The sequence below is a fragment of the Phyllostomus discolor genome, chromosome 9 (assembly GCF_004126475.2).
Source record: "Phyllostomus discolor isolate MPI-MPIP mPhyDis1 chromosome 9, mPhyDis1.pri.v3, whole genome shotgun sequence".
Taxonomy (NCBI): domain Eukaryota; kingdom Metazoa; phylum Chordata; class Mammalia; order Chiroptera; family Phyllostomidae; genus Phyllostomus; species Phyllostomus discolor.
Genome location: NC_040911.2, coordinates 89,948,629 through 90,092,153, shown reverse-complemented (window position 1 = coordinate 90,092,153; position 143,525 = coordinate 89,948,629). Strand labels below are relative to the sequence as shown.

At 51.4% G+C, this 143,525-nt stretch overlaps 1 protein-coding gene across 2 annotated transcripts; it reads right to left on the bottom strand.

Moving 5' to 3' along the window:
• Window positions 1-73,797: 73,797 nt before the first annotated feature.
• On the bottom strand, window positions 73,798-143,090 carry DHX35 (DEAH-box helicase 35). Of its 2 annotated transcripts, XM_036009832.1 has the most exons (23): window positions 142,955-143,090; window positions 137,273-137,406; window positions 133,348-133,440; window positions 132,178-132,255; window positions 126,199-126,303; window positions 124,160-124,221; window positions 122,959-123,028; window positions 120,945-121,004; window positions 114,864-114,976; window positions 113,814-113,910; window positions 112,803-112,961; window positions 110,713-110,923; window positions 107,495-107,619; window positions 103,861-103,915; window positions 100,907-101,002; window positions 99,572-99,666; window positions 97,807-97,884; window positions 95,673-95,802; window positions 92,987-93,068; window positions 90,942-91,013; window positions 90,178-90,289; window positions 84,618-84,671; window positions 73,798-73,809 (listed from the first exon to the last, which is right to left on the bottom strand). In XM_036009832.1, the coding sequence occupies exons 1-22, from the start codon at window positions 142,992-142,994 to the stop codon at window positions 84,627-84,629; spliced, it is 2,112 nt and encodes a 703-aa protein (XP_035865725.1). In that variant the 5' UTR covers window positions 142,995-143,090; the 3' UTR covers window positions 73,798-73,809; window positions 84,618-84,626. The 2 variants fall into 2 exon arrangements, with proteins under 2 accessions (XP_035865725.1, XP_028380000.1); XM_028524199.2 differs by lacking the exon at window positions 73,798-73,809 and having other exon boundaries at window positions 83,547-84,671.
• Window positions 143,091-143,525: the final 435 nt, after the last annotated feature.

The following is a 143,525-nucleotide window of genomic DNA, read 5'->3' as shown; positions in this document are numbered from 1 at the left end:
AATGTCCATCCCTAGAGAATACTTGATGAAATTATTCTAATTTTCTTTTTGACAAGGTGCCCATGCTCGAGACTGATAATAGCTGTATTTCAGACAAGTATTCACTTGACAAGTATTTATGGAAGGGACACCCTAGGCAGGCCTTGTGCTTGTACTTCAGACCCAGTGTGAATAAAACAGGCAGAACTCCTGTCCCGGTGGGGCCACACGTGGTGTACGGCTCAGCCAGCACGCAGCCAGGTAACATCAATGGCAATGAGCTTGCAGAGGAATACCAAAGCAAGCCAAAGAGATAGGCTGATGAGCAGGCAGGTCAGAGCATTGAGCAGCGTGTTTTGGGAAAGATGTCACAAAGAGGATATTGTGGCTAAGACTGAAGGAGGTGGCCAGGCAGATACATGGGGCTGGAGCATCCCAGGCTGAAGAAACAGCCTGGGCTGAGGCCAGAGGGGCATGTGCAAGGCTGTGTGAGGAGAGCCAGGGGGAAGGTGAGGGAGAGGAAGATGAGGGAGGGCAGGTGTAGAACAAGAGTTTGGCTTTAATTAAGAATATAGAAGACCCGTGGCCTGGGTCTACCTAAGTGCAGCAACTCACAGTCAAGCAAGACAGGAGAACATGCCCCTTAAATGTTTCTTGGAAACATTAATGAAGTAAATAAGTGAATGGGGGAATATGGTAAAAGACAGCTTTAAAAATCAAAGACCTGGGTTTAATACACAGCACCTACAACCCAACAACTTCAGTCCCAGATATATACCCAACAGAAAAACGGGCTGGCTCACCCAAAGGCATGGACTCTAGAATGTCCAAAGCAGCACTGTTCACAATTTCCAAAACTGCCCATTGGCAGGAGAAGGGGTGAGCCACTGTAGTGTACGCACACTGTGGAAAACTCCACAGCAAAGGGGGTGAATGCTACACAGCTTCGTGCGATAGTGTGTATGAATCTCACGAAGATAATGGGAATGCAAGAAGCCAGAAGCAAGAGTTTCATACTATGTGATTCCATTTACGTAAAGTTCAAAAATGGGCAAAACCAATCTACGCTGTATATCCAGGGGAGTGCGGGGCTCAGTTCCTGATCTGGGTGCTGACCACAAGAGAACGAGCAGTTTCTGAAAACTCATCGAGCTACACAAGTGGGATCTACATACTTTCCTCTGTGTGTGCTACACTTCCAAAAGTTACTCATAAAAATAAGTAGTTGCATTTAGACGAAAACCAATAAACTAGCATGACTTAGTTATTTAAAAGAGACCTGGGTTGGTTCAAGTTTTAGTACTTGCTAGCAAAGTAACTGAGCACATTACATAGCCTCTGTTTCCTTGTCTCATACAGGGTGGCCCTAACTAAAACCGGCTGAGTCTATCATAGAGCTAATGTGACGGTCAAATGGAAAATACACACAAAAGTCCTTTAGAAAATAACTCTCATTATACTAATGTTTGCCGTTTCTAAGAAGCACCCCCCAGCCCGAGGGGGTGCTCAGTAATGATCGAAGACTATGGAGGTGGACCATAGGCTCCATTCTTGCCATGTTCTCTCATAACTTTCTCCGTTACTTGAGTGAAGACTTAGGAGATGAACACTTCCCTTCCAAGGGCTGAGAAGTAACTGAGTTGGCAGAATCAAAAGGATCTCAACAGACTGGAAGGTTGGGTCCAATCCAAGAGAAGAAATTCCACAGGGATCGTTCTGGTGTCACACCTTGAGGCTCAAGGTATACGTGGCCTTCGCAGAGGCTCCAGCTCAGGGGAAAGAACATGAAAGCCTGCTGACCCCCCTGTGAAGTGGACGCTTCACAAACATGGGCCGTGAGAGCAGCTTCCTCCTCAGTCCTCCGCGCAGCACAGAGCGCACCTGGAGCCCTGTGCCTGGTTCAGGGATCTGCCCTTCCCCGTCCCAGCCCAAACCAATGCTGACAAATCTGTGTTTGGCAGGGCACTAACAAGGTGGTAGCAACCAAGGTGGACGTGGTTTGGACTGCCCCTCACCCCAGCCTGGACTCCCGAAGACAGAGATGAGAACATCGGGTTTCTCTATTCCCCTTGGTGTGACAGCCCAGTCATCTGTCACCACTGCCTCAGTTTCCCACAGCAGAGATGGGCTGTGGGGCTTGGTTCTATTATCAGACTTGGTTCCAGTCCCCAGAAGAGTCTAGAGGCTCAGAGCCAATAGGGGGCAGGGCAGGAGACATTTGTGGCCAATGCCTGGAACAACCAGTCACAACCCAAATCCCCTTCCTTGGACCACAGGTCCTGCTATTTTCTCTCATGGCCCTGTTTTTAGGGAGAGGCGAAACCTGAGTCTGCCTTTGGGACACACCTGCTGGGGGTTATTCCAGACCTAGGCACTTACAGGAGAGTCACAGCTGGGGTCGGTTCGGGCTTGAGGCTCTCTGAACCTCAGCAGGAAGCAGATGGGAAAAAGAGCAAGCTGGGCCTGCGCAGGCAGGAGGCTGCCCACCTACCTGGCTGTGACCCTGGCCCCCAGGTAGTGAGGTCAGCAGCCCAGTGCCCAGTGCCCAAAGAAGTAGAGCAAACTCAGCCCCACTCAGCCTAGGTCAGCATTCAGAAGGCTCTAACCCAGAGCAGGACACAAGACAGTGTCTAGGGACAGAGAGACAGGGTCCAGTAGGACGGGGAAGTGCCAGGTGAGGGCCCAGAGTCAGGGCCTAGCCAAGCAAAATGGAGTTAGAGCAGGAAGCCAGCACCTGAGACCCCCTAAGACCTGGTCATTGACCAGGAAGTTGTCAGTACTGCCACATGACCAGAGAAATGGCACTGTCAGCGAGTGGCTAAGGAAGGCTAGCACCTGGTAAACATTAGGTCACGCCCAGGACTAAGGCAGCAGGCGAAAGGTCAGGGGACAGAGGCAGTGTCTCCCTTACCAACCCTGTTTGTATGGAGCCAAGGCCTTGGTGGGATCTGCCAGATGTGGCAAGGCTTCTGGAAATGGCACTGACCCATCTCGGGCCAGGGACATGGTCCTCCCTGCCAGGCCTTGTCACTGGCTGTGCCCACCATCCACCACCTGGTATTGAAACATCCCTCCGGAAAGCTGACCATTTAGAGAAAAGTCGAGCCCCATCTCTTTGTTTGCCGGGAGAGGAACTCCTACGACAGGAATCCTGGAAAGTTGGAAAGCCTTTCCTGGCGCCTTACGTTATGCTGGCCTCTCTACCCTCCCACAGAGCACCCCCTCCCCCACCCCCACGCTTCTGACTCCCAGCGCCCACTCCCCTCACCCAACTCCAGCACGCTGGCACCTCAGCAAATGGTCACATTGCAGATGATCCCAGTGAAAACAGAACAACACAACTCTCCAATTGCTGGTTCATTAAAACCCGCTCCTGCTTTTTTTTTTTTTTCATCCCAACTCTAGGGCATTTCCCGAACTCAGACAGACTTTTTCACATCGGTTGCTTTTGACCAGGTTTCCCAGTCGCCCACTCCAAAGGGGAAAACGCAAGACCCACGATTTCCCCTGGACGTGAGGATCAGGGTTCCAGGCTGCTCTCTGGGGAGGCAGACTTTGCTGTTGTGTTACTTTTGTGCACGTTAAAAATTTTTAAATCATAACAAAGGTTGGCTTCTGTAGTTACGCCTGCTGAGGCCTCACAATGCTTGCTGTCGTAGAGGGGCTGATTACCTAACTCCATTTATCAAAGTGTCACTTCTCTGACAGGCCCTAATAAATATCCTGCCAGAGACCCCGCACCTGGCAGCCGTGCCACTCGGCAACACGCCGCTAACCTAATTTGCTAATTGCTGCTTTCCCCATTAATTCTAGTCCTGTCTTGTTTGGTGTTGACATGGAGGAAAAAGAAATAGAGTGGAAAAAACAGACAAGAAAGAAAATATCTCGGGGTCCCCCGCATCCAGCCCGCCCCCCAACTCCTTCACACAACCACTCACACTCACACCTAAATACCAACTTCCTTCCTCTCCTTTTCTCATCATGGCTGGTGCAGATGAAACATTTAAAGGTGCAGGGTCCGATTTCCCAAACCAAAAATCAAGGCACGTGCCAGATGACAGGATATGAGGCTGACAATGCAGCAGTGGTAGAAATACAAAGGACCAGTGGTTACTGTACCGAATGCCATTCTAATCAATACGGTGGCCTTTTGGTAGAGAAGAGATCAAACAGGGCATCAATGGGTTAACAAGGCCAGCCAATGAGTGCTTGAATATGGCCACATCCCAGAGCCCTCCAGCCTTGGTCCCTGGTTCCAGCCCCTCCCTGTGTCCCAGGGGAACTCTCCCTCCCTTTAGGTGTCACTCTAAGGCAGTGACGTCCAAGATACAGCAAAAGGTAATGCCTAAGGTCAGACCCTCCCAGCCAGGACCGACACTCCCAGACCGGGGGCTAGCCACGCCCCTATTCCTCAGCCCTTTGACTCCTGTTAGAAGCCTCCAGTGATGGAGACGTTCCTGTGGGCTGTTTGATTCTAGATCAGTGTAGATGAGCCCATGGGTTCAAAGACCTGTTGGAGAGGCAAAGGTGGGAAAGGAGAGGGTTCCAGCCACAACCAGCGAGGATGGAGACACATTCTCTTCTCTGAGGTGATGAAAGCTCCCATCAAAAAAAAAGGGACCTGGCCCCCTCACTCCCCCAGGGGTCTGGACATGACCTCCTTCTTGGCACATGTGAGCCTTAGGCATTCGGCGAGTGACGTAGCTCCCAGGAAGTAGCTGCTGGAGCCAATGGTAGACATTGTTCCCAGACGCAAAGCTATGTGATGAGTGAATCACCCAGGCTTCTGGGTTCTCACCTTGACAAGAAGGAGCTCTCTGACAGTTTATGCCTGGCTCCAGCCTGGAGAGGACACCCAATTCTTTGTCCCCAGTCACAGCACAGAACATTCATCCTCGCCACGAAGAGAGGATTGGTTGAGAGAGGGTAATGGAGCAGCGAGGAGGCAGAAACTAGGGAGAGGCCACAGCCTGAGAGTAAGTCAACAAGTCCTCCACTCCTTGGATCTGTGGCCAGGTCACCACCACTGAGGGTGGTGGAAAGTTTAGGTCATATACACTGTGGGCAGGAGACCCAGGACAATGTCCACCCATGGGGGGAGAGGGGGTGTGCATACTCCAGCCTCAGAGAATCCACAGATGTGTCTATGTACATGTTCAGCTGTGTGCACAAAGCTGTGTGCCAGGCCTGTGTGTTGAGAAACAAAGCTCATGTGAGCTCGTGCCAGAGTGTCTCCGTCCAAGCATGCCGATGTAACGGTCTATCTACATAACGACAAGTATGCCTGCACAGAGAAATGGAGACATGCCTCTGTATAATGCACAGGGCTACAATATCCAACATTAGATCCAGGCACAAACTTTTATGAATGCTCCCAATTTCCCACACTCAGTCTCAAAGCAAGTGAGGCTACATCAGTACTAGGACCTTGTATTTGGAACACCCCTACCCTTCTTCCTGTATCTAGAAAACTTCTATTCCTACTTCAAAGCCCAATTCCATTGTCCCCCTCCTCCCTAATCGGCCTGCATTGAAGAGTCTATCACAGGACTTCTGTTCCATAAGAGTTTTCACAACACATTCCAGTTATCAGTGGGCCCACATTTCCCCTTTCCTGGTCCCTGACATCATCCTGCGGGCACTGTGTCTTATTTCTTTCTGCAGCACAGCACCTGGTTCCTGACACGCAGCAGGTGGAATAAACGTTTGCAGAATGAGCTGTTGACTACTGGCTCTCATATCCAGAGCTGGGCACTGGGGTCACACGTCCTTGGATTAGGTGCCGGCTACAGTGCAACACAAAGATGTCTGGACACTCCTAACTCAGCTAGGGTCTCCAAAGATGTCAAGCCCGTGAGCATTTAGAAGCCATCTCCCTTCTTCTCACCACAGTCGAGAATGAGGGGAAGGCCAGAGAGTAAATAACTTTGGCCTTGAGGACTATGTGATCTCTGTGGCTTCTGCTCAGCTCTGTCACTTGAAAGCAGTCATAGACAATACATAAGCAGATGGGAGTGGCTGCAGTCCAATAAAACTCCACAGTCTACCAACTTCTGGTCTAGAATTGCAAAGGAAAGGGAAGAGAGGCTCAGACTCACACCACTGACAGCGGTGGCCTCTAGTAACCCACCAGCACACCTTCTGGGAAACACACAGCCAGACCCCACCCCACATTCAACCTCAGGCCAAAGCAGAGACCCGCTGGAGCCTGAGGACAGGGCCGTTGTGTGTGGTTGCCCAGGCTTTACACCACACAAATCCAGGGGCTGCTGTTCATACAGACTGTGAGCTGGACGACCTCCTTGTGGGTCAACCCTGCCTGAGGGTCACCAAGAAGCCCCATACCGTGTGGAAGATGCACTGGCTGGTGGGGGCAGCATGCCCTCCTGGCCACTATTTCACTGGTTCAAATACTTGATGGACAAGGGTATCCCCCCAAGATAGAGACTATGAGCCACTGCTTCTTTGGGAACAGTTCGATGGGGGCTTTCACGGTACAGAGGCAGTTTAAGAGTGAGGGGTGCCATGGCAATGAGGGGTGCCAGGGCTAGAGGACCAGTGACTGTAGGGGGCTATGGGGACTAAGGGAAAGCTGCTTCTTTTAAAGCTTAAAGGACGTGTGACCTGGGGACACAGGTCTGCCTGGGCCAGTGTGCCTGTGCTGAGGCCCCTGGGTGCTCGGGGTGCCAGGGGTCAGCAGAGGCCTCGGGAAGTATCCAGCCCCTCACCCCACCTAAGAAACGTGACTTGGGTCTGGGGAGGAGGTGGAATCCACCAGCATCTTCACAGGCAGCAGGACCCAGCCCCTCTGAGACAGCACAGGAACCGCCCCAGGACTCGCCCCGCCCCCAAAGGCCCCCCAAACTGGCCATCGCTGGCCCCCAGTCCTTCCCAGGGTGAGCCTGCTGCCCAGACCTCAGCCATTAAACTCCACTGAGCTTCTGTCCAATCGCTACAGATGAACAAAATATTGCCCTGTTCCCAGTTACGTTAAAAGGGCCTAGTAAAGAATAATGGCAAAGATGCTCACAGCCAAAAGCTGCTCTTGATGGCCCTTTAAGCGAGATTTACAGCAGGCATTTAGCAGTGTCCCTGGAACATTTGCTGGCACCGATCGGTGGAAGGATGTGCGTGGCGCCTCCCCGGGCCAGCAGGCAGGGCCATCCTTCATTGCGGGCAGCTTTGCCTGCCCCCGGTGCTGTGCCGGCTCCCCCACGGCCCTGCCCCAGCCCAGCAGGCCCCTGTCTGGGCTGCCTGCTAATAATCCTGGCTGTCAGGTGCCTCAGGACAAGGCCAGCTAGAAACTGTCCTGACACAGAGACGGGGAGGCTGCGAGACATGCTGGAATTGGAAGGACTGAGGCAGGGGCAGGGTGGAAGTGAAAAAGGGAGTGGGAGGTACCTTTCAGGGTACTCTTCAGAATGGAGGCCCTATTAACTTACTCATCCAATATCTATGTATTAAGCTCCTACTAATCGCCACGCAAATTTGGTACAAAAGTACACAAAACTAGCACGTTTGTTCCCTGCCCTTATGAACCTCATTGTCTAGAGGGGAAGAGAAGTATTAAGCTATCAATAACAATCAAAGAGGGTCATGGCTTTAATAAAGAAAGTCCAAGGTGTGAGCAAATATGTCCCGGCTTGGGGCCGCCACTGAGGATGAGGGATTTTCTAAGACATGGGCCACGTGTGGCCACTGAGTGCTTGAAGTGTGGCTCCTGCACATTGAAATGAGCTTCAAATGTGAAAGGCTCACCACACTTCGAAGACCTCATAATATGAAAGAGAGAATATAAAACATCCCATTCCCCTCTGGCCTCCTATCAGGCTCAGCCAATAGGAGATCAGAGGGAGGAGAATGAGGCCATGATATTCAACAAGTTGCTTTGAATGGGCCCCACCAAGGACCTCAGCTCCTGCCAGGCGGCCAGCTCCGCACTGCTCTCCTCACCAGTGGTCCCTTCCTCTGCCCTTGAGTCACTGGGCTAGTAACAGCTTCTTAGCGCTGCCCACACTGGGTGCTGCACCATCCCCTACTGACTCCCTTCAACCTTGCAAATGATCCCACTGTTGAACTCAAACAATGGGGTTTGAGCATGACCTCTATGTCTTGCCGAGAATGAGAGGCTTGGTCCCTGCCCTAGTGGAGTTCACTGTCTGGTAGGAAAGACAAGTGATAAACAGGGAAACCAGGTGTGGTGAGTGTCATCAAGGTGACAACTCGTCCCAGTACGCAGGGGCGGCGGGGGGTGGGGATGGGCACCAAATAAGTTGGAATGGTCAGGGAGGCTCCTGGGGATGTTAACAGTTAAGCTGAGGCCTGAAGGGTGAGAATTACCTGAGTAAAGAGCTATTAGAATGCCATCTAGAACCAAGGAGGTAGGAGTGTATTGGGCCCAATTCGGCCCCCACAACTTCTCCAATCCAGAGGAAGCAGCCTGAGGAGATGACGGCAAACTCCCCTCAGAGATGCTTGCATAGAGCCTAAGGGCTCCTTGGTGGCAGTGACACCAGAATAAGGATTTGTCTGCCAGAGAGGCAGGGAGAACGGCGGTGTGCTGGGGCTGCTTGGCCCTAGAGGGCCTCCCCGTCCCTCCAGTGCCCAACCCAAATCTCGGTACAATACCACACTCCGCCAGCCCCGTGCGTTGGGAGAACAAAGATACGAGTCCTGAATTGTGTGTGACAGTAGGCAGGCAAAATTACCACCATTCTGCACCAGTTCCACTGCAGCAAGGGGAAGCATGAAATGAAGGCCAAGTCCACAAGTAAAAGCGGTTGTAACGCACAGCAACTGGCCACTGCAATCGGGAGCAGTCAGGTGTCTAGAATTGCCCAAATCTCTAAGACTTGGAGGGAACAGCAAGGAGAACTCTGCCTCTGATGACATAAGGAGGGGACCATGGATTCCCTTCTTCCTCCAAAGCTGGAATCTCAGGGATCTGTGGTTCTCAGCCCTGGATGCCATTCAAATCACCTAGAAGACTTTTTAGAAGCACCCGTGTCCTGCCCCTGGAGCCCCTGGTATAATCGGTCAAGATCTAGTGTTGTCCACATGGAGAACCACAGCTAAAAGCCACTGAAGGGTCGGAAGCCAATACAGAGAAACGCCAGGGCATCCCGAGGGACCACTGGAATGAGGTTCAACTTGAGGAACACTCTCTAAGATATTGTCAAGCTTCACAGCGAATTAGGATCATTTGGGTGCTTGAAACATGAGTTCTCGGTCTGTACTCCAAAAGGGTCTGACTGCATTCATCTTATGGGGTCTAGGAATGTGCACCATGAATGAACCCTCATATGGATTGGGGAAAACCAGTGGAATGGGAAAAAAACTATTTGGGGAAAGTGCTAAATACCCCGATTACTATCAGGTATCACCACTAACAGTGGAACCCCCACTTGAGTATTGATAGCTTGGGGGAGGTCAACACCTGGGCAGAGGGAATAGCTGGGTAGGCATCATCCTGGAGTCTTTGGTTTTGGAAACTAAGACCAGATGAATAGAGCATGTATGGTGAGAGTGAGGAGCAGCTTAAAACCTGGAACAAATGATTCCTGGTCGACAGAAAAGGGGTAGTGTTTTGCAGGTAGAGAATGAGAACCTCAGAAAAGAGGAGTGAGGTCAAGGCGGAGAGGGTGTGAAAATGCCTGCTTTCTCCTCAGGGTGGCTGGACATTGGTGGCTGGACATAGAAGGGGAGGGGGAAGGGGAAGACTCTGGTCCTTGAAATTCAGAAGTGAACCAACTCCGAGCAGTCATCTTTTATGGGCATTTTAGATTCATTTAATAGCAGTAGTTACCAGGGCAATATGTGAGTAAATTAGCGCCCATTTCCAGTGATATAAAAACAACTGAGGCTCCGGGAAGGGCCCTGACTTGCCCAGCACCACACTGCCGGGGCAGGCGGCCCCCAGAGGTCTTGAGCACGGACGTGGCTTGCCTGCCAGACCAGCACTCACCCCATCACTGCAGCCCCCCCACAAAAAGGACAGAGGGAATTGGACGCCATCACTGCAGGAAAGGAAACAGGGATCTGAGCTCCATAAAAAATTCACCAGAAGAAAACACCCAGGGAAAGATAGACTAGGAAAAGGCAGTAGAGCTACAACTGGAAAACATGAACAGAGGGACTTTCTTTCCCTCCACAATCGACTGAGTGCTCAGTGTATGCCAGGCTCTCTCCTAAACTCTGTGGACACACAAGTGAACAAGAAAAGCAGAGTCCCTGACTTTGTTAAGTTTACACCGAGACCAGGATGGCAAATCAATGACCTTTGTACCATCGATTCCCCTCTCACTGCATCCCTAACAGACATCACTAGTCAACCACAGCATCACTGGCCTTACAATGCTTTCCTAAGGTGCCTGCTGCCAATCAACTGAGGGCAAGCATGTGAGACGAGAGCTCTTTGTCATCCAATTTGGACTTGAGGGTTTTGACAAGGACTCTCTGAGTATCTACCAGACGTCAAACACTCTAGGGATCTGTGAAGTGTGGGGTCCCGTGTTATCGATGAGGGGACTGCTGCCCAGAGGGGACCAGACCGTGCTGACGGGACTTCGTAAAGACCCAGTCTGCTGTATGGAGCCTTTCATCAGGGACCCGAGCACAGTAGCAGGAGTTCCTCGAGTCTTCTTCAGCTCCATAGAAGTGTTATGGAAGTGTAAATAAGTGTAAATATTTAAAATATTTAAAGGGTACATTGTGGTGATCTGATATACATATTCAACGTGGAAGGATTCCCACCATCTAGTTAACAACGCATCCATCACCTTTATTTATTTATTTATCTATTCATTTATTTTTCTGGTGATAATGTGGAAGTTCTACTCTCCGGAAACTTCAATAACACAATACAGGGTTTTACATTAGATCCTCAGACGTTATTCATCTTAGGGCTGAAAGTGTGTGCCCCTTTACCAACCGCACCCTGTTTTCCCCACCCCAGCAGGAGTTTTGAAAGCATGTCAGGATACTGTGGCTGAGAACCTCTGCTTCTCAGTCTTAGCGGGAGCCCTGAGGGCATGGCTTCTGGTGCCCGGTGCCGGTGCCGGGTCTGCTTCCTCCCACCCCCTGCCCCGCCCTGACCTCCTGCCTTTCTGGCCCGACACTCCTCCGAGCATCTTCAGGAGGCATGCCTTGAAGGGAAACTCTGGTTCCACTCCTGCTGTGTCCACCCAGTGTGGAGAAGAGGCCCTCCCGACCTGGCTGGGCCTGAGGCCTCCCCAGTCTCTCAGCCTCGGTGCCTCCCACCAAGCCAGGCGTCTCTGAAGGAGGGTCCTCACACTGTGCTGCAGTGAAGCTTTGGAAACTGCCACTCCCTGGCCCCATCCCAGACCAAGTGCATCAGACAGACCCTCCTGGGACCCTGCATCAATGGTTTTAAAGCTCCTCCGGTGATTCTAGCATGCCAAGTGGGAGACCACTGTCCGAAACTGCCCGGCCACTCCCCCTTCGCAGGTCCTGGCAGCAACGTGCTCAGAGTCGAGTCAGCTCTGTGAGGCGGTGTCCGAGGTGGAGACAGGCAGCCAGCCTGCCAGCTGCTCGCCCTCCAAACCCCAACCCCTGCCGGGCTCAGCGCCGAGCCAAGCCAGGCCTGCTCCCCAAGGCGCCGGGTCCTCCAAATAAAAACAGGCGGCCAGAGTTCAGGGCCCGCTGGCGTTCTCCCGGTAAGCACCTTTTGTTCCAGGCTCAGAGCTGTTAATTAAAGAGCCGTGATTAATGAGGAAGCGCTCCTGGTCCCCATCTAGGATGAGAGGTCCTGGGGATGCTGACTTTGCTGGAGGAACCTGCAGTAAGATTCCAACTGGAGCTATTTATAGTTTGGGCCCGGTAGGCTTGGGAGGAAGGTGCCCCTCCTCCTCCCCCACTTCTCTCCTGTCCCCCCTCCCCCCTCCCCCCACCAGGATGGAACATGAAGGTGGAAATATTTATTGAGGAAGAGTAAACTTAGCACATACACATTCGTATTAATTCGTCCGACAATTCATCCTCTCGACATATATTTATTGAATGCCTACTAAGCGCCGGGCCGCGGGCCAGCTGATACGGTTGCAGCTCTGATTAAGAGTGACGCATCCTCTCTCCTGGTGGTTTTCCCTCCAGGGGAGAAGTCATTGCCAAGGAAGTCTGCAAGTCTGTGGACAATTGTCGACAGAAGCTAGTGCTCCACAGGAGTGGGCCACGGCCCCGTGCGAGGGCTCGAAAGGATTCCGTGACCCTCACCACCGTGCTGACCAGCAGATGACCACTCTTCTCGCCTTCGATGAGGGAACGGGCTCAGACGTGCTCAGAGAGTCAGAGTCACTCAAATGCTGTGTGCCAGGGTCCACATTCAAAGTCAAGCGTGACTTCCCAAACTCGTTTCCTCTTCTTCCTGGGCACATGGCTCGGTGGCATTTCCCAGTCTCTTGGGGTTATACACAGCTGTGTGTCCGAGTCCCGGTCCACTCCCTGGGGTGGCCCATGGCAAACCTCACAAGTGCTGACCTCCAGGCTCTGGATGATGAGATCCAGGGTGACCTTGGAAACCACATGTTGAAGCTGTAGAGTCTCTGTAAGTGCATCCCCAGAGGGCTTTGCAGAGAAGACCCTCCCCGACCCTTCCACCAGGTGGGCTTCATGTGAATGAAAAATAAACCTCATTGTTCTGAGCCCTCGAGGCGTCAGGGTTTACGTGTTACAGCAGCTAGCATCGCCTAAACTAACAGCAGATCTGCCCGCTCCGAACACTGTGTCTACCTCCCCTGGAGTCAGTGACTCCCTGAAACATTTTATGAGTAGGCACCTTCCCTACTCATAAAATGAGGGGGTGAAGGGCAAGGAGGCTCAATGTCCTTCACAGACACCTGCTCCGTTGGGCCATACTCACAGGGCACCGCTGATCAGCCCTAAAAGGCCCCCCCAACCCTGGTCCTACCCCCTCTCCCCTCTTGCAGCTTGAACCAAGGTGGTTCATCCCTGCACTAGCTGGGGACAGAGGGGACAGAAGGTGAGGGGGCAGAAGCGGTGTCTTCTGGAACTGGATCAGAACCACGGTGTAAGTTTTCCCCCTGGAGGTCATACCTGGCACTGCAGGGTGTAGAGGGGGTTGTGGGCAGCATGGAAGGGAATGAGTCTTGGAATTAACTAGAAGGACAAAACCTGGCACACGCCCTGAGGATACTGTGAGGTGTCAGGGGGTGACCCGGCCACAATTCCCTCCTCCGTAAAGTGGGCACGTGAAAGGGCCTCGGCACAACGTCTGACACGTGAGTACCAAAAAGCTTCAAACCCGCCTGCAAGCCGGCAGGTAGAAGGGAGTGGGACGCATTTGCAGAAGAATCTGAGTCTGAGCAGCTGTTGGGGCTGCCGGATCCGCCACCCTAGAACCACTTTTTGTCCAGACTTCTCAGTATCCAGGCTGATAAATCCTCCTCATTGCTTACGACAATTCTAATTGAGTTTGTGATACTTGTAGCAAAAAGCATCCCGACTCATCTGTAAAGACCCAGCGCATAAGGTCTCTGTGACTATTTCCTCGACGGTAAAACAGGAATGTGGTTCATTTGTTTTCGGTGAAGATTTCCACTGCTGAAACAACCATATAACCATGCCCGCCACGCCAGGCTTCCGTGGGGCTTTCTGAGCCTGCATTCAAAGAGCAATTCCCACCCAAGAGCAGTTTGTAAAGCTGCCCCTCTCCTGACCCAGCGTCAGGTCCCCAGCGTCTATTTTGCTCTTCTTTTGTAGACATCAAACTGTGTGTGTGAAACGACACTCAAAAGCCCAAGGTGACAGTTGTGCTACTTGTAAGCCCAGCAGTTTCCGGAGGCGACTGGTCAAGAGGCCACCTTGCCCAGCTCTGTTTGCTGAGCTCCTTGACGGGGTAGGGAGGTGAGTCTGTGACAGGTGAGGGTCAGAATTAGGATTGGGGCTGCTGTTGGGATTAGGGTTAGAAATGTACGGGACTTGAGACCAGAGAAGTATTGGGTTGGCCAAAAAGTCCATACCTTTTTTTGTTTTCATAAAAGACACATTTTTCACTTTCACCAATAACTTGACTGATTTGGATATTTTGAGTGGGTCAGTTGTTTCCTGCATGGTATAATGTTGATCGTTCTCAATTAACGTCTCAATTTCATTGCTATCAACTTCAACTGGTCCACCTGACCGTGGAGCATCGTCCAGCGAGAAATCTCCAGCATGAAACTTCACAGACCACTTTTGACACATTCAGTCCATCACAGCACCTCCTCCATACACTACACAAACCTTATCTTGCATTTCAGTTGTGTGTTTACCTTTCCTCTAAGAAAGCATACTTTTCCAAAAATGTTGCATACTGCATTTGCTTCCATCTTCAATATTAAAATGGTTACATAAAAATGTACCAATTTGGATACATTTTTTTAATGCACACTGATATGACAGTTGTCACAATACAATCTAACCAAATTGTTCCTAATGAAGTTAAAGACAACTAAGAGCTACTAGAGCCATCTTACGGGGAAAAAAAAACAACAAAACTTTGGCCAACCCAATAGGAGGAGGGAGCGATACACGTGCAGTGCACACAATGCGCACACGCTTGGACATGCGCACACCCACACACACTCCGGCGCTGCCCCGAGAGCCCAGATGAAGCGGGAGTCCTGCTGCAGACCGGCTGGAAGGCTGAGGGTGCTCCGGTGCAGTCGCAGTAATTAGCTCTTTAATTAAAGTCCTCTCGCCGCTCACTGGCCACAAGGACCTGCACGCCAGCACCCAGCTTGGATCCCGGGCATCTCGGAGGCTGCAGATGGGCCGGGCAGTGCAATGCAGCCCAGAGGCCCGGCCGGGGCCGTAATTAGGAGTGGGACTCAGCTGAAATGCTCACAGCCGACCAGCCGTTTCATTTTTCTCTTCCAGGAAAGAAGGTCCTGGCAGCTCCACACTCTTCCTCTCCATGTCCTAATTATGCCTCCGGCTCTGGCTCCCCTCGGTGCCCTGCCACACCCCGCATCCTCAGCGTGCGCGCGCACACACACACACACACACCATGGAGGGCAGGCGGGGGGTGGGGGGCGGTGGTCTCAGCCCTAAACCAGCACCACTCCCTGGCCCAGGGCCAAAACAGGAGCTAGCAAAGGTACCCCTCCCCCACCCATAACCGCCTCCCCAGTCCCAGTACCCCTCACTGCCAGAAGGAACCCCTGCACAGGCCTTCCCTCCACCGCACCTCCTGGTGGCCCCTGTGCTCCAGCTTGTAGGCACTGTCTGCCAGGACTGCCAGAGAAAGGTACCCCACACTGGGTGGCTTTAGCCACAGGTCTGGAGGCCAGAAGTGTAGGTCAGGGTGTCAGCAGGGTCCGTTGCTTCTGAGGGGAAGCTGCCCCAGGCCTCTCCCTAGCTTCTGACGGTTCGCCAGCCATGTTTGATGAGCCTTGGCTTCCTCGTAGATATATCACCCTGATCTCTGCCTTGATCTTCACATGGCACTCCCCCACGTGCGGATCTGTCCCCAAGTTTCCCCTTTTCATAAGGACGCCAGTCATACTGGATTAGGGCCCACCCTAATGACCTCATTTTTAAGTGGATAACCTACCCACTTAAAAGACCCTGTCTCCAAGTAAGATCACATTCTGAGATACTGGGGCCTCAGACTTCGACACAGGAATGGAGATGGGGATGCGGCGCAGCCCGTGACTGGTCCTGTCACTAGTCGTACATGCTGGTGCCTTGTGACGCAGCCATGTGGCCCTCCACCTCACACTGTGCTCTGGCATTCCTGAGCACACGGAAACATGGCTTTTATTCAGAAAATACTCTTCCACACCCTGCTCTGTGCTGGACACTGCCCAGGGCACTGGGGATCCAGTGGAGATGCCAGACCACACAGCCAAGTGGGATGAATGACCCACTTCCCTTGGGGTGTCCCCAACATCTGCACAGGGGGTGCCACTGTGAACCACAATCTCTTCTTCCTCTGTGAACAGTCCTGGCATAACTCCCTGGGCATACACATTCGGGAGCCTCAGAAGGGCCCTTTCCCCGCCGCAGCCCCAACCCCTCCAGTGGAGACCCTTTTGATACGGGGACTTGTCGTGTCAAGACATCATCATGTCCAAATTGAAGCTGTGTCATCAGGCCCATGAAAATGAGTAATGGCCGCAATTATGACCCATATAACAGCCCCATAAAACCTAATTAAAATGATCCACATCCCATCTGGCAAGTGCAGGGCACGGCAGCCAAGGAAGCATGGAGACCCAGTCAGTTCCAGGAGAACAAGTAACGTGACGAATAATAATAGTATTTATGCTACAATAAATATATTATAGAATCTTAACATACAATAGTGCAAGGTAATTATAATAATATTGTTGCGGCCGACATTTATCATATGATTGCAGCGTGCCGGCCCCTGTGCTACCTGGGGCTGTCCCTGGCACACCAGACATGTGTCGTCCCACTTAGTTCTCACTAACTTGCCATCCATTAAGTGACACCAATATCCCCATTGGCAGAGGAGGGAACTGAGGCACAGAGACATTAAGGAACTGGCTCCAAGTCACACTTCCCCTGGGTAGTAGGAATGAAAGCTCAGGCTCTAGCACCACTAGAGCCTGGAGTAATAGGCGCTCCATACATCTGTGTTACATGCACGAATGAATTTGGCTGAGATTCTACGTCGTGCAACCCAAGATGCCACACAGGCAACCAACAAACATTGACTTAGCACCAGCTAAGTCAAGGGGTTGTGTAGAAACAGAGTGGAAAGAAAGCCAGCCGTTGAAATCTGATGTGATTATTGCTCATGTACACAGCGGACCCATGTACCCAGTGAGTACATGGGCATGGGGGTGGGCGGGGGATTTTATTCTGTCCAGGAAATCAAGGAAGACTTCCTATAGGCAGCAGAGCTGGAGCTGGGTCTTAAAAGATGGATGAGAATTTGCCGGACTGACAAGCAAGGCATTCCAGGCAGAGGGAACAGCCTGTGCAAAGTTGTAAAAGAGCCCAGCATATGTGGGGTGTCACAAAGTTACACAGCATGAAGTTTACAACGGGGAAGTCTTGGTGAGAGTGTGGTGTGAGAGCAAGGTGTGAGGCAAGAAGGCTGGCAATGTAAGCAGGTCAAGCTCATCAAGCACAGTGTAGGCCGAGCTCAGGAATTCACACTAAGTAACACAGAGCCATGGAAGACTTCAAGGCAGAGGAGTGATATGGTCATATGTGCTCACTGGAATAGTCTCTAGGGCAGCTGGGCAGAGAGTGTCTTTGGAAAACAGTGAAGCACGAACCCTGGGGCATTTGGACATAGTGCCCCAGGCGGGAACACCGATGGCTGCAACTGTTTATTAGACACAAGCCTTAAAGTAGGCCCAGCACGATGAGACAGGCAGCTAAACACCCTGGGGTGGCAGCCAGAGGGACTGAAATCTAAATAAGGAGCAGAATGCTCAGGCCATCTCCACGTGGTTTCCATGAGCCTCCACTGCTCCCACCCCCGCGGGAAGATGACTCTCGCATCCTGGGTGCCATCACGGGTCCCTACCTACCGAAAGATTGGCAGGGGATGGTCCATGTTGTCCCTGCCTGAAGACCTGAAATTCAAGAAGGGCATGACTCCTCCAAACAGACGGGTCTTTTAAAAATCAAGAAGTCCAAGCTCATGGGCATGTGAGAGAGATTGGTTCAAAAAACACCATTGCTCTCATTGTCTTTGTCATTTCAGACGACGCTGCCCTTTGACCCAGGAAGAGGTTCCAAATGCATAAATAGAGCAATAATCTCCAGCATCGATGTTTTGATAAAATAAAGGGGGGAGGAGAATACATATTATAAAGACCACCTCCGGGAAGCACAGTCAGAAAAAGTTATTAAACATCCTGTCACAAGCTCGGGAGACAGCACTGTCCACCCCACCCGACACTGAGCTCCTAATAAAGGCGGCGTCTTGGAATTTGTCACTCTTGAATGCATAATTCACTAGTCCAAAAGCAGCGGTAATACATTGCATTTTCATAAGGGGCTCAGAAGCCGTCTAATTTCTCTGAGTCGAGGGACAACAGGAGGCTGTGGCCACTCGGCGGAGGGCCCTTTATGCATTATGGATAGAGCCTTTGCAATTCAAAGTGACAGCTCAGCTTCCCTATCGCCTGCCCCCAAAACCCCAGATAATATTGGAAGGCCTAGAACTAAAGGGCGGGTCTGCCCCCAAAGCTTACAGCCCTTTGTTGTCTAGAAGAGAGAGAGAGAGTTAAGGTAAGAAAAGAAGCAAAAATGTATTGCCTGAATCTCACCAAACGTAACCAGAAACCCAGCCTGACTTGTCACTGTACAAATACACTTGCAAGATGAGGCGAAGAACGGGATGGTGATGAGTAGATGGGACCCACCGGCCCTGTGACCCATACAAACCACCAGTGTCTTCCTTAGCCCCATAGCTTAGACGAGCACTGACTCCCACCACACCTGGACTCCATAGTCCATAGGTATCCAACACCATTGCATCTCCTTCCCTGAGGGCTGGTGGCCTAGGAACAAGGCCAGAAGAGCGAGAGAAGCATTCAGACACCCAGGCGGCTAGGTCTGCACAATGACAAGTGCGGTCAATTCAATCAATATAAGAAGTGAAAAAGATCAGTAACAACATCTAAGAAGAAAAAGAAAGAGAAAAAGATCTTATCGGATCCCTGTAATTATTCCTACAATAGTAAAGCGGGCTCCATTCATCTTCCCTGTTACCAAGGAGTCCCCAGGGCCTTGATGATGACAGACGAGCATTCTACAGGAACAGAGGTGAGCACCTCTTACGAGCTCGCCCCTCCGGGGGCAGGGGGCAGACAATCTGGGTGAAAAGGACTCAAAAAGCCACTTGAGGTAGACCGTGAGGACCCAAAGGCATGGCAGGGAATCAGCAAAGAAAAATAACTAAACTCCTCTGCACATGTCAAGGAAGAGAGTGTTTCTTACTGTTAAGAGGAAAGGTTGGGGAGAGTAAAAGAGGGAAACAGTTGAGAAGGGAGGGGAGAGAAAGCCAGAAAAAATGGCACCGTGTGACCTTGGCTGAGGCCCCGATCATGGAGTGCCTTGAAGAAGATGTTTTCCCGTAGTGTTAACCCTCATCCCCAAACTACGTCTTCACTTCAGTCCTACTATGCTTGACACACCCATGGGAAGAGTGGGGTTGTTCCAGGGCCTCAAAGAAGGGACGGAGTTTCCCAATTAGGTCTGCCAGTGTTTAATCAAAGACTTAAATCATGAGAGCAGGAGATTTAAGGCAAAGGGGTCGCTGAGAACGTAAAACCCAGAGGGAGAGGCAGAGACCCTGGGAGGGTTCGGGATAAACTTTAGACATAAAACAGGAGCTCTGACCAATCTCGTCTAAACTCAAAAGACCAGCAGAAGCCAGCTGACATCTGGGGTCTACAAACTACCTCCGTCCAGGCTGCAGGACAATATACACAAGATTCAGTGAGACCCCCAAGGAAGAAAGAGATGGCTGTCGATGTGGACCTTGGCAAACAAATACACATTTCTTAGCCCACGAGGCCATTCATTCCAAGAACAGGAAATGGCCTATTTCAGAACACAGGGTCATGGGCAGGCATCATGTCTGAGAATGGTGGCTGGTGTGGGGGACCTGGGAGGCTGAGAAAACACCCTGGGGTTGGCGGGGGTGTTGAACGCGGAGTGGTAAAGGGGCGGGCCAGGAGAGATCAGCGTCAGCCTTGCCGAGGAGTTAGAACTCTGTCCAGAATAGAGTGAGGGGTCGCTAAGGGGCTTTCATGGGTGACTTGTAGCGCGGTCACGTGTGTGCTACAGGAAGCACAGAAGAAGGAGAGACTGGGGTACAGAGGCCTGACCCAATCGGCAAACTCACAAACAACACAAACAAAAATAGACCAAGGACCTGAGCCATCAATGCGTGAAACAGAGAGTCCAAACGGCTAAAAGTGTCTGGAAACATGCTCAGTGTCATTGGTCACCACAGAAATTGTTCATAAAAACCATATGTATCCAGTAATAAGATAGAAGCCATATGGAGTGGCGAGCACCGGCTTCACGTTAGTATTTGTTCTGGAGAGAGAGAGAGCAAGCTCTCTAGAGTCTCGGCCTCCAAGGGCACCGATCTTCTTGTGGGGGCCCCACCCTATGGCCTCCTCGCACCCAATTTCCTCCCCCAGGCCCCACCTCAAAATGCCGCCACATGGGGGTTAGGGTGTGAACATGTGGATTTGGGGGGAGGGGAACGTAAACATTCAGTCCATAAAAGCCCCAAATGCACCACCTGAATGTAATCATGAGAGGGAAAAAAAAAAAAAACAAATTAAAGAACATCTTACAAAACTTTTGTGGACTTTTCAAAAATGTCGATGTCATGAAAGACAAGAAAAGTGTGAAAAAAATGATTCCTGGGTAATGAAGAGAAAAGATATACAACCAAGAAATGCAATATATAACCCCAGCCACACACACACAAAAAAATTACGTGGTTATAAAGGACATCATTAAGGCAATAGTGAAATTTAAATACAGGCTACACAGATCAGATGCTATTTTGTCAATGTGGTTACATAAGTTACAGGTTCCAAGAGATAATGGTGAAGTACTTAGGAATAAGGAGTTACATGCCAGCAATTTACATTCAAATGGGTCAGCAAAAATAATAACAATAATACTAAATGTATGCACTTAGAGAAATAAAGCCAATAGGGCAAGATATTAATACTGGAATCAAGGTCAAGGATATATAGTCTATTTTACTATTGGAATTTCTCCTAGAGTTTGACATTTAGATAAAATTTAATAAAAATACTTTTCAATAAATAAAAATAAATAAATAAAATATTTCAATAAATAAAAGTCCAATTTTTAAAAAATGCAATAAAATGAAATAAAGTGCAGAGGTAAAGGTGCGGTAGAGCTAGCACAGACTGGTTTGCAAGGACTGATGGTTAAAGTCTCAGGATTTTCTCAGGCCAGTGGGAAAGTTGGCACCTTGAAATTGACTGTGGTGGGAGTATTTACACCACAGAAATTGGCAAACGTTACAAATCAGGGTTTTTTTTTTTTTCCAGAGAGCCCCTTGCAAAGCATTTATCTAAACACCTCTCAATGGAAGACCCATTCTCCTCGGTAGCTGGTGGAGATAAAGTGATTCTTCCAGCTTCCAGAGCCTCATTCGGTTCTCTGGCCTTCCTACGTTTCTGTGAGATTTCTCCTTCCGAGCAGCTGTCAGATTCAACATCCCCTGCAAAAGAGGGCCTCTGTGTCCCCACAGTCTGGAGAAGGTCAAGTCTCTGAACCAAAAAGATGATGGTGGCCATGGTGGGACCATTCTTCTTTCTATCACACCAAACCCCCGCTCTGCTGTGAGCTGTCAAGACAGACCCAGATGGGATGCTGTCCCTTGGCTGAGTGAAATCTGCTTTGAGAAGAAGTGGGACAATCCTGATGTGTGAGGGGATCTCAGGCCCTACAGAGAGTAGCTGCTGATCCAGCTCCCAGTATTATGTCTTATGTCCACAGAGCTCATGCACCTAGATGCTTGGAGTTGGAAAGATAACTGATTAAAATCATTGCCTTTGCTGAGGAGGGTGGGTGATAGATGGGTTTTTTTAGGTTGGGTCCCCAAGAAACAACCTCTGAAACCCTGGCTGGCATAGCTCAGTGGATTGAGTGCAAGCTGCAAACCAAAGTGTCGCAGGTTCGATTCCCAGTCAGGGCACATGCCTGGGTTGCAGGCCACGGCCCCCAGCAACCGCACATTGATGTTTCTCTCTCTCTCTCTCTTTCTCTCTCCCTTCCCTCTCTAAAAAATAAATAAAATCTAAAAAAAAAGAAAGAAAGAAACAACCCCTGAGAGGAAGATTCAAGGCCGAGGAGTGTATTCAGGAAGGGATCTCAGAGGCCGCAGCCCACAGGGTGCAGAAGTGGGGCAGAAAGAGAAGGGAGGCGATCCAGTGTGTTGCCGAGCAGCGTGTTGCATGGACAGCGGAGTCCCTCTGGCCCCTCTGGGAACTCTAGGAGACAGTGTGGGACAGGCTCCAGCCTTTTCTGACCCCAGGGGCAAGAAGCTGAGTGTTTGTTCCCACCTCCGTGTCAGGCTGGATAATAGCCTCCAAAGATACCGTTAATCCCTGGGGCCTGCAAACGAGACTTTATGTGGCAAAAAAAAAAAAATGACTTTGTAGGAATGACTGAATTAAGCACTTTGAGATAAGGAGATTACCCTAGTTATCCAGGGGGGCCCTAAAGACAATCGCAAATGTCCTCATCAAGGGAGGCACTGAGAGATTTGACACCAACAGCCAGGGGAAATGGCAATGCGACCACGGAGGCAGAGACCCAAGTGCTGTGGCCGCAAGCCAAGGAGTGCCAGCAGCCACCAGGGCTGGAAGGGACCAAGAACAGAGCCCCCCCCCGGAGCCTCTGGAGGGAACACGTTCCTTCCACCACCTTGACTGTGGCCCAGTGATATTCATTTTGGATTCCTGGCCTCCACAACTGGGAGAGAATAGCTTCTGTCGTTCGAAGCCTCAAGTTTGTGGTAATTAGTTACAGCAGCCACAGGAAGCTAATATGCCTTGTCAGGCCCTGCCTGAGGGCTCCCCCCCGGGCGCTGGTTGTCTGCACTTCCAGCCTACCCCGGAAACTGCAGAGACAAGTCCAGCTGGCAGAGTCACAGGTGCTGGCCGAGGGATGCCAGTGGACATCTCCTAGAATGGTAAATGCCAAGGGGATGTGGGCAGACCACGGATAACATCAGCCTTAAGAGCATGGCGTGGTCTGGGTTGGGCGGATCGCAGCATTAACTCCTAGAGTTGACCACAGCGGGGGGCTCTGGTTGGGCCTCTCAGAGCCACTGAAGGTTAAGTCATCACCTTTATCTGCAAGGGGACAGCCTGAGACACCCAGATTTGGGATGCCAAAGCCCCAGAGAATCATGGTCAGAAAATTCAGGAGACAGGAACAGGAGAGAAAGGCCTGCAACTTATGACTGGGGTGGGGAAAGCCCAACCCCCCACAACGCAGCCTCGCCAGGTGCCAGACCTGCTTCTGGATGCCACCAGCAACGCCTTGCAGTTCAGGCTTCGGAGGAGGAGAATGTCAGCTTCTCCCACCTGCTCACCAACACCATGGTGACACCTGTTCCATGGTTAACGTGCTGTGCTAACAACATCCCATGGCCCAACAAGTCTGGGAACGGAGCAAGGTTAAACTGAACTACTCTTCAGGGGAGGAATGTTATGCAATTCTCCCAAGGTGTTTTTTTTTAAACTTTTGTTTATTTTTTAACTGTAGACCTTTGTGCAAAGCCTCTCATGGAATTACACCTGGAGGAAAGGATGCTCAGTTAGCTAGTCAGACAGATCCCAGCAGGGCCCCAGAGAAAGGGCTTGGGGTGGGCGAGAGGAGGCAATACAAAGGCCAAAGGCATGACTGCTGCCCAGGTTGGAGGTATTTACGATGGCTGTGACACAGGTCCAGCACCCCAAGGGGTCACCACCACCCCCTTCTCCCCACCAGGAGGAGGGCACTGTGGCCCATTTTACAGATGAGCAAACCAGGATGTGCAGGGGCAGTGAAGTCAGAGAAGACTGGGCTGGAGCACCTGGGGCATGGGATGGGCAGGGCTGTCGCTGGCTGGACAGGGGTCATCTGAGGATGATCAGGGAAGAAGGTCAGCTCACTGGGGTGATTCATAACCCGGCCTTGGGACTTTCACAGGTGGACTCACTGCAGGGAATCAAGGAGGAGGATGCATGGACATTTCATCTGAGTGATGAGATAGAGCAGAAAGCCTGCTGGGTCGGCTGCCTTCACCACGGCATAGGCAAGCCTGCATCCATGCTCCTGAAGGCTGGCTGGTGTGCTTGGACCAAATCTGCCTGAGCCAGAGGGACCGTGAATGGGAGCAATGTTGGGCACTGGGGGCTTCCTGTCCCTGTTTCTGCTGTACTAGTCTCCTCTCTCCCTCTTCAGAAAACAGAGTGAAGTGCACTGGTACCAGGGACAGCAGGTTGATGAAAGTGGCTGGTACCTGTGGATTTTGGCCCCCAAACTCCTGGCTGCACAGGGGAGCCCACTGCCCCTCCCACATCCCTGCCCTGGAACCCCAGCCTCTGGTCGGCCCAACCAGGGCCGCAGACACCTTTGCTGCCTCTGAACCCGCCCACCCCTCAACCAGATCACCCTGGAGCAGCATCTTCCTACCCAGCCACAGATCTTGTTAAAAATCCAGTGACTGGACGAGAGGCAACAGGACTTGTAAAATGCAGCCAGAATCCTCCACGCTGGCTCTGCGGGGGTTTGCTTGCCGGTTTGGCCGGGTGCCTTCAAATAATTAGACCCACTGAGTTGACCGAGGTTGGAGGACCAAACAACGGCCAAGCTCCGGGGATGGGAGAAACAGGGTGATGCGGTCCTGCAGCCCGAGACCCAACAAGACCCACAGAGGACGGGGGGTTGCCTAAGCCGCTGTCACCTCCCCAGCATCCTGCTTTTCCAAATGCAGTCCCTGGGCCAGCAGCCTGGACGTAGCCAGGGAACTCGGTGGAAATGCTGAATCTGGCCCCACGTTAGACCCACAGAACCAGAATCTGAGTTGTACCAAGATGACCAGGTGATGTGGGCGCACGTTCAGGTTTGAGAAGCATTGTCTTCGCCCACCGAGCTTCTCTTTCACAGGAGTCAGAAGCACGAAGGAGGCAGGAGGGAGAGAATTCTCTCCCCCTGCGCATGAGCACAGACTTTGTGAGCGGGCTGGCGAGGCTTCCCGCTTCCTCCCACCTGGTGAGTGTGGATGCCGCTGGGACCTCAGGGGTCACTGCGCAGCCCTGCTCCCCATCGCTTGGCTCAGGGATCCCTGGCTTGAGACCACGTAGGTGGGAGATCGGCTCATTCTCATCAGCAGCCCGCCTTGGCTGGTGGGCTTCTGCCAAGAGCATGGGGGCCATCCCTCCACCCCAAACTTTTGTGTCTTTGTAAAATGTTTAGCGAAAAACTGCCGACTATGTAAATCAGAGATCATTAGAGGTTGGGTTTTTCCTCAAAGAATGGATTCAGCAAAATGCTGTTTTCTCCCCGGCTCTGGGTCTCTATTTAGGGGATTGGAGCTCTGTTTATTTATTTATTTATTTATTTATTCATTAGCTGGGCCCACAGTCAAGGAGAAAGGAGCAGGGCTATTAATCTTTCCTGTCATCCATTCACAGATGTGGAGTTCACACCACAGCAAATGTGAAGTCAGCAGTACCCAACCACAAGGTGGAAATTTCAAGAGAAACAAGCTTGGAGGAATAAAAAATAAAAATAAAAAGGGAGTGGAGGCAGGGCGGGGTTGAGGGCTACGGGGAGACAGAGCACATTTAAAATTCAGCGCCTGTGCCTCCCTGGACTCCCGCGAGTGCCTGAGAGCCATCCTGCTCCCAGCGGGGCGGTGCCATTGATATGTTAATAATAATTGTCTCGTCCCTTCATCCCAAAGAAACGAAGTTTGCAAACTGATTCTGATGAAGAACCTCTGACTCAGTGCATGTGCAGGTGTGTGACACAGAGACTAAGACAGACACACACACACACACACACACACACACACTTCCTCCTCGGCCTGTTTATCTGCTTAGTCAATTCTGGAAGTCTCCGTGGGAAGACACATCCCAGAAGGCTGTGACAAGGTCTAAAAAGACTCTGGTGTCCCTTTTGGGAATGATGCGACTGCCAGTTCTTGGGGATGGGGAACGGTGGCCAGGCTGCAGTAGCCATGCATTTTGCTGGAGAGAAAACCCAGAAAAGTCTCAAGCATCTCCCACGGGGAAGTGCTGAACATAGGGAGAGCCTGCTGCCCAGTGTCCTTGAGCCGGCAGTGCGTGGTAGACCAGAAGATTAGGCTTTAACCTTCCTAAAGCTGGAGTCTCTCTACAGCCCGGTGAATCCTCAGGGTGGACACTCGTGTCCACAGAGACAGACCAGCTACTCCCTGCCTCGGTTTCCCTTTGGCTATATTTCTGCTTTGGGTGCCATTGCCCCGATATGTTAGCTCTTAGCTTGTCAGTTCTTTCTCCCAAGGGGCCTGGAGTGGGCAGGTAGCAGAGCCCCATGCATGGAAGCCTTATTAGAATATTTCAGAGAGACTCTGGTGCAGTCCCCACTCCCCAGGCCAGACCCACTGTTCATGTTCCTGGCCAGACCCAAACCTGAATTCATCTGTTGCCTTGAGGTGCTGCCATTCCCCTGGGGCCCTCTTGCCCTCCCCACCTGCATTGCCCCTCCCCCACTGGTCCAAGATGCAGAGTTCCTGGCCACACAGCCACGTGCCGGATGGCCCCATCTCAGCTGGGAAAGGCTGAGTCCAGTTCTGCATGGAGCGTACCCAGCACCACCCTGAACAAACAGCAGGAGGAGGCTGCCACTTCCCAGTAGCTGAAATCAGCTTCTCTCATAACAACGTGCGGCTCCTTTAGGGCATAGAGACCATGTTTATTCATCCCGGCTCCTTGACGCTTGGTGGATGGATGCTCAGTGAGCATGCATTGAATTGTGTTCAATTCTGGGTCAAAAGGAGACTGGATGCCCGGGGGGAGCTAAGGCTTGTGCTGAAAATACAGCATAAGCTAAGCATTCTCTCCTGGGTTGAAGAGGGGATGAGAAGTATGCCGGCTGGGCAATGGAGGGCTGTGTTCAGCAGGATTCTGAGGCTTGGTCTGGACTAAAGGGGAAAGTTTTGTGATCCCGTAGCAAATCTGTCCTGGGAGCAAGAGGGGGAGCTTCGATGCTGTAGCTCACACTCAGGCATTGAGGGTCAAAGGTCCTGAGTCACGGCGTATTTGCAAATTATATCGGCGGGGAAGAGAGGCGCAGCTGTGACTAGAAGGGAAAAGGAAGGAGGACCAGACAGGGGGCGGGCCCCACAGAGCAGAGCAGGGAGCCCTGTCCCGGGTGCTGACCCCACTGGAAAGGCTGAGCAGGGGCCCAGGATGCCCCGGAGCTGGAGTATTCCTTGAAAGGCTCATTACAGGGATCATCAGCTAATTGTGGTCACTCGGCAGCCCAGACGCAAGGCCAGGGTGTAACCCCAACTTTCTAATCAGAGCTCATTCCCGGCACTCACAGGCAAACACACTTGAATCATCCTCCCATCCATCCCTGCCTCCAGAAACACCAGTTTCTTCACTGCCACATCCACTTCACACCTGTACGCTGCAAACAATAAAATCCAATCCTAAAGGGAATAAAGAGAAAAGTGCACACATACCACAGCACAGTGCAGAGCACACCCCACTGCTGATAAAACACGAGCCTCCTCAGACCCCAGCGTGCTGCCAGGACTACTTGCAGCGTCTTCTCCCAGCTCCCACCTCCCCCCAGGTTCTGCCTACACCAAGCTCCAAACCCCATGTTCTCCCTTCCCTCTAGCTTTGTCCATGCGTTTCTCCACCAGCGGTCTCTCCCCACACTTTTGCTGAAATTACTTAATTGATCCTTTAGCTCTCAGATTAGATATTGCCTCCTCCAGGAAGCCTTCCCTGACCTCACACCACACTCCGAAGTCATAAACTTATTTCTGTCACAGGATCGTGGGTCATTGACTATTTATCTGTTTGTCTTTTTCAGTAGACAACAAATTGGCAAATATTTTCTGTAAAGAGCTGACAGGAAATAGTTTAGCCATTTCTGTGATAATCACTAAATTCTGCTTTTTGTGGGATGAAAGCAGCTATACACAACATGTAAACAAGTGAGCGTGACTGTTTCCAATAAAACTTTATTTACAAAAATTGGTGGTGGGCCAGATTTAGCCCACAGGCCACAGTTGGCCCTATACTAGACAGTGAGATTCTCAAAGCAGGAAATGTTTGTGTTCAACTGTCCCAGCTGGCACAGAGAAGGTCCTTGATACTCCAGGGACAAAGAAATGGTGTTGAAAAATGTTTGCAATCCCTATCAGCACCTGGTAGAAATTAATAAATTCATCATATTCCTCCTAAGGTCTGGGGAGGGCTCCCTAGGCATTAGGCCTCAGCCTGGGTACAGCTGGACCACTTCACCTGCTAGGAGTGTTTCAAGCCAGGACTTGGAGAATGCACCGTCTCCAAGGCTCACTCCCAGGAGGGCACGCTCACCTGTTTCTCAATCTTTACTCTTGCCTCTCTCTACCCACTCAGAGCCTGCCACCCAAGACAGGTGGGCACCAATGCCCCTTCTGGTAGGCACGATTGCTTCTCTGAGACCCAGTCTCTGCTGTCACCAGGCATGTCTCTGTCCTGCCCTCTGCCAAGCACAGCCTCTACAGATGCTCTGGAACCACTGGGGTTTCAAAACCCCACAGTGAAGGACTGCATTTTGGGGAAGAAAGCCCCAACTTCACGCAGTTTGATGGAAACAATGAATTCTTCCCAAGAACTCCTCATGAGTCAGTGGTGGGGGCAGGGCCAGGCAGAGGAAGAAGCCAGACACTTCCATCATGCTGCAATCAGGACTACCCTTTCCCTTAAGGACTGAGGTTTTGTTCCTTGGATAAGTTCCTTGGCCCAGCTCTGAATTATTCCAGAAGAAGCTCACTCTCATAAGAAATCTTGGTTCTTCCTGCAAATAACCTCCTGCTGATCCAGCCTAACAGTTTATGAAATATTGTTAAATAAGTATGAAACTTTGCCCGCACAAAACATCGGTTTAATCCCAATCTCCAAGTCTAAAGCCCATCCGGGCAAACATGGGAGGCTGCACTGTTGGTCCCCGTTCTTACCCCAGCATATCATAGTCTCACCCCTGGCTGGGGAACTTGCAAGACCCTCCTACTCTCCCTCATTGGTTTTTGGTTTGGCCATGTGACTTGCTTTGGCCAATAGAATGGCAGCAAGCATGGTCAAGTAGAGGCCTCAAATGCACACGGACAGGTCTCTAGCCCTTTGGGATCCTCCCATTCTCCATTAGAAGATTACGCTTTGGAGAGCTGCTGGTCCAAGAAGGAAGCTCTGTGGCCTGGCCAGGTGGCTCAGTTTGTTAGAACGTTGTTCCATACACTGAAAGGTCACGGGGTCAATTTCCGGTCAGAGCACATACCGAGGTTGCAGGTTTGATCCCTTGTCACGGTACATACACACAGGAGGCAACCAATCGGTGTTTCTCTCTCACATCAATGTTTCTCTCTCTCTGTGTCCCTTCCTCTCTCAAAAAGAATCAGTAAATATATATATATATCTTCAGGTGAGGATTAAAGGAAAAAAATGAAGCTCTGTGGGCAAACTTGAACCCAACCCACTTCCTGGAATCCAGCCTGGCCCAGCCAAGACCAGCCAAACCCCAGCCAACCCACAAACCCATGAGGAAGAAAAATAAATGCTTGCATCTTGCCATTGAGTTTGGGATGTTTGGTGATGCAGCATTATTGCAGCAGTAACCAAAATAATAAAGGAGGATGCTGTCTCCAAATCTTCCAGATCCACCTCCAGGGACTGATTTATAAGGGGAATCAAATGCCTGGGGGTGCCTGCTTCCCAGGGAAGAGCTCCAACCATTTGAATCTAGCTCTGTATTTATCCAGTTACTGGAAAAGTTCTGACCTTTGGAAACCTCTGGTCTTCATTTCATTTGGACTCGCTTTAAACAGGCTCTGAAGTTGTATGGAAGCTCCCCTGGTCACTGTGGGCTGAGGAAAGTGTCTGAGTTGCATCTTCTGAAAAAAAAAAAAAGCCAGGCCCATCCATATGCAAAGGGTTGGGGAGATTGCACAAAAAAAAGCCAGTGGCACAATGGCTGTCATTAGCAGAGCAGGGCTAAGGGACAGAGCTAACCCAGCATCAACTGCTCTTGGCAAACGAACGAGGCATCGATGGCCTTGATTCCTAGGTTGCCAGCAGAGTCCAGTCTTGTGCGCATGACCAGACCCTCTGCAACTTAGGAGCTGGGTGAGCCCACCACAGTAAATCCTAAATGCAATGTTTTTGCTGCCTGATGGGAAAACTTGCTGAAAAGTTATGATAGATTTTTGGGAAATGTTGGTAATTATTCACTTCCCCACATCCACATACTTGTGCGATTTGATTTCCCAAGTCCTCCCACCAAGAGGTGGAGTAAATTTCCCCGACCCTTTGAATCTGGATGGGCCTGGTGATTCGCTTTGATCGAGAAAATTCCAAGGAAGTCATGTTGTCCCACTTCTAAGCCTAGGCCTCATGACATAGGGCATGCTTCCATTTGTCATGTGTCCCTCACATGAACAGGCCTGGGCTAACTCACCCGGTGAGAGGTGGCTTGAAGCCCCAGTGAGTCACCCCAGCGGGGGTCATCCTGGACCAGTCCACCCTGCAGTTGGCCGTGATGCACGAGCGACTCTGGCGGAGACCAAAAGAACCGCCCTGCTCAGCTCAGCTCAGCCCATCTTGCCACCTCAAAGAGTCTTGGGCTAAGTAATTGGTGGCTGTTTTAAACCAACCACTCCCTTGGTTTCAGAGCGATTATCACGCAGCAAAACTGATACAATTGTTATTACTGAAAATGCATTAAAACCACCTCACACCCATCAGGATGGCTACCACAAAAATAATAGAAAGTAACAACTGCTTGCAAAGATGCAGAGAAATGGAAATCCGTATATCCTGTTAGTGGGAATGCAAAATGGTACAGCTACTGGGGACTGTATGGCAGCTCCTCAAAACAATAAAAATAGAATTACCATATGATTCAGCAATCCCACTCCAGGATACATGCCCAAAAGTATTGAAATCAGGATCTGGTAGAGATGTCTGTACATGCAGGTCCAAAGCAGCATTAGTCACTACAGCCAAAAGGTGGACACGCCCCAAGGGTCCGTCAACAAATGACTGAATAAAGAAACTGTGGTCTGTGCATATGGGTCCAATGGAATATTATGCAGCCTTAAAAAGGAAGAAAATTTTTACATATGCTACAACATGGGTGGCCTTTGAGGACATCATGCTCAGCGAAACAAGCCAGTCACAAAAAGACAGATACTACCCAATTCCACTTATACAAGTTCCTAGTCATCAAATTGGTAGAGACAGAAAACAGAACGGTGGTTGCCAGAGGCTGTGGGGCGGGGGGCAGGGGGAGGGGAATGAGAGGCTGTTTAGCGGGGACAGAGTCTGGGTTTTTCACGATGAAAAGAGCCCAGGAAGTGGATGGTGGTGACGGCTGCACGACAATGTGAAGGTGCTTAATGTCACTGACCTGTGCCCTCAAAACTTGTTAGGATGGTACATGTAATGAAATGCGTATTTTTCCACAGTTAAGAGTAAGACGAAATGGTGTTGGGCACTTCCTGGAAGTAACCAGTATTCAGAGAACCATCCGCTGCTCCGTGAGAAAGCACGGGCTGCAAGGAGAGGGGGGAAGAGGCACAGACACCACTGGGACATGCTGGGGGGAGGGCGAGGGGGTGATTCAAACAGTGCTCAGAATGGAGGGATCGTGGGGTTAACTTTGGATGCCGAATTCGTCAGGATACTTTAGGTGGCAAGTGACGGAAAATTAATTCACCTGAGCCTAAAGCAGGACACGACATTTTCTGAAGTTGCTGGGAATGGCACATGAGTGGGGAAGAGCCTTGCCAGCAAGGCTCCATCAGCAGGTCTGGCTGCCGCTGCTCTCACCTCTGTTTGGCTTTATCCTCCTTCAGAGCTCTGGCTGCCACAGCTCCTCACCCCCCCCCCCCCCCCCCCCCCCGGCCCCAGTGTAGTAAGTCCAGAGAAGGATGGCTTCTCCGCCAGCTCCCAGCTCCCACGGGAACAATCCAGGAGAAAGCACGTGACTGGTTTGACTCGGGTCCTGTGTCCACTCCTGAACCAATCGTGGTGTCTGAGGGAATGGGGGATTCTGATTGGCTAGCCCAGGTCATGTGACCCCTGTGGCCTGAGTTGGTTGAGGCTTGCTTCTGAGAAGGCAGATGGAGATACCCACTGTGTGTCTTGTTGGGCAGAGACACAGTTACTACCGTCCAGACTGGTTGCTATTACATTGGAATGAAGGCCATTTGGGGACGTGCTCCCCTCTGGTGAGGACCCATGTACCGAGTTCTCAATACAACATAAAGGTAAAGATCCCAAGCTTTGGGGAATATTAGACATGAACGTGAGGCTCAACTCCATCAGCAACTAGCAGCGTGAACTTGGACAAGACCTTAACCTTCCAAAGCCTTGGTTTCCCCATTTATAAAATGGGTTTAATATTACAGGGCTGGTGTGAAGGAAAATTATGGGAATGCTTAAAAACTGTCTCTCGCTGTGCTTGGTGCATTGGAAGCATCAGAAATTCAATTTAGAACAGTGGTAACAGGAACACTGCCTCCCAGCTGGGTCAGAGGCTGCCTGCCCTGCAGGGAGCCCTGCAGGAGGCTGGTCCCTGTGGCAGACGAACAGCTGTCATTCATTCAGGCCCCATGTGAGCACCTCTGTATGTAGGTGCACCCCAGAGGGCAGTGGGTGGTTGTTTTCACTGGGTAACTGCCAGGGCCAGGCCTGGGATCGGTCGAGGGAGGGGCTTAGGGTCACATTTAAGGAAGCCCTGGCAGCTGCAGGGTGAGCCCCTGAGAGGGGTGTCTCCTTAAATGTGGTGCCCCAGGCCCCCACTCGCCTCACCCTCAGGCCAGCCCTGCACACCGCATTACCTTGTTGAAGGGTCTTGTTAGCAGTGGAGCCTTGGGCCAAACCCGGCCCCACAGAATCAGAATGCCCACGGTCAGGCACAGGACTTGGACGTGAAGTTCTCATCCCCAGTGACTCTTCTGTCGTCACCCCACACCCAGGTGAGGACTGGCCTGGAGACCAGGCCGTCCCATGTCCAGGTGCAGGGGTTTGTCTGCACAGATGCCTCGGGCGCCACGGGGCTGGGGGGGAGGGGCCAGGTGGGATGGGCCCCCACCCCACCCTTCAACTATGCTAAGCTTTTCACATAATGGAACTTCACATAGGATGCCATTTGGTAAAAAGAGTTCTATGGCTTAAAATAAAAAAATTTTAGAACGTTCAGGCTAGAAGGGGACTCGAGGCACCTGGGAAGCTCTTCACTAAGCAGACGGCCAGGCTGCCCCTCCCTAGGTGACACGGCACAGCTGGAGCCAGGCCCTGGCTGGCCCGTCTGCCCCCTCCCCTGCACGCCACCCCGGGGACTGACCTAGGACAGCCTGAGCTCTGCCGGGCAGGGCTGGCCTCCCTCGCTCGGCAGCCTCTCTGGGCTGGGCTGGGGGTGGGGGCAGGAAGGAAGGCTGTTCTCTAGTCTCCTCCTCCCACCCCAGAAGATCTGGCCCCCAGGTCCCAGGGGGGGCCCCCTTTCAGGCAATCCAGTGGTTACAGGAGAAGGACAAACTCTGGGGACGAGGGCGCTTCCGCTCGGACCCCCACAGCAGACCTCCCTGCAGACCTGCTCCAGGGGGTCCCTTCTCCTCTGAATTACAAAGCCCAGATTTATAGGTGATCTCGTTTTTTTAAAGCATTTTTCTCATAAACTCAGAAATGTCTCCAAATTTTCCTTTGAATTCTTCTCTAAAAGGTATTAAACTGTGTTACCTCAATGCTCCTAAGAAAACGCTGCCTTCTTTCCAGAGCATCACCTCTGACCTCAACGCTGCTGATTGGGCAGTGCTGGGCTTCATTTCTGCCACTCAAGGGTGCCACCCTGGAGGGGCATCTCTAAGGGCTTTGTGATGGGGGAGTTGTTGCTTTGTTTTGTTTTGTTTTGTGGATTAAGAAATTAGCCCCCCAAAATGCAAAGAATTACGATGGAGAACCGGCACCTGCATGAATAATCGATGCTGAATGAATGTCATGATGGTGCAGCTCCTCCGTTCAAAGACCCAGAAAGGAGAGATCGGCTCTCGAAGTGCTCAGCGACCACCCTCTGGCCCCCGCCAGCCGCAGCCTCTCACACTCGGATTGAACTGTGTCTTCATATTAAAGCAGAAATGGATTACATCTCCAAAGGAGACCGGGAAATGATTTGACACTATGTATATAATCTAATTCAAATCATGGGCCCCTAATCGACATTTAATTGATGTGATAATGTTTGTTCATGATAGTAAATAAACAAAATATATAAACAGAAACATCTTCTTTGATGTTTAATGACTGCTTAGCAGCTATTTGGGTCAGAGCTACTGAGCTCTAATAAACAAATGCTTAATAATCAATTGAAATGCATTTCTCTGGTTATTGCCTTATTAAATCAGGATCCGGCTCCAGCTGCGGAATGTTCCTTCCACGGGAAAGAAAGTGGTTAGGAAGCGAAGAGGCCGCAGTGCCGGGCCCGGTGCTCGCTGAGAGTGGAAAGGAGGGCTCGCCTCTCTCCACCCCGCAGTCAGATGGCACTCCGCAGACCGGCCCGAGTGTGCCCTGGACCTGACTGCATGAAAGCAAAGTCTGCCTCCTCCCCAGACTTGACTTTTCATTAGAAATCCGCTTCCACCGCCTACCTGATGGGAGAGCCCATGTAGACGAAACAGACCCCATAAAGAGCTTAGAGCAGGCCGGGCACGTAGTGGATACACACAAATGGTCATCGTCACCACACCCACACACCCTAGCATGTCATTGCTCTTCTGCGCCTGGATAAAATTCACTCTCGGCCACTTCTTGCCTGAGTTGTTTGCTTGTTTGTTTGTTTGTTTGCTTGCTTGCTTGTTTGTTTGTTTTCAAAAGATAAGTCCCATTTTTCGGAGCCCAGGTCAGGCCATACCTTGCCATCTCACCTAGCAGGCCCATCAGCGGCCAAGCCATGTCCAGGGCAGGGCCCCAGTTGGCCTGGTGGCAGCTGGGTCCCCATCAGGGCCACCTCCAGCTGGAGCTTTGGCCTCTGCTTGCTCCTTATGCTCCTGGCACCTGATGGCATCCTTTTCTGTGTCACCTCTGGCCCTTACGCTACCCAGAGGTGGGGCCTGTGTTTGGGACCCCAAGTCGGACAGCAGATGTAACCTGGATATAAAGGACCTGTTTCCCATTTCTGAAGATTCCTCCAGAGCCCAGCTTCAGAGAGTCGAGCCCCCGAGTGACTACAGGCGTTCCTCCTTACCACTGCAGCCTCCCTCAACCCCCTGGGCCAGCCTCCCCTTTCTCTCCCTGCCTCTCCCTTCCTCTCTCCTCTCTCCTCCCCTCCTCTCTACACAAGCAGCAGCAACTGGGGTCTGTCTGTCCAGGGAAAGCAGGAGAACTAAGTGTCAGCCGCCCAGGTACAGAGCCGAGGAAGGGGGCCGTGAGGGAGGGCAACAATGATGAGATAAAGTAAAGACCATTTGGTGCCAGTAGAACTTGCAAGAGAACGAATAGCCCCCCGGGGGTGACCGTGGACGGGAGGCCCCTTGTATTGACTCACAAGTGCTTGATGGTCCCAGGGCGCCATCTTGTGGTCAATCTAAGTAATAACCAAAGGGGCCCCCGTCTACTGATGGAGTCCTCTAGGCTTCTTCTAAGGTCCCTGATCCTTAGCCCGAGATTCAAGTACTGTTCAAGCCCTTCCTTAGACCCTAGAAGCTCAACTATTCACCCCTCTGGGAGGGATGGAAATAGAGGGAGAGCGTAGAGGAGAAATGGAAGACAGAGAGGCCAGAGCAAGGGGACAGAAGGATGGGTGCCAGGCGACTCTAAGAGGGTTCTCAGACGAAGGCTGGCCTGAAAAGACCGAAGGGTCCCCGAAGACAGGATGTCAAGGGAAAGAAAGTCTGGCGTGAAGAGAAAAGGCACAGCTGCAAAGACGGGCCCCACGTGACCTCTACCGCAGCCCTGGATTCCCAAGACACGTTGGGCTGGGCATCTGGAGACGGGGAGAGCCAGACTGAGGGGAGGAGGGACAAAGAGGCCCTCCACCGCCCCCACGCCCCACCCTCCTCTCCCTGAAGCGCTTGTGGCCCCCGCCCCCCAAGCCTCAGAGAGTGCGGCGGGCTGGGATGGCGTGGTGAGAAGCTGTCGAGACCGCAGGGGGCTGAGCCTTCGCAGCTCTGGAGACCCCTCTCCCCAGCTCCCGCCCCCTTGACCCTGCCAGGTTGGGGTGGGGGGGGGCCCACTCTGCTGAGGTATTCCTTTTGTTCCAAGTCCATACGCCAACTTTTAGGGGGTGTTATTGAACACTCAGTCTTGGGAGTCAGACTGCCTAAGTTTCTGTCTGCGTTCCACTGTCTGCCTTTCCTGACTGTGTGACCTTGGACAAATTGCTCAGCCTCTCTGAGCAGCCATTCCCAGATCTGCAAAACGGAGAGGCTGTAGTGCCCCTCTTCCAGAGCTGTCAAGCGGGTTAGTCGTGCTAGATACTTACACACAAGAGCTAATTCAGTTCCCCAAAACCCCAGGGGTCGTGGGTACCGTCATCCCCCATTTTACAGGTGAGGAAACTGAGGTCCAGAGAGGCTGAAACCACTGGCCAGCGGTCACGCTGGCACTAATAGGAGGAGATGGGGCCTGAGCCCTGTGTGTCCAATTGTAAAGTCTGAGTGCATGCCCATTGGCTACCTGTCCCCGGCGGACTGTGAGCTGGTTGAAGGCAGATATGTCGTCACGGCCATATCTGTCCTCCCTGAACGTTGCTTAGGGACTAGCGTGTGTCAGGGGCTCCACACATGTGTGTTCGTTGATTAGCCACATCTGGACGGAGGTGCCAAGTCCACCGTGCTTGTTGGGCAATAGAAGAAGAAGCGAGCCCCAAAGCTACCCCTGGCTCAGGCCACCTTGAACCTCTGCAAATGCACCAAGCCCTTTCCTGTCCCCCAGCCTTTGCACAAGCTGTTTGCTCTCCTGCAAACACCATCGCCTCTTGTCTTGACCTGGAACACTGAGACCCAAGCCCAGTTCCCCCTGCCCTCCTGCAAGGGCTTTCTCTGCCCCTGCAGGTGCAGCAAGGCTCCCAGGAGACCCAGCCCAGACCTTCGTGAGGGTGTGAGGGCGTGGGCCGCATGGCAGAATCGTCACCTGTCCACCCACGGGGTTCCCCAGTAGGCAGAGAGCTCCTGGGTGGTCAGGCAGAGTCTCTCTCCCAGTAGCTGTGTGCAGCTGGGGGCACTGGGAGCATGGCTGGTCCCCCGTGAATGTGGGAGGGAGGGTGGAGGAAAGGGCGGGGGGAGGGAGAAGGAAGAGAAGGGAAGAGATGGGAATGAGAACCAAAGGAAGGAAGGAGAGAGGTGAGGCAGAAAGAGGAAAAGAGGGAGAAAGAAAGGGAGGGAGAGAGTGGGGGCGGGAGAGAGAAGAGGAAAGGAAGGAAGGGGAGCGGGGGATGTGGAAGGGAAGGAGAGAGGGAGGGAGGGGCCCAGCCGCCCTACTTCTCGCGGTCACCTTATGGGGGCCTCCTTCCTTGGCAGAGCTGAGGGGCGCTCCTGGCGAGGCGGGCGCGCGCCCCCCGTGCCAGCCACCTGGCCGTCTCCCAGCGCTCCCTTCCCACCAACTCGCTCCTGCGCCCGAGGCGAGCGCCGCGCCTGACTCCGATTCTCCCGGAGTCGGCATTTTTCTCCCCGTGCCGGGGCACAGGCGCAGTCTCCGGGAGCGAGCACACCTGCCCCGCCTGTGCTGACACGCAGCTTTTCGGAAAATGAGAGGGAGGGAAGGCGAGCCTGGATGCTGCTGGGGTGGGAAAGGCTCCATCCGCGCCACGCGCCCCCCACCACCGGGCTGGGGAAGGGGGGTCTGGGGTTGCCTGGTGGTGGCACCCAGTGAGGACTGGGGGTGTTCGTCCCCCACCGGCCCCCACACACCGCTCCTCCTGCGCGCTGAGAACAGGGAAGGTGCTGCAGACAAGGCGGCTGGCAGGACCCGGCAGACAGAGTGGTGGGGGCCCAGGAAAGAAGCCCTGGCCCCCTCGTTTGGACAAATGTCAGAGCAGTCCCTCCTCGTCACCTGCGAACCAGCCCTCCGGACAGAGTGCACACAGGCGGCAACCAGGGAGCACTGGCACAGTCTGACAAAAGAAAATGCCCCGTTAAGAGCATTCTATTAGCCGCTGCTCCCTCTGTGGATGATGTATTTGGGTTGGGTTTCTGCTAAAGCAAAGTTGGTGTCACGTCTTCCTGGAAGAGATGTGGGGGAGCTTAGTTCTGGCAGCTATGGGGGAGGACAGAGAATGTACCAGCCCCGGACCCGAACCCCAAACCGGACCCTGAAACTTCAACCCAAACCAACAAGAATGAGAACGACAGGAAGCAGAAGCAGCCTTTACTTACTGAGCTAAACACTCAGTCATTTCCACCTCCCACAGTCCCGGCAGGGGGCTCTTCTCCTCCTTTTGCAGAGGGCAGCTCAGAGAGGCGCGGTGCCTCGTCCCAGGTCACACAGGAAGAGATGACTCGGCATAGAAACCTGATCCTGGATGCAATTTGTGTGTTCTCTTTTCCTCTGCAGGACGCCCATCGGTGGGACCGGACGAAGTCTAGGGACGAGGGCTTAACTGTAATCAGGGGGCTGGGCAGGACACCCGTGAAGTCCACCTGGAAGCCGCATGACGACCGTGAAGGCGTCCGCTGGCTGGACCTGCTCTGCGTTCGGTGTGTCTCTTCTTGGCTGGAAACCTGCAGCCCCGGACTCTCTGCAGCCTGAGGGCAGACGGCGAAGCCTGGGACAGGGGGGACACAAACGATCACCTTTGGGACAGAACCCATCATGAGGTCAGAGCAAAGCAGAACCCACAGACCAGGGGGAGGGGCAGGCCCAGGCCTCCCCGGATGAGGGCCAGGTCAGGAGAAGCATGTGATGCCCGCCAGGAACCGCCCTCTAGGATTTCCCTAGGCCGGCCACTCACAAACTAGTGATGCTACAGACAAATGGTGGCCTCACGGCCTCAGCAGGATCAGAAGCAGTGTCCCCCACCCCATGGGCACCACCTCACCTCCAGGACGTGCAATCTTCGCCCCTTGGACAAGACAACAAAAATCTCAGTTAAATTGCACATGGGTTGCCTTGGAGGGGATGCCATGTTAACCCTGAAATAGAAATGAATTTTCTTCCATGTGTCATCTGTGATCTGTTACTAATGGCTGCCTGGCAGAGGGACTATAAAAGGCCTAGGGGGCTGGGCTCCACAAGACTGTGTGCCGAGATCCACTAGTGATGTCTGTCCAGGACAAAGTACTGGGGCCAGGCCTTTGCCTGCCCAGCATCTGTCTACGCTTGTCTAGTCCCTCCTCAGAGGGACGGAAGGAGAGGGGCATTTTGAAGAGGCGGAGCATCTCCAAGGCCAGCCACCTCCACCCAGGGGTTGAAGGCTCACTCCTATGAGTTGAGTCCCTGTGCCAAAGGGCCACTAGCTTAACCAGCAGTCCCTTACTAAATCCCCTTGCTTCTTAAGTTAGCCAGAATCCATGCTTTCCTGCCTGCAACTAAATAAGAACTTTACCTTATACACTTCTTCCTTCTGCAGTTCCTAAGAATCTCCAGGTACTGCCCAGGATAAGCTAGGTAACCATCTTTTCTTCCTGCCCTCCCCCATCCAGACCTGCCCAGGTGAGGTCCTCACCTGCCTCAGCCATGAGGAGCCCTGGAAGGTGCTGTCCCCAACCACAGAGCCTCCCGCATCAGAGACAAAGGCAGCCCACCCGGGTTATTTCCTTCCTGCCACACTAGCTTGTCACCTGGTATGAATGTGATAGGTCACTATTATCATTACTATTACTATTACTATTATTATTGGGCATCAGGGGGAGGGGGGCCCAGGTGTGACCACCGCCCTGGGGGCTCTCTCTCCACACTGAAGGTCTGAGCCTCACTTTCACGTTGCAGCCTCTCAGAGTGCTTTTAATGTTTCTTTTTTAAAATTTTTTTATTGATTGATTGTTTTTAGAGAGAAAGAGGGCAAGACAGAGAGAGGAAGAGAGAGACATCGATTTGTTGTTCCACTCACTTATGCATTCAAGATTATGATACAATCTTGGTGTATCAGGACGATGCTCTAACCAACTGACCTACTGGCCAGGGCCTCCTGCAGTGCTTTCGATAACACAGCTGCCCGGGCCCCACTGCCAGAGGGCCTGATGTAGGCAGTGAGTAGGCACCTGGCCGCTGCCCAGGTGGTGCTGATGTGAAGTCACAGCAGAGAGCCGCCTCTCCACACTGTCACCCTCACGCAAAGTGAGAGGCCAAGGCCAAGAGGTCTGGGGGTCACCAGGGCCCATTTCCTCTACCTGGAGGACACCCAGTCTCCCTTGCAACTGGGCGTGGCCAAGTAACTGAATTCTGGCCACTGGAATGTGAGTGGAAGTGACATCCCCCCTGGCACCTGGCCCATTAAACCTCTCGTGCTCTGTACTCTCGTATTCCAGCCTGCCAGGCTCCAGAGAGATGGCAGAGCTGCCAGGCAGGAGGCACCCCGGTCCCTGCGTCACCACCTGGAAAGCCACCTGCCAATCACCCAGTTGGACTTCATGTGAAAATGGGACATCTATGATGCTGTTCCCTGACTGAGATCTGGAAGATTCTCTGTTACAGGATCTACATCGGGAGATATTTGGTAGTTCCTTGGATGTGTGAGGAACCTTCCCCGGCAGACCCCCATCCCAACGCTCTGCTCCACGGGTGGGAATTCAGGGGTGGGGCACGAAGCCTGGTGTGGACACCTGCATCCCCCCGACCAGAGCCTCTTTGGGACACTTTCTGAAGCGTTAGGCCCTCCTGCCCATGACCACCCTCAACCACAAGGGCGCCCCCTGGCTCCTTGGACACACGACGTGCTTTCCTGTCCCAGGGCCCTGGTGCTCAGTGTTCTGTCTGCTAGGACACTCTTGCTCACACTCTTCCATGGTTGTCCCATCACCCCTCAGGTCTCAGCTCAAGTCTCGGGACCTCCCCCGAGAGGCTCCCCCAAGAGGCTCCCTCTCCCTCTAGGTCAGCACCCTGTTTGTTCTCTTCATGGCACGGGGGTCCATTGCTAATTCCACATCTGTTTTCTTCCTCGTAGATTGCCTGTCCCAATGGAGTAGATGCTGCTCCAGGAGGAAGGGGGTCTTTCCTTTCTGTGACAAGCACAGTGCCTGGTACAAAGCAAGATGCTCAGTAATTATTGAGTGAGTGAATGAGTGAGTGAGTGAGTGAATGAATGAATACCCCGAAGTCAGCCCAAAGATGCAGGCTTCACAGCACCTGTTCCCAGTTCCGGAAATCCTGATGGAGTCACAAGGCCAAGAGCTTACAGACCACAGCTAGCCCCCCACTGGAGAGGGCCAGGGCCAGTGCCTGGGGCTCATTGTCACAGCCGTCAGCAGGCCCAGGACCAGTGCAGTGCATGTCACTGGCCATGTGAAAGTGTCCCCGGGGCTGTGCTAACCGTACAGACCCTGGCTCCACCTGGCCCGGGCGGGGCAAACAGACAGACACTCCAGGCAGATCGCTGTGGTGCGGGGCTCTGGAAACCTTTCTTCAGCCCTGTCCTCAAACACATCTGTGAGCACCAACACATAAAGGCGGAGCTGCTTTGGATGAAGTAGAAGAATCTGCACAGCTGCCCTGGTGGACCTCAGCACCCCGGAGGCTGAGGGGCACAGGGAGACTCTGCACCTCGGACAGGGCCCTGTGCTCAGTGGACGAGGTGACTCTGCACCGTGGACAGGGCCCCTGGGCACCATGGTGCCGACAGCAACATCTGAGTCCCCCACAGGCTGACTTGGGTCTCTGGGAAGCAGATGGGTGGTGGAAGTACGGAGGAGAGGTTCCCTTCGGCCAGAGCGCTGCTGCATGAATGCTGCGTAGCAAACAGGCCCCGTAGCTCAGTGCTGGGGCCAGTGACTAGTGGCAGCACCCTCTTCTCGCAGCCAGCCCAGCCCCGCCCCGCCTGGAGCACCAAAGGCCTCCTTCTGCTGTTCCCAGGTGGCCTACCCAGCTCCTTCCTCTCGGGCCCTCGATGCCTCCCACCAGGCTCCGTGCCCCAGTGAGGATGTCTTCCTAGGCCCTCTGCCCCCATCATCCCTTACGGCCCCTCCCACAGACCCTGCCCTTCCGGAACTAAAATCCTGCCCCCAGGGGAGCAGCAGTGCCCAGTGGGCCGGCTCTGCTGAATGATGACCCAGGGTCCAGGTGAGAGCTATGAGGAAGCAAGGATTTTCCGATTCCCTCCGCACTCAAGGGTGTCTCCAACATGCCCGGGCTCTGAAGGGGCAGGTGGCCCCCACCCACATAATTTGACCCCGGTTCCCCAGCCCTGAGAACCAGCCCTGCTAGAAATTAGGGCTCCAGGACGGGGAGGGGAAGCAGAGAGCTAAGAAGCCACCTTCAAGAATAAATCAAGTAGGAAAACTTCTTGATTTAGGTAGAGTGGGGGGAGGGGAGGGAGGAGGAAGGGACCTGCTGGCTTCTCGGGTTCTTAATTTGAGGCTCCAAAAGGAAGAAATAATAACAACAATAACCACCCTGCTGCAGCCACAGCACTTCGCGCCCGTGGAGGCGTCCGAGAAAGTGCTGACAGGGACGGCTGACAAGCCGCGTGCATTGTAATTCACACCATAACAGCATCTCCGGGCTCATGGATTTCTCATTGAAAAATTATGTGATGTCTTTTTGGAAACCCAATACTGAGTTATTGATATCGCGCAGGCAGCCGGCTCGCCACTTCCCGCTTATTAGCTTTCTACTTTCTGAAGGACTTTTTCCCCCTCTAATTTTCAACTTGGTTTTCCCTTTTCAGTTTAAATTGGATGATTGTGCTTGAGTGAGTGTCGGTGAGTGTGCCTGGGAGGGGGTGTTCTGCATACCCGGGGGGGGGGGGCACTCTCACAAGCATGTCAAGGTGTGTGTGTGTGTGTGTGTGTGTGTGTTTCTGGGAGAGCACAAGTGAGGGAGTGTTCTTGTGTCTCTGTAAACTTAACCTTGGGGGCAGGGACTTTGAAATTTGCATATCTGTGAACACATCCATGTGCAAATGTACAAATGCATTGCATGTGTACCTTCATGTCTGATACCTTTGCATATGGGTGTGTCTGCATGTATAGCTGCAGGGACGTGCGTGGGCAAGTGTGTGCGTAGGTGTGTAAGTATGGATGTGATATATGTGCAGGTATCTGTGGGGCTATGTCCGTGGATCTTTATATCTGCATGGCCATGGAAATGTGTGTCCGTATGTCTGTCCCCATATCCAGGTGGGTCTCTGAGTCTCATATGCATGTTCTTACATGTACACCTATGTGTCTTTGGGTCTGCACAGGTGTGTCTGCACGAGGCAGAATTGCCATGTTGCTGAGAGCAGGGGTTCTGGGGTCACACAGCTTGGGGACCAATGCTAGTTTTGCCTCTTGCCGTCCCTGTGACCCTGGGCAGTGCCATAACCTGTCTGGGGCTCCACGCCCCACCTGCAGCGGGAGGTCATTGCGGCCTCGCAAATAGAGCCGCTGGGAAGACTAAGTGGGCTGGCACCACAGGGCCCAGCGAGCGCTCAGGTCACGTGAGCCGTCACACGGTGACTGGGCATCCGTGTCAGAGGTGGCAGCCCTTCCCCGAGAAATGGGAACTTCTGTTACCTGCTCTGACCTGCTTGAGCTCCAGGATGTGATGTGAATCCGTTTCCTGCCTGGCACCTTCATGCGGGGCCTTTGCGAAGACGCCTCTGGAAACGACAGCCTTGGCCCACCTTGAATATGTGGACCTGCCCGGTGGACATGTGGCTGGCCCCACGGATCAGGGACAAGGCTGAGTCAGGCAGCCTGTGGCTGCCCAGGAGCATCAGCCTAGAAGGGCGTGGCGGGTGAAGGGTCTGGAATGAACCCTGCAGGGGACATACGTGCTCTGAGGTCTCACGAAGAAGCCTTCCACCCCAGTATAAGGAAGAAGTACCTTCGCAGAAGCACTGGCCTTCTGGCTGGGCCTCGGGATGAAAACAATTTCTGCAGAAATCCTGGGAGCCTGGAAGAGGGAGGGGGGCTTGTGTGTCCCCCCTCATAGCCCTCTCTGCTCCTGGAAGGTGGGCAGGCTCTGGGTGCTCAAGGGTGAGCGGTCAGAACCCTAATTGGGGTGGGGGGCAGGGGGATTGGTGAGGAAATGCCTGAGTTTAAGGATTTACGTGGCCCAGAGAGGACAAAGGACCACCCTGCCTCGCTGATGGTGGGCTTCTCATCCATGTAGTGAGCCAGTCCACGTAAATCCAGAAAACCAAAGAGATGTGACACTCCGCTGCTTGTACCAAGGCACAAAGTCTTCCATTCGGGTGTGTGTCTTATACCGACAGTGTACCCAATCCCACTCCAAGGGCTCAGCTGCCACATGCAGCCCTCAGCTACCACATTGGGCCATATAATTCCAGACTTCCGAAAACAGTGGCTTATGCACAATGCCACTCCTCCAGGTGGCCGAAGACGGCCATGTTCCAACATCGGGGGTTGGTTCACAGAGGGCCAGGCACCTGAAGAACCTCACCCGCCTCCGGGGAAACGTGATACCTGCAGCAGCCTGGGAGACCCAAGCTTAGAGCTCAGTGCTGAGACTGCTTCCAGGCAGGTGCCGGCCTGCTGGGCAGTGGGGGCTGAGAGTGGCAAGGCCAAAGAGAACTGACAACCTGTACCAGACGGCAGCAGGGTCCAGTGCGTGAGATGGCATTCAGAGCAGATTGATGGGGCTGGAGGAAGGGGGGAGGAGGAAGGGGTGGGGGAAGGGAGCAGGCAAAGCAGGGTGTGAAGAACCTACTGTGGGCCAGGCTCTGTCTAAAGTAACTTCTCATCCAGTTCTCCCAGCACCTCCATGAATCCGCCACTTGCCCTTGAAGGGACGGTGGGGGAGGGGTGGGGGGACTCACCGTGACTGCAGGACACCAGTGTCAGGGAGGGGGGGCAGCACCCTGCCAGGCGAGGAAATGAAACAGGCTGTCCTCTGCAAGTTGCCCATGGTGTGCCCCCGGGAAACACTTCCGGAAGGTTAGCCTCACTTTCCAGGTGAGGAAGCTGAAGCTTGATGAGGTCAGGTGAGTTCTAGGCACGTGGTAGACAGTCAAAAAATAATTGTGGAGGTAATGGGGAAAGAAACTTTTGAACAAAAGGGGAAGAAATAGAAATCTATATAATTTTATTAACCAATGTTGCCCCCCAAAATTCAATATAAATAAATAAGAATATTGTGGAACAAATGAATAAAAATGGCATGGACACTTATTTTAACCCCCCCAGGTAAACTCTGTACCCCATCCCTGGTTGCCTCCCCAGGGGCTCCAGTGTCCAGAAGACACCTGGGCCTGGGTGACCCTTGGCCACTACACTGACAACCCTCATCTCTACTCCACCCCACGCTCACAGCTGAACCTCAAACCCTCCTTTCCTCCTCCAGCTACGAGTAGAGGGCGCAGAGGAAAGAAGTTCTCAGCCTGGAATCCGGACATCTGGTTTAGAATCCCAGCTCCTTAGCCAGGCAGCCTGGGGGAAAGCCACCCTCTCTTTCACGCATGCTTTCATTCATTCATTCACTCATTCACTCGTTCATTCATTTATTCATTCACTGCACATGCAAGTGCTCCAGAGTGAGACGGTCCGAGTGAGGTCCCTGCCTGTCGAATACCAGCTGCATGAACTCCAGAAAGCTCCCTAACCTCTCTGAGCCCCTCCTGTACAACAGGGCAGTAACAGCACGTGCCTCCTGTCTGCACTGGAACGGGCTGGGGGTGTAAAGTGAGATGCTCCACGCAATGCGTTCAGCCCAGAGTTCATCAGTCTGCTGGTCACACGTTACCTGGGGTGTGTCTACGGTGTACGGTGGGCGGGGAGGCAGGAACGAACCCCACCTCAGGGAGCTGTCGTTCTAGTGGGTGGTGGGGGAACCGAATAACCACCCCAGTGCAGGGCACATGAGAGGGACAAGCCGGTGCCCTGCTCCCTCCCTCCCTGCTTCCTCTCTCCCTTCTCTGACACCCCGCGCTTTGTGGGAGGGGCTTCCATCTCCTCACCTCCAAAGGGGACCAATGGCGACTGGAACGCAGGCTCCTTGACACCAACAGGAGAGAGAGATCTTGGAGTCGGGAGGTGGACAGGGTGCCCCGAACTGGCAAGTGTGGTCAACCCTTCGGGACAGATGCCCAGACCACACTCTGCCCACTCAGAACCCAGAGGGACAGGCCTGGACACAGCTCCAGGGCCATTTTCTGCTCCCCACACCAGGGTCTGAGCATCAGGGCTCACTTAGCAAGTGGGGGCAGCCAACAGCCCCCAGAGTTCCAGAATCAATGGCCGCTCCTGTACAATGATAGCTCAGCTCCAGCACCAATAGGGGATAAGAAAAATGCCCTTTTTATTGGATTCCTATAGATATCTCAGATGGGAACGCACAACACACCGAGACTGGTTTTTCTTTTTCTTTCTTTTTCTTTTTTTTTTTTTTTGTCTTCCAGAGAAAGGCCTCAAGCATTCCGTCCCAACCCTTTCCACAGAAAAGGTATTCCATGCCGTGTGCCCCAGTAAATCTGCGTGACTGAGTTAAAATGTGTTCCCTTTTTCTTATTAGATGAATTGCATCATTAAATTACATTATAAAAGCTAAAAATGCACCATTAATTTTCAAAAACAATAGTAAATACATCTCATTTCTAATACATGATTCTGCATTTAATTTTCGCCTGGGGCTTTGCCTGTTTTTCCCCAGCCTCACTGTCCCCCTTTACGCAGACTATATAAATGGAGCTAAATTGCCAAAGAAATTTTTGCCAAATGTCCGTAATGTGAAAATAAATGAATTTCTAATTGGCTGTTGCAAAAAGAAAAATTGCTTTTTGATCTCAGCTCAACCAAGCAAAAATCTACCTAGCTTGAGGAATAAGAAGCAGACACATTGCAGGCAATGAACAGAGAGACAAAGGGCCGGCAAAGTGACTCTCGGAATGAAATTTCTTCTCTCTCCTCCCGGCCTTTTTGCAGCCCTCCAGGAGGTCTGGCCTGAAACAAACCCAGCTACGCCGCGGCCAGGCAGGGACCCGGCCCTCTGCCCTCACAGGGACCCTGGGGCTGGCTGGAGCACCCCCAACAGCCCCGAGCTCACATGCCCTTCGTACTTCCTCTGGCCCGGCAACCCTGAGCGAGGGACTGGACCTCTCTGAACCTCCGACCCCTCATTTGTGAAATAACAATCATTTTACATTTTGTGGGATTAGCAGGAGGCATTATGGGTGGCATTATGTTCCTCCCAAGATTCACATGTTGGCGTCCTGGCCTGCAGTGTCTCAGAACGGGGCCTTTATTGGAGAGAGGGTCTTCACAGAGGCCATCAAGGTAAAACGAGGCCATCAGGGTGGGCCCTAATCCAGCGCGACTGGTGCCCTTCTGAGAGGGGGACATCTGGACACGGAGACCACACAGAGGGAAGACCAGGGGAAGACACCGGGAGAAGGCAGCCATCTGCACACCAGGTGGAGAGCCCTCCTTCACAGCCCTCAGGAGGAGCCCACCCCACCACCACCTGGATTTGAGATTCCAGAAATTTCTGTCACATAAGCCATACTCGGTCTTCGGGACTTGGTGGCCACAGCCGCAGGGGACAGGGGGTTTGAGAAATCAATAAGCATTGCAGACATAGACCCACGAGGGTGACATTGAGCCATTCCTGCCATCATCCCAGGCTTCTCCCGGGATGAGGCCTCCCCCCAAAACATGGAGGGATTTGGGGTTCAGTTTCAAGGTTCGAACTGAACACTTGGTTTTGCCTTTGTCCCCCGCATCGAAAGTTCTTGGGAGCTAGAATACCCCTGGGGTGGTAAAGTTGTCCCTCTCAGGGCCTGCTGTGAGCCCACCCCCACGCACCACAGTGGACCACAGCATTCCCACCCCTGGGTCAAGTTGTCCCTGGGAACAAGCCTGACATTCTGCCCCCTTCGGGTCAAGGTTTCAGACGCCATGCCCACCCGTCTCCTACCCCCACCCTCCTGTGTCACACCACAGAGGGGTAACGTGGTTAGAAATGGGCTGCTGTGTGTTTCCTCTTTTGTCTTTCTCTCTCGTTTTCCTTTGCCCCCTGCATTTTGAACCTGCACCCAGAGCTTTGTGTATGCCGCTGCTCCCAGAGTTTGTTGTCTTCCCGACTTTGATAACAAGCTCTGAGCCATCAGAGAGGTGACCCAGAGCAGGAAGGTTGGACAAGAGACCCTGGACCGGGAGCCAGGAGGGACCGTCCTCCCAGGCTGCAAGGAGACAGGCGTGGAGACTGCTCGCAGCTCGTGACCTGCAGAGCTGACCCAGGGGGCAGCCATGCTATGCACTGAGCAAGACCCCAGGCCCTGTGACACCCAGTGTGGACACAGATGGGAGCTCCGGGCGGGAGAAGGTCATGGGGTTCCAGGGATGTCTATGAACTCAGAAAAGGAGGACCGCAGCTGCGGCGGCCACACGGAGAGCAGATCCCCATTGCCAGATGCCCCCAAGTCCCCTGGGCACTGGTAGGACCCAGGAAGGGCAGGCCCTTGGGAGAAACTGAAAGTGATTTTCCTGCCAGTCCTGGGAGTGGGGGGTATTAGAGTCAGATTTAAGTGATTTAAAGAAAAGATCTAAATGGATCTTTTCTCCAGATCCGAGTTTCTGCTGTGAGCTTCAGAACAATACACCCACCTGGGGCCACACCCTAACTCCTCACTGTTCCCTGAATGCATAGCTGGTTCTTTCCCTCCCACTTTGCACGGAGGTTTCTCTCTGCCTGGAATGATGTCCTTGCTCCTGGCTCCACCGGCAAACTCCTAGGTACCCATGAAGCCCCATCTCCAATGTCCTCTCTTCTGTGCACGTTTCTCGGGCTGCCCTAGGCTGAGTCGGGCACTCTCCAGACGTCCCACGGAGGGTCTAGAAGGGAGGGCTGGGTTCAGCGTACCCAGTTATTCTGCTTTCCAGGCAGGGTTTGAGGATCAGCATGCTCCCCACATCTACTTCCTCACCCACCCCTTCTCAGTCTTTCCGGGCATAGTCATAAAATCTATGCCATTTACACTTTAGGGGGAAAAAAAACAGGCAACCTGGACACCGCGTTGTCCCATTTATCAGAGGAGGACGCCGAGGTCCGGAGTGGAGAGAGGACTGGGCCAAGATCGCACGCCCAGGAAGTGGTGAGCCAGGGATTCAAACCCAGGCGGTCTGGCTGCAGAGCCCGAGCTCACAGTCACCGCCCTCCCACGGCCTCTCAGGAAAGTGCCACGATGGAATTCACGTTTGGACAGGTGGCTCCAACTTCTCTCCCATGAGGGTCCAGCGAGGAGCCCTCTGAGACCTTACCTGGCCCGGGCCAGGGCGGTGGTGGCAGAGAGGAGAGCTGGGGATGGGCAGGACTTAAATGGGAAGAGGCGATCAGAACGGCTCTTGCTCCCAACCAGAAGCCCAGGGTCCAAAGCTCCCTCCCAGGAAGCCCCCACCTGGGAGGGCCTCAGATCGCAGGATCGGGGTTGGTCTCTTGGGAACAGCGATGCAGGCAGTGACTGGAGCTGGGGCTCAGAGTTCCCACCCAGAGAGCTGACCGGGGCTGGGCGGGGGTACCAGACGGCAGCGCTCCAGCCAGACAAGGTCTGTAAGCAGACAGCCAGGCACCGAGGCTTGGGGACAAAATTGTTGGTGGCGGCAGCAGGAGGGAGGTCAGTGCATCCCTGTGCGGTCAGTGGAAGTGGACATTCAACATCCCTGGATGTCCGCAGACCTCTCCTGGCCCAGATGGGCCGGAAGTGGGACCTGGAGCGGCTGAGCTCCCCCCACACAAGAAGCCCCAGAAATAACAATGACCCCCTCCAGCCCTGCATGGGAGGTGCCGAGGAGAAAGCAAGTGGGGTTTGCACATCGACCTTCCATCTTCGAGAACTTTGTATTCCTTCAGAGAGGCCTCTTCGCAGGGCTGAGAGACACGGTGGCCCTGCGTCCCCACCCCCACCCCCAGAGCCCAGGCTCCCGTGCCGTCTCCTGCAGTCCTGGGAGCTCCGCCATCCTCACTGTCGCCTGCAGCCAGTGAGCTGTGTCCAGTACGCCACACTTGAGTTTCATACATTCCCTCGCCCTCACAACAACCGCCCACCACGCATGCCGATTTGAGGGGCGCTGTTTGTTATCTGCAGTGCAAGAGCCTCGGGTCAGACCCCCCAACCGTCCCCATCCTCAAGCCCCTTCCCAGAAGCTCCAGCCCTCCGACCTGAGACTGGCCCACCACTGGCGTTAGGACCCCAGAACAAGTCCGAATGCTGAGCCACAAGCCAGGCAGCTGGCAAAACCGACCTCTTTTCCCTTTAGGGCGGCATATTAATTACCCCGAAACAGGTGCAAAACCAACCTCGTTTATTATTATTATTATTTCTGTGAGCTCATAATGGCAGTAGCTGTGAATAAGTCCTGGTAACCCAGGAGAGGATTGATGCACCCAAATTTACGCCGGCCTTTTAATCATGGCACCTTTGTCCGGACAGGCTTCCGCGAGAACAATCCGCCCCACGATTTGTCAGTGGGGAAACGGCCTCGTATAAACGTTGGGAGGAAATAAATGCTAATCCAAAGCTCAGTCTTTCATTCTCCTAATTGCCCAGGGAATTTAAAGGAGACAAACTTATTTACTCACAGAAGGAAGTGAGCTGTAATAAAGCAGCACCACTGTGGGCTGACAGCAGCAGGAGAGGGGAGGGTTGGGGATTTGAGGGGGGTGGGGAGTAGGTGGGTGAGGCCACCGGGCACTGAGACAGCTAGGTGGCTCAAAGACCCCCTGCATTTTAAAGGGGTAAGTTCTTAGAGCCCCGTCAGTTCAGAGCAGGTAAGCGGTTGAGCTGATACATCAGTCCTTCCCTCACCCCGCCCTGCACCACCCCCAGCCCCTAACTTGGCCACAGGAAGGGTCCCTGGGAAAAGGGCAGGCTAAGCCCCCCAAGACATCCTGGGGAAAAGAGGAGGGAGACTCAGAAGCCAACAAGGAGAGCTGGCAGGCAGCGGGACCCTCAGGGGTGGAGGCAAGGCCCAGAAAGCCAGCATCCCTGCAGGGAGGCTGCGGTCCAGCCCCACATTCCAGGGTTGGGCAGCGGAGGGCAGGGTCAGCAGGTGCTTTTGCGCAGGCACCGAGGTGAAGGAGAGACCCAGTGTAGTTTGCTGGGGGAGACGGGGCTCACACCTCCACCTCACTCTCCCTGGGAGACACAGCGGCCCTCCCCAGGCTGTCCCCCTCTGACCTCCGTCCTCCGCAGGGTCCCTGCAGCCCTGTTCCAGCTGAGGAAACTCTCCCTGCCCCACGGCTTCCCAGCCAGGACTGCCGAGATGCGCTCCTACCACGGAAAATGTGGACCACACAAAGGTTACATGTGGATGATGCTGTGGCGGTGTGCACAGCCCTGAAAAAGAGAACAGAGACACAGAGAGTAAAAAGATACAGTTCCCTCTCATGCCACTCCCCACCCCTGACACCCCTCCCCTCCCCCGAGTTAACCCTTTATTCTCAGTTTGCTGTGTTTACTACCAGACCTTTGTCTTTCTCTGTGGTTCTGATGACCCTACACACACACGCTCACACACACACACACACACACACACACACACATCTGTGTAGCCAGAGGAACAAATGTATGGTGTTGTGTTGTGTGCTCATATTTTAACACAAATGAACTCTTAGTTCAAGTACCCACTCGGCAAATTTGCTTTTATAACCCAGCAGTGTCTTGGAGACACTCCCGTTCTGACAGAAGTAGACCCAACCCGTGGGTCACCGCTGTGAGACCTTCCACCGTGCGGGTGCGCCACTGTCGACCTGACCAACCCCTGGTGACAGCCTGTGCGTCGCTCCTAGGATTCCGCTTCACTCGGGAACTTGCCAGCATCGCGCCCACCACATCCTGTTGGCTCAAACAGGTCGTGGGATCGGCTCCGAGTCCTGCACCCCACCCCCCCACATGTGGGAAAATGGACTCTTATTTCTTTCTGGGAGGGACTGCAAATACTGGGTCCGAGATTCTCAATTTATCACAGTCCCCACCACAATCACTTCATTTCTCCCACACTCAACACGTGCCCATTTTCTCTCCCCACCCCCCCCAAAAAAAATCATCCCTTTGTGGCTTCATACTTAGGCTTAATGTTTAGGATCTTATTTTTGGTCTGCTCAGGTGGCCCTAACAAAATGCCACAGACTTAAACAACAGAAATGTATTTTCTGCCCTGGCTGGCATAGCTCAGTGGATTGAGCGTGGGCTGAGAACCAAAGCATCTCAGGTTCAATTCCCAGTCAGGGCACATGCCTGGGTTGTGGGCCAGGTCCCCAGTGGGGGCCACATAAGAGGCAACCACACATTGATGTTTCTCTCTCTTTCTCCCTCCCTTCCCCTCTCTAAAAATAAATAAATAATCTAAAAAAGAAAAAGAAATGTATTCTCTCACAGTTCCAGCGGCGGAAGCCCACACTCAGGGAGCCGGCAGAGTCGGGTCAGGGTGCGGCCTCTCTTCCTGGCTCACGGACAGCCACCTTCCCGCTGTGTCTTCACCTGGCCTTTCCTTGGCGTGTCTGCTGGGGGAGCGGGGAGACTCCTCTCTCTTGCTGATTGTACAAGGCCACCAGTCCTATCAGATGAGGACTGCCGTGTTTCTCACGGTTCTGGAGTTTGACAGATTCCCCTGTTGGTGGCTCTGTCTGAGGTGACAGAGTCTGACTCCGTAACAACCCTGATTGTTTAGGGCTCTCAGCTTCATCTTCAGCCTACCGGTGTGACCGGGCACACGAGCTCTGCCCTTGGGACTCAGTGCAGCGCAGCAAGAAGAAAAGGGAGAGGCAGAAGTGCCCTGAGCTCCCTCTTCAATGCAGTAGGGACCACTGGAGCGAGTGGGATCGGACACCGGCAGATTCGGTCACAGAGGGTTCCATCAACAGAGGTATAGAGCAAGGAGGGGGCAGCCTAGCTCTGCACTGCCCTTGAGCCTGCTAAGGACTTGGCCTTATGGTGAGAGAGGAGAAAATGTCATCCCGAGAGGGACCAATGGCATAGATGGGTTGGGAACAGTTCAACAGGAGAAGGGAAGCTATGGAGACAAGGTCCCCCTGCTCTGTATCTTGGCTGCCTTTGCTTTGGAACTAGCGGGGCAGCTCTCCTGCAAGAAGCTGTAACGTACACAAGCAGGTGCTATGCTTTGTACCTTCACCTTTTCACTCAACCCTTCTGACCAGCTGCATTCGTCCCGGTTCTCCAGAGAAACCGAGCCAACCGGACACGTCTGGATGTGGAGATTCATTGCAAGGACTTGGCCCACACGAGTATGGACGCTGAGAAGCCCCGCTCCCTGCAAGCCGGAGCCAGCGGTGTGATTCAATCTGCGTCTGAAGGCCTGAGAACCAGGGAAGGCGATGGTGTAAATCCAGTTTGAGGGCAAGAAAAAGGAGGATAGATGTCTCAGCTCCGACAGGGAGGCGAGAAGAAAGGGTGAAGGCCTCCTCCCTCCACTTTTGCTCCATTCAGACCCTCACCTGATTGGAGGGGGCCCACCTCCACTGGGGAGGACCATCTCCTTTACTCAGCCTGCCGATTCACATGCTCATCTCATCCAGAAACATCCTCACAGACACCCCCAGAGGGAGGGCTTAATCTGGGCACCCTGTGGTCGGTCCGGTTGACGTAAAATCAGCCATGACGCAGCAGAGGAGGTGAGAACTCTGTCATCCTCATCTTAAGGGTGAAAATACTGAGGTTCCATGTCTTCCTGGTTTGGGTCCCCACGGGAGGAGACGCGGAAATGAGGGTTCAAGTGCAAGTTGATGGATGTGGAAGGTGACCCCTGATGGGCGAGAGAGGAGGTGAGGAAGGGAAGGAAAGGGAACCAGTAAAGAAAGACAATGCTATCCAGCAGGTTGCAATGGAGAGGCAATGGGGTCTCCACACACCTCAGAGACACCCCACACCCCAAGGTGGGCAGCCAGGGGATGTGCCCACCACCTGTCTGCCATCCGCTGAGGGCTGCTTCTAGAATGTAAGTCTCCAGTACTTGCGACTTCCCTTGCATCCTGCACACCCCAGTGCCAGAGAAAGCTCTGCCAGACTCTGAGGCGCTCCATCTTGACCGTGCTGTTGGCAGTGGAATTTTCCAGATTGAGGTGCAGGAAGGAATAGGAGCCACCCACACCAGGAAGGGCCCTCGGGGGAGCTGGGTTCTGAGGACTGAGGTCGCAGCTGCTCCTTCAGAGCTGGCCAGGGAGCAGAGGAGACCAGCAGCCAGGAGGGATCCGAGGAGGTGAGGGCAAGCTCAAGAGCTTCCCCCTGCCTGCCCCAGCTGGCACCTCGCCCCCCATCTCCCCAGTCCCACCAGACTCCCAGCTCCTGGTTGTTCTCCTCACCCTCCCAGCCCATCAGCCACCCTCCCTTCTCCTCCTCCCCAGAGTCACTCACTTCCCCAAGACAAATGGCAGCTCCTTCCTGCCCATCCATCACTGCTCCGGGGCCCATCCATTAGCGGTTGCTCCCGCGTCCCGCCCCCAGCCCCACCGTCCTTGCTCAGGGACGGGGTCCATTGATCAGAGGCCCATCTGCCGCTTGTCACATCCTGGCAGCCATGACAGCCGGAGACAGAGCTGTTGCTGGGCAGGCCAGCCTGAGGCCAAGGGAGCGATGAAACTGCCCCCCACCACTCCCAGGATGGGGCTAAGGCCAGGGCCCAGCTGGGAGGGGAAAGGGTGGGGGTGAGCCCACCTCAGCCAGAGGCTGCTGTGTGGGGTCGTCCAGGGCAAAGCTGGGAGTCAGCTCCACGGGACGGGCTTGCAAAGGCTCCTACGCCCTCTGCTCCAGCCCGACCGTGCAAGGCTGGGAGGAACCTGATCAAAATGTTGAGGGCCCCTCCCCTCTCTAACCCAGCTCTCCCCAGACTTCTCCATCTGCCTCAAATGGCCAGGCCAGACCTGAACTCGGCCGGTTCCCCCAACCTGACCCTGCTCTGGGTTCTCACCGGTAGCCCCCAGCCTGGATGTAACCACTGGCCGGCCCTCTGGCCAGCCTCCTCCCCTGCCAGGTGACTGAAGAAGTGACCTGTAGGACCCCTGGCCCCTGGCTTCTGCCTGTTTCTGGACCAGGGGAGGCCCTAGAGCCCTGGAGGAGGGAGGAGGGAGAGGCTGGGGCCTTTACCCCTAGCTCCTGCTCACGGCCTCTGCACGGCTGTGACCCCACATGTCTGGGTCACTCTGTCACTCAAACACCTCTTGACTCCCCAGGGTCCAAAGAGCAAAAGTGTCACTTTTGTCCCCCGCAGGAAGACCGTCTCCATGGGGCCTGTGCCCTTCCCCTCCTCCTCCCCTTTTTGCCCACATGGTCTCCTGCTCCCGGGCCTTCATTCCTGCCTTTCCCACATTTTAACACAGGTCAGGGTACACCTGGTCTCATCAGAAGGCTGCGCTGCTGAGGAAGAAAAGGAGAATTTGTCGGAGGAGATCTGCTGAGGAGGCTGAGATGCCCGATGCCCCAGGCTCCTCCTAGGAACCGCTCCAGAGTGGCCCCTGTGACTGTGATGCCTCAGCTCCAGGGCAGGGAGCTGAGGCTTCCGCTTCCTCTCCCTCTACCCAGCCCCCTCACCCCTCCCTCCTACAACCAGTCCTTGAGCAAATAGGACGGCTCCTGCCCTTCCCTTCATACTCCATGTCCCCCGGAGTTAGCTCCCCTCCGGGACACCAGACACTGCCTGGCACTGGTCCAGTCTCACCTTCCACATGGGGAGCCCAAGGGACCATGGGGTCATGCCCTCTGAGAGCCCATCCCCTCCTCCCGACATGTTCCAGGTACCTGCACCCCAGAATTCTCTGCCCAAACAGCCCCAAGTTCACTTCCTGGGTCTGCACTGGCCTCTTCCCAGGTCTACCCTCCCAAGACTGACCAGAACACTGGCCTGGGGGAGCAGGCCAGACCAGCGATGGGGGGTGTAGACGGACGTCTGATATGGATGCGGCTGGGATATCCACACATGCGCACACAACGCGCTTCACCGCGCGGGGCGGAGCTGGAGTAAGAGGAGGGGGCGGCCAGGAGCCTGGATTCCACCTGTACTCAGGGTCCAGGCCCTGCACATGTTCCGGGTGAGCCTGTCCAGGGTCAGAGGCTGGAGTCAGAATCCTCCTCACCCTCCAAAGCTGCTCTCAGACTCCGCCTGTATGGAAAAATCCCCACCTTCTTGTGAGTCACTTCATCCACCTCTACCTACACAGTTTGCAGGCTACAGTGCAAAATGAAACACCCCTTGTTCAAAAAGCAAGGAAAGCGCACCGCTGAAAGTGCTAATCTATAAAACTTTTCCTTTCTTCCAGGGTCCCTCTCTGTCTTGGCTTGTCACCGTGTTTTTGTTTGCTACTTAGTGTCATGCTCCTTCGGACACGGGGACCCTTACCCACACATGCACGGCCAGGATCTCCGTCCTGCGGCCGCCAGACCCACACCCCCTGCGTCATGGTTGGGGGCGTGGCTGTCAATCTCCCCTTCCCACACGCCTGTGCCTTGGCCCACAGGCAGGCAACACACGAGAAACACTAAGGCCCTTCCCCTCTCCAACCCAGTTCTCGGGTATTACGATTGTTGTTGTTTGCTGTTTGCTGGAGCTCAGTGGTTTCCAACCAGGGACGATTCAGTCGCGGAGGGCATTTGGCAAAGTCCCGAGATATTTTTTTTTGTTTGTCTCACTTGCAGGGAGGTGCTACCTGGAGGGTAGAGGCCATGGTCCCTGCAAGGAGCCTGCCTACCTTGCAAAAGATACCCCCTCCAGCTAGAACTTCGTGTGCCAAATGTCAATAGCGCGCAGGTTGAGAAACTGAAGGAATGGATTTTAAGCCGTTCTATTCATTCATCTGTCCAAAATACGCGGGGGTGTGGGTGGGGCGGGGAGCTCCCAACTCCTAACCCTGCAACTCAAGTTTCTACCACAAGGTGGCGTATGAACTAGCGCGTCTCTCTTCTATGCAGGTGGGTAATTGGGAGCCCAGATTAACAAATTATTCTCATCCAATTATGCTTTTCTATCAGAAGCCACATCCCGTAAAATAGCAAACCAGGCCTCACAGAGCTATATGAGGCTTCCTCTTTCTACAGTATGTTGCAGAGCACCTCCACCCACATCCTCTCCTTTTCTGATATCATTCCCCCTTTACAGAGGAAGACACTGAGGCTTACAGAAACAGTTCTCTCAAATCAAGCACCTCCCTGATGGTGGTGTCCCCTTGCTGGCAGGCGCCTTCCTGGCCTTGGAGTTCTGATTGCACTTGACCTGAAGCCCTGCTTTCACAAACTGAGAGTCTAGAACCCTCCCTGTGTTTGGGGAAGCCCCCCAAGCTAAACTCTCAGGCCTCTGTCTGTGGGCCCTGCAAGCATCAGCCTGGGTGCTGGAGGCTCACCACCTGAAGCAGGTAGTTTCCAAATGTGTCTGCACGTTGGCATCCCCTGGGGAGCTGCAGAAAGTTCTGGTGCCTGAGACTTCGAGTTCATGTGGAATGTTTTCAAGATCCCCAATGAACAGGTAAGTATGGCAACCACCACCTTCACTGGCGCCCTTTAAAATAAATCCCATGGTTTCTGAGAGTTTCACTACTTAATAAATTTTTCTGAAGGGTTGAGGGTTCCAAAGGAGCAAAGGGTCTTCTTCCACCTCTGGGCCCCACAAGCCTCACGTCTGCCTGTCCTGGCAGAGTGTTCACCCACTTTCGGGCCCTGCCGTGACTTAGGCTCCATTGCAGGCAGGCTTGTCGAGGAAGTTTCCTCCCCATAAAAATGCAGTGCTCTTCCCAAAAGGAATCCTGACAAATCACATTTCTTCATTTTGTCACATGCTTTGTAAAGTAAAACACTGTCCAGAACAAAGGTCCTCCTGCGTGTCTATATGTGGGCATCACCTGGTTTTGAGAAAAGCCCGATGCCTGGGCCACACCCCAGGCCAATGCATCGGAATCCCTGGGCACAGCACTGCCAATGCCCCTGGGCGATTTGGTGTGCGGCCAAGTTTGAGAACCATCAGTCCAGACCCCACTGCTCTAAGTGTGGCCCCTGGGCCACCGGCATCAGCATCCCACCGACTGCACCAGAATCCACGTTTCCACAGGATGATACCTGGGTGCATGCAAGTCCCAAAAGCATCTCCCTAGAACCAAAAGCAAGTCAATACACCCACCCAGGTACAACCTGCCCCTCTCCACAGACCTTCAGCCACTAACAGCCCCGGCCGGCTTGTGTTCGCTCCCCGATGTCCTGGTGCCCCAGGTCCCCTCAGCCCCGCCTGGAGACAGTGTTATCTGAGGGTCGCTTCTGTGTGGGAGCTGGGGCGTTTTCCACCCATTCTATCTCATTCATTTATTCTCCATCACTCAATTTGTCAACAAATTTCTCTTGAGTGTCTGCAGTGTCCCAAGTGCTGTGCTTGGTGCTGGGCGTGTCACATTGAACAAGGCAGGTGCCCCTGCCTCCGTGGATATCACCTTCCTTTTTGTTGTTATTTTTTAATCCTCACCTGAGGAGGTGCTGATTGATTTTAAAGAAGGAGTAAGGGGAGAGAGAAAGAGGGAGACATTGATTGAGAGAAAGAAACATCAAACAGTTGCCTCCCACACACGCCCCAACTGGGGATCAAACCTGGAACCTAGGCATGTGCCCTGACCAAGAATCGAAACTGCAACATTTCAGTGCTTGGGATGGTGCCCTTACAACTGAGCCCCGCGGCCAGGGCGGGACCTTACCTTCTGATGGCCATTCAGGCAAAACACAAGAAACCACCAAAGCAGCTCTTTAAAAATTGCAAGTTGTGAGGAGAGCTGAAGGGGAAACCAACAAAAGCCTGGGACAAAAAATAAGAAGGGCACCCACGTCTCCTTCGTTGGTGGCCAGGTGGCCACTCTGACAAGGCGAAGGTGACCTGGAACCTGGGTGTGAGAAGGAACCAGCCCCACGAAGCACAGGCAGGGTGAGCAGCAGAGGCAGAAGGCACAGCCTGGGCAGAGGGCCAGCCACCGGCAAGTGTCAGGTGTCCTGGGCACATTAGCCAGGCACGGTGGCTGAGACAAGGTGGTCCGGAGGGCGGGGGGGACAGAAAGATTAAAGAGACAGGTGAGGAGCGAGACCTGGAAGGAGGCAGGATTTTATCATGTGTGCAAATATGGGAGAGTGATGGGATTTCAGAAATGCTTTAGAAAGCTCCTTTCAGCCGCTTGTGAGAATGGGCTGGAGACAACCAACGTCTGGGAGAGAAATGACATCTCTGCAGCCAGGCTCCCCGGCTCCGAGTGCCAGGGCTCGCACCCTCCCCACACGCCTGATGCGGGGATGTGCAGGTCAGCACCGGCGAGCGGGACTGGGGAGGACTAGGAAGACTTGTTCACATCCTCCAAGGGCTCACTGGATACCTGCTATGCTTTTGCAACGCAAAGTTAGACGATGACCATGAAAAGACCGGCTCTTGGGAGCCTGTGTTTCCTACCTGAGACACCAGCCAGAATGCCTCGCAGAAGACAGGTGCCCACTTGTCTGCAAACAGTGAGGTAGGGATGCTGGTTAACAACCCACTCAGGGGTCCTTGTCTCAGGACCCCTTCTCTCTGCAGAGCCTGGCCCCCACGCTGCCTCCAGACAAACGCAATAATACGGAGGGGGCCGCAAGTGCCCACGGATTTCTAGCAGGGCGACTGTATCTCACAGCAAGGCATCCTCCACATGGACGCCCATGCAGGTGGCGCCCCCTGGAGTTGTGTGGCCGTACACAGAGACACTGACTATCACAAGGGTCTACTGGGCAGAGGGGGGCAGGGAAACCAGGTTCACCTGCTGGATGATTGGATGGCAAAGAAGGGAGATGCACGTCTTGAGAAAGAAACTGGACCGTGAGAGGCAAGAGGGCTGGTGGTCTGCGAGGGCGGTGGGACCAAAGAGGCAAACTTGCTTTAAGTTGGGACGGTCTTGAGAATGTCTAGTTGCTGACAGGGAGGGTCCGAGAGAACCCTCAGCAAATCGCGAGGCACGAGAAAAACTAGCATGTCGTCAGCATGTCTTTGATGACTGGTTTCTTAGGCAGGGTTCCCCAGGGAAACAGAACCAATAGGACGGGGAGGTAGAAAGATATAGGAAACAAGATGGAATTGGCCCACGTGATTATGGAGGCCGACCGGTCCCAAGATCTGCAGTCGGCCAGGTGGGTGGAGGCCCAGGAGAGCCAACGGTGCATTTCCGGTCTGAAAGCAAGCAGGCTCAAGACTCAAGATGAAACAATATTTCAGTTCAAATCCAAGGGCAAGAAAAAGACCCTATGTACCAGCTTAAGGGAGTCACGCAAAAGTTCTCACCAGGGTGCATCTGACGCCCTTAGTCCTGCCCACACCTCCGCCCGCAGTGCCCTCCTCGTGTCTCTTCAGGGGAGTGTGCTGAGGACGGTTTCCCGTGGGAGCCGACAGGTGGAGGGGGGGGGAGCCCTGAGGTTCTGTGGCGGACTCTCCCCCTCCCCCAACTGGGTCTAAGGCTTTGTGTTCTGAGAGGTGTCCCATCAGCCCGCAGGTGTCACCCTAAGCTAACCCCGCCCCCTTCTTCAGGATGATAAAGTTGGGCCCTTAGCTGAGCCTGGGTCACTTTCTTTCCCTGCCTCTCATTAATTGTGTGACTCATGGCAAGTTAAGTCCGGTGACCTCCCTGAGCCCCACTTGCCTGGGCTGTAGAGTGGGTGTGAGGCTTTCAGAGGCCACTCTCCACAGCTTACAGCTTCCTCCGCAGCGGCTCCGGCTCTGTCTTCGGGGAGGGGCGGGTCTGGCCCCACCTTCACTCACTCACTCACTCACTGACAGACGGCCCTCTGGGGCCAGACTGCGTTTGATCATTATCCATCAGGTTAAAAGCAGCTTCCTGCTCTTTTCTCCTGTCTTCCAGTCTAAAGATTTTTTAAATCCACTTTACTGAGGTACAAATTCCATAAAATAACATTTATACATTTAATTGCACAGGTCAATGACTTTTGAAAAATGTGTATACCAGTGTCACCGCCCCCCGCCCGTCTCCCCCCACCCCCCCTCAAGACAGCACATGTCCACGACTCCAGGAGGTTCCTTGAGTCCCCCCACCGGTCAATCTCCTGCCCACCCCTTACCATCCATCCAACAACCCCAGATCTGATTCCTCTCTCATCCCCAGCTGAAGTTTTCATTTACTTCTGATTTTGCCAGTGGTATATTTCTTTTTCCTTTTCTCTTTACTGCACGCCTCTGCTTGGTAAAACAATGTTCAGTTTTTTCTACCACTTACCTTCTTCGAGCATTCGTGATAATGGCCCGATACATACATGTACACAAACACACACACCTGCACATCCTTACATGTTTGCACACTCACAACACACTCTCACACATATTCATGCCATGCACAAACTTACATATACACACACATATGTTTTAGGTTAAGGAAGGATTTTCAAGGCTCAAAAAGACATAGGTCAAGGTAAAACAAAAACAAAAACAAAGCTCACAGTCCTGTTTTTAGCGAAGCCCTTCGTGGTGTTGTGTGCAAACACTCACACACACACAAACACTCACACGCACGCACGCACGGACCCCGAAGCCGAGATCCATTTGCCGCCACCTTCTGCTCCCCTGTCAGAGCCAGAGCGAGAGCAGAAAAATCAGGATTCTTGTCCTGTCTCAAAAGTAAAAGGGACAAATTAGTTTCTTGTCAGTGCACTGCAATAAATACATTGTCATTTTTATCCCCCCGTGAATCATGGTCTCCATTTCTCCCGTAACTATTATACAGTCTGCTGGCACTATATCATTTTTTGGTAATTTTATTTTCACCAATTGTTTTATGAAATTTTTGAGTTTTATGGACACTAAAACAAATCTAGCCTGCGAGTGTTATAGCCCTTTAAATCACCGGCAGGAAATCTCAAGGTTCCTCCAGACTGTGGTGGAAGGCGGCTTTAGGGAAGAAAGATTGCCCCTAGCTTATAAACTGAGCAAAAACCCAGAGATAAGTTTGTAAAAGGGACATAGATCACGGAGGGTGAGAACTGGGGTGTAAAACATCTCCCTGCTCAGCGTCTATAAGAATAAAAATGGACTTTTATTTAGCAGAAACACTAAAGGAGCTGGGGAAAGAATACACAGTCTACCCCAGCTGTCTTAGCCACAGCCGCCCTGCTTTCCCTTCGAGTCTCTGCGAGCCACACACCAGCCGCTCGCAGCCAGGGAGAAGAGCCAGGTCAGGGGCACCGCAGGGGGGCTGGGCATGCCCGTGGTGTCCCCACAAAACAGCCCCCTCACCCTCAAAATGTCCAAGTCACTCCCCCTGTGAGGACCAGTGAAAAAAGGGATAAAAACCAATTCTGGAGTACCTGTGAAAAAATAAAAAAGGCCAACACAATGGGAATAGCTACATCGATTTGGAAAAAAGCTTGCCTTATCAAGTATTAAAATGCATTATAAAGCTACCATAACAAAACCAGTGTGTTACCGGCATAAGACTAGACAGAAATATCGATGGGAGGAAAGAGTCCTGAGTAAGAACTTGGCCCGTGAAAAATGAAGGATCGGTAGGCGAGGGATGGATTATTCAATAAATGCTGTCTGTGAACTGGGTTATTTGGAAAACAGTCCAGTTAGATCTTCATCTCTTTCTAGCATCCAAAAAATAAAAACAAGATGGGTGGGACAGCTGGAAATTAAAAATAAAGCAATAGAAGTCTGGAAGAAAGAGTAAAAAGAAAATAATTGGATGCCTGGACAAGGATGGTTCCTTCCATGACCTTGGATGAAACTGCCAAGGAAAGAGACAGACGGAGCTTCCAAAATGTTTACACGCCTGTGTTTCAAGACATACCCCTCCACGTGAAGGCCAGAAGTCAAACTGAAAGGTACCTTTTTGACATGTACAGCAGCAAAAGGTTAATGTCTATAGATTGATAAAGGAAATGGCTGGCATGTAATAGAATGGGCAGAGGATAAAACCCTACAGTTCACTGAAGAATAAATATAAACATCTCCTTAGCATGGGGAAACATTTCTAACCACATTCACGGTGACGGGTAATTTTGTGTGTCAGCTGGACTGGGTCATGGGGGCGTCCAGACACCTGGTCAGACATTACCCTGTTTGAACAGGTAGACTGAGTAAAGCAGATCATGCACCCTCGTGTGGGTGGGCCTCACCCAATCAGTTGAAGGCCTAAGGCGACCAAAAGGACCAACCTTCCCCAAGGAAGAGAGAATTCTTCCTGCCCGGTGGCCTTTGAACTAGAAGATCAGCTTTTTTTCCTGCCTTTACACTCAGGCTGATATAGTGGTTCTTCCTGGTTCTTGAGCCTGCTGATATCCTTCAGAAAGGAGTTACGCCAGCAGCTCTCCTGGGCCTCCAGCTGACACACTCTCCCTATGCCCTCCCTCAGCCTATGGAGGCTGAGAAGTCCCAGATCTTGGGACTTCTCAGCCTCCATAATCATGCAAGTCAAGGCCTTAACATAAATAGATGATGGATGGATGGATGGATACATGGATAGATAGAGGCATCCCTTTGGTTCTGTTTCTCAGGAGAGCCCTGACTAGTAACAGTGCCCCTAGGTAATCAGAATTGGAACAGGGTTTGATGCGGCTAGAGCAAAGCTCTCCACTCCAGGCAATGGAAGGAGGTGCCGTGGCCAAACCTGGAGGTGGGCCAGTCAGTGATCCCCAGAACTGGGAGCTAAGGAGGCAGGAATGAGGTCTGGTCTGTGGTCGACGTACCGCCTGCCCAACTTCCACTTCACCTCGTGCTGTCCCCACACCCCGATTGTACTCCGAGCACCAGCCTTCCTTGATTCTCAGGCCACGCAGTTTGAGCTGGGCTGACCCAGCATCACTGTGAGCACTGAAACATGCCTGGCCGGGCAAAATGCCATGTTCTGCAGGACGAGTGACTGGGTCGCACCAACAAGAATGGATCCTAAGTGGTTGCTGGAACTGCTGAAACTGTCATGAAATTAAAAAGTCTCCCTAGCTCGGGGATTGCTAAGCTGTGAAGGTGGAAGTCGAGGGCTGTAGCAGCCATTTGACTGAGAATCAAGAGCACCGAAGGGAAAGGAGGCTAAAAGATAAGGCAGAGCCAATTCCTGATGCCGCTGGTCGGCCCCCCAGATCCAGCTCTTCCTGAAGGTGGACATGTCGCTAGATGTGTCCATTATACAAGTCAATAAAGCCTTGGCAAACAGAGTCCAATGCTCAGAGACAAAAAAAAGAAAAACAGGGACAGGACTGAAACAAAGGGTAGAGGTGAGGGACAGAGAGGAAGGGGTGGAGTTGGTCAGTTCCCAGAGATGCTCGTGAATGGGCAAAGGCTGGAAGGAAAGGGCTGACCCTCCAGAGTCTTTCCAGAGTCTCGGGTACCCAACATCCACCTTCCTAGAGAAAGAGAGCATGCAGGGGACATGCCGTCACCCTACCCGAAAGTGCCTCCTTGCAGCTCCGATCCTGCCTGCCCTTCTGGAGGTTCACCGAGCTATCATTAGCCCCTGGGAGCCAGCCTCCCACCCCCGGATGGGGGGACTAGAGCCACTCCATTCATTAGTCAAATGCCAGGGGTGCTCATTATCCTCCGTGAACTTTGCAGAAAAGAGCCTGTTTCTTTCTCCCTCATTCACCTCCCTCTTCTCTCCTCCAGCACCAGCCCCTGGCCCCGCCCCCATCTCTAATTCCCCCGAGCTTTGTCACCTCCGCTCCCAAAAGGTCCCTCCTCCACTCATACCTCTCTCTGCCTCCCCTGGGCCCAAGACTCATGATCTCCCCCTGGGCCATATGGAGAACCTCCTCACCCATCTCCCACCTTCCCCTCTCCCCCGGCACCCTTTCTCTGCCTCGGCAGGGTCACCTTCTGAAACAAAGTCTAAATGTGGTGTAGGACCTCCCACGCCTTCCCTCTGCTCTCAGCGTCTCAGCGGTGGATTGTTGGCCCCAACACGATCCCGTTCCTGCTGAGGCACAAGCGCTAGCTCTCACCTTCCTCCTCTCCCACCTCCAGCCCCCGGCACCCGCACGGTTTGTGCTCCCCAACGTGTCTTTGTGTTCAGCACACGCCTTGCATACTTACAGCGTACGTACAGAAAAGGGCAAAAGCTGTGCGTGTGGAGTTTTGTACAAAGTGAACACATCCGTGAAACCCAACCCAGATTTTACAGCGGAGGGTAGAAGGTGACCAGCACCCCCAACCCCTCAGACCCTCTTCCAGTCACTACCCACAGGAGTAACTACTCGTGTACTTTCTGGCCACAGGGTCCATTGCCCACTTTGGCAAACGGAGGCAAATGGACTCACGGGGTAGAGTGTTTTGTTTCTGGCATGTTTGGCTCAACGTGAGATCCAGCGTGTAGCAGGATGTTGTTTTCATTGCTGCGTAGTATTCCTTCCAGTGAATGAGTGAATACACCACGATGTACTCTTGCATTCTGCTGTTGATCGACACTTGAGTGTTTCCAGCTTGGGTTGTTAGGAATAAAACTTCTGTGTGCATCCATGTGCCGTGTATGCTTTTTGATTGACACAAGGATTCGTTTCTCCTCACCCTGGTTCTGGCCCTGGCCCTGAGGCTACTTCACCCAGAATGGAAGCACCTCCCATCTGGCTTCCAGACAGAGAACGGTGAGACTTGAGAAGGGACGGCACCAAGGGCGCAAAGACAGGCAGACGCACGCACTGCTTCGGGTGCTGGACCAGTGAGCTCACGTAACCACGCCCACCTACAGGCGTCCGGGCTCCGAGAGGTCTGTGAGCCGGGCACACCCTGCGCACGCACTCCCACACCGCAAGTCCACGTGCGCACACCTTCTGGGTGGGTAACTCCCGGCCCAGGTGTGATCACACAAACACACCAACAGATCCGCACGGGAACTGTTGCATTTATCTCCACTGGGCTGTTCTCTGCTTCCAGAAAGATGAATGCCCTCCTCTCAAAGATGAGCTGCCGACCCCACAAATCACGGCTCCTCGGCTCCTGTGCCCTCCCACCCCCGACCCTCCCCCATTACTCATCCAAAGGGGAAATGCAAAGAGTAATAATAATTAGACAAGGACAAATCACTGGGCTGGGTGGGGGATGGCTTCGCTCAATAAAGGGCTGTTTCCTTGGCAACCAGGGCAGGTGCTGGGAGGCGGGGGCGGGAGACCCGAAGTAGGTGGGTGTGGGGAGACACAGGCAGGTGACTTACCCCTGTGCCCTGCCCAGTGGGAGAAGTTCAGGGAACCCAGGGTGGAGAGAAGCCAGCCAGCCAGCCCCCAACCCCAGGCACACTCATAAATTTTGCTTTCAAGGCGCACAGGCAGTGAAGGGAGATTGATGGCGATCTGTCATGTCTTGTATTCTATATTAAATGGTGCAAATCTTACCATTTTTTTAAAGCTTATTTTTTGCTTCTAAAGAGTTGAAATTTCCAAGGAAGATATTTCAGTTCTAAATGTTATCACATGTGCTAGATGCTTGCTTTTAAAAAATCAAATAATCCGAAAGTATATAAAATAAAAAGTGAAATTCCCTCTTTTTCAAGCCCAGCACTACTCCCCCGGGGTAGCATCATTACCAATTTCTAGAGCTTTCTACGGGCACATACAAACCTAGGTACGCCCAGCAGGGTAATAATAGATCTAATCTTACATAGCACTTACCATGTGCCATACACTGTTCTGAGCACTTTATGTCCATTTGCTCATTTAATACTCTTAATAACCCCCTAAGGTAGATACTATTACATCCTATTTTTCAGATAAGAAAGATGAAGCACAGAGTCCAGTGAGTAGCAGACCAGCATCCAAACCCAGGCAGTGTGGCCCAGCACCCAAACCTTTATCTGCTACACTCACCTGCCTCTGGTGGCCCTGAGATACTAATTTCCACCTTGTTTTCTGCCTCTCTGTGCAAAAGGTTTGAGATGATGGTAGGAGGGTCTGGAGGGGGAAGCCTCCGAGTCTTGTTGAGGAACAGGGGGGCAAGGGAAGAGGGAAACGGGGAGCCACACCCTGGGGGTGCGGGGCCTGCCTGCTTTGCAGCATGCAGGGATGCTGGCCTTGACTGCCACAGCTTCGGAGCCTCACGAGGAGCCGGGCATCTGGCTTGGCACAGAGGAAAGGAGGCTGTGCATGGGGAACACCGGAAGAGACCATCTGAATGGGAAACCAGCCTCTCCTCCCATTCTGCCGGGCCAGGTAGCGAGGATGCTCGGGGCTGGAGGAGACCTCACCAGGTGTCAAGTTCAACTGCATAACAGAGGCTTCAACTCCCCCCTGGTGGCAGCAGCGATGCAATGCTCCCTCTTTGCCGCCACTGCCCGTTCCATACTGAATGGGAACACAGGCTTTCCATCCGACTGTGGAACGTTCTGGTCATTGGGAGCTGGAAGCTGGATGTCCCTGAGCTCCGTGTTCTCCAGGGACGCACAGAGTGCAGCGCCCCCGCCCCCACTCTCACTTCCTCGAGAGCAGCATTCCACCCCCATAGGTTAGTGTCCCAGGGCTGGCCTGAACACTTACCACAGCTTGCATTCTCTACAAGAAACAAGAAAGAAATCTCTCACATGCCCGAAGGCCAGCCCAACATGAAGGTGTCGGCAGGGTTGCTTCCTTCTGGGGGGTCTGAGGGAGGATTTGTGCTGCGCCTCTGTCTGCGCTTCTGGGGGCTGTCAGCAGTTTTCGACATTCTTTGGCTCACGGGTTCCTCTGTCTGTATCTGTCTGTGTCTCCTCCTCTTACAAGGATGCGGGTCACTGGATTCAGGGCCCACTCAGCTCATCCAGAATGGTCTCATCTTGAGAGCCTTACCTTAATTACTTTTCTTAAGACCCTTTCTCCAAATCAGGTTATATATTAGCCTGTTCGGGAGGGACTATAACAAAATACCACAGACTGGGCAGCTTATAAACAACAGAAGTGTCTTCCTCGCTGTTCTGGAAGCTGGAAGTCCAAGGTCAGGGTGTCAGCACAGTCGTGTGAGGGTCCCCTTCCCGGTTCACAGCCATTACCTTCTCACTGTGTCCTCACATGGTGGGAGGGGCGAGAGAGCTCCGTGGGGTCTCCTTCAGAAGGGCACTAACTCCATTCATGAGGGCTCCACCCTCATGACCTAATCATCCCCCAAGGCCCCACCAACTAATACTGTCACCTTTGGGAGTTAAGGTTTCACATATGAACTTGAAGAGAACACAGACATTCAGACCATAAGAGGTCACATCCATAAGTTCCAGGCAGGCCTATCTTTGGGTACCCCATTATTCAACTCAGTACATCCCATTGGTTGTTTGTTCTGCTAAAAGAACAGCTTCGATCTTCCTGCCGTTCCTCAGATGGATAAATGTCAAGTCTGTCATAGTCCCATTGGCACTGGTATGGTTCACTGAGTTGCCCCAAACACCAGTAGACTTTGCTTCATCTTCTCCACCAAGATATCATGAGAAGACTTGGTATCTGGCCAAGTTCAAAGTCTTGAAGCACCTTTTATCATATCCCCTCACAGAGAAAGGAAAGCTTGGAGTTCGGCCTACTTGGCTCTGGCATTGACTGGAGTGAGATTTTGATCCAGTCTGAGCCTCAGTTTCCCTGACTGCAAAATGGGGATAGTGATACTCCACTTGTATATCAGTGCCTCAAGCTTTCTCACAATCTTGTCTCTCGTCTTGGGTTTCAGGTTCCTCCCAGCAATGCCCTTCCCAGTCCACATACACCCTGTTTCCTCCCACTCCACCGCCTCTGCTCTTTCAAGGCCCTCAGCCCCTTTCTGGGCTGCAGTGACTATCATGTTCTGGTAAAGCTGCTACTGATTACAGGAAACAGAAGCCCAGGCGAGTTCACACTCACAGACAGAGGCTGATCCAAGACCAGCGAACAAAGCACAGGGGCCCCCGTGGCCCAGGGGAGCTGCCCCCACCCCTGCACTCACACCAGTGCTTCCCAGACTTCTTCACACTGGAGCACGCACAGAACACGATAACTTCCTCAGGCTTGCTGGGCAGTGAACCACTGAGGCTGTTCTGGCCAAAAGGCCTCAGCCCAGGGGCTCCCCCGGGCCAGGTCCACCGGGCCTCTCCCAGGGCAGAGGGCATCCGCGTCCCAGCATCTCTGGAACCCATCGGGGGCCACGTTCCAGTGCAGACATCTTCTACCTGCTGGCCCCTATGTCTGTGTCACCTGGTTCTCCAGAGGGAGAGTCTGATTGGTCATTGGCCAGCCAATGAGTTGACTGACCTTGGACCAGATGACCCAACAAATAGACAGCCTTCCCCCAAATTGACTGAGATCAAGAGCTACAGAAAGACTTAAGGAGTCATCCACTTGAGGAGTGGGGCTTCAGCCCTGAGGAGGAGCTGGGGAGGACACCTTGCACTTGGTGTGAGCTCGAGATTCAGGGAAGCTGCTGATCCCCCAAACCTCAGCTCGGCACTCAGCAAAGCCCCCAAAACTGCTTACCACTGTCTAAAGTGCTGCGATTATTAACGCTCCTATTCCTTAAGGAAGAAGGCAAGGGGTGTAAGTGAGGGAAACACAGAAGATCTGCTTGAGGCAGGATGAAAGCAATGAAGAGAACTGGGGAACCATTTCTACTCCGTCCCCCTTGTAACTATTTCACTGGTTCTCTGGGGTGGTGGGGGCAGGAAGTGAATTCCTACCAGAACCACAGGACTTCCGGCTTTTTGTCCTCATATTGTGTACCCAGGCTCAGTCTACAGTCAATAATGTATAGGGGTTGGGGGTGAGCCCCCACTAAGCACTGGGCACTATGCCGGAGTTATCCCTCCCCCACATCAACCTCTCCCGGCCCAGGGCTGCCGCTGTGGGTGTGGCATTGAACTAGGTGGGCAAGCCCGGCTCTCAGGGGGCTCCTCTTCCATGGAGCAGCCCAAAGGGAGCAAATATGCACTTTGATATATAATATGTGTAATATAGCATGCATCATGCATTATGTTTCATATATTGTATACTGCATATTATCATTTTGGCTAGTGAGCCATGCAGTGAAAATAAATAATAAAGCAGAGTGAGATGTTTGAGAATGAAAGGGATATTCCTTCAGGTAAGGGGGACAGGAAAGGAGAACGTGGCGTCTGTACAGAGACCCAGAGGAGTGCAAGTGTGAGCCCAGGAGAGAGCTGCAGGGACAGCAGCCAGGCTGAGGAAGCCGCAAGTGCAGAGGATCAAATCAAAATGTGCAGGGGAATCATTCAAGCCATTTTCTTTCAATGCAGATCCCTTGGGCCCAGCCTTGGAGATTCTGGTTTAACAAGTCTGGGAGAGGCCCAGCTGTCTCCATTTCCATGCTCCTTGAGTAATTCCGAGCCAGGCGATTCAAGGACCGCACTTGGAGAAAACGTGGTTTTACGTCTCTCTCATGGTTTAGGTCCTCGGTCATTCTCAGTGAACTGTTCGTATGCTTGTATAAAACCCCGAAGGTGTTAGAGGTTAAGACCCACACACACTCATGAAAGTCAGCTACCAGAACATGGCATTGCCTCCCAGCCCCTGCCTATGCACCCGCATGGCCTTCAGCAGTAGAAAGAGAAGATGCCGCCGCACTGGGCGCTCTGGGATGAGGGGGCTGGAGGGGCCGGCAGGCTGTAACTGCTGGTGGGCAAAGGTTCTGAAGGTTATGCAAGCCACACGCTTGACCCCTCACACCTGGACCCTACTCTCCTAATTTAAGGCAAAGTGCAATGGTGGAAAATGCCCCCCCTCCAAATGCAGGCTTGCTCCACCTCCCTGGTCCCCAGCACCCACACGGCAACCCTCGGAAACTCTACAGTAATCACTGAGGCAGCAGTGGGCTCTGCAGTCAGGGTCACATCCCACATCCACTCCTCACTGGCCACGTGTTTTGAGCAAGTGACTAAACAAACCTCTGAGCTCCAATGAAGCCATCCAGAAAATGGTAATAAGAGTACCTATTCCTTAGGGCTGGTAGGAGACCCAGAAAGCTCCTGGAACAATCTCTGGTCCATAGGAGCACTCCATAAAATGTGACGCTCAATAGGAATGATGTCGTTCTTTAGCCCATATTCATTCATTGTACCCACAAGCCCAGTCTCGATATGGTGGCACATTTCAGGAAACGCAGTCCGACAACTGGAAAGTTACTGGGGGTCGTTCCATCTTCCTCTGCTCTGATCTCTCCAAGGATGTCAAAGGTGTCAAAGTCATTACCCATCGCCCTGCTTCCTCAGACCACATTTGCACATCCTTTTAAAGGTTTTTATCCTCACCCGAGGACACACTTATTGATTTTAGAGAGGGGAAGGGAGAAACATCAGTATGAGAGAGAAACATCGATGGGTTGCCTCTTGTACGTGCCCTGACCGGGGACCAAACCCACAACCTGGGCTTGTGCTCTGACCCTTTGGTTTACGGGACGACGCTCTAACCAACTGAGCCACACCAGTCAGGGCTGGTGCATCATTTTCTCCTTTCATTTTCTCACTGGCCGCTGCCCCGCCTCTCCCCACCCCCGAGTCTCTCTCTTTCCACCCCTGACCAATGCACTCTCCAGCTCCCCCACAGGCCCCTCCTCCTTTTCCACACCTCTACCTCTTCTGCCGTACATCCTGGCTTTCGGACACAGTGTGCCCGTGCCCGCTTCTCTCTCCATGCCCCACAGCAGTCACGATTGCCATTGGGAATGTGGCATCTCTGGGGCTGTAGGCAGAGGGAAAAGGGTGATGTTAGCGAAAACAGGAATGAGAAAGAGTTTAACCCCCAAGCACACATGCCCATCCCTGAAATGTAAATGCCATGTGCTGTAGCATGTGCATATGTGTGCACGCATGTCGTGTGTAAACTGGTAGTGTTGTAGCATGTGTGTGTGTGTCCATGCCGTGTGTACATTGTCGTTCTGTGTAGCATGTGCATATGAGTGCACAAACATGTTGGGTGTAAATGGTGCTGTATAGCATGTGCACATGTGTGCACATACATGTCATGTGTGAATGGTGGCTTACAGCACATGCATATATGTGCGCATGCATGCCATGTGTAAATGGCAATGTGTAACAAGCACACATGCCGGCACACACATACATCATGTGGGCCCGGGGTTCCTGGCCAAGCAGCAGCAGCCAGCACCCCCCCAGTCGGGGCTCCCTCCCACCGGCCTCAAGAAACAAAGACAGTTTAGCAAGAACTCCCCAGCTAAGCGGTTTTTTTAAGACCTTCAGCCAGCAGCCGCCTGGCTGAGCTGAACGTCTCACTTTATTAGTGAGTTTGGCCTTGGGTGTCTGGCTGTTTGATCAATCCTGCCGGGGGTCAGTGATATTTCCTCCCGGCCCCCCGCGCCCACCCCTGCCTCTCCGCACCTGATGAACAGCGGTGCCCCTGGACCGCTGATCACCTATTGATTTTCACGCCGGAGGCTGCATCCGCGGCCAGCTGCCGTCTCTAGCCCTGTCACCGGGACCACTTGGTGACTGACTGATCCCCCAGGCCCCTCCCAAGCCCCCCTCACTTCTGACCCTGCTCCCCCCTTCACCACTGGCCCTTCCTGCCCCAGTCACTTTGTGTCCACTCCCTGCCCTGTCACTCAGGGCTGCGTGCTAACGCCACTGACTCTCAAGTCAAAGTCTTCTCCTGGCGACCTGCCCTCCCCCAGGTGGCCTGGTTGAAATGTCAGCTGTGTGACCTCAAGCAAATCACTTAAACCCCCTGTGCCTCGGTTTCCTCCTTTGTAAAGCTGGGGCATTTTAGAACCTACCCGTCCTGTACAGAAGACAGCAGTTTCCAAAGTATGTTCTGGGGACCTCCGGGGGTCTCTGAGACCCTTCTGGAGTGTCCACAATAATTAAAGCTAAACTCATAAAAATACTAAAGTGTTATTTGTCCTTTTCACTTCTAATTAAAGTTGCTGGTTTTTTTTTTTTACTCTCCATGGAGTGTCCCTGACATGTGATATCTCAGAAACTTGAATGCAGAAGCAGATATGAAAACCCAGCTGTTTCCTATTAAGGCTGACATTACAGAGAGTTGCAAAAATGTGAAATGATGCCACGCTTCCTTCTCCCTAAATGTTCTGTGCTGGGAAGTACAGTTATACCTCATAAAATTTATTATTGTTTGTTATTGCGATTTTAAATAAATTATTGACAGATATTGTTATGACCTCTCAGTTTTCCCTCCCCCAGCGGCAGGCAGGCAGTGACAGGCATGACCCACAGGAGCAAGAGCACTTTGAGACCCTCAGTAGAGGGCTCTTGAGAACAGGGAATTTGAGAACCGTTGATACCAGACGCTAACACAGTGCCCAGTCACCATAAGCACTGGGTAAACCATGGTTAATAATTATTATTAGGAGCGATTATCAGTGGGCGAGTTGAACACCTGAGCTGAGGGTTTTCACGAGTGCAGGCTAGAAACCCGATGAGGGTCTCAGTTCCTGAAGCCAAATGGCAGCAGTGGGGTCCCCTCTACTGGCTCCCAGAGCCCTCCCCGCTCTGCTCCTGACAGCCGCCTCACCTGGCACTCGCTGTCGGCACACCGTGTTTGCTCAGCACCATCCCCGCCACCGAGGGAGGGGAGCACCTGGCCGACCTTCAACCAGGCACCTGGCGCGGGCGGCATCTCGTGCTGCCTGCGGGCTCAGAGTCACCCCAAGGGAGGCGGCTGGTGCAAACGGGGCAGAGGGATGTAGTAATAATAGTTCCTCCTTGCTTCGCATCCGCCATGTGTCAGGCAGTGTCGTAAGTACTTTAGAAAAGTTGTCATTTGATCCCTGCAATGATCGTATATGGTTGTTCTAAAAGGTGCCTGGGATTCTGTGGTGATCGGGTGTGGTAAGAGGACGGACATAAAGACAACTGCCTTGAAAGAAGAGTTTGTCACTCACGTTTCCCAAGAGCAGGGCCCTGCCGTACCACGCAGGGCTGTCAGGAGGCAAAGGAGTTGCGGGCTAGCGGGGGCCAGAGCCTCTATTGTGGTTTTACAAGAAGGAATGGTCACGGCAAGGGGAGCAGGCCGGGACTGGTCAGCGTGGGTGATTGTAGTCGGCTCTAGGCTACAAGGGTGTCCCTAGGTGTCTGGCCCCTGGCCCCAGCCCTGGGGCGACATGCTGGCTGGGAGCAGGAGTTAGAAAGGAGATGCTCGGGGCGGGGCTTTACCCTGGTCAGTCTGCACAGGCGACGTGTGCTTAGGGCAGGTTATGTAGTTGGTCCTGGGAGGGACAGTCCCTCCCTGGGTCTGTGAGTCTGAAAGATATCAAAGCACCATAAAGCACGCACACACACGATCTGTACAGGGATGTATACTATTATTATCTTAATTTTAAAAATAAGGAAACTGAAGTGAGGGCTCAAGTGTCATGCCCAAGGTCCACAGCTGGTAGGGGGCAACAGCAGGACTAGAACCCAGGCCCTGCTGAGGCCCAAGCCCTGAACTGTCTCACCCTACCGCACTGTCTCATGCCAGCACAGCTCCCTGTCTGGGGTCGCTCCCTGGCTGGTTTCCACCCGACCCAGCTGTGGCCCTGGCCCCAGTGAGCTCAGCTCCTGTATCAGGCAGTAGCTCTGGGCACCATGACCTTGGGCAATGCTCCCTGGTAGGTGCCAGTCTTGTTCCTGGGCCTCTACCCAGGCACTCTGGCCCCTCAGGGCTCCAGGAGAGATGGTTACAGTGGAAGAAATGCAGACGCAGGGGGGCCTGGGATGGTCTGGACGGCCCGCTGGCCCCTCATATTTATTGTGATCTATCTGCTCCTCCTACCAGGCTCTCAGGTCTGCAGGGCCCCTGGTGGTGGAGCAGGACCCTGCGCAGGTGACTTAGCCTCCTCCCTGCCTCCCCAGGTTCCACCCTGAAGGATCCTGCCAAGCCAGGTCAATAACTGGAACTCCGTAAAGGTCAGCTGGTATTATTTTATTTTTGTTGGTGGTTATTATTATTATCATGAACTTGACCTGTCAACTGGGGAGATTCATGCCTTCCTTCAGGATATAGTCAAGCTTTAAGGACCTGGTGGGTCAAGTTCAGCTCTGAGCCGTTGCGCAGAGCAGAGGACTCAGTCATGGGTGATGGTGGGAAGTTTCCTTCCATTTCGTGACCCTCAGGCCAGGACCAGAGCTGGAAGCATGCCCGGTGGCGAGACTGCGCGGACGAGGTCACCGGTCTGGCGAGCTCCAGATACGCACTGCCTGGGCCCCGGGACCATGACCCGACAAGTTAGTCCCGGCGGCGCAAACGTGGAGCGCCAGCGCCCCCTGCCAGCTGCCGCGCGCAGCGCCGGCCCGAGCGTTCCGCCGCCTCCGCCGCCTCTGGGGTGCTCGGGACACGACTCCCCGGGATTCGGCGGCTCTGGCAGCTTCAGCCCACACTGGGGGCGGAGCGGGTGTGCGTCCTTGCTCCGCGCTTCCGGACCGCGTTGAGAGCACGAACAAACCCGGGGATGTGGATCCAACGCGAGCTGCTTCCTCCTTGGGCTACGCTCCGTGGCCGTTTGAGCCTCAGTTCCTCCTCGCAGGGGACAAAGGGGCGGGGGACTCGTCTTTCCCCACCGCCAGTGGCTCTGCAACCTCAGGGCCCACGGCGTCCTGCCTTTTTTCTGGTCAAGTCCCCCACTCCCACGGGCGCGACACTTTTCTGCAATTCCAAATAGCCGTGCGCCACTTCTCCACTTAAGACGCTTCAGGAGAAATGGTTGTTGCATAAAACATTGCTTCCCTGTTAGAATGAAGCTGGTTCAGACCGACCCAGACAAGGGAACGTAGCGCTGACCAGGTCAGCACCACCGACCCCCCAGGAATCATGGGGCGTGGAGGCCTCCAGATCTTCAGGCTGGCTACCCGGAAGGGGCCAGAGATCCTCCCAAGGAGATTTCCATGGTGGGTTCCCTCCCCTCCAGGCTTCGGAAGCTCACTAGCCCATCATGGTCCGAGTCTGATGTGTGCCCGGGGCCTGCCTAACAATCCAGCCCAAAACTTGGTGACAGGGAAATTGCCACTTATTATGCCTACAGATTCTATGTGTCATGAATTTGGACAGGGCACACTGGGGATGGCTTGTCTCTGCCCCCTTGATGTCTGGGGTCTCTGCTGAGGGTGATTCAAAAGGCTGGGGTCTGGAAGATTTGTGCCTGGAGGGAACCCCTTCCAAGACCCGTTTCCCTGTGTACCCTGGCCCTGGGCTGGCGGGGCTCCACTGAGCTATTGGCCAGAGTGTATGCCTATTGGCCGGCTTCTGCAGCTCCTTGACCTCAAGGAGTTGGCCTCCATCAGTGTCGGCTGAATTCTATCTCCAAATTCGGACTGTGGGTCCCTCCATCACCGCAGGATGTTATGTGGCTGAGAAGGGATCCCCTGAACCAGTTGCAGTAGCTAGGGGTCAGGAGGAGGGGCCATGGGAACGGGGTGCTACAGGAGAGAGCTCAAAAAAAATCATGATTTGCCCCTGGCTGGTGTGGCTCAGTGGTTTGAGTGCCGACCTGTGAACCAAAGAGCTGCTGATTCGATTCCCAATCAGGACACATGCCTGGGTTTTGGGCCAGGTCCCCCCAGTGCGGGGGGGGGGGGGGAGGGGGCATGTGAGAGGCAACCACACACCCCTCTCTTTCTCCTTTCTCCCTCTCTTCCCCTCTCTAAAAATAAAAAAGAAAGGAAAATCATTTGGTTCACCTCTCACTTCAAGTCCAGGTAATACTTACAGGGAAGGAGAGGGAAGGAAGGAGAGGGAAGGGCATGCAGGGTATAACAAGGAGATCAGGGCTCAGGGAAAGAGTTCTTCACACAGCCCATTCCCCTCGTATCTGCTCCACCAGGTTGCCAGAAACAAGGGACCAAAAGCACCTACCTCCACAGGGCCAGCAGAGGGCAGCACAGTCCCACTCTGCCCAGTTACCAGCTGAGCAGGTTAACAGGTTGGAACTCAGGACCCACCAAGGACCCTCCATGTCTCTGGGGTGCAGCCTGAATCTTAATATGGGCTCGTCTTCTAGTGTGTGAGTGTCACACCAATCTCCAGTGCCTGGCACACAGAAGACGATCGATACATATTTGAAGGTTGGGGTGAGTGTGACTGTGTGGGTGTGCAGTCCTCAGGTCTGGAAGTGCTTGTGAGTGTGTCAGATGTCACTGAGTCTGTGCCTGGCTGTGCAGGGGCTGGAGGCGTCCATCGGGTTTGTCCCTGGGTGAATCAGAGTGGGTGTCCAAGCGTGGGTCTGCCCCTGATGCCACTACTGCCCTGGAGTGTCCCACACACCTTCGGCTCACACTCACTCCCCCAGGACACCTCAGTGTCCACACCCCAAAGCCAAGCAGGCCCCAGTCCAGAGCTCTGTGGCTGCCTCCCAAACATATCCCTCCCCTTCTGCTCAGGCCCCGGTTACCTCTGTCCCTAGGGGGGCCCTCATCATTGCATCCAGTTCTTTCCCAGGGTGTCTCTGTGTCTCTCTAAAAAGGAGTCCGCTTTGAAGGGGGTGTGGTGTCAATCATGGTGCCTGGGAGGCTAGGACAGGTGTGGAGGGAGGGGCAGCAGGGGGCCTTCGCTGGCAGGTCGCTGAGAAGAGCAGTCCCTGGTCACCGAGCACTTCCTGGCCCCAAACCTCTGGGGAGCTCCGGCACACACGGGAATATGTGGATGTTGTGATGATTATCTTCATTTTACAAATAGGAAAACTGAGATGAAGACCAACATTGTATCCTGCCAGGGGCCACAAAGTTATCTTGGAACTGGGGCTTAAACCGAGGTCTCCTCCAGACACAGAGGAGGGAATTCGGAATGATTCCATTTACGTGGAATTCTAGAAAAGAGACAGAGCTGTTGGTAGTAAAATAGTGCCTGAGGCCTGTGGGTGGGGGGATGGGGTTACGAGAGTAGATAATTAGGTGAGTTTTTAGATGGAAATGTTCTGTACTTGATTTCGGTGAGTTGTTTTTTTTTTTTTTTTTTACTTTTAAAATTGGTTTGGGTGGTCATTTGTGGTATATAGGTTTGTCAAAATTCACTGAACTATCCAATTAAAATGAATACATTTATTCTATGTAAATTACATGTCAATGACAGTTGTTTTGTCTTTTGTTTGTAAATCTGGGTCTCCTGCTCCAGTTTCAGGGCCCTTGCCCCCACCACTGAGGACACACCCAGGCCTGCTGCCACTGGTGTGCGCCGTCTCTGTGGCCTGCAAGAGTCATTCTTGGCCCCCACAGGTGTTAGGGTTCCGTCTGGGCACAAACCAGGAGAGCAGCTGGGAGAGGCTACGGGACTGCGGTGACCCCTGATCCTAACTCTGCTGGAACAATGGATTGACCAGGTGGCATAAACCAAATGTAAGAATCTTACTCCACCTGGGCTCTCTCAGAACTGGGCCCAGGGGAGCTGACCTCGGTCCACAAATCTGGGGACAGGAAGCCTGCCCTGTTTCCCCAGACGTGGGTTTCCATGACCCCACTCACCGCTGGGGCGGGGAACTGCTCCAGAATCCGCCCTCCTCCTGAGTCTGCAGCCCAAGCCGGGGTGATTTATAACACCCTTTCTCCAAGCAATGAAAAATTTACAGTAAGACTTAAATTTAACAAGTTCCCTGGTGGTCTCTTCCAATTTGCATGTTGCCTCACTAACCTGGCCCAGATTTCTCCCTGCTACAAGGCAATTCTTGGAAAACCAGTCCAAGAATTGGACTGGCTAATTAAGAGGGTTGGTTCCAAATGATGCACCCCCCACTGCCCCCCACCAATGATACCGTGAGCAGAAGCCACAAGGGGGCAGCACACGCAGCTGAAGTTCATAGGCTCCTTGGATGACGAAAGGTTACTAAGGGATTTTCAAAGCTTTGCCATAACCTGCTCTTTTTAGCCTCCTAATAATCCAGGCCAGCACTGAGGGCAAGAAGGTTCTGGAAGCACAGGGCCATGAGCCAAAGTAAAGGGACAACAGTCCCTGTGGGTTGAGAGCATAAATCCCATCTTAAAGATGCTCATCAGCAGGAAGGACTCTGGATGACGTCCTCTGCCCCTCCAGCTCCTGCCTCAGAGATAAGGACGCGCTGTGCCTACATACATCCCACGAGCTCCCGTCCACGCAAGCAGTGTGTCCTGTTGAGAACGTGGGGAGGGCTTTTCCAGCGCCCTCATTTGCCTCTGCACACCTTCCACTCCTCGGTGGTCACATGAGGCTGGCAGCTGTTGCTGGCTGTCAGATTGCTGGTGGAAACTGACCCCACTGTGGAATGCACTAGCTCACGAGGCGTCGCAACAAGACCCCCCGTCTGAGCGGAAGTGCTCTGTGGTGGGGAAGGTAAGCGCTAAGACATTCCACCGTGTTCACCAGGGCATCGCGCCCAGCGGGGTGGGTAACGGTGGCTCCTGCAGGGACAGGAGCTGGAAGCCCAGCAGCAGGCCCACTGAGATCCACACACTGGCGTGTGGCCAGCCCCCCAACGCTGCCCTACCTGGGGCGACTGGTAAACCTGTCCAAAACCCTGACTAAGAAAGGATGCATGTTCTATAATCTAGGCCTCCTGTAGGTGATCACCCAAGGGACCTTCTTCCAGCCCATTTTGTTCTACTTCGTTTTCAGTTTTCTCTTACCCCTGCCCTCACTCCCGTCCTCCCCTACCTCCTGTAGGCAACCCCACTAACGTGCATCTTTTGGTTTGTACACGTTTTTGCCAACGTTGTAGTTTCTTGTGTGCGTGTCCTTTTATCGTCTGTAAATGATACTGTCGCATCTCCCTGGAACTTACTTTTTTCACTCAGCTACTTTTAAGGTCCACATTCGATGTTGTCTGTAGCTTGAAACTGCTCTGGAGGACTCCACGGTGTCATCCACAGAATGTCCCTACACGTGGTCCCAGTGGCGGACGCCACTCCACCCCACCCTCCACAGTCACACTGGGTGAGCATCCTTATACACGGCTCCTTAGGGACCAAGGTGAGAATTTTGTTGGGAATGCTCACCCACACATGGAATTTCTGGAGAGTGAGTCATGCACACACCTCACTCGAGGAGTGGCGCCAGGTGGCCATCCAGGACGGCCACACCAGCAGTGCATGGAGGTCCCGGCACTTCTGCCAACACTTGGCATTACCCACCTTTGCCATTTTTGCTAACCTGGTGATATGGAATTATTGTGTTAGATTGTGTTCTTCTGATGATTTTCAGCAACTCTGCACAGGCTTTGCAAACCATGGGGTCTGCTTCTACAGAGTATTCATTCCCTCACCCACTTGTTCCTCTTGGGGTTGTCTTTTCATCGTTGACTTATGAGACCTTCTTGCATATTCTGGACAGTGAATCCTTTCTTGATTCCAACCACCACAAATATCTTCTCTCAGCTCCCACACCTACAGTTAGACCTTCTGCCAACCACAAAAACAAAATTAACCCCACTAACCTAGGAGAGGAGGGGAGCCACAGAAGTAAGTTGAAATGGAAGATAAATGTTACAGTGAGTCTAAAACTGATGTATTAAATGAGAAAATGCAAATAATGAAAGCAACTATTTACAGAACAGCAACAAAAACTAAAAGAGATTTTTCTTTGTACCACAAGTACAAAAGAAAAGTTAAAAACAGATTGTAAAAAAAAAAAAAAAAAAAAACAAGAAGTGAAAATAAATGTTAAGGTGAAAATACTTCTTAAAAAGAATATAAAAAGGAAGAAACTTCATGATTTAAAAAAGGGGGGAGAATTATGCGGAAGTCAGAGAGACAAACGAAGAGCTAAAGGATACTCACTCACAAGGGAAGACCAACCACAAAAAGAAGAGCCACAAGTAGACACAGTAACAGCAGACACTGCACACGCTGACGGTACCTAGAAACAAAGCAGGCGGGAATGCAGAGACAGTGAAGGGAGGGACGGCAGAGGGCCGGGGGGGGGGGGGGGGGGGCGGGGGGGTGAGGGGGGTGGTCTGGGTGCAGCAGGCCAGATGGAGGAAGGAGTCTGTCTTTGGATCAAATAAGGCAGCGAGCGGTCAGGACCTTTCTGGCGCTGGTCAGGCAGGGAGACAGGAGGCAGAGCTCAGGCATAAAACGACTGAAGCTGCTTCCTTCGCTCACAGGCAGGCTGCTCACCTCCTGCTGTGCGGCTCAGTTCCTACCAGGCCAAGGACACGTAGCAGTCTGCAGCCCCAGGGGGTGAGGGAACCCTGATGTAAGGTTTCACCCCGTCAGCTTGGGCCCAGTGAGGAGCCTAGCCCTGGGGCAGCAGCCATGCTGGCCTTCCGCCTGACCACGGAGAGTCTGGGCGTCGCCGTGGGCCCCTCACCACCACACCCACTCCCTGCCGGCCCTCTCAGCCATCCCAGCCTACTCACTGCCTTCGGCAGAACCCGCAAGCAGGGGCTGAGGCCACAGGGCCAGGGAGAGTGCTGCCTGAGGAGTCTCTTTGGCAGGCAAGGAGACAGCCTGTTTGGACAAGTTCAGTACCACCCAGGTCCGCACCAGGTAACACCTCCGTGATTCACTGGAGACAGCAGAATGTGACCTTGCCAGAGGGAGCAGTGACTGTGAGGAGCCAGGAGACCTGCCGTGCAGACTCCAGCGACGCACCCGGAGTGGCCAGCGGAGCCTGAGAGGATTTAGTGGACTATCGTCAGTTGCAGTGACAGAAAATCCAGAGCTCCATCATCCCATTCCAGCACACGTTGGGAGGCCAAGGAAAAATCCAGATGAGTCCGTGGAGAGGGGACAGACCTGGCCTTCTCTGAAGGTGCAGTGAGTGACAGAGGGGGCCGGGTCCTGCTAACCTGAATCCTGCCAGTTCTGCCAGACAGGTAGTCCCCCACCTCCCCACCCCGATGCTCCAAGCCCCCCCCGCCCCCATCCCAGAGCCTGGCGAGGCAGAGGCGCCCGCCCAGGGCAGCGATGCTCGGTGCCGGCCCTGCCTGCTGGCCCGCAGCCCCGCCCAGCCGCCCACCCGCTCGTGCCCAGACACGGGGATCTCATCAACCAACAACTGCTTTTGTTTTGAATTGGTTTTTAATTGGAGACTGACGCAAGATTGTCAGTATTTTACTTTCCCAAGGAAAACATTTTTTAAAACTACCATCACTAAAAGAAAGAACATTTTCACACCCAAAACCGACCAGAGGATCGCCTTCCATGTGGAGTAATATCTTGTGTCTCATGGAATGCCCACTACCACGCGTCCCTCGTTCTGGGAGGGGTCTGGAAAACTCCCGGCGGGCCGACCAACACTGGCGGCACTGCCAGAACCTGCTGGGAGTCGCGTTCCAACCGCTCCGACCACAGCGCTTCGGGGGAACAGAGAGTGGGCCTGGGGTGCCATGCAGGCACACGTTAGGGTACCAGCTATGCCAAAGCCCATGTTGTCAGCTGTCACTCAAATCTGATGCCCCTCCTGCTGGCTCACCTTCCTCCCTGGCCTTGCCGTCCTCCCGTGTCCAGGCCCGTCTCCACTCCCAGTGGTCCCCACATCAGAAGCCCGTGGGCCGGAGCTGCGGCCTCCCACTCCCAGGGGTCCGGTCGGGCAGGTCCAGGGCAGGGTCTCATGGTCATCCAGACTTAGGCGCTTCAGCCCTGTGCCTCCCAGCCACTCAGCCCTATGAAACGACCGACCAGGGGCCACCGGCACCGAGTCCTGCAACGTGGAGCTGAGAACGAGGACAGAGAGGGAACGGCAGCACCCAGGCCACCAAGTGGACACAGTGCTGGGTGAGGGCCGTGCCGACGCCAGGACAACAGACAGGAGTGCATGGGGCTGGAGGACCGTGCCGCTCTCCAAGGTCACGGCCCAAGTGCAATAGTCGGCTGGAGGGGACCGACAGGGCAGGACACGAGCACCACTTGCACATTCACAGGGAAGTCTGGTCATGGGGACGCGTCCTTCAGATGCCGCCCTGGCCTCTTCGGCCTCCGCCACTCACCACTGTCGCCCTGCCCCTGTGCTGGTCCGCCCGTCAGTCAGGCCACTCATGTCAAACGCCTCGGCCCCCGACCCTGCGCCAGGCATGCAGCCGAGGGGCTCGCCCACCACCTGCCGACTGAGCGAGCAGCAGGGGCACCGGCTGGACACAGGCTGCCCCCCACCTCCTGGGGCACCAGGAAGAAGACGCTGCAGTGCGGTGGAAACTTCACTAACGACTTTGAAAAGCCACTCGGAGCCCAAGGGGACTAACTCTTGAGGAACTACTTGGGGACAAAGTCTCGTGCATTGCTAGGCCTGCAGGCCCTGATGACCCAGGTCCTATCTCTCTCAGCCAGGCCGGGACATCACTCCCTCACAAGCTGGTGGGTCTCTGGACACACGTACAGGCTGTGACCGTAGAGTGACAGGCCTGCCCGTGAAGCGTTCTCTCCACACACTGTGGGCACACAGCGCACAGCCCGGGCCTGCCCTGGGCCCAGCAGCCCCACAGAGGTGGGCACAGGCAGACATGCTCGGACCGGACACCCCCAGGTCGGGGTGACCAACATGGCGTGCTCCCCGAGGCTGAGCCCCCGCCGTCCATGTGGCCTCTCCTTGTGGCTCTCCAGCCTCACCTGCAGGGTGGGGGTCCCGCACTTCCCACCCCTGCAGCTTATTAGGGTCAGCCCCAGGCCTAAATCCGGACTTTGTATGAATTAGTGCTTCTGACCTCTACACAGAGAGATGCCACTTGGAAACTGGCGAGCACCTTTGGGACTTCATTTAAACCATGTCCTGTGGTTTGCTCTAGCAAGGCCTGAGGCCATCTGGTCCCGTGGTCTTGCTCAGCGGGGCTCCCCTGGTCTGGGTGACCCCAAAGGCTGCTGCACACCACAGCACCAGGTTTCTTGGCTAATGTCAGGCCCTCGCTCGGGAGAAGGAAGTAGGCCACCTTAAACTACAGACCCTGGGCACCAGGATGGGAGGGAATGCATTTACTTTAGGTATAAAGGTTTGCTATTATTAGCAAGTTATCACTATTATTAACATGTTTATAAAATGGAAATAAAAATAACATATGCATTTGGTGCCAACGTGGCACGTACAAACTAAGACCAGTACAAAAATAAACTTTCTAGCTACGTGGTTCTGAAATAAACGCCACTGAGCAGGACGGGGACGAAGTCTGACTGGTCACGGGCTGCAGTGCAAACACCAGGGCGAAGGAGCCCGGGGCAGCGATGTGACCAGCGCGGGCTGGGAGGGCCGCCCCGTCTCCAAGGACGCGGCCAGGAACACACACAGATGTGCAGGGCGTGTTCCTGAGCTACGGAAGCTTCGCGCCTCTACGCTGCCGTGCGTTCCTGCTGCGGAGGCCCCGACGGGCCGAGCTGCCCGGTGGTGATGCTGTCGGCAGAGAAAGCTGAGCCCGCTTGTAAAACAGGGAAACCTGTGCTAACAGAGAACGGCGCACGAGTCTTCTCTGTCGATCGCCCGTCCTTGCGAGTTTCCTGCCAGCGGACGGACACGGGCAAAGGGGAAACCAGAAGCACCTTGGTGTGGGGAGCCCCTGTGCCACCAGACAAGCCCTGTGGTGACTGGCAGAAATCCGCAGCGTTTCCCAGGTCTCGCCCCTCTGTGGGCACACACTTACTCGCACCTAGCAGCTGGTCCACACAGCCCTCCAGGGAAAGCAAAGCCAGCCCAGCAAACCCTCAGGGCACCGGCGTGGTGCTGCAGGCGGACTGGCTAACTTTCCCCCTTGTTCCCATTAAACTAGGCCAGCACGGTGAGCCTGTTGGAGTGGCATGCTGGGTCCTGAGGGTGCCAACTGACCGACGAGCAAAGCCCTGCCACCTCCCGCTCTGCTGGGTGCCGTGCGGCAGGGTGCCTGCCCGCACACAACTCCTCCAGAATCCCAGCGAGGAGTGCAGGTGCGGAGGGGAGCGGGAAGAAGGGGTCAGTGCACAGGTGGCTGAAGGTTCCACAGGAGCCGAGGACAGCTCGCCGTCCCCGGAGCTGGGGCAGCAGCACAGAGAAGAGGGCCCCACCAGCTCTGCTCACTGGTCCTGGACCTTGGCCCGCTTGGCTTTCAGGGACAGGTGCTGCAAGAGAAGAGAAAACATCGTAACTGGGGGTGGCCAGACAAAGAAACCAGGCTTCACCACAGTCTCCACACACACACACACACACACACACACGACCAGATCACAGTTTCCATCTGGTTTACACCCTCTCAGTAAGTGCCAGGCCCCCAGAAAGGAGTCTGCAGGGAAACAAGTGCCAGTGGCCAACAGAGGAAACGGGCCTGCGGTAAGCCACAGCAGCCCGAGGCCCCGCCCACCATGGCTCAGCCCGGGCACACAGGCCGTGTGGACAGCGCTGCAGCTGAACTCCTGAGCTCAGGCAGCAGGGCTCGGGCCGGACATCACGTCAAGTTTCCATGAATCCCTGAAGGATGGTCGAGGAAAGGAAGTGAGGAGGTACATCATTTCAGCGGGCATCTCAAATGCAGGCACCTGTGCAAGGCAGGGAAGACACGCAGGAAAAGGATACCCCTAGTGGCACAGCTTTCTTTCAGACATGTCGCTGTCTGCCAGCATAACTGACAGAGGATGCGCAGCATTATAATCATGGGCATCAGATAACAGGATTCAGGGAGATGCACGTTCTGGCCCGAAGTGCTAGAAATTCTAACCTATGCATTTGTGGCACAGTGTACAAACGTAAGTTTCTAATAAATGACTTCTGTTCACTGAAATAGCCCTGGGTCCCCTTAATGGTCATAAACCACCAACCAAGTGACATCTAAGACACGTCACCCTGCCACGCGGTGAGATCTCCACCTGAGGAATTCCCGCCCTGGTGGCCAGCAAGGCATGCCCATGCCCACTGTGGCATGCCCACGCCCACCTGGCCCCACCTGGCCACAAGGCAGCGGTCCCCACAGCTGGCAGAGAACTGCAGGCCCTGGGAGAACACGGGGTGCACAAGAAGACACAACACACCACCAAGCACGACGAGAGAAGGCCGAGTGCACAGGACACACGTGTCAACGAGCTGAAAGAGGTCCCTTTCTAACTGCGTATGTCCAAGAAAGGACTGGTACAGGTTCTGCCAAAGGCTCTGGCTCAGAGGATTTTCCCCAGATTCCAGAGATACCTCTGAGACTCGGGGGGAAAAAAAACTGGAAGGACTGAAACAGCTCACCCTGTTTTCTCCCTGTCTATTGATTGCTGAGTTTCTCTGAATCCCCTCACTTCACCTGATGTGACCCCTAGAACTAACATTAGACACCCCGCAGCCTTCGCTTGGGAACAGGAGATGACATCACCGTGCCCGTGGGACCATTTTTGGTGCTCGTTTCTGGGAAGAATGTTGAGTATAAACAGAGCCGACTCTGGACCATTTCAGGCCTCGTTACAGGGCGAGAGTGACGCTCTGAAAAACAGCAGTAACGGGAAGTCACCAAGGGTGCCAGAAACAGAGCCCGGGACGGTCGGTGAGCCCTGGGTGGTCAGGAGGCGCTACGCTGCGTTCAACAAAGGACACACCCACCACATGTGGGCGCCCCCGGAGGTCTGCGGGGCCCTTGGAGGAATCCATTAGCTTTGGACTAACAAGTTAGTAGCAGAAGTACCTTTGCACCGTTTAGCGAAGGAGGGGCTGAGGTTCTTAGGGAGTTTCAGGGCCCTCCCTGTACAATGAAGTTGGGGTCCCAGGTGATTCGTCAAGCCCCGGCCGCTCTAAAAATAACTGATCGCAGTGATCAGAGCAGAGCTGATGAGCTGAAAAACAAGCATTTGGAGAGAAAAGACAAAGGCAGGAATTTACGACTGCCGTCTTCTTCAAACTCCTGGGGCTATTCGCTCTTAACTCTGTGGGTTTGACCTGAAGAAACTGTAATTCTGAGCTGAGAAGGGAAAAGAACTCAACTTTTAGGTTCATTCTGTTCTCTGAGAGCCTAAGACAACTTTCGGACTCTCCTTCCTTAGCTGCTTGCCCCTCATCCCTTCAACGAGCACCTCACAGCTGGGCCGTGCTTCCCAACCGCCACCTTGCATTTCTGGTCGCTCCCTGCACTTCCCACCGGAGACGTTCTGCAGGGAGAGAGTTCCTGCCACTTCAGGGCTGTTCCCATCAGGCCAGCACAGCGGGGACCACGCTCTGCGCTGCTGTCGGTCCCTGCGCTGATCTCGGGTGCCGCTGAAACACCTGACGAGGATCTGTGTGAAATGTATTTCGTTTGGCTGGATGAGATTTAAGTATTATAACAAGATTTCTGAAAGCCAACTGCCCTGCCCACTGCGAGAGGGGGATGGGTGAGAAGACCCCTCCGTGCACAGGGTCACAGCCCCGGTGTCCTCACGAGCTGAACTCGTGGAAGGAGCGAGGAGGCAGGCTGTGGCACCTGGGGTGTCGTTCCCAGCAGGGGCCCCTCCTGTGTCCCTGCTGACTGCTGCCAGGCTGGAACCCAAGCCTGGTGCAAGCAGGTTCCATACTTCTTTCAAGAGGAGTCTGAAGCCCACATTTAGTGTGAAACCTCCCAATTGTTAAATGCACCAGTCAATCCAAATTAGGGGTTGAAAACACTGCAGTGTGGCTATAACCTTGATGAAGTTATGGGTTTCAGACTCTCCCTTCTGTGGTGAATGATGGTGAAACTTGACGAAATACCGATGCAAACGTTTTCAGGCACTGGCACCAGACAGCACAGGGCTAAAATCCTCAGGAAAAGGAAACACTCCAAGTGAGCTCTGTATTCGCCCTAGGTCTCTGCCTGGCTCTCCAAACCTTGGCACCAGACGTAAGTCCTGAACAGAGAACAGGGCTGCCAGGCGGAGGAACCAGGCCAGAGATGGCTGGCATTCGCAGGAAAGCTCCAGAACTCTACATGGGGGGCCCTCGAGCCTTGGCTGAACACTAAGTGGCACATGTGCCAGCCCAGGGCTGATGAGGCTGGCAGACAAAAGTGCCTGGGAGCTGCGAGCTGGCATGGGTGTGCAGGTCTGTGCCGTGCGGGAGATGCCGGGGCTCTGCCCGGAGCGCAAAGGCCTCGCTGGACAGGCTGGGCACTCTGCCGAGACATCAGGCAGGTCACCGTGTCCTAGGAGCGCGGCTGCCTCAGACTGGCCCCATCGGAAACTAGATCAGTCCTCAGTGAAATGAAGCTCATCTGCCGTTATTCACTTCCCACTAGGAAAAAGCTCAACGTTCTTTACAAAAAAGACAACCAAATCCAGGCTCTCCACAACACAGCATTTATACTGCCCAGCATAAACAACAATATTAAAGAGGCAGGAAATTGAGACCTATAACATGGAGGAAAAAAAAATCAAAAGATAAAATAAACTAAAAATTGCCCAATATGTTCAATTAGCAGACAAGCCCTTTAAAACAATTAATACAGGGATGGACAAAAGTAGGTATATAGTTTTCATGTGAAAATTAATAATGACACAAGGATTGATATAACAATATATAATACAAGTAATAATAGTAATAAACTCTGTGTCTCATGTAATCACAGCTGTAGACCTCCTTCTGGCTGGCTACCCCTGTATAACAGGTTAGAAGAGTTAAAGAAAAAGATGGGCATAATGAATGAACATAAAGAAACTCTAAACAGAAGAATAAAAAATTAAAGAAGAACCAAATGAAAGTGTGAGAACAGAAAATACAAAGTGAAATATTCTTTGGATGGGCTTAACAGCAGGCTGGACACTGCAGAAGGACTGGCCAGTGAACCTGAATACAGGGAAGAAAAACTATCCAAACAGAAGAAAAAAAAAAAATCGGAGCCTCCACAACACGCAGGACAGTGACAAGTGCTCTAGAATGTGTGTGACTGGCATTCCAGAACCTTGGCACACAGTTATTGAGGCAGAAAAAATATTTTAAGGAATACTATTCTCAAAATTCCCAAATGTGATAAAAAGAAAACATCAGCCCACAGATCCAGTTAGCCCAACAAACCGCAAGCAGGAAAAACACAAACAAAAGCACAGAACAGGTCTACCGGCTGGAAACACAAAGAGGAAGGAAGGACTTAGAAGCAGTCACACGAGAACAAAACACATCACACACACAGAGGAGCAGCAACAAAACGACCGGCTTCTCACAGAAACAACTCAAAACAGACAGCACTGCCACAAACTCTTTAAAGTGCTGAATGAAAAAAACAGGACAGATGTGCTACCTAGAAATCTATACACAGAAGAAATATCTTTCAAAAGTAAAGATAAAACAAAGATGTTCGTTCAGACACTTGAGTGTGGAGAGCATCTCACTAGTGGGTGTGAACCAAAACGTGCACTAGAGGGAGCTCTTTGGGGAAAGACACCCGACGGACCCTCGGATCTGGGCAAATGCATGGGGGTGACAGAGGCAGCGAGCATGTGGGGAACACAAAATACTTTGTTTTTCTTCGTTTCTTTAAAAGGCAACTGTTTAAAACAGATAATAGAATATATGTAGAAATAAAATACAACATTTAAAAATAGAGTATGTAGAAAAAAGTAATGTATATGGCAATACACAGAAACAAGCCACATGTAGAAACAACACAGAATAACAAATGTAGAAATAAAATATCCGACAGCAAGAGCACAAAGAACGGGATGGGGAAGTGAAATACCTAAGCTTCTTACATGTCACCTGAATAGTGTGATACTAATTCCAGGTCGACTGTGATGCGTTAAGGATGCATCTATAATCTCTAAGCCACCCAAAAACCAAGAAGCATAAACAGCCATTAGAAGAGACAATATGGAACACTAAAATAGTCTGGTTAATTCAAAAGCAGGCAGTAAAAAAGGAACAGAGTAAATTGGACAAATAGAAAATAAGTAGCAAAATGGCAGACCTAACCCTAACCACAGCAGTAACTCACTGAATGTGACTGGACTGAACACATCATTTAAAAACACAACGCCGGACGGAACAAGTCTTCGGGCTCTATTTAGCCAGACAGTTTGTGAACTCTGATTTACCTGCTTTCATGCCAGCCTTCCCATATAACTACCTCTCCATTAAAAATCTTGCTAAAAAAAGCTGTGACTTTTGTGTGTATGTGTGCAGTGAACGAGCCATTTTCCTGTAGAAATGAAGAACACGAAACTCTGACTTGCTCTGTGAGGCTCACCCCCTCACCATCCCAGGAGGCCTGCGTGGAGGAAGAGGATAAGCCCGCAGTAGCGCTGGTGCTCAGCGGCAGCCGGCATTGGGCCGAAACCCCCGGTTTCACTGGCACACCTCCTTACGGTCCCTCGAGGCGACCCTCGTCAGAGAACGCTTGTGCCCCTCCCTGTCAACACGATCCACAGCGTGACAGAACTTCCTTTCGGAAATAGTGTAGACGAGCAGAGGGTGAGAGAGAAAGCTGAAGATTCATTCTCTTTTTTGTCTCAGGTGTTATTTTTAAAGGCGCTTCACAATAAGCAAGTGGTAGAGCTTCTACCCAGAATGGTCTGGGGATGGGGTCACGGCCGTGTCTCCTATGTGCTACTGGGGGACAACCTCAGGCACGGACCTGGAGCACAAGTGTGCATCTAGAACGGGAAGAGGTGGGCTGACAGGCAGTTTTGGGGGACAGACTCTGTTCACCCCTACCGTTCCTTGTTGGTAGAAGTGTGGAGCCAGCTCCAGCAGCCAGGCAGATTCAACGGCGGTCACGTCTCTCATGTAGTACTTGGAGGTCTGTATGACTTCATTGTAGATAACCCTGGGACAAGAAGGAAGCATGAGCTAAATTCCTGTACCTTGTGATGAGAGACAAGAATCACAACAATCAGAGATGATGCGTTTTCCCCCTTCACCTTCAACGGGCATCTATTCTGTGTGCCGGGCACTGCACTAAACAAATGCACGGATGCTGCTCACTTAAGCCTCGTGGCCTCAGTGGTGGATAAGAGTGTGTCCATCCACGGGGGAGGCTCTGAGGCCTACATGACTTCCAGAACATCTCAGCCATCCCTGACTCGCCTTGGCCTTGAGGTGCCAACGCAGCCCTTTATACTAATCACTCTATGAAAGCCCTTCTCCTAAGGTACTGGCATCTGTTGGTGTCTGTCTCTCCACCCAAACTATGAATTCTCCGGGCCCTGAATTCATCTCCACATAGCTGTGCAGGGTTAAAAGTATCTGGTCCAAGGGCAAAATTGAATGTTTGCTGAATGGCTGAGTGAGCAGAAGTTTATCACCGTTTGCTCAAGGAGAGCCCTGATAGAGCAGACTTTCTATGAATGGCCCAGCATAACCAAGTCAACCAATGTGCACGGGGCGCCCGTTCCAGCCGACAGGGACCCCGACGAGAACCAGAACTAGGCCGCTCCTTCAGCGCAGGCACGAGGCTAAGCAGCAGGAGCGCGGCTTACCAGCGAGGCGGCTTCTCCGCGTAGAGCACGGACGCCGGGTGGATGTGCAGTTCGTGGTCGTCGCGGATGGTCCTTGTGAAAACAAGAATTTGTCTGAGGCCGATTTTAACTACTTGCAGCACGACTTTCCCAGAGACGCGCTTATTATAAAAGATGCATCCAGAGTACACTTCGCAGGACAGGACTGCTCTCTCCATCTTCTCCCGGGCGCGTTACCAGCCCCTCCCCCGCTGCCAGCCCAGAAGTCACGCATAAATCACGCAAACAAGGGACTGAAAGTAAAACAACTTGTGGACATTTAGGGGAAAAAAATTTTAGAAGTATGTTGCTCTGCCAGTCTTTATGTTTATCTCCTGTAGGCTCTCTTTGAAAATCATTTCCTTGGGAACAGAAATAATATAAATTACGACTTCTATTGAACAAAGTTAAATACGAAAGATAAAGACTGTGGGGGAGACAACAGGGGAAAAAAGAAAGTTCAGTGTTGATGTATCCACTTCTCTGAGATAATATTTCAAATTCCAAGGCAGGTATGACTCAGTTTAATTAAAAATAAATTGATGGGGCCCAGAACTCTCAATGGGATCAGATCACGAGAGAACACTCGTGCCTTAGGATGTTGCTGCCCAGACCACAATCACGGAGTTTCTGCAGGAGTTTCTGCAGGTGCCGGGGATGCCGTGTGTCAGAACGTGCCTCCAGCGCCACCACCGAGCTCGCCTCCGGCGCCACAGTGCGGCCAGCACCCTGGGGCCCTGAGCTGGCCGACACTGACTTCATCCCAAAGGGGCTCACCAACTGGGAAGCCCCTTGTGTGTGTAGCCCACATTTTTGCCGAGGGTCCGGGAGAAAGGACTTCTCCAAATGCGAGTAGAAACCACGAATCTGTACTGTTGAGGACAGTGGGGCCGCCAAAGTGACCACACTGTAACGGCGCTCCCTGGAGAGGATGCCAGGCACCGGGAGCCGCCGCCTCAGCCGCGAGCAGGGCAGCACGGTGGTGTTGGGAGGCAAGCTCGCGTGACGGGCAGCAGAACTGACGCCCACAGGCCGGAGCACGTGGCCCAGAGTGACAAACGGGACAGCCCAGAGATAAATGTACAGTACTGTGCTAGGTTCAGTCAGTTTGCTGGTCCCGTCTCCTGAGAGACCTGGCTGCCAAAACAATAAAACAAAAAACCTTCAATCTGACTCTGGCCTCGTTAACAAAGCCCAGGGTCTGGGACAACACGGCCGACCTCACGGGTGACGGGCCTGTAGTGCCTTCTGAGCGGAAAAAGCTAGTGACAAAGCACCGTGTGAAGGAAGTCCAGAGAAGGGCTGGGAGAAGCCTTCAGGCTGCTCCCTCCCTGAGCAGCAGATCACTGGGTCCCTGCACTTCGCACAGGCTGCGGCGAAGTCACGAGAAAAGACGGGCTACCGGGAACAATTCAAAGAACGGGAGTGGTTTAGTTTGGAGTGGAGAAAGCTAAGCCACGTATCGGCTTGTATATGCTTTAATACACCGAAGGCTATGAGGAGGGCATCCACCAGCAGCGATTTTCTCTGCGCAGAAAATGCAGCAGCTGTAGTCTGCAGTGGGAGGCAGGTCGCACACACTAAGAAACACTGGCCAACACCCAAAGCCACCAAATGTGGCCACGACGTATCGGGGTAGGCGGTGGCTTCGATCCTGCAATTCTCTAAAAACATGAGCTGCCCAGCAACAAAAGTGACTAGTCTAGGGAAGAGCATCTTAGTGGCTCCTTCTAGTCCTGTGATCCTATTACCAGAATGGAAATACTGCCAGCCTCCTGACGTGTAAACTTCGTTCTTCTACAACTGTGGCTGGGCTGAGTATTTGAGAGTCACTTCCATAGAGTTAAGATACTTTGCTTAAAGCTACATAGCTAAACTCATCTTCGGATAGAGGCACCACATAAATAAATAAGGGAAAACTCTTTAATTTAGTTTCTCTCCTTTTCCTGCACATCAGCTTTCTATGCGGTGTGGACCATTTTTAAGGTCTGTCCTTTAACAGATGACTTCACCAAGCATCACATTACCTATAAGCTCCGGAGGAATGAAACCTCGCTGCATTTGCGAAGAATCCCGAAACGATGCACCGCAGAACCGGATCTGGATCACCTGCCAAGGCAGCCAACAGAACACTGGGTGAGACCCTTGCCGGCGGTATGCTGTGAGCGCCCAGGCCCATGCCGTGAGGCCGCACCCCTGGCTGCTTCGAGCCACCTTGCACCATTTCCCCAGCCCCACCCCTAGGAGGTGTCCCCGCCCTCCTGCAGTGGCTGCTGAGGGAAACGTGCTGCGCTGTCCTTTGACCTGGGGCCCCCAGTCCCCCTGGACCACCGATGCCCAGGCCAAGGCTGGGCACCAGAACCTAGGAGAGCACTCTGCTGGCTGGCCCGTGACCTCAGGAACTCCTTCCTAGGACAGCACCTATGGGAGTGACATTCCTTCCTAAGACACAATCTGGGATACCAACACTGCATTATTTCTGTGGCTACAGCTACACTGTGCAATCCTTTAAAAGTTTCAAACGTCCCGTTTTAATTGGTGTCTGTATTGCTAGAGTAAACATCTTCCAAGGGGAAAGACTCCCCATTAGATGATCCCCACAGGACACAATCCAAATTAGTGTGCAAACACGGTGTCATTTATATGGCTCATGACACGCCACATTTCGTCAAGTCTGAGACTCGCCCTCTTCCACGCTCTCCCTCACTGAACCCAGGACAGTGTTTTATAATTATAATTGGCAGCGTTTGTTTTTTCTTTCTTTCTTGGTGGTACACAAAATAATGGCCTGGCTTATTCATAATGGTGTTTTAGATTCCGTGAAATATAGTTCGTTGACAAACCAGTTCCCAAAGGGTGGTAAAATTTACAAACCCATGAATGTGTGAGGCTGCAAGTTTTGCTGCATCCTTACCAGCAATGTTTTGGCAAAAGGCACCCCTGCTTTATTGCACAAGTGCTCCTGTGCTTCCTCCCGGCACAGAATCGGCAACTCTCAGATCTCCGTCTCTAACCACAGTCTGAGCCAAGATTCAGCCCCTTCTCTCCAACGGCCCATGAGAGAGTTCCACGCAGAACAGAAGGGGTGAGAAACGGTTCTTGGAGGGCAAGGGGGGAGGGAATCTTAGATATTACAGTAGTTGAGCCCCCTCCCCAAATTCAACCCTACCTTACAAAATCTTATTTCCTAGTATTTAATGTCTCTCGTTAGGAAGAATTTGATGTAATTTTTCTCCTGGGCAAGGGGTTGACAATGAAAAATAGGTAAAGAGACGCAGGTCTGGAAGACTGTTGTGTCTCTGCTGGGGACAGGCACTCAGCCAGCTTCTCCCCCAGTCACTGCCCTCGTGAGCTTCCTGCTCCAGCAACGACACCAGCTTTACCTGATCACCCAGGTCTCAACTCTTCCCCTGTCAGCGTATTCAGTCATCGATATTCTCTGAGCATCTGATGGGCTCCTCACTCCAAGCACCTGTCTCCACAGTCCTCCCTGCCCAGCGTGCCCCTTGCTACCGCTTTCTAATGCAATCAGTTTGCCGGGCTGGACTTCCGCCACCAGTCCACTCCGGGCCTGCTGCGAGAACCCCCAGGCCAGCCCCCACCCCGGCCGCCTTCCTCCCTGCATCCCTACCACATCTCACCCGCTGCCCTCGTTGTCCGCCACAGTCATGGAGGTGTCCGCTCTCATAACTGCTCAGAGGGCTGGCAGCCTGATGCGGCAGCCGTCTGTCTACCTGTGCGACTCCCCCTGCACCTGCACGGTTTCCTGAGAGTGAGGACCACGTCTTCGTCTCCCTGTAAGCACTTGTTCTTGGTTGCAAAGGCAAAACGAGACTGGAATCAAACTGCCTGGGTTCAGGCTCTGATTCCACCACACACTCACTGTGTAACCGTCGGCAAGGCGCTCATCGCCGATGGGCCTCATCATTTTCATCTATACAATGGGGGAACAGCTGCATATTCCACCAGACTGCTGGCCTATTTATTGCACACGAGTACTGGGGAGCTGGAGGCACGCCCAGACGCCCGGCATGCGGTGGGCGTTCGGAAGACGACTGCTGAACGAGCCAGCAAAGGAGCCGCCTCCCGAAGAGCGCAGGTCCTGAGCCGCACGCACGAACCGTGCTCTGCCGTGACCCGCAGTCTTGTCCTGAGCTGACCCCTCCCTGGGGCTCTGACAGCTCATCTGTAAAACGTGGGAGCACTTCCTCCACTTCAGAGTGGCAGGCAGAGACAGTAACTGCAGAGCCCCCGCCTCAGTATGACCCAGTGTGTCCTCAGTTCATAGTCATCACTGTCCCGGCTGGAGGCGGACCCCGGGCCTCACACAGCACGTCGGTCTGGCCCCGCTGCCGGCCCAGGTGAAACCCACACACCTGCTGTAATAATGCCTGTATCTGAACGTGAAATGCAATTTATACTCAACTACTTAAAAGTGACTTTCCTTACAAAGCCTACATGGGAAAATGAATTACATAATGTTCAATGACCTGAAGGTTAATGATTCTTACAAGTTGTCAGAGCTTATGAAAGTCTTTTTAACAAGAACTGCCCTCGGACATAAAAATGAACCGCGGTGGAAAAAACTACGCTCTTTTTACATGCAACTTCTTGTCGACACAGGTACAAAGTACACCCGCTGTCCACCTAGCATCGCACGCCAGCCAGCGGGAGAACCCCAAGCTGCAACGACGCGGAGCAGCCGACTCTTACCTTCGCTCGAATTCTTGGGCACCTGGAACTTGACGAGGAGCTTCTTCAGTTGCTCCCGGACGGTGGCAGCTCTGACCAGCCCCTTGTAGTTGAGGAAGTGCTCCTGGCACCACTGCGAGTTCTTATTGTGCTGCGGGGGGCGGGGCCCAGGCGGGAGCATGAGAAAAGCACGGAGTGGCTCCTGTCTCCCCCTGAGCTTGCGGGCTCATGGGGGCGAGATCTCCAGAGGGCGAGCAGCCCTTTCTGGCCCACCCATCTCTCTAACATGCTGAGACAGGTGTCAGCGTGCTGGCCCTCTGGCCGCTCTTTGACCTCAGCCTCTGCCTTAGGGGCAAGTGAGAGTTCACCAACCAGCAGAGTCGTCAATCTTAACGACAATCTTGAGTACCTTCCTAGTGACTGGCACACTCCCACACAGAATCCCTTCCCTGTGCTTCCTTGTAAACACACTTCCCTTCCTTGGCAGGCTTGAGTTCATCACTTCATTTGGCTACAGACAAACAATATGACACCTGACAATCTAGAAATAATTTCCAAATTACTATTATTTAGCCCCAAACTATGACTCTATCAACACTTCTTCATTTTTTTTCTAGATTCTTAAGTATGATCATTATGTCTTGGACTAAGTGCTGCTGTGGGAGGGTACCCTGGAAATTAGTCTAGGCCAGGCAGGAAGGTGTCTTCACTGGGAAAATGTGGGTCGCAGAGGGCGCTCCCAGAAGGCAACCACAGAACGAGCAGTGGGGGCCTGTGCCTCAGTCCACTGGTTGTGGGGGGAGGCTCTGGGCTGGAGACCACACCCCGCAGTGGGGGCCTGCGCCTGCAGTCCCCTGGCGGGGGGCTCTGGGCTGGAGACCATACCCTACACATACCAGCGAATTTCCACTGACCTAATCCATAATTAATAATCTTAGTAAGAGATGGGGTTTTCCTGAAAACTGTTCATTGATGAAATAGATCCATTCAGATCTCTGATAAAACAAAAAGTCAGTCTTTCTCCTCTTCTAAAAAAGTATTTAAAAAATGAATACAACCTGGCTGGCGTAGCTCAGTGGATTGAGCACGGGCTGGGAACCAAAGTGTCCCAGGTTCGATTCCCAGCCAGGGTACATTCCTGGGTTGCAGGCCATGACCCCCAGCAACCGCACATTGATGTTTCTCTCTCTCTCTCTCTCTCTCTCTCTCTCTCTCTCTCTCTCGCCCTCCCTCCCTTCCCTCCCTAAAAATAACTAAATAAAATCTTTAAAAAAAATGAATACAAGATACTGAAAATCGGAAGTATCTCATTTCCCCCTCTCATAGCGTCTCCTTGTAGAGATTTCTGTTTTCATTGTCCTGCATCACCTTCAGATCTCTCGTTAGCAATTTTTAGTGAGAACTTTAAGCTGTTTGATTCGCTCCTAGTTGTACAGAGTATGGAGAACACTACAAATTAACATCACTGAGGCTAACTGCAGGCAGGTACGTGAATGTGTATGGATCCTCGCAGCTCGTCCGCTGCTGGCGGAGTGGTTGCTGCGTGAGGTCTCAGACTCACAGGACAGCTCTGAAGAGCGAACTAAAGCCTACAAGTTACCCTCAGCTGCACTTATTTGCAGAAAATATAACAGAACTTCCTACTCAAATGTCAGACAGCACCGCCCAGCAACACTGGGTGGGTGAGACAGAGTGAGGGGAGCGGCCGGGGGGCCAAGCCGGCAGCCCGCTGCAAGTACCACATCTCTGTGTTCCTCCAGGCAAATCCGCATCACAACCTCAGGCAGGGGCCAACCCCCAGATCAGAAATACTGGCAACAGCCCTGACTGGTGTGGCTCGGTGGGTTGGGCATCATCCCACAAACTGAAAGGTCACTGGTTCGATTCCCATTCAGGGCACATGCCTGGGTTGTGGGCCAGGTCCCCGGTTCAGGGCGTGCAAGAGGCAACCGATGAATGTTTCTCTCCCTCTCTTCCCCATTCTTTAAAATTAAATAAATAAAATCTTTAGAAGAATAAAAAGAAATACTGGCAATAATCTAATACACACCTCAGAGAGGTGTCTCGGCCATCCCTTGAACTGAACTTCTGGAACCCCGGCTCCCGGGGTGGACGGGTGTGTGGAGGGGACCCTTCAGGTGGCGGCTGTGCTTACCTTGATAAACGCTTCATACACGTTGAGCATAGTGAGATGATCGCCTTCCTCCACAGCAAATTTCCGGTGCACCCGCATCTGGAAAGAAAAAAGCAGCACATAGAAGCCGACCCCCGTGAGCCTCTTGTTCTGGGAGGTAACGTCATACAACGAGCAGCTCATGGCGTGTGGAGCCAGGAGGACCTGGTCTGCATCGTTCTAGCTCGTTCTAGCTCTACCACTCCCTGAACGACCTCAGACTGGTCGCTTCCTCTTGCTCGGCCTCCATGTCCTTATGCGTAAAACTGGGGCATTGGACTGTCAAGATCACTGTGGGATTCAGACACCCCAGGGTAAAGCACCTGGCACGGCTGTTAGACAGGTGCTGGTGTTCCTGTCTCTCCTCCTCCCTCCGGTCAGTGTCTCTTCCGGAACTCCTCCTAGCACCCCCAGGACGAAAGCTCGGGGAGACAGCCTGTCTGGTGCGTGGTGGGCATTCTATGTTCCCAGGCTCCCACTCAGACCTCACCCCTAAATCTTCCTTTCTGGGACTCCCTGGGCAGTGCCGTCTGCGCCCATGGATTCGAGGAGCAGCACGTACAACATAAACACAAGCACGCACATGTACTTCTGAACTTCAGGACTTTCTCCTTGCATCCAATACCACAGAATTAATCTTCCTGCTCCCTGCCATTCACTCAATAATAGACATTATTGAGCACCGACCATAGGCTAGGCACCATTCCACGAATTGGGAATGTAACAGCGAATACACCAGTGGTGGGAGAAATGCAATAAACAAGATAAATAAGCAAAATACTCAGTACACTAGGTGGCAAGAAGTGCTAGAAGAAAAAACAAAGCAGGGGGGATGGGGTGAGAAGGGGAGAAGGGATATGGTGCAACTTTAGACACGCTGGAGAGCTTCATGTCTTCACCTTGACAGTGAGCTTGCCTGCCCTGGGGTGGGACTGCGCAAAGGGCCAACAGAGAAGCAGACAAACAAGCAAACAGGAAATGGAGAAGACAGACATCACCGCCAGGTGTGGAGGCGGGGCACGTGGTGCTCTGCGTTCACACAGCTGTCGGGGAGAGGACAAGATCCACAGGAGAGGCTCTCTCCTCCCGACCGCACCCCGAAGTCCGCCTCTCGGTGCCCGAGGCTACACTCAGACTCTCGGAACCGACCTGGAACCGACCTGGAACCGTCACCACCCAGCCTCGTCAGGAGGCCTCCCTCCTGGTGCTCTTCACACCCTGACTGTTCCTTCCCAGTCCTCCCAGTACTCGCTCCTCCTGTCGCCACAGACGCCCGGGCTCAGGCAGGGCCTTGTCCCCTCCTCGGCTCGAAGCCAGCACAGCACGGCCAGCATCAGCCTGCCGGGCCGGGCCCTGCCTCCTTAGTCACAGACGTGCCCACTGGGCTGCTGCCAGAGCTGCCTAAAAAACGACGATCCCCTTACGGGAAAGTCAGCGGGACAGCGGTTACGATTTGGGACTCCGGACTGTGGAGGGCAACTCCCCATGGCTGTGCGACCATGGGTGGGTGGTCACCTAACCACCCTGTGCCCCCACCTCTAAAACAGATTGTAACAGCATCTGCCTCCCGGGTCGTGGTGGTGAGGAAGCACGGGACCCTGTGGCATGGCGCCAGGCGTGCAGCAAGCCTCACGTGCAGGCCGGTGTCTGTGCCGCTCACTCGGCTGCCGGCACTCCCCAGTCTATTTGACACAACAGCCCAGAGCAAGGGGACTGGCACAAGCAGCTCCGCGAGGCAGGGACTTACCGCCTGGGACTTCTGGTGTGAGGGCACCACGAAGATATTCTGGATCTGCATCATGGCTGCAATGCTGAGAATTTCCTGAGAACAGCCAAAATTTCCTGTAAAACAAAAAGCGTGTTTGAGTTCAAACATGCAATGCGTCCATGAGACGCGAAAGACATTTTCCGACTTTTCCTTGTACCGTACGGCACACGAAGATGATATATCTGTATACACCTGGTTTTCTCAGTTTGCAGCACGTAAGCGCTTCACCCTGCCGCATGGAGTGTCCCATACATGGCCCTGACGAGGGAGGCCTGCAAGGACCCCAAGAGGAGCTGCTAGGCCACGCTGCAGCTGTAGCACTGAGGGATCCTCACTGTGAGTCACGGGGGAGCCACACTGGCGCCATCACCGAGGGCAGGTCAGCTCCACCCCCGCTGCAGACTCTCTCACGTGGACACCTAGGGCCCCGGCAGAAAGCCTGAGAGGGAAAGGGGCAGGGGATATGTGGGCTGTGTCCCTTCTGCTGTTTCCCTGCTCCTGGCCCTTCTCTGCAGGGGCCTGCCTGCCAGCAGGGCTCATGGCCCCTGGCGCACTAGACCAGGGAAACACTCGGTGCTACCAGTACCTTGGCCCAGAGCCTGCGGCCACCATCCCTGCAGAACACCAGATGGTGAGCTCGAACGGCACCGCCAGGCCCACTGCTGCCCACGGCTGCCTGCCTCGTGAGCGACACACTCGCCCGCTCAAAACCTAGAACCCGGTAAACCTGAGGCCGTTTGATTGTTCTCACAGAACCTAAGGGCATCAGAGAAGTAGGGACCCTCGTGCATTGGTCGTGGGAATACAAAACGGAGTAACCACTATGGAAAATGACATGGCAATTCCCTCCAAAAATCAAACATGGAGCTATCAGATGACCCAGCAACTGCACTCTAAGTGTCCAGCTGAAAGAAGGGAGACTGGGGACTTGACGCTTGTTCGCCACGCTCATGGCAACATTGTGCATGATCACCGAAAGGAAGAAGCTCCCTACGTGTCCAGAAACAGATGAATGAACGAAGCGTCCGGCAGGAGTAACGCCAAGGGGTGCGGCTGGTAGGGTACGTGAGTGTCTCCCAGGAGATGGACAGCAATTTAAACTTTCACCTAAAATGTCATATGGTGTGCTTCACTGTGATATTGTTATGTTACAGAATTGCATGCTTAATAAAAGATTTGGCACCGATTACCAGCGGGGCGTTATTTGTGCCGGACCCCGTATCTTGTAGGCTCTTCCCCAGGGCGCACAGAATGCGGGGAAATCGCTCCCTGACGGTCAAAGTAAAATCCATGAGAACTGCCATCGCCACCCACCTGACTCAAGCAGCATTTTCGCAAACATGGGATTCAGAGGAAACTCCGCGATCCTCATGCCAAGCGGCTCGGTCAGGCGACAGTCTTTGTCCAGACCTGTGGAAAGAACGAGAACTGTCGGAAGGCGTGTGCCCCCGAGTCACAGGACGTCCAGTCGCTGACAGAACAGAAGACGATGAAGAACGAACACTGGAAAAGGCATCAAGAGATGAGTCACGCTCCACCGAACTCGCTCTGACACCAGAGAACCGTTGTGTTAAAAAAAGAAAACACCTCCTTTGAGCTCTCGAATGTTTAATTTCAAAAACTGATACCTTTGATGGCTTCTATTCAAGGACTTCCTTATAGGGAAACGATGCCAAGGCCTCCTCTCGCCCCCACGCTCTCCCAGCCCGCAGCAGCCTCCCCACTCCCCACAGGCAGCCTTCCCGAGGGCCGACACCCACACCCACACCCACACGGTGTGAACACAAAGGACAGACACCTCCTGCGGGTCTGCGGCAGCCTTCGCCTCTGCAGACCGCAGCTCCTTGGAAGCCAGCCCGCTTCCCAGGACCCCTCTCTCCTGCTGCCCCCTCTGTCGCCTCTGGGTTTTCTTCCTGCCCCCTGGTGGTGGTTCCAGGACGACAGCCTATGAGCCCTGTTCTTCACTTGCTGTGTGAGCAACTACGAGGCCGTGCCTATGGACCTAAGCACCTGCCCGGGTCTCTCCTGGGTGCCAACACCAGAGCTGCTTGTCCGACTGCCTCCCGGGCAGTCCACTGCGCCAGGAGGACTCCTTCGATCCCCCACACCCCCTCACCACTTTACCGCCGGCCACTATGTAGAAACTGAACTCTCACGATACAGACGATTGCTGTACTGTGGTTTAGACTGTTCCCAAGATGTGGCATTAAAACAACTGCTTTAGAGCTCAGAGTTGAGACAGAAAAGGTCATTTCTCTGCTGTTCCCATGTAACTGTCTCTTTAAAGGTGATAATTCAGCTTGAAACTAAACTGACTTGGGTGTTTCCCTCCACCTCTTCCAGCTAATTTAGGGAAGTGAAGAAACAGAAAATATTTTAAATGTCATTCTGACTGAAGGAAAATCAGTCCAAATGAAAAACTTCTATGCAGCCAACACTGTCCCATCTGCATTACGGATTACCCCAGGAAACCCTGCTTTCAGGTTCCTGTTAAATCCTTACGAACAGGAGGTGGGAGCCTCCTCCCACACATGCTCACTCGGGCCGACTAGATGCAGACCCACCGGGAGGCCGCTGCGATCGGCAACTGGCTGTTCCTTCGCAGGGAGGCATCATGAATATAATGAGGGAAGATGGGCTCCTACCTCACCCCACACAAAAAAAATTAACTCAAAATGGATCATAAACCTATTAATGTAAACAGCCAAAACTATCAAAACTCTTCAAAGAAAACGTACGAATAAAATCCTCATGCTTGGGAGTCAGGCAATGGTTTCTTAGCTATGACACCACAAGTGACAAAAGAAAAAAACAGATGAACTGAACTGCTTAAAACTTCTGTATGGCAAATGATGCCATTGGAAAAGTGAAAAAAGCCAACCCACAGAACGGGATAAGTATTTACAAATCACACACCTGAAGAGAAACGTGTACGCACAATATATAAAGAATTCTTCCAACTCAATAATAAAAGGACAACACCCCCAAATTAAAAATGGGCAAAAGATTTAAATAGACGTTTCTCCAAAGAAGATGCACAAGTAGCAGTAAGAATATGAACAGGTGCTCAACATCATCAGTCATTAGGAAAACACAAATCGAAACCATAAGATGCCATGTCGTATCCACCAGGATGGCTACTGCACAAAGACAGACAATAACAAGTATTGGCAACTTCTGGAGAAACTGGAAATGCCCGCACACTGCTGGTGGGAATGTCCACCAAAAACCTGCCCATGAATGTTTACTGCAGCTTCGTGGACATCAGCCGAAATGAGGAAACCAACCCCAAAGGCCATCAGCTCACAGATGGTTAAGAATAATATGCGGTATACCCATATAATAAGTTATTCACTCAGCAGTAAAAAGAAATGAAGTGTCAACACGTGGTACAACACAGATGAATGAAAATGCCACGCTGAATGAAAGAAGCCCATCCCAGAAGACCACACGCTACACGATTCCATTTGCGTGAAACAACCAGAAGCGGCAGGCCTACAGGCCGGGTGGGGGGGGAGGGGAGGGAAGAGGAGTACATGCTGATGGGCACAGGTGATGAAAGTGTTCTAAATATTCAAAACTCGTGGTAAGGGTTGCATAGCCCTGTGAATATACTAAAAACCACGGAATTGCACATTTTCAATGGATGAGTTACACCTGAATAAATATGTTAAAAGCAAAAAAAAAAGAACATCCAAAGACAAAACCTCCCCTAAAACCTAATACCAAAAACGAATATTGTCTTCACGTAGGGCACACTATTCACAGAAAAAGTATGTACTTCTCGAGGGGGTGCATTTAGGCAACGATTTTCTCTACCTTAAGGGAAATAACCACGTTTCTCAAACAACAATCCAGATTCCTCCGTAACGTGGTATTTACTTCCTGGCCTCACAAGGCCATGGACGGCGTTCCGCCCAGTCCTCTGTGGGGAGGGAGCTCCAGGAACGGAGCGAGGGTGAGGTAGAGAATGCCACGCCCCCAGTTTCTGGACGGGGTGGAGGGACAGAGAAAAAGGCCTGGAGGGTAACATCTGAAATACTGGTAGAGAATCTTCCGGATGTCTTAGGAGGGTGGCTCTGGTGACGGTCATTAACACTTTTGATGTCCCGACGTGCTTCATGAACTCACGAGCAGACTTCACATGCTGTTACTGGGGGGAACCGATGCCACTCCTGAAGACATGAAGGGCCCGAAGGGACTATGCCCCAACTAACACTGCGTATCAGCGAGGGGACCAGAGAACGCGTAATAAGAGAAAGACATACCTCCCAGGGCATAGAGTAACTCCAACGCTTGAACCATCGACTGTGCTGGAGGGGGCTGTAAAAACATAAAAATCCTCCTAAGTTAATGTCTTCCGGTGATGGGTAATAATGTGACTATTTCCTGCTTAAACCCACTCTCCCCTCCACGAGCCCCAGACTTCCCCACCTCCAGGCTCCTGTTCCTGAGGCTGGCGCCCCTTGAAGTGTCCTTCCTCCCCTTCTCAGCGTCTTTCGTGCTGCTTGGCCTTTACTCTCAGCTTGACTGAACACTTCCCTTGGAAGCCCTTCCTCAGGCTTCCCCCCATGAGAGGTGGACCACCTCCAACTACTTCCTTGCTTTTCCTAAACTCTCACCACATGGTTCTAAATCTTACTGCACAGTCTCAGCCTCCCACTACACTGGAATACTGGCTGGCGGTGGATCTTTGCACCAGCCACAGCCCTGCTCCAAGCCTTGCCTATGAAGGGGTGATGGACACACGGGTGAATCTGAGCTCCTGAAAATAACAGAGAATGCCAGGTCATCTGACGTTAAGCCAAGCTGGTATCAGGACTTTCAGTCTGATTCTCTAGATCTTTCTAGATCTCTAGATTTTCTAGATCTCTAGATCCTTCCCTCCTTCCTTCCTTCCACAAATCTTTACTGAGCATCTACTAACTGCCAAGCACCATTACTATTTTCTGCTCAATTATTTTGTTTATAATAAGCCAGACGATAAAACTGCAGTACTTTTCAAACTGCATGGTTTTCCCTACATGCATTCACATAGCAAACATTTTAAGTACCACACTGTTTTCGTTCAATGCCACAGATGAAGACGGTGAATAACAATAAATAAAAGACACTGAACACAGCCAGGTAAGTGGCTCATGGCAAAGCCATAAACTGAACTCAGGCCTCATTTTTTCACTCTACCTCACCCACTGATGGCCAAGGAAGAAAGCTGTACTTTTAATGGCTGTGATGACCACACACACACACACACATACACACACACACGAGACATAATTCACCTCCCAGAGGGTATTTGTCGAACCATGGTTGACTAAACTGTGGAATCCATTCACTAGCCTTTCCTCAGTGCCTCTGACACCCAACTTTACAAAAGAGCAAAATGCACAGCACCTGCATGGAGGAGCGTGGTCCCTCTGGGGGACTTCTGCCCTGCGGGCATGGGAGACCCAACAGCCGGCAAAGCACCAAACTGGGCTCTGCAAACTCACAGACACAACTAAGGGAGTCTCTCTGTGACTCCTTTCGATGCTCGACCCTGTTTCCAGTCTCTCACCAAGTCCCCCATTAATTCTGCTCTTTGAATTTATCATCAACCAACAAAACAAAACCTCCCCCTGGACCCCACAAATCACAGACTTTGTATTTTCACCTAAACACTCATCCTCCGCAGCCACCAGCATCCCTCTACAGCCCCACCTGACTGGGGGTCACTCGGAAACACTGTTTAACACAGCTGAGAGGGCTGGGTGCGTAGAATTTTAGCTCGTTTTTCTCACTGTACGGTTTTCTGTTTTCACTGTTGCTTGTACCCACAGAAACTTCAGCAATTGCTTGGGACAGCTGGCTAACCTTCCAATGTGGTCATACTTATTCTATAAAATAAGCCATCTTCTTACCACTGGGCAAATGAACTGTTTTCAGTTCTTTGCTACTGTAATGAGTACTGCAAAATGTACAAAACTGCATGTACCCTGTGATTTCAATTGTGAAAAACACCACTTCAGGGGGAAATAACCAGAAGGGACTACAAGAAGATAAATTTGTATGTATTCTCCTAATTTCCCAGTTGTCCAATGTTTATGGTTTTCATTATTTATATTGTTTAATCTAATAAACAGTGATGCTATAAACATTATCACGTGGACATTTTTTGTCTTCTTGTGAATTACTTTTTCAGGAGAAATTTCCCTAAGAAGAAATTTCCCCGCATGTCCCCGGCTCACAACACGGCCTCCGTTTCCCTGGAAGCGAGCGGCCCCCTCCGAGGAAGGCCTCCGAGGAAGGCCTCCGTGAGGACTGAGACAGAGCACGAAACCAGCTTCCCGAACCGTGGGCTCTGGATGTCACTGTTTCTCTCTGTGTTTGCTGAGTGAATCTCAGTGGCGCCTCATAGCTGTTTCAGTCTGTACTCCTCTCTGTCCCAGAAAAGCCACCTATGTTCAGGCATTTCCCTCCCCTCAGCTTCCCCTTCAGTGGTTATTAGGTTTATTCTCACAGACGTCTGCCGCCTCTTCGGTTACTGAGACGCTGATCCATCACTGCGGCCTCTGTATGTTTTCCCTTAAATCCCACCCCTCACCCCAGATATCGGTTTTTCATAAGCTTTTACTTTGCATTTACTGTTCATCTTTTCTTTACAATTCCTTGTCTTGCACACCAATAAACAAAGGATGTATTTTCTCCATGCGTACAATGACCCACAGCTGTTTGCTTTGGGGGTGGGGGGAGTGCTCTCTCTCTGTTCCCTCACTTGCCCAGTTTACTGTGACATAGGTGACATTAGGGACTTGATTATCCAAGAACCCAGACCTGCCACACCATTTGCCAGTACGGCTGGGACAGAACAAAGTTAAAATGCAAGCCTTCAAATCATACAAAGTCAGGAAGAAAAAAAATGAGTATTTATTAACTAACTGACCTAGATACAAGAAGTACTTCATAAGCACAAGTGTAACAAGCCATCGAGGCAAAGACAGAAAGACTTTACTGTGGAGATGTTTAGGATGCCTGCACATTAAAAAATAATAATAAATTTAAAAATATAAATACCCAGAAAAACTATTCACAAGAAACACTGCAGACAAAGATTAATGTCTTCCACAGTCAAAGGACTCTTGAAAATCACTAACAAACACCAATCCTAACAGATAAATGGCTTAACAATGCAAAAGTATAAAGTGGACAATAAATTTTTAAAAACTATCTTATGAGAAATCAAAATAATAAGGCATGGATGGTATTTTTCCTACCTTCCTTTCTCCCTCCCGCCACCAACCGAATTAGCAAAGCTCTACAGGAAACACCACGGCGTGACGGGGGCAGGGCGCGTGGGGCCTTCCCGCGCCGCCAGAGCTCACGCCTGCAAAGCAGCCTGGCCACCTGCCAAGGGCCTACAGAGCGACTACGGCCCTCGGCCCAGGGACTTCCCACCTGGAAACCTGCCCTAGGAAGTCAGCAGAGACGCAACCTGCCACAAGAACCTCCCCCGCAGCTCCCCCCCAACTGTGATGTTCTCTCCTGCGGGCCCACCAACGTGCTCACCGTCCTGGGTCTCTCCTCCCCACCCTGACCCGGTGAAATCCCACGAGAGTTTCACGTCTCCCCTCTGGCATGACTAACTGGGCCGGGGGGCCCTGCCCCTGTCTCTCCAGCCCTGGGCACACGCACTGTCATTACCCGTTACTTGTCTCTCATCCCAGCAGGCAAGAACAGGAACGGTGTCTGCCTGATGTGGCTACAGTCCCCCTGTACCCTGCACAGCGCCCGGGCTGTGTGTGCACACAACGCAGGCGCTACGTGAAGAAAGGAAAAAGGCAAGGTGACGTGCTCCATCACAATGTCCTGACACCCCCCCGGAGCACCCCGGCCTCCCCGGGCCCCAGCAAAAGCAGGACTGACCGACATGAAGTGGAACCTGAGGACGTTGTCGATTCCCAGCGCCTTCAGCTGCAGGATGACGGGTGCCAGGTTGCTCCGCTGCATCTCGGGGACGGTGGACTGAGGCAGGTTGTCAAAGGCTTCCTCTGAGAACAGGAAATCAGAGCTGCTTGGGGTCAAATGTCACAATCAAATGAGATCGTTATGACAAAAGGACACTTTTCCTTCTCTAACAAGGGGCTCTAGGATTCCGGGATCAGATGTACATGGTAATATTACATAAAATAATATATCTTTATGAAGTTTGTCCTTTTATTTTAGGATGCTTTTTTAATGGGTTTTTTATCAGCAAAATTATAAATCAGAGCAAAAAGTATTTGCTGAATCACTGTAGGTACCCAGTGACCATTACCTCTGCTAGGGATAAGGTGAGTCCAAAAGGCAAATACAATACATACAAGCAAAGAACAATTTCAAAGTAAATTACCAAAACAGTAGCCAGAATATAACAAATGGCCAAGCCTTATAAAGAGCAAAACATGTCCAAATCCAACTTCCAAAGTCAATGAGCCAAGCACACGGGCCGCACTCAGACCCCAGAGGCTGCCCCAAAGCGACTCGTGGATGCCGACATGCACCTCCGGGAACAAAAGGTGACTTCTCACAGCAAAAAAAAAAAAAAAAAAAAAACAGGCACAGACGTGCCAGGGAGGGAGGGGCAGGAGGACGAGGCAGGGGGAAGAGAGACTTTGGGGGGTTTTCTTATAAAAGCGAGACAAAATGGGTGGGGGAAAAGGAGGAAGAGATTAAATCCATTTTGTACGTATTCAGAAAGCCTGTGGGTCACACAGAGAATTCTCCACCCACAAAAGCCTCCGCGCCAGTCACATTTAACTGTGCCCCCCCCCCCCACACGAGGGCAGCCCCACTTCCACTTCGGTCGCTGAGCTGCAGCGAACCAGAGAAGGAGCAAACCACACAGCACTGTCCCCGAAGAACCGCGGGAAGGTCTTCTCTGGGAAGCAGACGGCCAGTATTCCGTGGAGTGGGACACAGACCGCCAAGGGCATGGGTCTAACTGGAAGATCCTGGATACCAGGCAACAGCAGGAAGTTCCGAACAGGAAGGATACTGCCGTCGCCTTTCAAGAGCATCTGGGGAGTGGTTTTGGGGGAGCACAGGCAGATTTCCCAAGTCCAGTGCTAACCACGGGAGAAGTGAGGCTGCCAGGTAAGAGGACAACCCCACTGAGAAGACACCCAACAGGAAGTAGGTGCTTCCTAAGAGCTCAGTGACACTCAACTGGACCCCACGGAGGACCCAGTGTGGGAAGCACTGGGCCACGAGCTGCAGGCGCCACAGGCCAATGGCTCTGAGGAGCTGCAGTGATATCAAGGGGCTGGGACAAGACCAGAAACAGTGACCTCTGAGACCGGGTCCCAATGCGTGGTCCGCCCAAAGGGAAAGTGACACTGAGGGGAGGAAGGAGCCCAGTCATCGGAAGGCACCTTCGGTTGCTCAATTTGGGAGGTGCCGCTCGAGAGAGGACTTGAACGGTAAGGAGAATGTGCTGGGCAGAGGAAACAGCTCGGGGAAGGGCACCGAAGGCGTGAGGGCTGGGCGTGGGAACCCAGCAGGCATGGCCGGGAAGAGCGTGCTTCGGCTGTGAGGCAGCGTGGGGGAGGAGGAGGTGGAGAGCGGAGGAGGTGAGCGGGAAAAAGTCCTGGAGGTTCTGAGAACTTCTGAAGGGTTTCAGAGAAGGAGCACCGTGCTCAGAGCTGCGCCCGCTGGAAGCTCACTCAGAAACTGGTTGGCCCAGAAAGCCTAGGGGCTGGGTCTAACGCACCCTTACTGTCGATGGGCCCTCCCAACCACATCTCCTCTAAAAATTTCTCTTTCAGTGGAACTTTCTCTTCCCCTGAACTTCAGGACGCCTCTTTACTACCTCAGCTCTCCCCTTTCCACTCTAATCACTCCTTCTTAGCGCCTTCAGTGGTGGAAGGCCCTTGCATCTCTGGCCTCAGGTTCTGCCTTTCCCTCCCTCCCATGAATCCTTACCCCCCACCCCCCCACCCCCAGCCACGTACCTGTGCATTGCCCTGCCTCTGCCCGGTGTGCTGAGTCTAGTCTCCACTGCCAACCCTCCTGGACCCTGCTGGGCTGCCAGTAAGATCAGGACCAAACACTGATTGTGAAGCCCTCCCCAACAGGAAACCCCCTGCTCTCTGTTCCAAGGCTCATTCCTGCAGGGCAACCCTATCACACCACCATACACCCATCCATGTGTGGGTCTGCCTCCGCCCACAGGCTGTCAGTGACCACGTGTGGCCCAAGACCATGTCTCCCCTCGCCCTAGGGCTCCAAACCCTGGCACCGCACCTGGCACATAGCAGGTGCTCTGTAAACATTTGCCAAAAGAAAGGATGATGTCAATGACTGAACAGGAGCAATGGTAACCAGAAGGAAAGAGATAAATGATAAAAATAAAACCCCCGGATCTGGTAAGTGACTGTACCTGGAGACTGGACAGAGGCGGGAATTTAAAATGACGTGAAAACGAAGCCTGGACAATGGAGAGAGACCGCAGTGCCATCCCTCACACAGGAAGCACGGAGGAAGAAGGAAGCACAGAGGAAGAGCAGCCCCGGGGCACCCCTGTCTGTCGGGAAGGCTGTCTTCCAGCAGGAGAGGGGGCTCCTTAGGAGCCAGGGCAGTCCTGATGCTATTTACCCTGCTCCTTCAGAACCAGCATGGTGCACAGCACAGAGCAGGAGTGAGCAACTGCTTGCTGTCTGTCAGTGCCTCTCAGGACAGACCTTGCCACCTTAGCCCTGCAAAGACACTCTGACCAGAGGTGAAGACAGAACCCAAGGTGGGGCCCCACTGGGTTCAAGGCTCCCAGAGCAAGAAAGCAGCACAGTAAGATAAGGGAAAGATAAAAGGGACACACGGCCTAAGCTACAGGGTCACACGGCTAAAGAGAGGCCTAGGCCCAAACAGTAGGTTAGAACAGGGGTGGCAAATAATTGGTGACTCATGGGCCAGCTTTGGCCAATAGGGGGCGGTGGGGAGGAAGTGCTACGTTTAGGGTGAGGAGGGTGGTGGGGGCCAGGTTCCAGAGGGACACGAGAGGGGTCAGGATCTGCTGTGAAACCCTGCCCATGGAGGGTAAACATAACACGCTCCAGAGCCCAGGCCGGCCAAGAAAACCGAACACCCTTCACGAAAGCCGCACTAACCTGTGTAAAGGCGGTAGCACTTCCCCGAGCGGTTGCGGCCGGCACGTCCCGCTCGCTGGTTGGCCGACGCCTGGGACACTGGGACCACCACCAAGCACTCGATGGCCGTCCGGGGGTTGTAGGCCCGGAGTTTCACGAAGCCACAGTCGATCACATACACAACCCCGCTGACCGTGATGGAGGTTTCCGCCACATTGGTGGCCACTATCACCTGGGTTCCCCACGGAAAGGGGAGTAACACGAAGAGTTACTTGTTTTTTTTTTCACTTTTAATAAACTATTCAAAAATCCTAAAAGATGGAAAGATATTTCTGACATGGCAGAACCTTTAAGAGGCAGTGTGGTATACTTTTTGTTGCATTTTAGGGTCGGGGTGCCCTGGGTCTGAATTCTCCCAGACCCTGGGCATTTGGACAAATTCACTGACCTCCTGAGCATGATTCCTCATCAACATAACATTTACCCCCCGCCCCCAGGGTTGGGGGAGTTAAGTATAAAATACATACAAAGTGTCTAGAGCCTGGTCCTTCACCTGTAGTAAATATTCCACAAATGCTAGTTTTTGCCTTTTGCACAGCTGAAGTAAATCACCGCCCTGTGCACGTATATTCATTTATTCACTCACATTCTAGCTACTTCTGAGGGTCTGTGCTTTGCCAGGCACTGTGCACAGTGCTGGGGTGCACAATGAACAAGAGAAGACCCCTGCTCTCCCAGAGTCTGGCATGAGTGTCTGGGGGAATAAGTAATGATCATAAACAGGTAGGTAATTTCAGAGAGTGACAACTACTATGAGGAAAACACAACTGGGTAAGAATATAACATTGCACAGTATTTAAGGTGTTTATTACACATTGTAATAACGGGGTTTGCTTTGTTGGATCGGATGGCCAGGGAAAGCGGCCTAAAAGCTGACTTGGAGCTGAGACCTGAGTAACGAGAGGCAGCCGGCCCTACAGAGATCCCGGCAGAAAAAACGGTGGAAAGGAAGGAGAAACGGAACCCAGAGGAAGGACAGACGAGGTTGGAGGGGGGCAGAGAAAGGCCGTGTGCGGCCTCTGGGCCACCGTGAGGTGCCTGCAGTTTACTCCCAGTGCACCGGGGCGGCCCTGGAGGACTTGAAGCAGCAGGGGCGTGTACAGACGGCACTTAGAGCTTTTTAAAGGCACCTTTTCATTGATCCTTTCATTAAAACCTTCCTACCATTTTTATGTGTAGACATGTAAGATTTTGTGCTATAAAACCATCCATCTAAAAGTCCTTATTATCTATGTTTTATGGCTGAAACATCTGGACTTGTGGCCGAGGAGCCCAGGCACAGACCCCAGGCCTCTTGACAGGTCACGTTTCACTGGGCAGCCTCAAGTTGCTCCATCCCGGTGGCCAGGCAGCTGAGAGCGCCCTCTTCCAAGTGGTCTGAACCGGGAACGCAGCATCGGCCATCCCTAAGCTACAGTACTCCCTGCCACTTGCTCACACATAGCTCCTGTGAGCCAGCTCCAGGCCAGTTCTGGGCCTTCCTCGCCCAACGGAAGGGAAAGAGGAGTAAGGCCCAGGGGAAGGTGAGCGGGAAGCACGCTGGCTGCCTGCTGGTTCCTTCAAACCAATGCTTCCCACCACACCCTTCCACACCCCAATTTCAATGCTTAGTATTTCTTAAGCCACACCTTGAATTAATTGACTTAAACTTGGCTCTACAGGCAAAATGACGCTTCAAACAAATGGTTTAGGAAACACTTACGGTAACAGATTCATTGCTCCCAATTAACCACAATCCAGCAGCACGGTCCTTCAGGCCCAGGTAGCATTGTGTCACGGGACAACAGTAGGCGGCAGGAAAGAGCCCAAGAAGTCACCTGCTCTGTAACCACCGTCAGGGCGGCACCGCTGCAGGTTCCTTTCCAACACAGTATTTACTGTGAGCCTTTAGACCGAGTGCACAGAGACAGGGACCTAAAATTCTTCAAAAAACCTGCCTGTACACCAGGTTTCATTTCAATCTAAAAAAAGAATCTTTCCAGGGCACAGCAAAGGGGCACCAAAATGACTACAGATGTGGCAAACGCCGTGGGTCATCGGGTGAGTCTCACCTTCCGGACACTGGGTGACACCCTCTCAAAGACTTTCATCTGCTCGAAGGAAGGCAGCCCTGCGTACATGGGGAGAACCCGGAGGTGTCTCTTCATCCCCGTCCGACCCAGGGCGCGGGCCTGCTCGATCAGCATGGACACCACGGTTTCCACCTCCTCCTGAAAAACACCGACCCAGGGACCCAGGGAACCACGGTCAGTCTGAGGCCCGTCCCTTCCTCACGTGAAGGAAATAGAAGTGTGGATGAGGATTTAACTGTGGTCGGACTCAGGACTTCCAGTGCGACCACATTTCACTCAGGGCTGGTGTGCGATCAATCGCCACTGAACACTGGTGCCTGCGGGGTGAGAATCCGCAACAGCCGGATCACTCAGAGAAATCTGTTCTATCTGCACTAACTAGAAGGGCTCCTAATAAACAAACACAATGACTATTTAACTCAACCGTCTGGCACTGTGACAAAGCGCTGCATACATACGGACAAGTTGTGGCATATACTGACCACGGAAGACGCTCGACAGTGGAAAAGACCGTAGCCAGAGCGTAGTTCTGAACAGCGTTACAGCCCTGAGTGAGCACCTGGGCTCGTGCAGCTGTCCTTCCAGTGATGGGCCCGCTTGGCACCCTCAGGACAAGCTACAAAGGTGTCACTGAGGAAGAAGCATGTAGCAACAGCATGCACACACAAAATGCACGCAGTGCAATGTTCAATTTTAGGAAGCAAAACAGCTTGTTGAATAAAGTATGTAATACCCTCTGGAATCAGCTAATAAATTGAAAGTACCTTTGACCCTCTGCAAGCAGAACAGGCAGGAGCCAGTGACTCCGTAACAACGTAGTCAGTAGAAGAATGCCGTCAAACCAAACAATTTCTCCTTTTGCAATAAAGTAACCACAGAATACAATAAAACATGAAATAAACAGCTAAGCAAAGTAACAGGCCTCTGTATTAATTCTGATGCTGCCTTAACATGTCTGTTCACTACAGAACACAGGTCCAGTGGAATTACCTGGCCAGTCAGAAATGCTAATATGTCTCCATCTCCCTCCGTCTGGTGAATTTTCATCACGGTTTCTACAGTTGATTTGATATAATCTGGAACAGGACTGAAAGATATAAGAGATCAAGTCATCACTAGAACATACACACTAGTTACAGATCAATAACCCTGGTAATCTGGCAGCAGCATCTCATGGAATTTAGTACGGGCCTGCCCAGCAGTATCAGTACATGAATAAATAAGTGTCCACTTTCTTCTTTTTTTAAGTGCAGCATTTAAAAATGATTCAAAATCACATTTTAGCTATGATTTTTTGCTTGATTTGTAAAGGAATAAAAAGGACAGGCCCACACACACCAATGTGCTACATCCTCAGCATGCAGAGCTGCCCGGCCAGCAAAAACGGGGCTGTCCCCAGGGCCAAACCCCACCCCTGCCCACGTGCCTCCTGTCCACTGGGAGCATGTGGGGGGAGGGAGATGGAACCGATGGGGCTGCTGCCGGACCAGAACGACTCAGAGGTCGAGCCCACAACTCCCTGGATTTATCCCCACTGTCTTTGTCTACCCAGTGACTTGGGGTAGGAATTAGGATGACCCATTTCCTGCCCAAGAGGGCTCCTCCCAGAAATGTCAGCCAGGCCTCCTAGCTAGGACGTAGAGAGCTGAGGACCAAAAGACAGAACCAAAGGATGCAAGTCGCCAATACCACCCGCACTGACAGCAGTCTCATAAACCCGAGTTCTGAACACCGCCGGCCCCTCCTTCCCCCATCCTCCTTACCACTCTGCTCTGTCCCTCTGAGCTACTGACCACGGGTTCACAGAAACGCGCCCATCAGTGTCAAAAGTTTAAACTAACTTTGGCAGTGACACGGAGCCAGGTTCCAGAACACCAGGTCAATGACAGAAGACACAAAACAATGACAGGAGACGCAGAAGAGGAGGCCCCTCCTCACCAGCCTGGCACGCTGCCCTCAGAGAACATGTGCTTGCTGCTCCTTCCACACACAGGCCTAGCTTTCCAGTCCCCACCGATAAACACTTGGGAATCGCCAAACCTTTGCAGATAAAAGACGTCCACTGGAAACGTCCGCCCTTCCACTGTAAGGGTCACACACGTGTCCCTGGTGGGGTCGCTCGTTTCGTTCTGATTAAAGAAATCCCGAAATTTCTAAAATAATAATAATAATAAATAAATAAATAATAAAAAAATTTCAGTTCTTCATTCCTCTAAAAAAAATGGTTCACAGTAACCCCAGGAAAAAGAACATGATACCAACTGGCAGAGCACGGGGCACAGGAGGAATTGAAGACATAAAATAAAGACTACAGGTTGCAACACAGTTATTAAAAATCATTTTTATTATTGCAATTGTGAGGAGTCACATTTCCATGACAGGCTCTTTACTAAGGTTTGATAAAATAATAAAGGTCAGACTTCAAAGCTGTATTCACTGATACATGTTAAGTAAACATGGAGCTATGGCATTATTCATCTTATCCTATCCCCTGTATTTCATGTAACCGAAAATTGAATCAAAAGGTGTGACTCAAGTTAAACAGAGGCTAAAGCAGGCTGATGTGCACTTCTGACTGGAAAGCAAAGATCCGGTCGCACGAGGCCATCGGTTTATAAAGGACACTAGTACTTCTGCGACCAGCAGGCATGTTCCTGGCACCGCAGTTAGACACACAGGCACTGTACCTCCCCGTGGATTTCAGCTGTTTCACGGCAGGGGCAGTGTCTTCTCCATGTTTAAACGCCCCACCGGAGCGGGCACGGCACTCTGCATGGGGAGGCCATCCATGAGATACTGCTCTGACACTCCCACAGCGCCCTGTCGGGAGACGTGGCTCTTGACGGTTCCTCCCAATAGGTGGTGGCCACATCCTCCTCCATGCACTTGACCACCAGACAGGCAGTCTACAGGGAGGCCTGCAATGAGCGTGCAGGCCAACACGGGGACAGGGAGACACTATCAAAGGTCCCCTCTTAGGGAGTGTCGCCCAAGACACACGGAGCAACGGAGCCCGAGAAGAGCTCAGTGACCAGACTCGCTGGAGAGTGAGTGCTGGGTGGGAAGCTGCTGTGCCAGTGGCCGAGGGGACACAGACGTCCCACTAGGTGGAGTGAGTCAGTGTCTGGTTCTCAACCACCTTCCTGTTCCCCAACCGTATGCCAGCTCCCCTGAGGCCTGGCATGCGTTTTCACCCTCCCAGCAGGCCTAAGGATGTGACCACGAGTCCCATCTTTACTTCCCCCGGGATCTTCACTAAGCATGCCCATGCCTGCTCCAGGAATCCGGTGGCCCAGGGGTGCACAGCATCGAACACAAAATGAATGGGCTTGGAGGAGCGTTTCTGAGAGAGTCAACAGGATTGAGCTGCAAAATCCAGATACTACACGTTAACCTCGAAGCTGTGTTTAAGAAGAGTAGGCACAGACATGGAAGCGCCTCGTGCCAGCAGAAGCACTGCCCTGTGCTGGGAAGAACCACAGGCCCCACTCCTCCTTCCCTCTGGGGAAAACGCCCTCCGAGTGGCCACAGCCCTCCTGTGCCCTGTGACATGCACAGCACAGGCACGCTAGAAGGGACGCACGCACAAACAAGTGAGAAGGGACGCCCCCAATGCCTGGAAATGATGAATAATCCAGGGGCAGGAGAGCCAAGAACCAACCATAATGTACAATGAGGCAGAATTACTAAGTAACCAGAAGAGCTGCCAGTTACAGCTGGAGAGAGGGACAGGTCAGGGCCGGCTCTCGGGGAAGGCAGCACAGAGGGGCAGGCTCCACGGCTAAGCCTTAACGGGCGACCAGGAAGGGGAAAGACACCCATCTGTAGTCCAAGGTCTACAGCAGACCAGCCTTGGCTCTGAGTTACCCTCGTCTACAAGATGAACAGACACTACCTACCCTGCAAGACTGTTGTACAGTTCAGATAAAATGCGATCCAGGGTGAGTACACACTGAGCGACTGTCATCACTCGAAAGGGGCTCCAATGCCATGCTGTGGGGCACTATATGAGAGCGGCAAGGCCAGGGCAGTGGGACGGGCACTCCGTCAGACCTGTGCCCCGGATGCCTGGCTCTTGGGGCCCCTTTGGAGAAGCGCAGCTGTGATAAGAGACGGGAGGCCAGCAGACTAATTAAGGAAGGTGTTGTACCAGCTCAGAGGCGAGAGAATGAAAGTGTGCACTCAGGCGGGGCGGGGTGGGGCAGGGCGGGGCAGTGGGAAAGCAAAGCATTCCAGAGGTCATGACTGATGGGACCTGGCAATCAGGGGGTGTAAGCAATGGCCCAGGCTCCCTGTGGAGGACGGAGTTACTTCTCCCTCAGTCAGGCCCCCAAGCAATGGACGTTCTGGGCCTGAATGACTGTCACACTGAGGGAGGGACTGCCATGGAGAAGCTGAGTCGCAGAGTGGTAGGAGTCACAGGTCTACAAGTTTCGATGGCCTGCAACTAGCCAGCTGCTGGCAGCTCAGGCTGAGCACAGGCGCACAAGTCAAGGCGGCCACAAGCACAAAGGAGGTGGGCGGCCTGAAGGAGGAGGAGCAGCCCGCAGAGCAGTCTGAGGGGAGGCCATCGGGGAGGCCTCAGAGAGGGGACAGAGGCTCTGGAAGCTGCAGGTGGAGGAGGAGGATTTTTAGGAAGGCTCGACAGACAGGCTCTTTGGACCAAAAAGGCCAGCAGAACAGGGAGGGAGCTGATGCTGGTGGAGAGAACAGCCGCCCCTCGGCTGCTCAGGAATACGTGTGTTGAAGAGTTAACACAGAATGTCACTCTTTCAAGACATAAAATTCAGCATTAACTGAGAGGGCATAAGGTCCTAATCCTTGAGACCTTTGTCTTTTATCTTTACTTGGAAATATAAAATACACACAGAAAATTACAGGCTAGAAAGCAGATAAATACAGTATCAACAGTGCAAACATTGTGAGGCAGAATGAAGGGATCATCGGAATAGTGAAATGGATAAACCTGGAAAAGGAGAGTTAGGGTCAGGTTTGAAAGAGGCGGGGTCACAATGACACGCAGGAAACACAGCACGGCATAAAGGAAGGGGACAGCCTATGACATGGACTGTGAGTGATGTGGGCGCGCTGAGCTGTCCGCCCCGTTCGCCGCAGCTCCCTTCCCAGACACGCAGCAGTGGGCCCCCAGCAGCCAGGCCTAGGACACGTCCGCCCCGTGCCGCCAGCACATCTGCCTCGGCCATGCAGAGTGGTCCCCAGCGAGCACCGGACCCCAGCTAACCCCAAACTCCGTCCTTGGAATCTGGAAAGAGAAACCAGTTTCTTCCCAAGCAGCTGGACGTGTGACAAAAAAACTGGGAGTTGTCAGCAATCCTGTGCTCTGCCACGTGGATAGAAGCAAATGAGGGAAAAAAAAAAAAAGACAACAGCGTGTGATACAATGGTCAGTAAATACTTCGTATCACACCTGGTCATGCTTTCCGTAACTGCTCGCTTAATTAGGCTCACATTAACGAAGCAGATGCGCCAAGGAAGGCAACCACGGGCCAGCCCCTGGCACACTCTGCCTGCCTCTGCCTCCCAGCCGCAGTCACTGCTGTCCCCACCTGCCTGCTGAGGCACCTGGGGGCCTGGGCAGGTCCAGTGCAGGTGGCATCACCTATCCCTCCAGGCAGTGGGGCTTGGGGTCAGCCTGTCACCCACAGGTCCAGCAGCTGGGGGTCCAGGGACAGGTTCTGACACCCCTGGACCTCTCCATCAAATGCTACCTAAGCTACATCCTTCCCCGCTCCCGTGCCCACTCCCACTCCTCCCTCCCCCCACCTCTCCGGCCCATTCCATTCCTCTTCTTCACTCCCTTACTCTCACATGGGAACTGGTAAACCACACCCCACACGCATCCACACTCACCCACCCCACACCCTCGCTCCCACACAACTGACTCACCCCTCCCCCGGATCCTCCCCCCGCACACACAGACCTCACCTTCCCTGCACGGGCCAGGAAGGGGTGAAGGGTGACCGGCCCGGCCCATCCCACCCCAGGCGCAGCTGAACACCGCGGAGGTCGGCACGCCTGCATCACAGCATTCCCGCCGCGTGGCCAAGTGCCCCCACCCCACTTTCCCAGTTAAAAATCACTCCCAGACAGACCATCTACACCAACTACTGTAGCCAGAACTGGAAGGAGCTGCTTTTTAAAATCTCTGTCATGCCAAAAGACTATAAAAGGCAATGATGAGCAGTGAATATTACTTCGCAGTCATTCTAAGAACAGACTTGGACATGATGCTTTTCAAACACAATAAAAACTGTTGGGAATGCTTTTTTAAAGGGGAGGTGGGGACAGAGAGAAGGGGTAAAAGAGAGGTGTTCTGTACAACTGAGCCACAGAGGAGGCGACAGCAGGAGCGCTCTGGTATGGTCCTCGAAAGAGCATTCCAGCAGGTGTCGGGGGGAAGGGCACCCACGGAGCTCTGACCCCAAGGCCACCACGGGCAGACCTGAGACCACAGACTGCCACAGCCCTCGGGGAGGCCTGAGAACTAGGTCAGGGCACACGGGAGCCACCACTCATGCCAAGTCTTCGCTCTCCCCAGGTTACTTGCGACCTGAAGCCACAGGGAGGCCAGGGGCCACCAGTCCTTTCTCGTATCTCAGCTGGGCTGTAAAGCTGGCCTCCTGACTGCCATGTCCACGCCTCCCCTGTCTCTCCAACCCAGCACCGACGTGGTCTTTCAAGGGCCCACAGAGGGTCACGTCACATACCTCACACCCACCCAGCGGTCCCAACCAGCTGCTGGATGGTGTTCTTCCTCCTCTGGCCGGCTTGTAAGGCCTCCATCACCTGACTCCCACCAACCTTCCCGTTTTAACCTCCCACTGTTTCCTATTCAATCAAAATCCATTCCGCCCAGGGCACCTACTTTACACCAGATGCTGTTTTAGGTCAGAGGGATAAAATGATGAGGGAGGCTGTCAAAGTCTCCGTCTTTGGGGAGCTCACTTTTCATGCCAGGAGACACGATAAACAAACACCTGGGAGTGTGCATGGTGTCAAGTGGTGGTAAGTGCTCAGCAGGAAAACATAAACACATGAGAAGATGCGCAGCAACGGGGGCCGTATTCTACACAGAGGGGTCAAGAAAGCCTTCCCCGAGGAGGTGACGTCTGAGGAAGGCTGGAAGGAAAAGGGAGTGGAGCCACGAGAACAGCTAAGGGCAGAACGGTCTAGAAAGAGGCTCCCTCCCAGAGCAGAAGCTAGCTTGGGTTTTTCTGCGGAACAGCAAGGGACGGGGTGAGGCTGGAGTGTAAGAAACACCGGTGAACGTGGAGGCAGACCACCCCGTGTAGGCCCTGCAGGTAAGACGCCCCCTTACACTGGACTCCCAGCCCTGAGCACGCACGGTCTCAGGCCCCTGTGCTCTGCGCACGCTCAGGATGCCCTCCCCTCCCTGCCCGCCTGACAAACTGCTGAGCATCTTCCCAGCCCAACTGGGATGCCCCTCCTGTGAAAGCTTCTGGACACCCTCGAGCCAGCAGGAGTTAGGGAACCCCCACCCTGGCCGTCTCGGCGCCTTGGACACACTGAACTGTGAACACCTATTTATTTTATACATGCATGCACACACACACACGCGCACACACACACACACACACACACACATATAGCAAGAGGTCAAAATTACTTGTGGAGTTGAACTGCTGTTTGAACTAAAATATTAGTTGTTAAGAGAATAACAGAAACTTAACCATAAAAATTGTAACATGGAAATTATTATATGTACAGGGAAAACTTCACTTGTACATAAATTCTAAATAGGAATGCTATAGTCATAAATAAATGCAAGAAATAGAGCCTCATAGCAAAAAAAAAAAGAAAAGAAAAGAAAAAAGCAGCTGCCTGTGAGAGGAGAAACACAGTGTGTTGAGAAACAAGACAAGTTGGTGTTGTGAACTCAGTTAATTACAGGTTAAGTTCCACCCCAGGCAGCAAAGGAGTATCCGCCGATCCTATGGAATCTAGGTCACCCGATGGCCCCACGGGGACGGGAGGACACGGTGCCACAGAGGAGCTCTTGCTAGAGGTAACTTCCCACAGATACGGCCCACGATGCCAGGGCTCATGGCAGGTGGGGGGGCGGGGGGGGAATGTTCTCACCTCCGCATCCAGAGTGGCTGAGGCCACGATCAGTCGAAGATCCCCTCGCTTTTTCTGAATCTGAAAAGGAAGCGCCGTGAAACAATGGTCACTGTAAAATTTGTGGATGAGAGTTGGTAGCTGAAATTTTCATCACAATAATTTAATGTGAGTATTTTTGGGGGTGAGGGGGAGCTTACAGATGAAACAAGTCTCACCACAAGTTGATAATTATTAAAATCATAGGTAAGAATAGGATTTATCATTCTATTGTTTCTAATTGTATAAATATAAAAATTTTCCAAAATAAAGAGCTAAAATATTGTACATAAAGTATAAAGGGGCTTTAAGAATTGAATCTGAATTTACTTAAGTAAAACTGGGTCTCTGCATAGTCAGAATGTATCTGTACTGGATGGGGAAGCGGACTTACAGTTGTGAGTACACAAGACAGTTCATTCTTGAATTACTATTTATTAGTTATCGTGTTATTTTCCATATGAACAACTGTAAACCCACTTTTGCTCCACATATATATAAAGTGTAAATAAGTACTTTCAAAGCAAACAAACAATAAACAGTCACACCAAGACAGAAGCATAGGAAAAAGATATTAACAGTAATCAGAAGAAAGGGATCAACAAGCGTAGGAGAAGTGACGAATAAACCATAGCAAAGATATGTAAAAGCAGTGAGATTGTTGTTGCGTCTATCACGCTGGCAAGGATCTATGTTTTAAGACCAACGTTTAGTGTTGGCCAAGATGCAGCGAAATAAGCCCTGTTATCATATTGTTCCTCGGGAGGCAAGTACAGGATTTACCCGCATAAACATCAGAAGTCTAAATCTCTGGCCAAGGGGTAAAGTCACAAACACTAAGTCCTGTGCTAGTCCAGGGTCCCTGAGGACTGCTGGGCAGTGTGTGCACTGCACCAGGATGCCGGCTAAGGAGCCTCGGGCATCAGAAGTCAGTCCACCCCCCACTCCCCTAGCTGGGGGAAACTTCTAGTCTGCACTGAAGTACCTCAGAGTCTATGGGTGACCATGTGCCAGAGCCATCCTATGAGTTGTACATTGTCTTATTTAAGCCTCACAACAGCTGTGATACAGAACAGCAGCTCTGTGGGAAAGAAGTCCTCAACATGCAGGGGTTCGGTCCCGTGCAGCGGCCACTCGGCACGGCCACGTGACTGCGGACTGAATGTTTTACTGTACTCTGCTGTAGCCGATTTCACTCCAAGGCGTCAGGGCTCCACACAGGAAAGCACACCAGCGCACACACAGACACTCCCATGGTCCAGAATGAGCACGCCCGGCGGTCAGAGTGTGAACCCGGGCGGGCGGTCTAACCCAGAGTCGATGCTTAACCACTGCTCTGCCATTTCTTTCTAGACTCCCGTGACCAGGAATTTGTCCAAGGGAAACAATCAGAAAATACAAAAGAAATAAAAAAGCAGGAAGGTGGGAGAGGCTGGAGATAAGGCTGAAACAAGACTGGCCACGAGCCACAGCCACCGAGGCCAAATGATGGGCATATGGGGTTGTAAACGTCCTCTTTATCTGGGGCACATTTGAAACTTTCTTCAATAAAATGTTTTTTTAAAATAAAAGAAAAAAACAGGAATGCAGCAATTTCATTGCAAGGGTGCTCACTGTGACATTATCTAAAATACTTCAAATCCGGAAGCCCAACAGTTAAGGGAAAAATCTTTACGATTGAGATGCAATTATATAGCCATTAAAAATAACATCTTCAAAGAACACTTAATGACACAGAAAAACGATCTTGATGTGACATTGAGAGAAATATCCGAGACACAAATCAGCACACACAATCCAACCCCTACTGTGCCAAAACATGTATGTACACACGTGAGAAAGGAGAGAACACACCAGCATTCCACCAGTGGTTTTCTCTGAGTGGGTAGGATTAGGACTATGGATGAGGATGTGAAAATTTTTTCCTCTGTTTTCCTAATCAGGCAACAAAGCAAAACAAAAATTTAAAAGCAGATGCCTGGCAGCAGAGTCATACCTTTTTCAGCAAGCCGATGGCAATGTCTGTGTACAAGGTCCTCTCGTGGGCTTCATCCAGCATGATGGCGCTGCGAGTCGGGAGGAGGAGCTCGGTGAGCACCCAGACAACCCCCCCAGCCCCACACAGTCCCGTCCGGATCATGAGAGGGGCGACTGGGTGCTCAGCCCCCACGCAATCACCTCGTGTGGAAATAAAGCCGTGTCACTCCTCTCCGACAAGGAGGAAACTCTTAAGCTAATACAAATGGTGACATTAACATATCCTGGTGAAGAAAATGGTGTATTTATTGCTATCTTTAGAGTTCTACCACCCACACCCTGGCCAAGTGGCTCAATTGGTTGGAGCATCATCCTGTGCACTAAAAGGCTGTGGGTTCAATCCCCAGTCAGGGCACATACCTAGGTTGCAGGTTTAATTCCTGGTTGGGGTGTGTATGGGATGCTTCCTCTCTCACATCAGTACCCACCCCTTCCTCTCTCTCTAAAAGTCAATGAACACATCCTTGGGTGAGGATTCTTTTTTAAAACTCTCAAAAAGAGTTTACCACTTACACTGGATTCCAATAGGAATCCAGATTTTTTAAATCATATATATTTAAATTTTAAAATCAGATTAAAACTTGACTTTAAATATATAAAATACATACTATATAACATATAATAACCCCAGAGAGCACGTAAGAGCTGGAACAAGGTCCAACCACTTAGAAATTGTTAAGCTGCAGAAATTATAATCACACAAAGAGGCACACGATCGCAGGTGTGTTGCATGCGTACCAGGGACTCAAGTGGGACATCCTTTCCCAGAATCCCAGAGCCTCGGTCAGACAATTTTAAAGCCTGGAATGACGGACAAGACACACCAGGGGCAGAAGGGGCAATCATTTGGGCTCTGAGCACTGCAGCCCACAGAGGCTGCCCCGTCTGTGCTGTGACACTCCGGTCACCGGCAGTCCTGGACGTAAGAGGCGAACACATCAGCAGGTGTTCAAATAACCTATCAGGGACTGGGACTTGCCCCTCTCTGACTGTCTGTAAATTCTGAGGAAAACATCAGGGTCCACGCGGCCAAGGTAAGGACAAAAGCTTTAGGGCAGCTGTACACGGACGTGAGCCCCAGCTACCAACTCAACTGCTCTTCCGTGTGCTGGTGTGCTTTTGAAACTTCGGGAAAGCTATCATAAGAAAAAGACATTTACCTGTATTTTGTTAACAAAGGATCGACCATCATTTCCCTGACCAACATTCCATCAGTGAGAAACTAAAAAACAAAAACAGAAAAGGATTTAGAAATAATTCACTTATACTATGTTTTTTTATAGCTCAGAATTTTTGTATTGATGTTCAGATACAGTTGTCTCCATTTTCCCACCACCACTTCATACTGTAGGTTAATGATTCTTTTTTTTAAAGTTCAAGTGCACTAAACAAACTCTGCACTAGCATGCGTACAAGACAATCCCCATAAGGACAATGAGGAAATGCCCCAACATTTTAGTTATCAAGCAAGGGAACTGCCCACAAACAGGACTTCAAATGTGAGACCTCCAGCTGGGGTCTGAAACCCTGTCAGCTGAGTTTCACCTGCATTTCCCGTCTGAACACGGGCTACACCTCACTTCCTCTGGGCCGGCTCCACAGGTACTGCGGAACAGGCAGAGTAAAGACAGAGAGTAAAGCATTTCATAAACATTCATTAATCCTAAGGGGAGTAAAGACAGACCTGTGTCTGCCCAAGAAAATGCCATGAGTATACCTGTTCTTAAAATGTCCCAGAAACTAAGGGCTTGCAGCTCTGGAGGTAATCAACTTCAACCACAACTGATACCATTTGTAGGGAGGCTGGAAGGGACTGTGGTTAAGAACATGGGCTGTGGTGTCAGACTGCTGGGGGTTCAGATCTTGGCTCTACCTGTTACAAGCTGTGTGAAACTTGGGCAAGTTACTTACCCTCTCTGGACCTGGTTCCTCATTTGCAAAATGGAAGTAATAAAAAGTATCTACCTCAAAGGGTTATTGTGAGAATTAAGTAAAATAGTGGATGTGAAGTGTTCAGCACAGGAGCCGGTATATAGTGTTCAAGAGTGCCAGCTATTATCATTTAGGATTAATGAATGTTTATGAAATGCTTTAGAAATATGCAACAAGAATTAAATATTGTTACTCTTACCAAAAAACAGTTCAGTACTTCAAACAAGGCTAAGCATCTCCCTTGCATGTTGTATGTTAGTGTTTTTGCTTTTTCTTTACAAGAGCAAGATGCATTCCAGTAACATGTTTCCTGGAACTGGTACCAGCTGCCACGTAAACACCCGGAGTGACACTGGGAACCAGTGACAGGCCACCGGTTAAGAACTGAGTGCCTTGGAAGTATGACGAAACGGAATACAAAAGCTTTTCATGAAAGTTTTAAAAATAATCATTTGGTTATATAATCCACTGAAATTTATCTAAAAATTAGCTAGTTTAAATATATTTAATAGTACAGAGAAATATTCCCTTTACACAGTAAAATGATTGTAAAGGTAACAAAATACAAAATTTGGAAAACAAGGTCCATATTTTTTACAAATCACTACATTGCTCATTTAACTCATCTGATTATTTTCAATTTCCCTCTGTTGCAAATTGAGAGGTTAACTTAAGTTCAAAGAAGTAATTTTCATTTCATCAAAGCATTTTCATTGACGGTTTCAGAGTATTATTTGACTAGACTTTGATTCCAGCACAGCGGTACCCGGTAGGCACTGTTGAGTTGGCTGTATGCTAATTACTATTGGCACTAATTATTTTAATATTAGCACGCAGGTCAAAGAACACACACAGAGAATCCAATATCTTGTAAAAATTAGAAAGTTCTAACTAGGAAAATTAGGTTCTAAACTTTTATCAATTTGTACTACCTTGTCTCTGGTTTTAGGCCTTTAGTAGACAAGTTTCTGTATTTTAACAGCTGTGTGGATGGGTGGGAAAACAGTAAAACACACGTAAGAAAGGACAGCTTCGAGGCCGGGCTCTGCCACTGACGGGCACACGACACCGGCGAGTTGTTCAACCTCCCTGGTCCTCAGCCGCTTCATCCACAGAACCAAGGCCTCACTTCAAGGTCCTTCCAGGGCCACGACTCGAGGCTCCGTACCTCCCAGCAGACTGGAGGTGTCCCTGTGGTATGCTTTTAATTCCCCCCAAGTGATCGCCTTCCCTATTTACAACAGGAAAAGCCGCCCGAGCGCCTCACCTTAATTCTGGTGGCCAGCGGGTCGGTGCAGTCGTCGAAGCGGATGCAGTAGCCCACCTCGTGGCCCAGCACGGCGCCCCTCTCGTCAGCCACTCTCCCGGCGACCTGCGGGGAGAAAGACCGACCAGGCTCGAGGTGGACACACAGAAATGACCGCACAGAGCGCACACTACGGAAAGCCTGTGGGCCACTTATTTTTTAGATTTTATTTATTTATTTTTAGAGAGAGGGGAAGGGAGGGAGAGAGGGAGGGAGAGAAACATCGATGTGGGAGAAAGAAGTATCAACTGGCTGCCCCCTGGGCCTGCCCCAACCACGGACCTGGCCTGCAACCTGAGGATGTGCCCTAACCGGAAACTGAGCCAGCGACCATTTGACCCTTTGACCCTTCGCTTTGCAGGACAATGCCCAACCAACTGAGCCATGCCAGTCAGTACTGAGGTCAGTTATTTTTAAATAGCATGTGAACACAGAAGAAAATGCAAAGAAAAGGGGCAGGTTATTAGAGAACAAGTATGATAACCTTATGATTTATTAACTTTATATATCCCACCTCATTCCAGAATCAACTGGAGACAACTTATAAGAATATTCGCGGCACAAATGGAATCACATAAAGATCTTACAGATCAGGATCAAAGAAATGACAGATGAAACGCAAAAGATCCAGGCCAATGAGAAAATTTTTAAAACACAGATATGCCAAAGCTACTTAACTTGAGCTACAAACTCAGCTCTAAATTTCCTGCAGGCCAAAGCCAAAAGGAAAGCAGAAGAAATGACAAGAGTCACTCTGTTCCTCCAGCCTTCTTCAGTACACCAGCTGGGCACAAAGCTTCATGTCTTCTGCCCTGAAATAAGGCACCGTTCACTGGCCCCCGGACCATGAAGGCAGGAGGACAGCAACGATCAAGTTCAATACCAGGCCAAACTCATTTTCTCTTTGGAGGCAAAGGAACAGTGTTCCAGAGCAAGGGAACCTAAAACAAGGTGCCGCAGTGTCCCAGCTACCAAAACCATTAAAAAAAGGAAACAAAGACAAGAATGCAGATTAAAAATAACCAAGGGCAGATGAGCCGATGAGAAGATTGACCAAGGATTCAAGTTAACGTAATAAAGGAACACTAGAAAACAAAATGCATAATACATTATGAAGCCCATAAATTCGGTAGACTTTTCACCCACCGATACATGACAAATGAGAGGTGAGCGTGAGAAACAGAAAAATATCCAACAGTAAGATCTCCTACCTCCCCAAGGACAGTCAAAAGTTATTAACTTACTAGTAGAAAATATTTGAAATAATAAACAAATATAAAGGTGGAAGAGCAATAAGCTCATAATTTAGTTTAAAATAAAGAGTGTAACATTCACTATATAAATTACTGGAAAGAACCAAAGGGGAGCAAGACTATAGAGCAGGGGTGTCCAACCTTTTGGCATCTCTGGGCCACACTGGAAGAATAAGAGTTGTCTCAGGCCATATATTAAATACATAAACACTAATGAAAACAAAAAAAATCTCATAATGCTTTAAGTAAATTTACAATTCTGTGTTGGGCCACATTCACAGCCATCCTGGGTTACGTGCAGCCCACGGGCTGTAGGTTGGACACCCCTACTATAGAGGCATCCTAGGGGCCTGGCATGCCCACCCAACGTGAAGCAACTTCCCCACGCAGTCCCCGAGCCCTGGGTTTGCAATGTGGGCCATCACAGGATGTGCCTGAAGCGGAGTTCACAGCTACAGCCACTGGGCCACAGCAGCTTCGGGCCCAGAGCCTCCCTGCACGCGGCTCCCAGGCCAAGCACACCGGCAGTTATCTGGCCATCAGTGCTTGGGAAACCGGAGAGCAGATGAGCATCAAGAAGTGGCTCTGCCCAAGGACTGGAAATTGCGGATCTGGTGGACCAAAACAGATCAATCATCCAGCAGCTGGTCTGCGCCACACGGTCTTTCAAAACACCTTATGAAACCAGAAGTTCATCCTACACTGCTCTACCTCTGCAGGTCGCACTCCCCACTGAGCAGTAGTTCGCTGGGACAGCTTTGTTGGTGTTATTGTTTCCATTTCAGCCGCACAGGACATTATCTACAATAAGTCTCAGAAAATGGTACAAGGGGAGAATATGTACATAGAAATACTAGGAGTTGGTGGGGGAAATAGGCATGAACCAACTATCTCCATAAAAATATAACCATTTTACGGGTCTATAAGGGAGAAGCCAAACCAGTTACTTAGTCCTATTATTTCACTATGTATATATATTTGCTATAAAAAGTATGTATTTTATTTTCAAACTTTTTTTAAAAAATGTATTTATAATCACACCATTTGATATTTGAAAGGTCATAATCTACTATCTTTTTAATAGATTTTTACCTCTATTAAATTCTACAATATTCCCAATAACCTCATCAATTGGACTACATAAATATTATCTTTTTTAATGATTTTTTAAAAGATTTTATTTTTTTATTTTTAGAGAGGGAAGGGAGGGAGAAAGAGAGAGAGAAGAGGGAGAGAGAGAAACATCAATGTGCGGTTGCTGGGGGCCATGGCCTGCAACCCAGGCATGTGCCCTGACTGGGAATCGAACCTGCAATGCTTTGGTTCACAGCCCACGCTCAATCCACTGAGCTACACCAGCCAGGAAATATTATTTTTTTTGACAGAAACAAATAAATGTAAGGAAAGGGAGGTAAGGAGAAAAACCAATCACAGAGTACCAACTACCTGCAAGTACTATGTCCCAAGCTTTGACAAACTCTACCTCATTAAATATGTACACAGTCCGTGAGGTGGGCAAGACACCTCCTTTTTACAAAAAAAGGAAATGAAATCAGACAGGCTTAAAGCTCGTCCACAATCACAGTGCAAGGCAGGGCCTGGCCTTGAAGCCAAACCCAGGCCCTCTGAGCTCAGTGACCATGCTCAGTAGTAACCGCCTCTCATGGAGAACAAGCTACTGCTTATGCAATCTGTTCTAAGGCTCTGAGATTGTTTTCAGATTTCGGTCTGCACACAATGTACTTTTGAGATGTAGCATTTCAAACCTGACAGGTCTATTAATATTACACAGTTAACTTACACACTTTAGGCTCTTTACAGAGAAAGCATGTGGTCTCATGGAAATTATCCATGGCTATAAATCTGGGGCTAAAATGCAAAGTGATTAAGAGCTGGGATTCCAAACCACAAAAAGGAAAAATTTAAGTAACTGAGTCATCTCTTGTGACAAAAAAGGTGAAGTAGTTTCCAAACTGTTAACTCCACTTTCACACACACTCAAGACTTGGAAAATGTTTATCAATAATATCTAACTCAAAGACAATTAGAAAATGAACTTTGGAAAAAAAGATTACACAATAATTAAAATTCAGTACACAGCAAAAATAGGATTAATTCCTTGTCTAGGTAAAGATGGCCTTCTCTCAGAGCTGATTTAAAGGGCAGAAAAGAAAAAACATATTAACAGCCAAACCCTCCACCCCAATGAAAGAAGGAAACAGGAGCCCAAACCATAAATTAGGAAGGACAGCTGCCAGAGGCTGTAGATCTGAATCCAGGAGGAAAGCCCCGCCTCCTCACAGCCAGAGCAGGGGGCTGGCCCCCTCGACATCAGTGTGGCCACCCTAAAAGCCAGGGCCGACAACCCCTGTATCAGGAAGACCTCAGCGGTAGCGTATTCAGGCTCCGAAGGATAAGGTGTAGGAAATGTCTCAGTGGGGGACCCACTCTGACAGCAAAGACTCACGAGGGGGTGATGGGGAGATAAGGGAGAAAGCAGGCAAACAATCAGAAGCAAGCAGCAAATCCCACGTCAGAGAGCTCAGAGAATTTTATCTGGAGTCATTACAGACCTTTTCACTAATCAAGGAGTGTACCACCACATCCTCATCCTCCTCGTCCCCCTCAGCGAAGGAGGCTGAGATTTGCTGAGAGGCTGTTCGTTGTCCAAACCAGTCCAACCTCACAGTCCTGCAGCCATTAAACGTGCAAACACGAGCCCACTGCATGAAAGCCAATGAAGGAAGAAGGAAAGGACACAGGCAAAAAAGCAGTTTAAAAGGAAACTTTAAAATTATTATCCTTCCACCCCCCCCCCAAAAAAAACAACCAGAAGTAGAATTCATCCAAAGAAATCCAGTTTCAAAGAAATCACAAGCTTAAGCTAAAAACAAGTTAAGGAACAGATGCAAAGTCAAAGAAGAATCAAAGAGAAACAAGGTCTCAACTGTACAGATCAAAAGCTGGTCTGAAAACACGAAAGACCCTAGAAAGGTTTTCCCCAAATTTGAGAAGAATCCCTAAAATGTATACAATGCTATAAACAGCCAGTTACAAAATTAAAGGCACTTCTCCACAGTGTCAATAATGAAAAGCAAGTCTGAATCAGCCACGCTGGAGCAACACGGATGTATTGCTCTCTCCACAGGAAAGTCAGAGAAAGTCACCGTCACATGAAGAGGTGATCAGTGGAAAAGCTGCCAAAAACTGCATGGAAGAAAAATTTACAGAAATGTGTCAGGCGGTTAGTTCGTAAAAGCACTTGTTATTTTTCTCAACTTTAAAAAAAAATGCTTGTGGCATTATCTGCTTTTAAAAACTGTAATGTATTATAATATCTCCTCCCATTCTAAATATTCACTTCTCTATCCACTAAGAAAAAAAATTCAAAGACATAATTACGAGACCCAGGCAGAGATACAAAGGAATCAAAACAGAATAAACTTGACTGAAAGCAACCATGAACACTGTGGAGAGGCTTAAAGAAATCTCACAAAACAAAGCAGAAAAGAGCACGTGACTCCGGAGATGGTGATAAATTCAAAAAATAAACAAAGGAGATCTCATATACACTTAAATGATACTCGTAAAAAAGCAGTAAAATAAATGGAACAGAAAAATAAGCCAAGATATAATAGAAGAAAACCTGCCTGAAGAAAGAGATTTGAACCTGAAGATTAAAAGTGCTTCCATTGTGCAAAAACCGTCATGAAAGCATCCAAGCAGGAAAGTCGGCCAGGAAAGAGGGGAGGAAACCCCCACTGGACCTCAGGCTCCTGTCCAGGGAGCCTCCACGCCAAAAGTCAAGGTCGCAGTGTCTGCACCCTTTCCAGGGAAGGAGAGTGGAACCAAGAATTTTGTATCAACAAAGAATGCAATCAAACCTTCTCAGGCACGTAACATGCAGCTAATCAAGCAATAAAGCAAAATGAGCAATTCAAGGTTGGCAAAGCAACGGAAATCATTAGTGATGAACATTCAAACTAAACTGGAATTAAAGACCTGTGGGAGTTATGATTACAGAAAAGAATGTGTATTTATACATCTTGAAATAAAAATTATAGCACTGCACCTATAACAAATGGAGGGGGAAAATGGAAAAATAAGTGTGTTCATTTACTCTTATAGCAGGAAACTACCTATAACATAGTTTCAAAAACAAATAACATCCTAAAGCTTTTCCTCATCTTTTTTGTTTTCAAGATTTAATAAATTCTCTCACAGTGAACAAATATGTATCCAAGGTTCAATATAACTACTCCTGTTTCACCTCAGTTTCCTCTTCTGTTAAATTCAGCAAAAGCAAATATATAGCTCTGATCCCATTTTATAAAATTATTTGCATCCATCCAGTCAACCATCCTTCTTTACGTGAACCTAAGAGAACCTAGAATAATGTGGACAAACGTCCACAACGTTTTTGCTGGGCAGTGAGATTTGGGGAGTTTTGTTTGTTTGTTTGAACCTCCTCTGTACTTATTACTACTTAAAAATTTCATAATGTACAGGGTTCAATTTTATAAAAATAATCAGGTCACAGTTCTTCTTAAAATGAAGAATTAAATTCTTAAGGAGCAAAGTCATATTCATGTGGAGCTTTTAGGAAACGAGAAAAGAGTTCAGTCACTGAAACAGAACACACAGACAGAGTATCTGCAGCACAGAAAAATGAGAAGCAGGAACGCACCGTAACAGCAGCCACTCTCCGGGGCTGGGTCACTCCCACAACTCTTCCCTCCGCTGTCCAGCCAGCTTCCGCAAGGTACTGCAAGGAAAGTCCCCTCTAAGTAAGTTCACATCTGACACCACTTCTCCAGAAACAACCTCCCCCAAGGTCACTCTGGGTTGTGTTCAAATCACTGAGAAGAGAAATAACGGATGATTCTTGCCCCAGCAGACATTTTGGAAATTATTTTGCAAATGAGGGTCCTAAGACTTGAAAATGGTAGGTAATCTGTTTAAGTTCACGTCAGAGCTGGTAATCAGAGAGACCAAGGCAACATTCAACATTCTGACACCCAGGTCGTACACACCTTCTACCCACTAGAGCTGCTTCAGGGAACAACACCCACCCATGAGTCAGCTCAGAACAGTGCTGGGGGAAGGGGGCAAAATAAAAAACAGCGCTAAATCTGCAGAACAAAGACTCTTAAGGTGCACTTAGAGACAGCGTGATATAAATATTAACCATACGAAAAGGTTTGGGAGGTTAAATAAAAATACTTAGATGATTCATATGTCTATATGCCATGAATTATATTAGTATATGTAGAATTTGATTATATGTATTTATTTGATTTATGTACTTATTTGCTATAATATTGGTTATGTAGTTATTTGATTATATGCATTTTTAAATCCAAAATAGGTAACAGTATTAAATAGTTTAAAGTGATCATTTTATGTAGTACTTATTATTAGTTTTTATTATTGTTGTTGTTCTCTGATAACCTCTCAATAATTTAACATGAACTTCCTCCTGTGTCCCTCTGTAATTCCATAATAGTCAATTTGTATTTACAACTACAGCAATAATTCATTTTACTCCTCCTCTTCAACTATGATTATTTGAGGACAAAAACGATGCATTACACCTCTTAGAATCAGTCCCCATTGTTCCTTTCAGAGTATGGCTATTCGATTATTATTTTGGAATTAAAATAAATCAAAGACTGTTACTTCAGTACTAATGAAAGAAATTATAAGCCCCAAAAGTTCAATGAAAATATCTAGTTGAGCTGAATACTTCCTCTCTGAGAGAAGATTGTAAAAATGCAAATGATAGTAAAGAAAGTTTTCATTCCGAAACCCTTCCCATCAAGTCCGAGAGCAAAGACGCACTTAAACCCACACTCACCTGGGGAATCTGCGTGCTCTTCCCACATCCTGTTTCTCCAACGATCACCACCGTCTGGTAGTTTTCTACCAGGTATAATATATGATTCCTAAGCTGAAAAAGCAGAACCGTACATTGTAAGTGCCCGTACATTTTCTCAAAAGGCTTACACAAAGATATTTAAACATTATGAGTTGGTTGCCAAAGGAAACTAAATTTTTAAAAGGACTATCAAAATGTATGTCCAGCTCTTAGGTACTGCTGGTATCAGTGTAAACTGATACAATTCTAACTAAGTATAATAACTTATCAAAATATGGAACGCACACACCCTTTGAATCAAGAGCTTCAATTATAAGAAGTTGTGCTATAGACATGCACACACATGAGAGCAAAGTTGTGCATACGAACACAGTCACTGCAGCACTGTTTATGCTGACCGAACACTCAGACAGCCTAACCCTTCACCAGCAGGGAATTGGTTAAATCAGTCATGAAACATTCCAACAATGGAATCATACGAGCTCACTAAAAAAGAACAAATGTCTATTTGTCTTGATATGAGGTGGTCAACAAGATACGTTAAGAGAAGACAGCAAGGTGCAGAACAGTGTGAATAACGCACTAGAAGTTGTGCCTCGAAGGGTAAATACACCCCGAGTGCTCATGTTCACACGCAGGACACTCGTCCTCGGGGGGAAAAAGAAACTGGTAACTTCACGGTCGGTCTCCAGGGAGGGAGCAGGGTGGCTGGGGAGCGGGGCTGTGAGGGAGAGCGTTACATTTTGCAAGCATGTATCACCTAATCAAAATGTTTTTCATTAATTAATTCGTTTTAAAAAAACAGACAAGAAGAATGTGCTTTCGCCACTACTTCTCAGCCCAAACTCACGACAAGCACCCACAGGCTACATCTACAGTTCAGCTGGGCCTTCCTCACCCACGGCAGTGGGAGCAGAAACACTGATCTGGCCCTGGAAAGGTACAGCTAATTCCAACATCCTATCTCCTGAGCTTCAGACTGTATCTGGGTACCACATTCAATGACAGACACACCAGGTAGTCTGGAAAGCCATGGAAGTGTTCCAACAAACTCCTGCGTTGGAACAAAGTTTTAAAGAAACCTACCTAACCCCGCCCCCCTCGCCGACCGCTGCCCAGCCCCTCTGATGCCACAGCAGCCACGTGTCTGGTGAAGATCAGAGGAGCTGGGTATCACACCTCACTGGTTCAATAATGTGATAGCTATTTTAGGTGTTTAATTTGGCCTTCCTTAGGGCCTGGTTATGTAGTCCTCAAATCTTGGTTTGGAAATCTCTCAGGGTACTTGTTAAAAACAAAGATTCCTAGCCCTACAGGGTATCCGATTCAGGAGCGCTAGGGTCAGGCCCAGGAATCTGCATGTCTACAAGCATCCTAAAGAGATTCGGCTATGGGGGGCCATGCTTCCTTGTCAGTTGCATGCATTTTGGGCTTTCTTTTTCTTGGGCAGAAGGGAAAAAGTTTGGGTTTTTAGCAGATGCTTTGTAAACGGTAGATCCATCCACTGGAGGGATGGATCAATGGATGGGTGGACAGCAAGGAAAACTTGAAAGACAACTTGAATACAGACAGAGAGAGACAAGGCATTCCAGGAAAGGGAAATAACACAAGCAAAAGAAAGACGAGGGAAATAAGCAAACTATACAATCTCTATTCAAGCGGTGCAGTAAAAAGCCCAAGAGAGGCTCCAGGTTTGGTGTGGAAACGGTTTGAGGGGGTCGGTGGGGCCACACTGGGAAAGGCCCTGAATGCAGAGCAGGAGCCCAGGCCGCACCTGAGGAGAAGCGCAGGCCGTGTTTCGAGAACGCCGGACAGCAGCACGCAAGGCTGATTGGAAAGTGAGACACTGAAGGCAGTAACTCATACTTCGCGCTTGCTGAATGCGAAGCACGGCAAATGGAAAGGGTGCAACGGCATTTGAGATGAGAAAGATTTCCAGTTGGGCAACTGGGAAAATGACAGCGCCAGGGAAGGGCACAGGCGGGGAAGTCACGGAGGAGGTCACGGAGGAGGTCACAGAGGAGGTCACGGAGGAGGTCACGGAGGAGGGCGCGGAGGCGACCAGAGCGAGCCCAAAGAGCCAGAGTGCGAGGGAACAAGGGCACGACCCTGCGCAGCCGTGTCCAGGGCCCAGAGAGAACGCCAGCCCCGGGCAGGCGCTCGAGGGGAAGGCCACCCTGGGATGGCACTGGGGAAACGGGGGTGAGCTGGAGACGCGCTGAGGCTTTAGTTTCAACTTCTTTTCAAAGCTACTTTTAGTTTCAGTTTTAACGGGGGGGAGTGGTGAGTGAATAAATCTCTGAGATTCATCTTTAACATCACATGAGATCTTCACTATGCTTAAACTCTGCTTCGCCTTTTATCAGTAACTCCTCTCCTTACCATTTGAATTGCATCGACACATGCTAACTTCTTGTTTACTCTTTTTTTTTTCACTTGTGGCTTCCTTTGTCATATCTTATCATTGGAAGACAAGGATCAATTAACAAAATGTCAAAATTAAATACTTGGTAAATAGTAATTTCCTTGCTTTGGAATGCTTTCTGCATGTCATATATATCTTGCTAAATGCTCTACCTGAATTACCTCATCTGGCCTTCATAACAATCCTGTGAGGGAGGCACTATTACTCCTGTGTTACAGGTAAGAAAACAGAAGCTCAGATGGTAAGGCAAGGCCCCACAGCACACAAACGAGGAAGCCTGGGCTTGAGCGCTGAAGTCCAGACCCTTCGTCACAGCTCCAACTGTGTCCCTCGTGGTGAGGAAGCCACAGTGAGCCTTACTGTAAGCCCATCTCCGCGGGACCAAACTGGTTTGCACTCACACTGGATGGGTGAGGTTCATCAGCTGAGAAGGAAACCCAGGCACTGGCAGCATGTGAGTGACTGAAGTGTTTGGGGCCACATACACCTCTAACGAAAGCCACGTGGCTAAATTAATAAGGCTGCCATTTAATATCCATTTGGAAAAAGAACATAGTAGTAAGAGAGGAGTTAGCAGTCTAGACAACGGGACTCCCTAAGCGTAAGAACTTGGCGGCCTTCAGCCAGCCCTGTCCAGGAGAGGGAGAGAGACAGGGTGCTGGCGGCCACACCCACTCGGGTCATTCCAGAGGCATGGGGTGAGCCAGGGACAGTTCCCCACCCTTCATCGGGGCTATGTGAATAAAATATCCTTCACCTCTATCTAAATCGCCATTGGCTCTAAGCCCACTTCCTGGTTATAAATTTGGCTTCCCATGTGGACTTGGCAACGGGGAGGAGGTGTGTCCATGGATTGGGTCCACCTGCACTGAACTACGACTCACCATAACAAACATATTCTGGATTCTAGCTGACTCTTTGGTCTCCCGTGAGATGACAAGAGATGCGTCCAGTTCAGGAGACTAAAGAAACCCAGCGTCTGGATGCGCACAGGGCACGTACCAAACACACCGACATCCCGGCACCGTCTCAGTGGGAGTCGACTCTTCAACAGAAACCGCCTCATCGTCCCACTCAATCTTGTTTAAAGAAACAGGCCTTGAGAGGGGAAGCCCAACCTGGCCATGTGTCAGTAATTTGTTGAAGCTGGACGCACAGAAGTTTACTGTGCCATTTTCTCTGTTTTTCCGTATGTTTGAACTTGTCCATAATTGAAAACAAAGAGGGGGAAAAAAAGAACATAATTCCATTTCTTCCAGTTTTCAATAGGGAGAATCTAACTGAAAAAAATCTTAAGGACTTTGGAGATTCATAAGGGTAACTCACACACACATCTGGCAAAGTTCATCCCTTCAGATGAGGGAGTCTCCAGCTCTCTGTGTTCTAGCGAGTCATTAAGAGGACCCTCCTCGCGCCAGTGCCAGTACACTCTTGCGGGCGGCTTCAGGCCTACAGAATGAACGTGCTCATTCAACGTACCTTGAACACCGGCAGCTTCTGCCTCTGCTGCTCTATGGAAAGGGCAGCGTAAGGGTTGTAAACAACAGTTGTTGCCGAGTTTTCCGCTATACTTTGTCTCTCTTCAGAGATACTGACACCTGGTCCCTCTGTACCTGTAACAGAATTTTTTTTTTTCAGATTCTCTGATACAGTGAACAGAAAAATGTGCACAAGTTACAAATTCAAAGACAAAGCCAATACAACAGAAGCAATAAATGTGATCTCAAACTACTAGGAGATATTAAACTTTAACTTCAGGGAAGCAAGTAGAAAAGTACGATACCTATAAAAATACAAAAATATTCTCTGTAGACGTCATTTGCAGTTCCAAGAACAAAGGAGGTCCAGTCCCAGCGGGCTCCAGACTGGCCTCACACAACTGTCCGTTACAGAAGACAATGTTTTTGTTCTGGCCCCCCTGTCCATATTATCACCCAACCCTTAACAAAAGTGACAGAAGCGCAATGGGAATTAGCTGAAGCAAAGGACGAGTCCTAGTATTGTAGGATGGCAGCAAGGCCCCGCACCACAGGAACCAGGACTCAAATGCTGCCTGGGCTTTCTCCTTCTCTCATTCTCTGCTCCTCTCGACAAGGTCCTCTCTGTCCCGTAGGGTAGCTTCTCTACAGGACGTGGAATCAGGGGTGCAGACGGTGCCACAGCTCAGGCCCACAGTCCCTCCACCAATCACTCATTCACTCACCCAGCAGGAGTGGAAGTGCGGAGGTACAGCATGAACACTGTGGGGGCAGGTCTACCCTCGTGCAGCTTACTGCTACTCCTGCTCTTCCTCCCGACAGAACGTAACTTAGTGCGTGAACTGGCAGTAAGTGCTACAGAGAACATTAGAGATCCAGTATGGGGGGACCAGGGGCCCCAGGTGTGTGTTGTCTGAGGGTGTGGGAGGCTCTTTTTCTCCCAGCATAGGTCCAACGCCCAGCCCGATCCAATCAACTATGGCCAGTGGAGTGGGGCACAATAAATGGCAGCCCCCATTTGAATCACAGAATTGGAACGGCCGGATGGGAGGTGCTATGCTAAGAAACCACTGTGCTGAGCAGATGAAGCCACATATTCCACAGCCGCTTCTTGGTAAGAACAAGGACGACCTGGTGCTCAGGAGGGTGAAGAATAGGGAAGCCATATCCCATCATGAAAAACTGCTTCAGGTATCGTAAGATTTTTAGCCTGAAAAGAAAAATGCCTTTGGAGAAGCACTGTTATGATCGCTTCCATAACTTTTCATGCCAGTTTGTTTGTGCAGCCCCAGGACAGAAGAATAATCAGTAAATGACACAGGGTTCAGAATTCAACTCAACAGTCAGAGCTGTTCAGCACTGGAGCACGGTGCCTCCATGCAGCAATAAAATCCCCCTAGACCTTCCTTCAAACATGCTGCACAGCCTTCTTTTGGGGGTGCAACAGGGGTAATTACCCAAAACTACTATCCTGCAGGTCTTCTGAACTCAGAATCTGTGATGGTATGTGAAAGTACAGGGCCTTTATGACAAGAATATTTAGCCCAATGATTTAGGTTTACATTTTGGGGAGTCCCAGATCCTTTCAATAATCTAATAAATGGCCCTGCCTGGTGTGGCTGAGTTGATTGGGCATCATCCCGCAAAGTCACAAAGGGTCATGAATTTGATTCCTGGACAGGGTACACTCCTGGGTAGTGGGTTCAGTCCCCAGTCCGGACAAGTACAAGAGACAATTGATTGATGTTTCTCTCTTATGTCTATGTTTTTCTCCCTCTCTTTTTACCTATCTTCACCTCTCTCTAAAAATAAATAAATAATCTTTTTTAAAAAAAGGTTGATAACAGCAACCCCCTCAATCCAGCATTCCCTCTCACGCATTAGTGGGTTATAAAATTAATGTACTGGATCATGACCAGCATTTTTTCAGTTAGGAACTAGAAACAGAGTACGAAGTATCAGAGTGTATTTCAGAAAGCAATACTGTTTTTGTACAACTTTTTTCAGGGGAGTGTGTGTACGCCTGCTGGATCACAGCACAATATACTCCTTACTGTAGGTCAGGTCAAAAAAGTCTCCGAAGTTGTTGCTACAAAGTTTCTGCCAGGCATGTCGTCAGCAGTCATGAAGTATTTGTTGAGTAAGCGAAGAAAAATGGCCAGGCCCTTCTGATCCACTTGGGCTGGTCAAACAGAAATTTTAGGCCGCTCAGACAGAGCTCTTAAGGGCAGATACCACAAACTGGTAGAGATCACAAACTAGTCACTCAAGGTCCCCAAACATGCCTTGGTTAAAATGTTTGAAATAGTTCATTTAAAACATGTAAAAATTTCCCATTCAACTCTGGATATTAGACGTAAAAATCAGGCAACTCTGAGCCCATACAACAACCATTGGATAGAACTAACTAAAACCTCCTGCTTTCACTAGCACGTGCAAGCTCAGGTGTATATCAGTACATGCACATTCTAGTTTGCCCCAGTCCCTGCTACTCCACATTACTTCCACCCAACAGCTTCACTTATTCAGAATGCCTGAAAGGCCCCTGTAGCTACCTGAACGTGTGACTCCCAGCCTACAGGATATGTTCATGATTCTAACATCTAGCCTTACATCTAGCCTCAATCTTTTACTTGACCTTCGCCATGTAATTACCACATCCTACTTTCATACCTTGAACTTCAGTTTCTTCCCCTGTCAAATGAGAGTGATACCACCATCATAGAGATAGTGTGACTATTTAATAAAATGACACAAGTAAAAGTGACTAGCACAAACTTGGGGCCTAGCAAGTGTGTTCTAAATCCACTCCCACCTCAATTAGTGACAATTTATCCAGACAAGTGGTTCCCACACTTTGACACATGCTGAAATCAGCTGGGGAATCTTTTTTAAAAACATTGATGTTTTTAGTTCCTGGCCCTCCAGACTTCGGATTTAGTGCCATAGGGTCTGACAGAACAGCAGGACATTTAAGCTTCCCGAGTGATTCAACTACGCAGCAAAATTTGAGAACCTCTTACCTAGACAGTCACCTAACCCAGAAATCTGAGTCATCACTGACTTCACCTTCTCATACATCTGCCTCTAAAATGTCCTTCCAACAAGGTCCCTCCTCACTGCTCCCAGGCCAAAACTAAGGTTCTCGATATCCTTCCTCAGTTTTAGTAGTACCTTCTCTTAAGGTGTCCCTGACTTTAATTTCCTCCCCCAACCATTCCACACAGCACTTCCAAAGTTACCTTTCTAAAACAAACCTGATCATGTATGTCATCCCTTGCTAAAAGCAATGAAGGGCAGATTCTTTATCTTGCCATGACACCTCTCACAACAAGGTCCCTGTCTTTCTAGCTCCATTTCCTGCTAAACCCCAAAATACAGGATGGGGAGAAAATAGGTTTACAGTTGTAAGTATGCAAAACAGTTTGTTCTTGTTTTATTATTTATTATTGTATTGTTTTTCATATGAAAAACTATAAACCTACTTTGCCCCATCCTTTTCCCCACCACTTAACACCATCACACTACTCAATTATTTTGGGTTTTTTTGGACATTCTTTTTTTTTTTTTAATATTTTATTTATTTATTTTTAGGGAGGGAAGGGAGGGAGTGGGAGAGAAAGAGAGAGAGAAAGAGAGAGAGACAGATCAATGTGCGGTTGCTGGGGGTTATGGCCTGCAACCCAGGAATGTACCCTGGCTGGGAATCGAACCTGGGACACTTTGGTTCCCAGCCCATGCTCAATCCACTGAGCTACACCAGCCAGGTTTTTGGACATTCTTAAGGCACGCACACCACTTTGCCTCTTGCACCCTTTGCCTAGAGCTCCATTCTCCTACTTCTCTGTGGAACAAAGTCTTACTTGTGTTTTAGTGTCCACCTCAAAAAAACTTCACTATCTTTTTAAAAAAAATCACTAGCTATATGAAGTATTTCTTATCCATACATTCAATCTTTCCCTGTCCTCTATACTTCCATATCATTATAATAGTTAATATGGTCTAGTGCTAACAGCTGTACATGTACTTTCATTTAGTCTTCAAAACAATCCTTTGGGTAGGTGTTATGTTCAATTTACAGATGAGGTGACTGAGACTTTTAGCACTTAAGTGACTTTGCCAAAGTACCGAGGTAGTAAATGGTAGTCAAGGATGGGCTCTACCGTCCAACTCAAGAGCCCATTTAGCTTACCACCACCTTTTTCTGCCTCATTTTAAAATCTCTTCTAAAGGGTATCCAACTTCATGGTATGATTGAGAGGCGGAGAATGAACCTTGAGAGCAAAGTAGAGCCCTGGTCTTCTATATCTGTCTCCTCAAAATTTGGTGTACAGTAAGTATACCTTCAGTGAATAAACTAAATAATGGAATAAAACTCTTAGATTAGTCCCATGTTCTTAAACTAAAATGATATCCTGGTGTGATTTTCAACAGTTCATAAAGGGTATCATCCAATACCCTTTAAAGTTAAAAGCTTTCCTTGTTTTACCTTCTCTGTCTCATTCAGACCTTTATTCTACTTCACACTTTAACCCATTATTAAAGGCTTGAATAAACAGAGGGTAGGTACCATTGTTACCTAACAGGAGCTTAGATTTGCCTGCAAATAAACCTCAGGATGGATAGATAATTGGCAAATGACTTTGAAATGCTGAATCATAAAATTGTTGTTAAGTAACAAACTACAGATTTAAAAAAAGAATTAACACATTCCTTGCATAGTTTTATCTCCCACATCCCTTTTGTACATGGTCAGAATTTCAGGGACCCACTCTAAAATACCCTCTAAAGTTAAATGCTTTCCTTGTTTTACCTTCTCTGTCTCATTTCATTTTTGCAGCAATATACTTTACATATCCAGGCCTGCAAAGGTGCAAGCAGTGTGGTGGGGCGGGGGGGGGGAGGGGGTCTCACAAGTACACATTCAATAAAATCCTGATAGAGAAAAATTAAAGTAAAACAAGCAAAGCATTTTAGGACTGAGATTCGTGTTAGACTGCAAGAGGGGAAGTCCGTGCCAGACGGTATGAAGGAGTTCCCTTTCTGGTAGACAGCTGGAGTGGACAAGAATTACCCTAAAACAAAAGAAGGCGCTTTCCCTTTTTATGAGCACTAACGCTACTGTCAGACAACTCTTCGTGCTCCCTATTCAAGCTCAAGGATAAATGTTATCATTCCGCCCGTTTAACAACTGAGGAAGCTAAGGTTCAGAAAGATTAAGTGATTTGCCCAAAGGCGCTCTGCCACTACGGACAGAGCGCAAAATTCGAACCCATGCAGTCTGACTCCATAGCTGGAGCTCCTAAATCCTGAGTGGCACCGCCTGTCCGATTCCAGATTAGCCTCAGGGCGGTAACAGGACACGCGTGGGTGCTTTTATCGTTTCCCCATCTCGGAGATTGGGCAAGACAGGCATCAGGAGTGAGGAAGCGAAGCCCAGAGAGGCTGGGAGACTCGAACAAGGTCACAGAGAGAATTTCTGCCCCGGCTGGGAGCTGACCCCCGAATCCCTCCGGACCACTGTGAGCACCGGAGTCGCAGAGCCAACCATCATCGAGGCGGCTGTGGCCAGTCGGCCAAGGCTAGGCCTGCGAGCAGGTCCACAGGCTGTAGGACGCCGGCAGCCAGGCCAAAACCAAAGTCAGTCCGCTGTATCTACCCGGAATTCTGTTCAAAGCCTTACCAGGTCGCCAGAACTTCACGGGTCCCATGGGCGCAGCCATGCTGGGGTTAAAGGTCACGAGGAAGGCTCCTCCCCTCTACCCAACCTTCGCGCGCGAGCCCCGGGAGGGAACGGGGGGCGTGGCCCGCGAGGAGTCTAGGCCGCTGGTTCCTGCGGTGTTACGACCACGCCCCCCAGGCAAACCACCCCTCCGCACCACGTGGCCGACAGCTCGTCCTCGGCGAGCGTTCGGGCCCCGCCTCCGGGTCCACGTGATTCATACCCACACCGGAGGGAGGGGCGCTTTAGCTCAGCGGGTCACCGTTCCAAACAGCCATTCTAGGAGCGTGGCGTGGCCTGGGTGGCGGACCATCGCTTCAGAAGGGCGAGCTTTGTAAAGGGACTGCTGGCAGGCAGTGGGAACGGGGGCAGTGCATCCAGAATTAACTGCTAAATACTAATTCTGTCGCAAGCTCTCCCAGCTTTACCGTTTCTCTTTTACTCTCCCCCATAGTTTCAAGTTGAAGGATAATAATAACTGCGTTGTGGGTTTGCTGGTTCAGTAAATATTTCCGGAGCGCCCACGTACTGC

Excerpts from the sequence above, each read along its gene's own strand:
- DHX35 (XM_036009832.1), bottom strand. The coding sequence starts at position 142,994 with ATGGCTGCGCCCATGGGACCCGTGAAGTTCTGGCGACCTG. Across the intron at positions 126,304-132,177 it reads GGAGAGTGGCTGCTGTTACG|GTCGCCGGGAGAGTGGCTGA; the intron begins GTGCGTTCCTGC and ends TTCTCCCCGCAG. Across the intron at positions 93,069-95,672 it reads GCCCAAGAATTCGAGCGAAG|GTGATCCAGATCCGGTTCTG; the intron begins GTAAGAGTCGGC and ends CTGCCTTGGCAG.